Here is a 144,179-nt window from a genome sequence, read left to right as displayed (position 1 = left end):
GTTTATTTCTAGTAGGGATATTCAAGTGGCAAAACAGCTGCTGCTGTGACTGGGGTTGATGGAGTATTAAAAGATTTCTTTTAATCTTTGGCTTGATTTTACTTATATTATAGAGTTACATCATATAATTAAATTAAGAGAATCTGCCCTGTGATTCTATGAGCGTTCTGCTTTTCTCCCAGTTTTCATGTGGTGTTACATGCTGTTCTGCAACATATTTGTCTTGCAGCCTATATAAGGGGCTTGTAGGCTTGCTCTCTAAGCAAGCAGTCAGTTATGAAATATCTTGTGTGATGTTAATTAATTGCTTTGATTGCTACCATGATCAAAGTCGTCAGATAAATGTATTTTTAACATTTTTAGTGGACACTTAAAGATCTTGATAATCCAGTCTTTATTGGAGAATGATTTAAAGGTTCCTACTGACCCTGTGCCACGTGCTCTAGGTGTCCCTGCTTGAAGAGGAGATTGGACTAGATTATCTTTGCAGCTCCCTTCCAACCTCAACCATTCTGTGATTTCAGTAACTGGTGCAACTTTTATGGCTTTATAAGGTCGAGTGATTAGACTCACTGTATCCTCCCTATATCTACTATTAGACTCATTTTTTGGTGATACCCATTGATCATGTAGGAGATGACAGAGGCAGAAGGGCGGTGGTGCTGTAATGGCTAACAGCAAGTTTTTGATGAGGCACCTGGCCCCAAACCCAACTAAGATACTTCGTTTCAGTTCCCTCATGGCCAGATCTGTATCAGGCAACTGCCAAGATGGTGCAAAAGCATCAGAATAGCTCATCTAGAAGAGGATAGTGGGTATGACCCATATTTCACTACTGTCAAAACAAGATATAAGGGTTTGAAATTACAGTGTACACAACAAAATGCGTACTGTCAGGATGAAAGAAAAGGTATGTGCGAGGTGCATTTATGTGAAATTTCAAGTAGAATTTATACTGCAAAGTGTCCTTACAAGTGCCTCTTGCACACTATCAGCGTTTTTCTCCTTTAGATGGAGGAGGAGACTGTTTAGCGGGAAGCACACAGACCTCTCGTGCTTGCAGTCGCCTCAGGAGCCCCGGGAGATGGTTCCGTCTCTCAGAGCTTGCTGACTCAGGCTTGCCCCCTCTCCTGCGACTTGCGCTTCACTCCAGCTGCCTCACAGTGCTCTTCCGCTTGACCAAAGATGATTGGTTTGGGAACTGCCTTCCATCCTTCAGTTCTTATCAGTTTGCAGTAGGAAATACGTAGCTAATACCAACTTTGAAGTGTCTTATCGGGAATTCAACAGTATTTGATGTTTGAGAGCTGTAAGGATTGTAAGGTGCTAGTGTCATCCATTTCTTCCTCTCCCCTTCCACCCTCCCTCTCCCCTTGCACTGAAAAAGCAGCAAACTTGCAACTTGAAGCCTCCTCCCCTTCTTTTTGAATAAGCTGACATAACCATTATCTCTTGCAAAAGGTGTTGTACTGACTTGAGCATGTTTGCCTAAAAATTCTGTAGAAATAAATGATTTTGACAACCAAACATTTGATATCTGCCCTTCAGCAAGGTTAAAAAGAATTGGGAGCATTATTTAGCTGTCATTACATTTTTATGTATGGTCATATGCTCCATTTCTTTAATGTTTCAGAAAGATTTATCAAATAAGGTCCATAAGCTGCTACAGGGCACACCAGTTTTATTTTGGATTGTGTTATTAGTAGTGTATTCTCTTTTTCTAAGATTTCCATGGGTGCATTCTAATAAGAGTATATTTTTTTCTAAAATACTTTATTTTGCTTACAATTAACACACAATAAAAGGAAAACAACCTTAAATTAGCTGACATGAGACAATGTATTTCTTTAACCTAAAGTTAATAAGCTGTAAGTTATCATAGCTACATTAATTGTATCAGTGTGTTTTTGGTGCACATATATATTCTAAGATGTTTTCAATTATTCATCTGTTTTATACAAATAAATAGTCAAAACATTAATAAACATTTTGAAATAAAAGATTATTAAGCATCTTGATGATCTCTTTATGGGGGATATTTCGGACGAGAAAACACATGCAGTGATTATTATGTGGGTCAGATCCAGCTGTCTGCTCTACTACAGACATAATTTTATTATAAACACTGTAATATATACTGATCTAAGCAGCCATAAAATCTTTCCTTTTACTTACATGGGAAATCTAGAAAGATATCTTAATCCCTTGGCACTATTATAAAAATATAATTGCCTATTTGAAACCTTGATATTGTGCAAATGTAGTGAGCAAAGAGGAAGCAAGAGTCCATAAAATGAGTATCAACGCTTAACACTTTTTCAGTGTTTCCACTGGGTTTTAATTGATGTTTTAATTTCATTATAACATGTGTCAGGTGTCTAGGCCCTGGCCATCTCCATTTTGCCACAGTTACATGCATGCAGCTAGATGCCAAACAGCCCCTGCCCTCCCCGCTCAGTGTCTCTATCTCCAAAAAGCTCATGCCACTCCCAGCCCCAGTGTTACTAAAGCAAGACCTAAGCACTTAGCACTGCTTCTCAGTTTCTAAGTGGTAAATGGCAGAATTATTTGTATGACTCCTGTGTGTGTGTTAGCTGTTAAATGGGATATTTACTGACAAAACTTTGTTTTTTAAATTATTTTGCAGTGTTTGTACAAATATGTGGTTGTCCACTCGTGTATCTCATTTTTTTCCGCTGATGAGTAAATATCTCAAAGGCACTAGTAGAACAATGCCATAAAGAGACAAAGAATTGCCCTTTTGTCTGTGTGCTGGATCTTAATGGTACTAGCTAACATACAAAAAAAAACCCTTATGTAGGTACAACACAGTGTCTTATTGTAGCTCTTTAAATGATAATAATGTCACAATCTGAGAGATGAATATTACCTATATAGTGAATAGGTGCAGAAGCCTTGGATCCTGGTGGAGTGGAGGGCCAACAGCTGCTCCCACTCATGTACCTCCTCTCTATTGCTGTGTCAGTGTAGATGCTCTTCATTTATGTGGACAAATCTGGGTTTAGAGTTGATATTTTTCCTTTAACTTTCTCTTTGAGCATGACAACTCTATATGTACCCATTCATACAAGTCTTTTTGAGGCCTCACACCAGCAGGTACTGTGCAGTCCTTCCAGGTAAAGTCCAGGGAATGACAGGATAACATGCTCTGTGTGCACATGGGCCAAAGCACACTGGCCTCAGGGATGCTACATGCATCTAGACAACCAGCTCTACTTCTAGAGAAGAATACTGGCTTAAGGTGGATTTTTATGAAGTGTAGAAAAATTATTATCCTTCCTGCTGGGGTTCTGTTGGTAAAGTTGGCTCTCAGAAGTTTGTGTCAAAGGCGACTGACTTTCAAAGAGCTAATCACTGCTCATGAGTAAAAGCCATAGAACATAGATCATTATTTTGTTCTCTCAAAACAGGTCCCACGCAGGCCCTTTTTAACAGCTTCACTGCAGAGAACATGGCAGAGAAGACAAGGCATAACTTAAGATATACAAGGAAAACAAATGCAGTTACCCAGTAGTAGTTAATTTAGTTCTGCTTTAGGTAATCTACCTATGTTAAAATAAGCACGGCTTGTTATTTTTTAAATACTTTTAAATACTATTTATTATTAAAAATCTTTGTGAGAAACACTGTGGGTAACACCAGCAGAAAGTGGAGGCCAAACTTTATGGCCAGAGCAATATACCCCAGCAATATGCTGGTTGTAAGAAATGAAGATTTTTTTTTTTTTTTCTACAGCATAGCCTGCCACTAACGAAGTGGTGTTTCTTTGAATGGTTGAAACAAACCTGTAACTAGAGAAAGTTCTAAGTGACATATCAGTGGTAAAGAGGTATGGAAAGGCAACTGAACTGTAGCTGAAGTGGATTTCAAATTTGACCAGATTTTTGATTGACAGAAATGCTAAATAGTGACACAATTGTCCAAGCTCTGTGTTATCTTTGCACTTTTCTCTATTTCTCCTCCTCTTTATCACTCTGCCTCTTATCATTCTATTATCTTATTTTGTAGCTCTGTTATAGTGTTCAGTATTACAGCTTTTCATTCCCTGCAATTTCATCTGTTTTCTGTTATTTCAGAATACCTCAATTTTATTGCAGAAATCAGAATGATAAGATGACAATGTTGCTGTTTTATATTTGTATGCAGACACAATAGGTGTAGTAGAAATTAGAGATTATGTTAAGAAAGAGAAACTGCAGAAGCTGAAGGTTGAAAAACAAGTTTGCTTCCTACTGACTGTTCCATTCTTCTTAAATTTTATTTTGTCTGACTCAGAAGGTATTTTAAAATTTATGAACATTCGAAAAATTAGATATTGTGACCCAATTTGCTTCAATTTTAGCAATATTTAAATCAATAGAAGCAGAGCATAGCAGTGGAGATGATAAAACTGCTGTGAAATATTACAACAATTAAGTATTATGTCACAAATTTTGATGCAATCAATGTATTCTCGGAAAGATTTTCACTGTAGCTGAGACAGCAGTTTCTGATATGAGCAGGTTGGAAGAAAATCTATAGCAGAACTTTCAGACTCTTCTAGCAAGAAGCAATTTTGTAGAAATTGCATGAAAGAAAATAGTTTGCTGAGATTTAAGCACAGATCTAAACAGAGTCCCTTGCAGGAGAGTTTCGATGCCTACGATGTAGAGCAAAGTGCATATAGTGGGTCCACTCAACATACATCACTTTCCTCCATTTCTCTCCTTCATCTGTAGATGCAGAGTCTACCTAGTTTTCTATTCTGTACTTTCAGAAATAAGTATTTCCTGTGCTTATTTCTACCTTTCTTAGATTCATTCCTAAGGATACTATTTCTCGTCCATCGGATATGCTATCTGCTCATCCTGTCAGGAAAAAAAAGAAATGCTGGGCAACATATGCATGTTGTTGCTCAGCTTAGGCCAGCTGTGAAATGGCAGCTTAATTGGCTTTTTTTTTTTTTTTTTTTTTTTTTTTTTTGATACATGAGTGTAAACTACAAATAGGTGAATGGTACTGCTGGAAATAATATATAAGCTCAGTGTGCACATCACATTTTGTCTGATTGCTTGTAGGCTGGACTACCATATATACTTCTTTTTACCCAGCTGCTAATCCATTTTAATTCTGCTGGTGTTATTTAAGCTATGAAGTACAAGAATATGCATTATTTGATGGTAATGAGAGCTGCTTAGGCCTCAGCCTGTGGTAATCTGCGGGCAACCAGGAAGTATTTATTTACCAGTTGATGGCAGTTTGCGTTTACCTCTTTTGTTTCCTCACTTTGGTCTTTTGTCCAGAAATTTTGCACCAAAGTACAGCCTGAATTTGAGCTTACTCCCCAGACATTTCAAATGAGTATTCCTTTCCTTCAAGATTTAGGGCCACTTTTTCCTCTTCTTGTTTGTCTTGTGTTTTACCTATCTACTCTCTTTCTTCCTGCTCCTCAATTAAGCTCTAAAATTAAGCTCTATTTCCTGAACAGTGAACTTTTAGTTTGGGATAAATAGGGTTTTTCACCCTGGATTTAAATGTCTTTATATGGGATGGTGGAATGTGGCATTTTCAGTAGTATTGATTTTTCCCACTAACTCTCAACTTATACCACAAGTCTCTAATTGAAAATGAATAATGTCCAAAACTGAACAGAGTTTTGGACTAAATCTGGGAAAGAAACAACATGATTTTTTTTTCTGTTATTCAAAATCAAATTCAGGAAGACTAAGACTTCTTTTTCTTAATATACGGAAGATAGATTAAGACAAGATGACAAAGAATCTACACAAAAATCATAGCGTGAAGGATTGCCTCAATGGGATCTTCAAAAGTAATCAGTTTAGACCTCAAAGTGATTTTTCTCTTTTATCTTGTTAAGAACTGCCTGTCCTTCGTCAGAAAAATACCAGGATCTAGGACACCAGCAGCTCCTTTGGTCTGCAAGGTTGCTTATGTGCTCCTGTTTTAGGACATAAAGTGGAAAACAAATACTGTGTGTATTACTCTGTATCCCATATATTCTGATGTAAGTAGAGAGGATGACAGACCTCTAATACTGAAGACATTAACTTAATTTCTTACAGTTTGTACATCCCGTGTGTGCAGCCGTCTGCACGTGTGTGCATATCTTTGTGCATAACTTCTTTGAAGTAGGATTCTAATGAAAAAAGATAACGTCAGCCTTTTCATAGTCTTCCTGAAATAACTTAAAGTAACAGAAGGGCAAGTAATAGTGATGACACAGAGATTGATATGGTTTATGATAAAATTTACATCTGACTAAGAAAGAGGTGATATTTAAAAATCAGCATAATGGTAGTTTCAGGTTTCAGCAATTGTACCTTTTATGCCCTTGTGTGCTTGCAAAATATAAGCCCAAGATCCCCAAATGGGCTCACAAAGCTGATGCAGACCGCATCCAAAGCAGCAGTTTCACAGTCTGGCTGTACATGGTCCCTGGCATTCAGCCTTCTCGCTGTGTAGTTCCTTAAATACCTTTCAGCACATCCTTTAATTCAAAAATACACAGTATACAATAAATACTGGAATAGCTTTTCTCATGAGTGCGTATTGGCAAGCATGTCTGTTCTGTTTTGAGCCTTCCAATGCATGTTCTTCCAGACCGTATTGTAGACCATGTAGTAATTTCTGCACTTTCTCATATCCTCATTAGACTTCCAATGATTATGTACCTGCCCAGCATCTGGAAGGCTGTGGAATTAATTTGAGGGAAATTGTATTCCTACCTACTTTCTGTCTAATTGCAGTTATTCTGATAAAATTACAATTAACCTGATGGCCTTCTATGATGAAACAACTGGCTTGGTAGATGAGGGTGATGGATGTTGTTCATCATGATTTCAATCAGGTTTTAGGCACTGTCTGCCATAGACAAGGTGATAAAATATGGGCTAGATGATCACTGAGTTGGACTGAAAACTGGCTGAACAGCCGAGCTCAAAGGATTGTGATCAGCTGCACAAAGTTGGGAGCTGGTAACTGTTGCTCTACCGCAGGAGCGAGTCTTGGGTGCAGTAGCGCTTGGCTTAGTGGTCTGGTTGATGTCACAAACTGCGTTCTCACCAGTTTGCTGGTGATACAAAACTGGGAGGAGTGGCTAAGGCACCGGAGGGCTGCGCTGTCATTCAGAGGGACTGAACAGGCCGGGGAAACGTGTAGAGCGGAGCCTCATAAAGTTCAACAAAGGGAAGAGCAGAGTCCAGCACCTGGGCTGATAAATATGATAACCCCATGCACTACTACAGGCTGGGGACCAGCTAACTGGCAGAAAAGGACCTGGGTATCTTGGTGGACAGCAAGTTTAACTAGAGCCAGCAATGTGCCCTTGTGGGCAAGAAGGCCAGTGATATCCTGGGCTGCATTAGGAAGTGTATGGCCAGCAGGTCGAGGGAGCTGGTCCTTCTCTGCCCCTCACAGCTGCTGTGTGCACCTGGAGTGCCGTGTCCAGGCGTGGAGCTACCAGAGTGAGTCCAGCAAAGGGCTGCTCAGGTGGTTAAGGGACTTGAGCATCTCATATCTTCTCTGAGAGAAGGCTGGGAGAGCTGGTACTGTTCATCCTGGAGAAGGCTGAGGGGACATCTTATCAGTGTGTAAAAATCTAGAGGGAGGGTAAACGAAGATGGAGCCAGACTCTTCGCAGTAGTACCCAGTGAAAGAACAAGAAGCAATAGCACAAACTGAGACATAAGAACTTCTGTATAACAAACTTTTTTACTGTGAGCATGACTGGGTACTGGAACATGTTGTCCAGAGAGGTTTTGTTCTCCAGAAGTCCTTTACAACTCTGACTATTCTGTCATTTTCACAGTTATTACTGTTGCTGTTCAACTTTCAGGAAACAAATTGTCATCATCATCCTGTGCAAGTAGGGCAAATTGGTCATTTCTAATACTTCAGTGTCTTTACTTACCATCAATGCTGCAAGAAAAAGTGTTTAAAATGTGTGGATTGTTGGAGTTCAAAGCATCCCAATGAAATCTCAATGTTACTGAACTATTTTAGTATTTAGTACCCATTTGTGTTACAGCTCCAGCTAGACTAGCAGTCACAGAAATTGTCACTTGGTGGAGCCAGATTACTCTGCAAATTGAGTGTGCTTTGCAAATAGCTTGCATAAGAGGTCTCAAAGGCATGATTTATAAATAGTGCATTGGAGAAAGATAATCAACAATTGGGGGAATTCAACAAATCCCTGGAGGAATCAGAATTTTTACAGCTTTACTTTTAATTACTCTAGCATAGGCGAATTAAAGGACTTGCTAGCTGAGGCAAAGGCTATCTCGTTTTGCTGGATTAAAATGGAAGCACTGTGTTAATGCATGCATACCTGTAAGGAGAAAGCGAGAGCTGTCTCTTGCTGGTACAATTTGAATAAATTTAAGCTTAATGCTAAATTGTTAGTTTGCACAGTGTACACTTCTTTTTTCCTACTGCTGTTTTTAAATTCTGCCATTTTTTTTTTATTGTTGTCTCACATACTTTTTATAAAATCTAGAAAGGCACCAAATTTACTCCTAGTGTAGAAGACGGAGCATTCTAAGAGGAGAAAAAAGATAATACCAAACCATAAGCACCTTTTTCTACGCTTTGCTGGGATTAGCAACTCTTTTCCTAACTTCTTGTTGTTGTTCCTGTACTTATGTACATTTCCTGTACATGCGTGTGGGACAATTTAATTAAAGAAGCACTGATCGTATTGAGATCAGGCTCAGTGATCACCAGGCAGTAAAGCAGGCTGTGGATCAGGGCACTGAGGCCCGTGCCTAGGAATGGCCTTGGCCGTGGCTTCCTTGCGTAGCTCATGCAGGGCCTGAAGGCCCAGGGCTAAGCTTAAATAGGGCTCCCGAGCCCGTGGGCAGGGTGGGGTAGACTGGTCAGGGCCACTGAGGCCTATTAGTGTCCCCATGGCCCTGAAAAGAGTTAGAAGCTCCTACTGCACCTGAATCTGTGTTGTATTTACTGTAAACACTGCAACAAAGAGCTCAGAAAATTTACGGTGCTCTCTGCCATCTTGATTAACAGTGACCAGAGGTTATTGCAGTGTATGAGTTTTCTGGATTCTTCTTCTAAGTCACTAGTCTCTGTCACTTGGCTCTGACCTCATATTTTTCTTTGTAATTTATTTAAAACATGATGGAGGCAGAGCCGTTTCTTGATTGTGATGCCATGTACCCAACTGGGCCGGTTGTTGGTGGGTATATTTGGCAAGCAGGTTAACAGGATAGGAGAGAAGGCACAACACTGAAGAAGCTTAGCATTTTCTGGGTAGAAGAGCCCCTTTTTGTAAAAGATAAGGTTAGGTGATAGAATGTCCAGCAATGTAATAGCATTCCAGGCCCACATGTCGTATGGCTGGACTCACAGCTCCCATGTCCACTTGGAAGTGCATTTCCTCCCGTGATCCACTGGTTCAGATGACAGTTGCAGTTTTCATGTCCTTGAAATACTGGCAGAAAATTGCGAGTTTGATTAATTCTAGGTTTTTAAGATACTTAGTGACAAAATGAGGAATTAATTTCCTTGTTGAAATGCTAGTGACAAGTGTTGCTTAATTTTTAAGACATTTGGAGAACTGGTACAGTTTTGAGTAGAAAGGGCTAAGGAATTTGCCTGGCTGCTGAATTCTGTATGATTCTCCACCTTTTTCTGTGCTGACAAATTCAGAAGTGTATATTGGAATTTATATCCTTAAGTATCCAGCTCACAGCTGGCTATTGGTAAAAGGCAGTGTTATGTTTAGGTTTTACTACAGCTTCAGAATGTAATTGAGGCACTCAGAGGGGGTTGACGGAGAAGTTCTTGCTGAAGTGGATACCAGGTTTTTACTTTCAAGTAGCTTGCTCTTTGATACACGGTAGTTAGTAGTAGTGATAAGGTGTTGTAAAAGAGCCTGAAAAACTCCATTTATTACAGTTTTGGTCTCCTCTTACTGGACTAGAAGAATGACTAGTGTTGCTTGAGGTCACAGAATCACAGAATGGTTGAGGTTGGAAGGGACCTCTAGAGATCATCTAGTCCAACCCTCCAGCTCAAGCAGGGACACCTACGGCACATGGCACAGTAAGAACCTTTAAATCATTCTCAATGTCTTCTTTTTCCATTTCAGAGGCAGAATGGTGGATGCTCCACACAGGAGTGTGTAGTAGGCTGATGTTTGGTGTCTTGCAGCTGAGCAGTAAGAGAGCCTATGGTTAATGGCAGGATCCTCACAAGCTTGCAGGGCAGCACATGAACTGCACACAGTCGGGGGCGCTGGGGTTAGGGCCGAGTCTAATCTCAACAAGACCATGTATAGCCCAGTGTATTGCTAGAGGATGCATTTTCTTTTTGACCAGGTTTTGTGGTGGCGGCAACATAAGTCTGTATTAGAATTTGTTCTGTCACGTAGTTAGGTGGAAATAACTGTCGAGGGTAGGGTGAGTTTTATTTTACCCTTAGTTTTAGTGCTGCATCCTTAAAACCTTTAGAAATGGGTTGCAGAGTTATTCCTGTAGGTGGAAATGCTACATACTGAGCTGGGAAGTTGATAAAGGCTTGTCTCTTCAAATACATTCATGGATAAAAATGATTTTTGATGTGTAACTGTAGCTTGAGTTAAGTTTAGAGTAAAAGTTCGAAAAAGAAAATTTGGACTGAGAGGGTTTCCATACAGAAGAAACAATATAGTATATTGCTTACCATATATTGCCCTAAAGACAGTGAGAGCTGTGGATTTTTTTTTTCAGATGGCTTTATTGCTTTTTCTGTGTACCTTTGTTGGCACACTGGCAATTTCCTTGCAGTTTTAACCCCTATTTTAGAGTAAGCGGTACTTTAATTATCTCAGGTCACACAGGGACTGTGACCTGCATAAACAGAGAGAATTTTTTAATTCCTTCCTTTTTATGAAATTCTGCTCTCCCTTTGTGATATCAATTGAGCAGCTGTATTTAACCCTGGCAGCAGTGGGGAGTTCTCCTCATTTGGAGGGTTTTAAAAGTTCATTAATTTAATTTATTCTTCATTTCCAAAGATTTGCACTACTATCATTGGAATACTAACTTTTTTTTTTTTAGCTTGAAGATTTACAAATGCAATCCCTAACATATCTTCTAATTGGTATGCATATTTTTTCATTCTATATAAGATAGTTGATTTTATATGCTTTTATGTCTATTCAGTTTATTGCTCTTTTCTTTTTTACTATTTTGCCTGTGGTTTTTCATCGTCAGAAAGTTTTACCTCTTACTGAACACATCTTCATCCAGGTTAAAAGGGAGAGATAGTCAATCAGTAAGTCCCTACTCTTGAAAACACAGTGGGCACCTGTATATGTAGAAATATTTAAGATGTTGAGTTAATTCGTTGGACAATAAAGTGTGAGTTGGAGTTATGCAGTTGCAGTTGAAGTTAATTAAATGTTCTGAGCCTAAAGTTTAAATTTAGAGTGAGCTTACCGAGATGTACAAGGTACAGTGAAGGAACCTAAAACAAAAGGTTTGTTTACATACTAAAATCTTGGTAGAAAATTCAGCTGTTCAGATTGCTTGATGTGTATATATTTTGAAAATACAAAAAAGAGGCTATTTTAGCTTCTGTCTTTTTTTCTTCCCTAGGATCTGAATGTACTAGTGAGTAGAAAGAAGGCAATTTCTATAGGTATTGTCAAGTTAGCTTTAATAACACTGCAAAGATTTGCAAAGAATGTTTATGCTATAGAGACTAAGTTCCACAGAATGTGGAACTCGCCTTTCTTAGTTCTATACATGTTAGGAATAATTCCCAAGGAACACAAATGTCTTAATGCATCCTTAGGACAGCTTTCCAGTATCTGTGTAACTAGAGGTGTGTGTTTAAGTTCCATGGATTTCATGTTAATGACACAATTAAGTGCTGTCCTGCTCATGGGACCATGTTAAATGAGCATCAGATTCCTACTGGATAGCACTTTTGTTTAAAAAAGGGTCTGTAGAAATGACAAGCCATGCCAGGTTATGACTGTGGAAGGTGAATCTTAGGTCAGGACTGAAAATACTTTGAATAAAACAAGAGTGTGAGCTTGATTCTGAAATGGCTTTGGATTTGAACTCATGTAACTGAAGTTATATAAAAAGTTTATTCTTGCAAACTGAATAGGAGTGGTTGGGAGGTTTACAGAAAGAAATATTTCATCCTTTGATTCCATCACAACATAGTTTATGTTCTAACCGTGTCACTTTGAGGGTTTGTTGTTGTTGTTGTTTTGAGCAATGAGTAATTCCATAAAAAGATAGTCTCTGTTTTTTCAAATGTGAAATTAAGAAATTTCAATCTTGGCAAAAGTCTTAAGATAGTCAACATAGAGGCACAACATTTCATTTTTTTCACTCTCTAGAGAAGACTTTGTAAAATCTGGCTTCAAAAGTTACAGCTCCAGCTATGAAATCTTTAACCGGTAGATTTTACTTATTTTTATTCAATTTAACTCTAGAAAGAGGCACTGAAAACAGTGCCATAAGCTACAGGGTGGCATTGCTTCAGGGTGAAAGTGAAATAACTTGTGGATATTTAGCAGTGCACAACAAAGTGTAGATAACAATAAGGATAAGAAGACAAGAAAAAACTCAGATGCCTATGAATAGCTGAATGTTTCCCTAGGGCATAAACATTAATGACTTTAATTAGATTATAATTGCTCATGGAAGCATAGACTTGCACAAGATAAAAATACCTGACATTGAATTTGCAACTAGGCAACTGCCTCAGAAACACAAGGAGATTTAATGTTAAGCACAAGTCCTTTAATAAATATGTCTGAATACCCAGTATATCCTCAGTACCCAGGATACACCCATGTATTTGTATGATGGCAGTACTGCTTTGTAATTACCAGATTTTGCACAAATTCCATTGTAGGAATTGCAGGGTTGACTTTATTGAAAAGATAATAGTTGGAAATGTTATAGTTCTTATTTTTTTTTCAGTGAATGCTCCATCCTTGTATTGAACAAAATACTCTCCACTCGGATCCTCTACAAGGATGTTCTCCCAGTATTTGTAACTCCACAAATTAAAACCCAGAATTAGATGCACTGATTGCACTAATTTCTGAACCAGTCCACTCACATTTCAGGCAGCTTGATATAACGGGGTGATCTGACACACGTGATGAGGATGTCCTTAGGTATCTCAGAAAGCTCTGTGAGAAGCAGAAGCTGCCGGCTGAGGCACCTTGCAGCAGAGTGCTGGCAGCTTCTGCCTGCTCTGGAAGCTGGCTGGATGCACAGTTGCATACGAGCTGACTTTAAAAGAAGTGAATCTGTTCTTAATATGTGAGAAATGTCAGTCTGGCTAACTGCAAGCAGTGAGAAGCCTTAACCTTAGCAGCAGTGTCTTGTTGAAACATTACTTCTCAAGGAGTCCTTGCTGCACAGTGGCTCAACTGCACCAAGAAGAGTACTGAAAATCCATTCCACCTTGGAACAACTTTCAGCCCAATGATTAAGTTTCTGACAAAATGGGTTTTAATACTCTGAGGTGAAAGAACTATTCTGACCCATCCTGTTTGAGCATACTAGCCACTAAGCAGTTACTGGAGGAGGACTAGGACTAGGGCCACGATAAAATATTTGAATTGAACAGGGGCTGCTGCTGCTGCATGTTAGTGCAAAATCCCATCCAGGAAGACCTCTCGGCACCCCTGCTAAATCAAGTCATGCAGGGAAGAGATCTGTCAGATTTCCTGCTCCTGGTTTCATCAGATCTTCTCTTGGGCACTGTCTCCTAAAAAATCACAGGTGGAAGGTTTCACCAACATTAACCCCTATTCATGCCATTAACCCATATTTTTTTTTTTTGGTGACTTTCACAGAACATTAATTTGCATGATGATCTATAGTTGATTTTAAAATTGTGCAAAAAATATAAAAGTTTTAAGAATATATCCTTTATTTCCTTATTGAATTGAAGAACTTTCAGGAAAAAAAATGCATTATAATACAAAAACTTAATACTAGATCTGACTTTAATTTTTTGGAAGATAGCCTGAGGCAGCAGGTATTTCCACATGGAGAAATAATTTTTGATTGATTGACAGTAGTGTATTAGCTATATAGTGCGTGGACTGAAAACATGACCAGAATCAATTATAATCTGAATTGCTGCAAAAACACTTGAGGGCCAGAGAGCCTATTCTGTGTCCAGATTCAAGCAGACCAGGTCAACTGTTGCATATGGAGACGTTACTGAGTGTTGCCTGTAATGTAAATATGGAGCTGTTAAACACTGGGCTATCTGGTGCAGCTGAACACATGCAGCTGCACTAAGCAAGGGATGCATAAAGGACTAAAGCAGCACTGATCCCATGATGCTCATTGAACTTACGTTATTACCTGTGATAAAATATTGTATGGTTTTTATATCTACATCTTTAAAAGGAAGAAGATTTCCCTGGCAAGACTGTTAACTTTCATACCATTACTTCACAGATTAGGTTAGTGCCATGGACCATCAGGTCTTTTGAGCAGCTCTAAATGTTTTCAGCAGCAGGACAAACGCTGCTACAATTAATTTACTTCTGCAGGTCTTTGACCTTGCAGCTATGGCAAATAAAGTGTTTCGAGCAATTGTAAGACCATCCGTTAGTCTTAATGAGAACCCTATCGACTCCTCTTACTACACAGGTGCTTTAACTTTCTAAAATACAGCAGTAGCTGGATGGTAAAGATGCAACAACCATGCAATCAAATAAAAATGCTAGGGGTCAGATTCTGAGGTCTTTTTTTTCACTCTTATGCATTTTTTGCTCCTCTTGGTTCTAAATGGATCAGGCTTTCAGCACAGAAATCAGAATCTTGCCTTGCAGCAAGAAAAATGATCTTAAACTCATTGCTCACGGCTAATTTGTACCTTATATATGGGCATTTCCTTAAAAGATTCCGGTACTTTTAATCTTCTCCTACATTCTGCACAATAGCTCCTTTCACTTACTTAATCTAAATACTTATTACACCTCTTTTTTTTTCTTACTTATTTTTTGACAATTTTAACCCTATACCTGCCATGCCTCTTGACTTTATCTCTCCAGCCCTTAAATAAAATATATCCAGGATGACTTGAACTGTGACACATTTAACGATCGATTCGTATGATGACATCTCACTTTCTCTTACCTCAATTGTCTTTAAAAATGAAAGCTCTTTAAAGCAAGATTTATCTCCTTGCACTTAATTTTATGGATTCCAAAGAATAATTTGCCCTAGCATTGCATGAGCAGATGCTAATTTCCTGGGAGGGTCCAAAGGCTCAGAATTTCTTCCCCCTTCCTCCATGAAAATGACTCAGAGGCATCATGTAGCCCTACTTGTGGGTAATACAGTCCTATTGTGTGATTGCAAAGCCCGTCTACAAATAACATTGTATTGTTGCTTTGGCCACTCACTTCTTTCTGTATATTATATGCCACAGAACAGTTTAGAAAAATTACTGCATCAAAGTTGACACAGTGCAGGAAAGTGAATAAGAGAACAGTGTGTGTTGAGTAAGGTAGAGTTGATACCAAAGGAAAAAGTCATATGTTTTGGAATATCTTGATCCATTGTGTCATTTGTACTAAAAACATAATGTGATACAACCTCACTTAAATAATTATATGCTAAAAATAGACTTCACTTAAGAAGCGTTACTGGTAATTGATTAGTTCTAAACCTCAAGCAGCATTAACTCGGGCCTTATTTCAGGGAAGATTTAAACAGATGTGTGACTTTAAATGCGCATAGGTTTACAATTACTGAACAATTTTTCATTAGCCATGAATAATTTTTCCTTCCTCTGTGAGGATTTATAAAACAACCTGGATTGACGCGTGGAGAATTAGCCATTTTTAAGATTTCCATGCTTGAAAATTTCAATCAGGACATATGGCAAAAGCACAGTTTATTTTTCATGCTAGCTTAGCTCAAATGACTGAAGTGATTTCACCCAGGCTTTCCAAAATAATTCAGCGCTGGACTGAGAAAAAACACAGGCATCTTTGATTTGATAGAATTTGCCTGAGAAAGTTGGAAGCATTGGACAGAAGTTGGAGTCCCTCTTCAGTGACAAGGGTCTCTCCCAGCTGGATCCCCAAAAAACAGTGATAGAGGATTCCAGTGGATAATTAATAGACTGACAAGTACTTCTTATGCCTTATGAACTGTAATTGCAGAGGAAGGCCAAATGCAAATGCTAAAACATAGCCTAATGACAAGGAAAAAAAAAAAAAAACTGTGGTTATGGGGCTGATTATTTGACAGTCTTCCCAAATGACAGTTATAAGGGGAAAAAAAAACAATCCCCACCAAAAAGTAACTGATAAAAAAACAGGCATTTCTCATGTCCTCTTACGCCTTTTGTCTCAACAGAAGAGTTCAACAAAAAAGAGTATAGAGCAGAATGGATAAACTCAGCACCACTTTAGTAAGCTAGAAATAGAAAATAACAGGCAAGTAAAGCAAGTGACCTTAGGACCTTGGGACCTGCATTTCTGGAGAGAAATCTGTCATACAACTATATGACAATCCAATATATCAGTACCTCTAATTTTATTAAAAAAAAACTTCAATTCTGTGCTTATGAGTTTAATATTTCCTCCTGTTCTGTCCTTTATATAATTCGACAGAGGTTTGGCATTTTCCTCCTGGATCAAAGAGCCAAATTAGGTTTTTGGCATGCTCTCCGGAAAGTCTATCATACAAAAGAAAGCTAGGGATATGTTGGCACATCTCAGAAATAGTCAGAACAAAATGGTACATGACAGCACTGTGCACACAGAGCCATCATGATTGCAAAGGCTCTGTCAATGGCAGCTCAAGGCTTCTCCTCATTTGAGGCTGAATTCAGTTTTTGTTTGTTTTGTTTGTTTTTGTGTGAAGCCTGGAGGACAAGTTAATCTCACCACAGAAAGGCCAAAGAGAAGAGGGAAAGGTGGAATCAAGAGCCAGGCTAATCTAACTTGCTACACATTACCTGGTCCACATATCCTAGCCTTCCCCTCAGAAAAAGTCGTCTGCTTGGTTTTCCAGATCTCTACACAACGTAGGTGGACAATTATGGCTGTTTTGCAGTCCTCTCTAACTACTCATTTTGCCAATAATCAGAGCCTGTCTTGAGCAGCATGGGTGTATTAACCGATTTCCTGGGGTAATGAGAAATATTTCTCAGCAAGGCTAATTACCTCAGCTGTAATACAACCTTGATGCAGTTAAATTGCTTGTGGTCAGGTGTGTCAGCAGAATGACTTCTGGGCTTTGTTTTTGTAATCTTGTAGAGCAAGCACTAAGTGGAGACAAAATTTCTAGATACAGCATAGAGAAATGGGGTGGAAAAAATAATTTAAGGTAAGTGCCGACACAGGCATGGAGGCAAACATAAAATCTCAAGAAAAAGAGGCTGAAAGTTGAAGCAGGTTTCTAAGCTTTGCTACAGGCAAATTTTAGAGCAATTTTTGCTGGGGAGTCAAGCCAAACTGCAAGTGCCTTTGAACTAGGTGGATCTATAATAGAAATAATATGATACAGGATCTGTGATCTTATCATCTAGACTTTAATGACTCCTTCTCTTCCAGAAAACCTTCTTAGCTTTCTGTATTATTATTCTAAATGCAAGTAGGGCAAGCAATTGCAGTGCAAAAGGACATTTTTTGTTAATTGCTGTTACCTACTGCTTCTCCCTTTCCCCATTTAATACTGATTCAGAGCTTTAATGCTTTTCTTTTTTCTCTGTGGGCAGTTAGTTCAGTTTCACAACTTCTGCATGTTTTTTTTTAAGGAAATAAGGCAAAGCTCTATACTAAAAATCTCTCCGAGTTTTAGTTTATACTAAAAATCTCTCTGAGTTGCAGTTGATGCATTAATTCCATGAAAAGTCTTCACCAAGAACTGAAGCAAAACGATCACTGGAATAGCTAGGCACCGTTCTGCAAGATCTTCCTGGATGCTGAAGGGAAAGGAGGCTCCCTCTTCTGAAACCTTCTGGGTTTGGCCTTTAGTTGTGTCATTATGCCACACAGATAGAAATATATACTGCTGATGATATCCATTATTATGTATGGATAGAAATATTAGAAGAGGTGGAAAGCTGACCATCATCTAAGACAGAATGTTCTCTATGTGTTATGGATTGTCTTTCTATAGCCTTTTTTCTCTTCTATTGCACCATAACTAAGCTCTATAATGTGCAAAGCTATATGAAAGATCTCCTTTTTTCTTTTCTGAGAACAGTGAAGTCTGCTTAAATTAATAAATGAATCAAAGGTAAATGAACTTGGAAAATGAATAATGAATAAAATCTCCATATAGCAAACCTTTTTACATGCCTGTCAGGAAGACCTGCAACTTCTAAATGAATTGCCATTAAATGAATACAATGCATCAAAGAAATTTTAACATCCACTTTATTCCATAAAGCACTTTAGTGCCTCATTAATACACTTTAGATTATCCAGAGTGTTAAGTATCCGTCACCAAATACTGATAGAATATAGAAATTTGTCTTCCATACCAATAAAGTGTCACCTGAATGCAATTAGAAACTCATCTCTTTTTAAGGTTATAATGGCAACATAGAAATCTCCATAGAAGTTGTGCTTTTATTAAACACTGTTAATCTTTCTGAGCACTAGAAATAGTAGGGAGAGTGAAAGGAATTCTGTAGGTCCTAGAAGTTGCTGAAGTGTTTAATGTGACTTGTATTGGATGTCTTAAGAAGTGCTTAAATACTCTCTTCTGAAAGAAAACTTAATATTCTTAAAATTTGATTCTTTCATATTTTCCATATCAATTTCAAACATGGAAGTTTTAGTTGTCTTATTCACACTGTAACAAGTGGAATGTTTTGATCGTGTCTGTGCAAAGAGGACCAAAATAAGTTATGTTGCCACATGGACTGCCGTGTTATAACCGTCTCCTCTAAGCTGATGAAATAGCTTTTTGGTTAGGCTTGCAAACTTTGTCTGAGCTGCCCACTGAAACGTTTCTGCCAACTCATAGCAAGATTGCATTTGAACCAGTGCATAGCATGTTTTATTTACAAAGTTCTTGGCCATTTTGCATCATGTTAGAACCCGGAGTTTAAATTTGAAATTCCAGCATGATCATGTGCTTCAAGAAAGACAGGCATATTTTTTTTTTCTTTTGAGGCAATTCATTATGTCAAAGATAGAATGTGTCAGGAGTACTGTTTTATGATGACTCATTACTTAAGATAATTTCTGTGCTGTGTAAATTGCATTCCAATTGGTGTGAAACAAGGTGTTTCAACGCAGAGTTGAATGCTGCTAATTTCTTTAGGGTTGAAGAGTACTTGGGTGATTCTTAAGCAGTTTGGTTCTGGCAAGTCTTTTCTTTCCTAAGTCTGCTCTGTATTTATTCAATGTGGATTGCATCTCTTCAGTCGTGGAGTGGCTATTTCAGCACCACTGACAACAGCTTAGTGATAAAAAATTTGCACGTAGTTTTCCTGTATGATTTTTTTAAATATTTCTGGTTTTTTTTATGTTTCTCTATATTATTTAGAGTCCTTCAACTTGAGGCGCATGATGCTCTTTTAATTATAGTAAATGTATGTTTTAGATAGGTAAATTACTTTAAACATAATTTTTAATCTGATTTTTATTTATACAAATATTGCATTTCTCCTAAAACGGTTCTGGGATCACTGTCCTTGCTGCGGTAAGAACATAAATTTGACACACCAGGACATAAAATGGAGACATTTGTGATAATACCTGTGGTTGATGCTGGAGAGGCTGTGGGCAGAGCTTAGTCTGAGAAGACAGAGGTGGGTGATAAACTTGAGTATAGTTTGGAACATACATAACGAGACTGGGAAAGATGAATGACATGGCTAGTCTGGTGTCTCTGATGTCTGAAATCAAATTCTGAAAATTATTTCAGAGCTGTCTTCTGTTAAATCACTTTTGTTACTGTTTTCCCTGAAGAATTGCACTGATATTAATATACTTGATCAAACATTTAACATGATTGTATTGAGCTAGGACACTTAGGATCTTTCTGCTATGTTCTCACTCTGTTTGCTCTTGTTAGGACCTTAGCTGGGTCCACTAGGAAAAACAAACAAGCTCTATAGTAATGTTTTATAGCAAAAATGTTCACACCTGCATCTTTGTGAAGACAGTCAAAGTGTCTTTATTCTCTTCATCAGATGGTACCTTCCGCTCCCCTGCCACAATGTGGAGAACTAAAGCAGTTTTTCAGAGCTTCTTTGTTTCTCCTAGCTGCCTCCTCGCTGCGCAGATGAACCTTGATCAGCCAGTGTCTTAACCTGAAGGTATTCCTTTGCAGGAAAGAGGAAACTTTTTTTCCCCATATACGTCACGACTGTATTCATAGTTAAAGGATAGTTGCTACACAAATCTGTGTAATTGGAGCAATAGGTATCTGATTTAACTCTGCAGTGTCATTCTGCAGACTTACCAGGCCCAGTTTAGTTCATGTAGTTATTCTTTAGGAAAAGCCTACTCAAACTGAACTTCTCTCCTCAGAGAGATACTGTATAAATATTATCAGCATAGTGGCTACTGATGGTCATGCATGAAGATGAGCATGTGGTCTCTTTTTCTAATAAGATCAGAATAAACCTTCCTTGGATCCTCGTACTGTTTTCAAATTCCAGGGTCTAGGGAGGAAAAAAAAAAAAAAGTATTAATAGGATTATTATATAGAAACCTCTTAGGAAACTCTGGCACTTGATGTGCTCAGAGCTGAATTAATTATATCTTAATTAGGGAGTGGCATACTTGCAGAGCAGTTTCCTCAGTGTTTACCTATTTTTTTTTAAGTTTGTACTTGCAGAAGCCCTGCGAAGGTTATACACCTGTGGGTTAGCTACTTTCACTTAGCACAACAAGGTTCTGATCATTCAGAGGTCTAAATGTTGCATAAGTGGTAATTGAAATTAGTGCTGGAGGGAAAGGACACCTGAAAACCCAGGCCAAGCAGGGAGAGCAGAATGCAGTAGGAGCAGTTTGGTAGCAATGTCTGCTTGCTCAGGTTCTGCCAGTGGCGGAGGGTGAGCTCTTTCTGACCAGATGTTGTTTTGGTGCATGAAGGTAGAAATAGGTCCAAACTAATAAATCTTTCCTCTCAGGAAGAACTTTCCAGCATCCTCCTCCTCCACCAAGAGCTGTTGATACTCTTTTGTGAGGGTACCTGCATGGCTCCCCTTCTAACTAAGAAATTTTTGGAATAATAGACAGAGTCAGTTTGAAAAGAAGTATAAAAGAAGCATGAAAAATGTGACAGAAAGGGAGAGAGAAGTAGGAACACAGCAGCTGTCAAAACTTAGTTTGACACTGCCCAAAGTCACCAGCCTGCACCACAACCTCCATCTAGGCCTACCAGAGCATTCCTGCCCATGAGAGTCCATGAACAGCCTACAGGACTGACACTGCGAAGTGCAACACACAAGGACCCACACATTGAACCTCCTTTTACATGTACATGACCTTTTGGGGCCTTTTCACCATCGTGTGCATTAGCAGATTTCAGAGAACAGCATGGGTAGGCACAGAGCCGAAGCACCCATGATTCCAGCATGGTGTGTGTTCAAGTAGGGCCATCTGCAGTCTCTCAAGCGCTGAGTGGTTGTAACTCGCAAGTGCTGTGGGAAGGCAGGGCGTGCACATAACTCTGCATGTGTATTTGCAACTAGGACTTTTGGGGGATTTGGTACAGAAAGCAGTCTAGAAACAATAATATTCCAGAAGTGTCTGGCTTATATGTGGTATTGCTGATACTAATGCTGAATATATAGTTTACTGATGGATGATTAATTACATATCATTGAGAGATCAATGAATTTCCTTGTTCGTGGGTTAATTTAAACCATGTGTATTGAACAGGTTTTCCTTGCAACATGGCAACTTAAGTTGCCATTTTTTTTCCCTTTTAAATGCTCTCAAAGTTCGTGCCTGGTTTTCAAAATGGCATGTGGCAGACCTCTCAAGTGCATGGTTCATAACTGTAACAGTAGGTGGAGGACATCTAATTAAAAGTAAACCAGGAAGGCCATATGATATTGCCTCTATTTTCAGGCCTAATATTAACCTGAGATGAATAGTCTCATTACATGCTTCCTACTGTTCTCCCAAAATACTGTTTCATCCTACACAACAGTGCAATTGCAGATACCTTCTTTTAAAAAGTGGGAAATGCAAATAATCTTTGGAAAAAATGTTGTCTAGAGAAGCCATACCCGTTCTCTAGAGTTTGTGAATGAAGCTGATTTTTAGTGATAGCAATGCCCCGCATGATGAGTAGGCAAAGCTTAAAAATACAAGCGAAAACCTGCATTGTGGAGCTTGTTTTTGTTCTGCTGAGCTCCAGCAAACCTAGTGATTAATCAACACATACTTAATGTTTACACTCCATTAAGTGTAGCGGTAGTCAGTGCTTTTGTTTCATGTAGACCCTGACATATCATTTGGTAGAAGTCTAATGTAACTCTCTTTACAGCTTTTTTCTTTTCCTTTTAAAATTTCCACTGGAATTTCTAGTGAATAAATTAGTAGATTTATCATTTTCTCTATAATAGTGTCACATGGACAGTTTGATGAAATAGCTCATTACAGTCAATGAAGTGAAATATGAGTTCCATCAGCACATTTTCATCAAACAGAGTTATAGAAATTAGTTTGCTGTTATCAAGGACTGTGGAATACAAAAATAAAATTAAGCAAGCTATTAGGGGATAGATTTAGGGAAGGTCCCAATTGAGTTGGAACACAACTGCCACTGTGAAAAACAGAGGACTCTGCTGTATGCTTAAATGAATTGTGAAGCATCAGTATTAACTGTTAATTACGTACATTAGAGATTAAATTCAGAACCACCTGAGTGTACATGGGTACTGCACACTGCTCAACCACTCAACCAAGAAAGACTAAAAGGCAAGAGCTTGTTATTTTGCGATGACTATCAAAGTTTGAAACTACACTAAACTGTCTTCAGCGACATTCCTTCTGTGACCCCATAATGAAACCCAAATTGAAGTAAAACCTCTACTATTGTAGTTATTATTTTCCTCCAGTGCTTTCCAAAGTCGGAGCCGAGGGAGTCACATGCTTATGGTTAATGTGCAGATGGAGGAAATTCTCTACAGAAAGCAGAGGAAAGCTGTGGACCATCAGACAACTGTCTGATGTCCTAGGAAACTCCAAGTGTATTTACAGATTCCTGCCAATGGGTCACAACCTACTGGGCTAAATGGACTGTTTTTGAGGAGCCTGAGAAGACTATGTAAAAAAGTCTTATGCTTGCCTTTTCATACAGAATATAGCTTAGCCACTAAGCCCAGAGGTATTCAGTGTTTTCTTTAAAAAAACAAACAAAAAAGTTGAATGAAAACAACTGTATATAAAAATATATCATGTGCCTTTACCACAGCCCTAATAGCTGCCATAGTAAAGCTTCTTCTAATGTAGCCCCTGTACAACAGAAGTGTTATTTAGTCTTCTTGTGGCTAATTTGAAATCTTGTTTACAGCTTCTAGTTCTAAGCAGACTTGAAAACCAACCCACTTTCTTCCAGTTTGCAGTAGATTTTTATCTACTTCCCTTTGATTTTAATTTCTTTTGGCTATATAAGCTCAATTACTTAATTCTCTCTTGTCAAATTTTCCAATTTCTGATCACTCTTGTTATTCTCCTCTAGACTTTCTTTGCTTGGTTCACAACCTAATTGGAATCTAATCTTAAGAAAGTGATCCCCACTTCCTGCTATGATCTAAGCAATAGTATTAGTACAACACAAGCTGAGGATCCAGAAAAACACAGACCAAAATCATCTCCCTCTCCCATTATGCAACCTATGTTACTTCTCTGTTTTCTGCCACTTCTGGCTCTTCAAGCAGAATCAATAGATATTACATTTTTCTTTTACTTATAGACTTAGACTGACAAAATAAATTTCATACAGTTCTTCCTTTCTTCTGCATAGTCTAATATCAGAAGTAAGGAACACATGTTTTTGAAAAGTTTTTTGTTGTTTGCTTTATTCGGGCTTCTGTGACAGTGATGTCTCTGCAAGGCTTGACTGAATTTGGGAAAAAATGACTAAAATTAAGTAAGCAAAATGATATTCAAACTTTTTTGTAGTTCAGCACAGACAGGCACTAAGATAAAACGTTAGATACATCATTAAGCACATGATACTGAGTGCTCCCAGAAACTGAAATGGCCTTTGCCTTCACTAAGATTCCTTTACTAATATAACCCATCAACTTCATGTAGGGCCTGTACATCAAGAGAGCTGTTGCAAAGGCCTCAGAATAAAAGAGGAGATGTATGTGCTACCTAGAATGACATTCTTTAACCCGTGGGAAGCTTTAGCCTGTTTCCTTCTCTATCACACTTAATTCTTGAGAGGGGAGTATTCAAATAATGCTGGCATGCAGTGGGGTGCAGGTAACTCCTGCCAAACTAAGACAGCAACCTGATTCTTTAAGTGTTATTGTTTTCTTTCATTAATAATCAACCATCCTATTATGAAGAGTGGTGCAGGAAGTGTTTTTCATTCCTAAAATGGTGCTACCGATATTTAACTTAGGCCTTAGATCTTCTGGCATTTAACATTTTGTTTTAATAAATTAGTCTTTATTTGCTGTGTGCAGAGGGAATTACTTCAGCTGTTTCAGCTGTTTCTACTTATTCATATTATTTTTGTATGTGGTCCTTTTCTAATTTTACTCCTTAACTAGCGTGGGAATGAGTTCTTGATATCTTGATACCCTAGGCAGCCAAGTGCCAATTTCACATGACATTTTTTTGCAGGTATTGTATGCGGTAAAGTTTTTATATATGAAAGTAGAGGACACAGCCTAAGTCCTACCAGACAGGAACTTCAAGGAGTTATCACAGTTACTCACTGGGCAGCTGCCTGACTTTTTATTGGAACGAGAACTGGCTCACTGTCAAACTTATCTTCACTTGAAGGTTATTGTCCTAACTAAATTCAGTCTCACAATCATGACTCAGTCTCTAATGAATTCTAATAGACTAAACTACCCGCTCCATTTAGAAGTTTGCATGTGTAACATTCTCTTCTCCTTTGAGTCACAGGACTTGCCTAATTTTGGAGACGAAAATTAAGTTTAATTTTGGGATGGCATTTCCCGAAAGGGAGATGAAGCTATAAATATTGGAGAGCTGTAACCAGAAGAACTCTTTGCATTTTGATTGCTTTATCATTCCAATTGTATAATAGTTTCAAAGATGCTGAAATCTCATGCAGCTTTCTGATTGGGGAATATATCATGGTCTCAATAAGACCAAATTTACCCATAACTGTAAAGGTAGCTGTTTACAAATGTAGGAAGGTGTTTTGTCGTGCTCAAAGGTCTGTTTTAGCTTTCCAGAGAAAGCATAGGCGCAGTCAAAGCTTTTTCCATCCTAATGATGGATACAAGAGAATTTATATCAAACCATATCATTCTCCTTTTACCTTCCTCCCACATTAAGGGGAATGTTACTGTCCATTTGAAAGAGGTCTGATTCCATCCTAGAAAGAAAGAATGTAAGAAGTCAAGATAGAGAGGAATTAAGATACTCTATTCAATATGAAAGCCAAATATTTCTACCTGTAAACTTTTTCCCCCTCCAATTTAGTGCCAGTTTCTAGAAGCAAATTAAGTACTGCGAGATTTGGGACCTAACAAAATTATAAAAGGCTATTCCAAGCATCCAAGTGTAGAATATGCCTGTTTGGTGTTGTGTTGTTTTTGTGTGTTTATCTTTTTTTCCCCTCTCCTCTCTCTTTTCTTGACACAAATAATGTTAGCAGAGAAGATAGGTGGTAGGAACCAGCAGGAAGCGAATATTGGTTTACGTAGAAGAGAAGCGTGTCCTTCAGTAGCAAAGGGCGACCTTTACTCATTGGCACAAGCAAGCAACCAAGTCATTTCATTGTCACAGTCATTACCTCTGCATGTAGAGACAGGCACGGAAAGGCTTCCACCCACTGTTGCCCACTCTTGTGCAGTTGCACTCCTGTCGCTTTCTCCAGCCTCTACATAACAAAAGCTGAAACCAAAGACTTTCTGTACTTCATGTCTGTAAGTAAAATGCAATTTACTATTGAAAAAATATGACAGTATCTTTCAAATTCACATTTTTGTCCCTGTTAAAGCTGCTGGTGTCATGGATCTGCAGTATAGTTCCCTGAAGGTTACTATAATGAACAAATCTAGATTCAATTATTCATAAGTGCTGGAATTTTGCCTGTACAATTTTCCTTTCATTAATGGGCTGGACAGATTCTGACATTTCTCAAACTGTTCACAAATAATGCTTAACATCATGTAGTTAACTACTTCTTTTTTCTTTCTTTTTTTTTTTTTTAACATTTCCTATACATGAAACAAAACATAATTTTTAAGTGTGGGAAGATAAGAAAACAGAATGAACATAATTCTGAGGATTTTGTTCACCAAAATAAAAAAAAAAAAGTAATCTTGTAGGTGTTCACTGTCATCACTGGATTTTTTTTTCCTCAGTGTCATCTTAGGTCATATTCTCATGTTTACATGTACATGTCTATCAATATGACTGTCATCTTAGGAGAACACAGGCTAAGAGCCTGATTTAATGCCTTCCCTTCAGGTAGCTGCATTGTGGTAAGTGAATCATATACGATCATGCAGGCAAAACAACAAAGTTCTGATTTTCAAGTAATTTGTATTTTGCATTGCTATCTTCATCAAAACATAATATGCATATGACACTAAATCACATCAGGAGTATTTGATGTGTCTTTTCATGGATGTGAATGATGTTGTGGACTTTAATGCAGGATTGGGCCCAGGTGGGGCACTGTATGTGTCTGCTGCGCTCAGTCACTTTTCTCCCATCTCAAGCTCTTCACCAGCTCAGAGGAACTTCAAACATATAAAAAAGAAGGCCTGAATCTAAACATTTCTCTTTAGTTTAGCGTCAGTTTACAATTTCAGTCCAGCATCTTTCAGAGCAGCTGTTTCACTTTACCTCTATGACAACCTGTCAGCATGTTGGAATAATAATGCACCTTCAACCTTTATCCTGAAAACACTTCAGCCTGTAATTTGAATTCAGTAAGACCTCTTCTAGGTAAGTCCACTTCCCTGTTGCAGCAATATATCAGAATCTGGTGCTGGCTATAGAAGCAGATACATACTGTGTAAAACCTAAACGTAGCCTTGTGAAGAGCTGCAGTAAATTGTTTAAATCTCAGTGGTTTAGTTAATCTCTCAAATATTAGGCATACAATTTCAGATATGAATCAGAACTTGAGGCAGATTCTGAGCGAGTTGAGCATTAGGGAAAATGTTCATTTGTGTTTCATGTGTGTAAGGCAAGCGACAGTAATTTCGTGAAGAGGAATTTGTAATGAGGCCATATGAGTCTGTTTTACTACTGTCATATGCTTCCTGTTCTGTCATTTCAAAGGAATGATTTTGGCAATTCCTATAAAATATGGGCTAATGTCTGGACCGGATCTCATCTTACACTGTTTGGGAGCTCTCCATATCAAAATATGGGCTACAGACTGATTTACAGGCTCAGGACTAACTTAGTATTTCCTTGTTAGTATAACTTATCTCTGGGCAGAAGGACTGACTTCTATTTCAGCCCTCTTTTCTATCATTCTTTGAAATATCTGATTTACTTTATTTTAATTTTGACAGCAGACTTGATCCTGAACCTTCTTTCTTATCCTAAATTTGCATGTCTGTAAACATACCCGTTTGCTGCTTTATCCAAGTATCCCAATGCTAAAATGCTAATGAGATCTTCAGTGTGTGGTTATTGAAGACATTTATTGTGACTTTTCCAGAACTCAGCTGTTCTTCTAAAATAGGAATTTTATGTGGCTGTTCATTTTCTCACAGAAAGGGTGACATGGCCCTGGTACTCAAATAGCTTAGTTTTTCCTCCTGTAATTTCAGGAACTGATTGCAATTTCCTTCCCTTTAAATCCCCCTTGAACACTTGAATTGTTCTATTTATACACATTCGTAACAATATGTTTAATAAATTAAACTTGTTAATTAATTCAGTGCTGCTTATTCAACCTGTTCATTCAGTAGTGCAGTTTTGTCCAAAGAATAGGCAATAGCCAGGGAATCAGCCAAAGACAAACCTAGCATAATGGATGAGCTTCTCCATTATTTCCTGGCACTTATGGCTGGAGAAAGATAAAAACCTTAAGTGGTGCAGAAATGCTTGCTGAAATTTGCCATTGTTTTAGGCTTTGTGGGAACTGTCCTTAAAATGTTAACATGACCACAGAAATATTTGACAAACCACACCTCAAAAAAGAGGGAAAATCCATCAAGTGACAAGGATCTATTGAGTAGAAAAGGGTATGACCGAGGACAAGGAACCTAAAAGGATATCAAAAGAAGGAAAGATACGTGCTATCTAAAAAGCTACAGGGTGCATGGGGGATACATTGAAATTTCCTGAGAGTTAGAAAGACAAATGTTCAGGAAAGACAGGTGTGGAAGAATGTCCCAGAGGAACTATGGAAAATCTGCCAAGTTTCATTAGCAAGTTAGGATCCAATGATTGCAATTTCTTCAATATCTTTAAAACAAAACATCTCAAAAGAAATCTCTTGAGGCAACCAGTGTTTCACTGAAGCAAAAGTTGCCTGACCTTTGCCTTATAGAAACTACGGATTGCTCCAAGAAAACTGACTCCTTTATACATATGATTATTCTGGCCTTCTTGTTACTCTGGGGCAGGCACGCCTGCCATCCTGGCAAGGAATCCCTTTGGCTTTGCTGAACTTTGCCTTCTGTTTTAGCAAGCCTGAGCATTTCATTTTCCTAATGAAACCTAAAACCAAGTAAACAATGTTGTCAGATTTGGTGTTTCCTTAAGAAAGGTCCTTAAACTTCTAATACAGCCACATGTGACTTCTGCCCAGAGGAGAGACTTGATAATTAGATATTTATGCATGTTCAGCTGGTGGCCTTTTACAAGCGTTTTTTGCTATTTTAGCAAATACCAGGTTTCTACCAGAAATAGCTAAAACCCCAGCAGTTCATTTGACATAAATCTGATCAATGTGAATACATGCAGATCAGTGTGAATATATGCCCCATTTTTGAATAAAATTGTCTTATGACCACTCTGTTCTGCTTGGCATTTAGAAGAGCTTTTGAAATACATGCAAAATAAAAAAGACAAAATGGAGAAAGACCTGGTTATGACACTGGGGGTTGGTTCCTAATGTTCTTTGGCTCTAGTTTGAAGGTCAGACAGGTTTTCAGAGACCTTGAGATCATTTGGGATCACCCCTTTTTGCTCATTTTCTATTTAAGAATTCAAGCTGATACTGTAACTATTCATTTTTTTTTTGATATCTCATGTGTCCAGAGCTGTTATACTCTGCATAAATTCTTGAGTACTATGCTATTTATTTAGCAAGGGCTACCTTGCTAGAAAATCTTAGGCAGTTTTATATCCACAGCCTCAAGTGATCTCCTTTGTTATGGGAAAATAATTGTGAGCCCTTCATGCTGACACTTTACCAGTAAACATCAAACATTAAGGCTTTTGGATAACTGTCAGTAAGCAGATCAGAATGAATCAGACAAGGTCAGATTAATTAAGCAGAAACTTTGATCTCCTGCTGTTCTGTCTGCTATGTTTTTAGGTATTCTTTTTATATAAGATTCATTAGTGTTTTTTGTTTGTGTTTGAGGATGAGATGTTTGTGTGCAAGATATTTGTGCAAAGCTAGTTGTGTTCTTGCCAAGTGATTTGGATAATTTACAGGATGTTTGGTGATAGTGCCCCATAGCTATCCCCATTTAGATGGCCTGCTAGGTGCTGTCCTGTGAATGACAGTCTTTGCCTTAGAGAGCTCACAACAGAACTGTGACCTTTAAATATTTAAGTTTCTGCTTTAACAGTAGCTGAAATGTTCTGATACATGTTGACATGTTACACTTCAAAAGGGAATAGGTGATAATAGCGGTAAATAGTGATTTTTAATCGCTGTTAATGATACAGAATTCCAGTGATGTAGAATTCTCTAATGAAGGAAAGTTCTAGCTTGGATGGGACCTCTGGAGATCATCACTCTGAAAGTAGGGCCCTACATTAGGTTAGACAGGACTCTGTCAAGACAAGTCTTGAATATTTCCATATATTTTTTTTCCTTTTTCTTTTTTTTTGAAATTCACCAAGTTATGCCTGTTGCCACTTGTCCTGACACGCTTCCTCTGAAGAGAGCACCTCCACCTTCTCTATAACTACCTTTTAGGTAGCAGAAAACTTAATTTATACTGGAACTGCTCAAGTCCCATTTCAGCTATTAGTGATTTAACACTTTTAAAAACTTCTTGTGTTAATATTTAGCATACTTCAATCTTAATAAAGAAGATTATTAAAGATTGCAATACTCATTAAAAAAAAAGGAATCATTAAATGAAGGGTGAATTACTGTCCCCATGCTATGAGAATAGTTCACTTCCCGTGTCAAGGGGAAAGCCTCTGGGCGAACAGAAAGCTGTTCCACGGGGCAGTGTTTTTTTTCCAGAAAGAAAAGGAAAGGCTCTCTGTAAACCACCCTTCCATCGCTGTAAGAAAATTCTATCCTTAGAAATTGTTACTGCAGACACAACAGAATGACTGGTGACTCCGGCTTCGTGCTGGCCCTGTCACTGTTCATCAAGACTGACATAAGCAGTATAAAATGTCAAATAAGACACTTGTCAAAAATGGAATGTTTTCTCTTTAGCTGTAATTCAAGAAATTGTGACTGAAGAACATGCTATGTCACTTGGCATTGATTTGTTTGTACTTTTCATAAAGGTGACCTGGGAATACTTGTGAATACTTAGGAAGCTTTTCATGAGTTTATACTGATGTAAACGTCTATGCTATGACGTAAACACCTAATGTGTTCCTAAAACACTAATGTAAATTGTCTTCACTCTCTATTGTGTCATTCATATCTGGAAAGCCAGAAGAAACCTCTAGCAGGGTTGAGAAAGCTGCCTCCATTCCCACTTTTTTCTCTCATCTCCACTCTTCCCACCTGCACAGTTCCTGCAACACTTGGGCCAATTTCTGTTGATTCTGTAACAGAGATTTTATTCCCTGCACTGGGACAGTCTGGATTGATATCAGCTATGTAGGAGCTGAGGGCATTCAATAGGCGACAGCACTGGGTCTTAGGCAGTCTTCTAGTTTTAGCTTACAAAGTCAGATTCTTATCCTGCACAGCACACTTCGATCCCTGTAGGACAAGAATTGTGTTCTGGACATTAGAGTATACAACAAATGACATAGGACTCCCTTAAAGTCAAATTAAAATGATATTTACAAAATACAAATGACTGAAGGAATTTGAAGTGATTTGCAAGTAAGTCTTTTATCTGGAAAGGATGTACTAGCTAAAGAATTCCTTTCTGAGCTTTGCTGTTGACTTTGGGGAAAGTGGAGTGTGGCACAAATGCACCTCCATAGAGCGCTTTGTGTTTAGATATCCTGGAAAAGGGCTGTCTGAGATTTCTCCTGCTCTGCAGTACAGATGCATACTTCAGTGGATCCTGCAGTTCTGGGGAAAAAAAAATCCCTTAGGGATCAAGCATAGGTACATAGTTTCTTCCATCAGCCTTGTCTTTGATGGATTCGTGGACGTATGTGTAGAATTCCAAGCAAAATCTGAAATGGTTCCTGTGTACTTGAGCACTTGCACTTCTTTCTCATCCTCTCATGCATACATATTTTACCATTTGTGAGTATCTTTTTTGCTACATAAAATGAGTACTAGTTCCTGACTTTTTGAAGAATATCTCTTTTTTTGGTAGCTGAATGAAAAAAAGAAAAAAAGACTTAAAGCCATCTACTTCTTCCCAGTGCTTATAAACACAATTACATTGACTAAATTGCAATTTGCAGTTCCACAGTATCCTTTTTGTTAGAGATAAGCTGCAAGAAAATTTATTCTCAATGCTGGGAGAAAATAAGATTTTTTTAAAAATCAAATTTAATTTCTGGGATACATTCCAGATAGCAAGATCTTTATGTGCTGTGATATGGCTACACAGAATTGGTCCCAAAATTTAGTAGGAAAGAAGGTATCTGTAACCCTACATGGCATGTGAAGAATGTTTTGGTTTATTTGTGCAACAGACACTAACTGGCAACAGAGAAGGTTTAACAGATCTTTTCTCTCCCTCTAATGTTTGCTTTAGTTCTCTTGTCTATTAAGAACTCCTGTCAGAAGATAATGCAAAATCAGATTTCTCAAAAATCGCTGGATAGGAACATTGTATGAACCATGCTGTCATCTGCAAGTTTATTAGTAGTGCAGCACAGGCTGGCTCCTCGGGCTTAAAGCCAAAATGGCCAAATACATGTTAGAGGGATCTGGACAACTGATCTAAGTTAGCAGGCAATGCTGTTTCAGCAATGAAGTCCAAACTATGTGTTATGAAAGTACCTTTAATTCCCAGCTGAGAATAAAAATAAATCTTGGAGAGGGAAGGTTTTGGAAACGCAGACACCGCTATCTGATTCATTTGGCTGGCTGCTTTTGCCTGACATTGACATTCTTATCCTTTTCATGCCACTTTAGTTGGAAACTTGGCGCACTTCTTAGCAGGTCTTTTCTTTCTTGTGCCTTTTATCTTCCTGTTTTCTTCATTCTTCGGTGAGATTTCTCCTCTCCTTTTTGCTCTTCTGTGCTTTTCCCAAGCAGGACTTTTTATAGGTCAAACAACATAATGTACTGTGGTGCTTCAGCAAGCCCAGCTGTAGCCGCATGTGTCATGTAGCCAGCTTAAATAAACCATGTAAGGAAAGTGCTTAGGTCATGCAGCTGAATATCTGCAATCAATCTTTACCGACTTGGGGGGTGTGAGCCATACATGGCATTATAGGCCATATTAATAGGCAGCCTTTTAGAGCTAGGATCACACCGCAAAAGTAATAAAGAAAGAAATACTTGTTTTTTACACTTTTTGCTTGAAACATATAACCCTTTAAGGGACAAGGCAACATTTATACAACCTGATGTTTGGAGTAGCTTGTAAAGGAAGATATTTAGGGAGGAGGAGGTAAACTGTTTTTCTCTTATATGTGAATGGATGCTGGTGGTAAAGTCCCTACAAAATTTACAGAGAGATGTCAAATCCACTCAGTGCTGGAGCAGAGACCTAGTGTAAGATCATCATTCTATGTAATGTTATTTTGTAGATAGATGTTGTAAGATTATGAAGGGGATTGCGGAGAAAAGGAAGGAGGAAAATTTTTATTTCATCTGTAAAACAAACTTGTTGCTAAATCCTATATTGCAAACACATGTTTGTCAGATAGAGCTCAAAAAAATTAAATAGTCCTCATGCAATCAGATTCGTCAACGCACAATAACTGTTTACTAATAAGGATTAAAAAAGAGAAAAAAGAAAGATAGGAGGCTGAAGAAAAGTATGAATAAATTCCTAATTCTTCACAGATGTTGAACAATTATATGCTTTTGCAGCATATGTTCCTGTGACCTTTATAGCATGGATTGAAGAATATTTTCATAGTTTGTCAGAATGCTCTTCATGAAAAAAATGACGATTTCCAACCTGCCCTGCCTTCTGACCTGCAAAGCCACTTATCATTGTATAACAACACAGGTGTGCACTATAAATAACAGAAGTACAATGGTATTTGTTATGAGTGTCTTTCTCATGGAAAATAGGCCACCCGTGAAAATTAGGTATTAGGGTTCTGTAGACCCAGTTTTCCAGGTGACTGTAGACTTGACTTAGTGTTTACCTTTCTGCAACTCATTTTTGTTTCTAAATATTCAAATGTCACAGCCAAGCCGGTTGGTCATTCCTCAGTATCAGTGGCCATGTTTTACTGTTTGCAGAATATCTAGCACAGTATGACCTTGATTTTGTTTGAGTAAACATTATGATATATTGTTATTTTCATAGCCATGTTTGCTAAAACCACAGGCATTGGCTTAAGGTATGTATGTTAAGCTTCTGTATAAAAAAAGAAGAGGCTGCCTTCTGCAGATGTGAAAATAATTATGCAATTACATGTGAAAGATGAGGAGGATGCAGGAGAGTGAATAAAGAAGTCAGGACCTTAAGTGCTCATAGTTGTTCTTTATCTTAACCAGTATCCAGGCATCTACTGAGTCACAGTAGTTGATCAGATATGGACTTGGCACTAGAGATATGAATTCATTGTTTGGTGTTCAGGATTCTTTCTAGTAATATAAAGCAGTTACCTGTGGTCTTCAAACTTCATGTCAATACAAAAAAGTAGGAATATTTAACTTAATAAAAGTAGGACAAAAAAAAAGAATAAAAACATTCTCATTTTCTTAGGTTAAAAATCAAAATGTGAGACTTTTGACTTGAAACTGTTTTAAGTTAAGAATGTGTTCATCAGCAGAGTTTTTTCTAAGCTGTAGTTTAGGTATATGTTAGAGTCAACACATACCAAGAATGGGCTGTATGCTAATACATTGAGCAAGTTTGTTTTCTATACCATGCCACCACAGAAAATAAAGAGTGCATATTCTGTGGAAGGATAAAAAAGAAGCAATTTGACATAGTCTAGAGAAACATATTTTTTTAATACTGGACTAAGAAGACCTTATGGAAAGAGAAGGAGAAATAGGAGATAATCATAGTTTACTTCTGACAGTAAATTCAGCATATCCCACTTGAAGCAATACAAATTGTATTCAGAGTCAGGCCATCAATAAGTTCTGATTAATACACTTTTTATGTCACACAAAGGAAGGCAAGACTGCACCTCTTCATTTTGAAAACTGAGGGATGACAGACGTCCTGTTTTCCTCTGACTTCTGGTTTATGCTTTTTCACAGGGTTTTCATTTATTTTGTAATCATACAAAATAGCATGAAAGAGAATAGGAAAGCAGAAAAGAGATTTATAAAGGAAGCATTTTTAAAGATTTCTAATGAAAAATGTTTTGAGCTCAGCTTTATGCATTTTCTGACTAGATGCACCACATCTTATCTGAAATTGAGAGAACAACGTGTGGTTTGGTGATGAGGATGACTTTCCTTTTCAGAATGTTCTTACTCTAGATTCTACCTCAAAATTTTAATTAAACACCCTTATATGTATATATTGATATAAATAAAGGGACTACGATTTATTTGATTAGTAAATTTAGGTAGATCTGCTTTTCCAGGTATCATCTGGGGCTTAGATTTTTCTTCTTGTTATGAATGGAAGAGTGATCTCATTGGAAGACTGCCCAAGTAGGCAGCTGCTTCTGAGTTTGGAGTAAAGTGTGCTTTTCTTTATTACATTCCAAAAGATGGTGTTTCTGATTAAAATGGCATATGTATTGTCTCAATATTTTTTGATGTCTTAGGCTTTCCAATGAAAATCATTTTAACAGACAATGTTTAAAAGGAGAAATAGGCTTATAGATAGCTCTTACACTTAGTCAAAATCATTTTCACTGTATGTAATGTATCACTTCTGAACTTCCAGAGGAGTTATTTTTCTGCAGAAAAAGTCTGACTAGATTTAAACTGAGTTGGGCACCACAAGATCACAGTATCTGACTTGTAATCTTTGTGTAAGCCTTAGAGTGAGAGGCATTTTGTGCCTATACTGAGGAGAAAAGCTGTGAATGAAAGAGATTTATTTGCAGTACGGAGTGGCTAGCTTCTACAGCCTTTTCAGGATTAATTTCACATCATAATTTCTTGTGGAGGAGTAGTCCAGAAAAGGCTGAATCAGTGTAGTGGACTGTTTTGTTGATTGGAATGTTTTTCTTGGTATGGACAAAAATGAACCAAGATCCACTTTCCCATAGTCCTTCTGACTTCTGAAATGGACTTCCATAAAATTAAATTGGGTTGAGGCTGGCTCTCAGGGGCTTTCTCTTTATATGGCTCGCACCATCCCATATTTTTTAAAAAATGGGCAGGAGGTAAGGAGGTGTTCTTGTGTAAGAAAGTACCTTCAGTAAAAAAGAAAAAGGCTGCATAAAAACAATCTAAATTCTTTTTATAACCACCTTTATAATCTGATCAGTCATTCAGTTTCAGCACTGCCTTGCTGATATCATTTTGCCCTGTTTTTTACAATTTCTAATCACACCTGGCTAAAGCTATGATTTCTGATCACAGTTAGAGACCAGGAAATAGTTGGCAGGCAAGTCTGCCACATTACTCTGGTGTCTCTTGATGACCATATTCAGCTTCCACCACCAGCAGCCAAATCAACAGATTACCCCTGATTTGCCTGGGTAATAGAGTGGGAAGGCAATAAACCAAACAGGTTTCACAAGTGAGTGTGAATAAACAGTGCAGGGGACTGCTGGAGTAAAGACCATAGTGGTGCTGTGAAGCACAAAGATGTTTGGGCTTTCAAAATTTCTGACCCCAGAATTCTATGCAGAAAGATGACTGTGACTGTATTCCTCCCTGAGCTGGTTCCTGGAGATTATCTGCCCACATTCAGTGGGGAGAATTTTACCTTTGTTAGTGCTTAGAAATTCATGCTTAAAAGCACTAAACTTGCAGGACTGTCTGAAAAGAAGATTCTTCCAAGGTGATAAGTGAAGGCAGATATTTGGCTTCTTCCTGCATTATATTCTTTTTTTTTTTTTTTTCTTAGTTCATGTTTTTCTTATTTTTCTTATTTTTCTTGGTTTTCTTTGCTTCAAAGAACAATGCAGTCATGTCGTGATTCCCAGGCTGGTTCTGAACAATCTAGCATGCACCTGAAGCAATAAATCTATATTAATACCATGTTCTGCCCTGGTTAATTATTTCTGAGCTAGTTCACGATTCTCAAAATAGCACTGTAAAGCATCTGTGTATTTACTTGAGTCCTTGAGTGGGCTGTAGTCCCACTTTCCGCTTTTCTCCTCCCATTGGCACCATGCAATTTGCATGCATTCTCCCAGGCATCTGATGCAGATGCAGTGACTTAGCCCATCTTGTTCATTTGGGAATGCTGAGAATGAGATTTCACTAAGTACTGTACAAACAGTGAGTAAGAGACAGTTTTCAGTGTAGATAGACACATACCATATGGATAGATAAAACAGATGGTGGGTGAGGGAGGAGGAGAGTTAGGAACAGAGGCACGGATCGATGAACAGATTTCCTCACAGTTGTCCTGTAGTCTAGTACATGGTCCAAATTGGAGTCCAGATTCCTTGGCTGGGGGGCAAGTATCTTATCAGTGGTGCCTAAAGAGTAATTTTTTTGCCTTAAATCTGCTTTGAGTATAGCTATTACCTTCTAGGGGTTTTGAACTGGAGTTTGTCTTTATGTCCACACAGTTTAGAGATTTTTTAATCCTCAAAAGGAAAGGTCAGGAGGAATAGCATTTTTCATAGTCAGTCTAGTTTAAGACCTGGCTATGGCTCATGCATAACAACAGCAACAATTTGCATTTATATAGCACCTTCCATCCCTTAGGATCTCAGAGTACTTTATAGCCCATATGTGGGAATAACTTCACTGAAATAACACTTTAAAATCCCCCTTGAAACCCTGAGCCTTTGGAGTAACATGAAGCTGTTACTTACTTAGCAGTGCACAGTCCTTCTTTGCAACACAGCCAATAAAGAGATATGGAGAAGATATCGTTCCTAAGCAGATGAAACTGGAAGATAAATGGAAAGCAAACAGAATTAAATTACATGGCAGTAGATTTGGATTGAATAGACTTTGACCAGATTCTGCCCATATGAAAATGGAATTGCAAGAAACTTCATGCTCATTACTAATGAGAATTTTGTTTTTATGCTTCCTCTGCAGGATGACCTGTCACAGTTCAACACATCATTGTACTGGCTCAGAGGGCACAGTTCCATATAGTTAATTTTTTTGCTTTATCAAGGGTCATCATAAATATATTTGGGTTAGACATTTTATATGCTGTATCTGATAGTATTCCTATCCAGATATGATTATGAACCTGTTCCTGCTTTGATCTGATAATATTAGTGTGCACTTATGTAGTTACATGGTGCTTTCTCTTCAAAAGAAAAAAAATATATAACTGTATGTGTGCTGCTTTTTTAGAAAGCAATGATGAGGGTACTTTGATAGTGAAGAATTAAATGAAAATTTTATTTAGCAGAAGACCTGGGATTAATGGAGAAAATGTGGCTAAAAGGCTGGTCTTAATCAGGTAAAAATGTTTGTCTTGTTACTAAATTAGTCACTTCGGTTACTGAAAGACAAGTTTCATGTAACACCAAATTGCCCAGGTATTTAAGGGATCCTTCAAGGATAGTACTCAAGGAAATCTGAGACAGCATCTGACTGGCCTCAGTGGGAGCTGATGGAGCCTATTTCATTGAGAGACGAAGGCTTCCCGAGGAAGGACTATGCCTATATGCTACTGCCGTCTTTGCCATGGCACTCGGAAAAGTGAGGACCAACATTTCTTTAGGAAATATGCTAAAGAAGTGCATAGACACTGGAGCTAACTTTAAAGGCAGATCCTGAATAAAACAAAATTGTTAATACCCATGATGATGATATAAAAATAATATTTCCCTGAAGACATAATTTGTCTTACATGACAAGAAGGCTGATAAATGCCCTTGATAAAGCCTATTACTTTTTACTGCTAAAGTGCAAAATGTTGTAATGACAGACTGGGAGCAAACTGACTGCTTAAATAACAGGTTACTTCCAACCATCCCCCAGCCATGAAGTGCACTTTTTTCTGGTGTTTTATATTTCACTTCTAGGTCCAGGGGAATTCTTTGTAATAAGGTGTTTAGTTCTTGAATTTCCTCAAGGAAGAAAAACATGCTGTAATATGCAGTTATTCAGCATGGTTTTACGTAAATCAAATTTCACTTAAGAAACCCCTGGAAAGCTTTCTTTTGAACACTGCCTTTATCTAAATATTTGTTAGCTGTGGTGTGTGCCTGAGCCGCATGGAAAGGCAGGTGAGCTGATTGCGATGCTGATTCTGAACAGTCCAAGAGTCCCCCCTCACTGCGCTGCCTGTGAGCAGAAGTCTTGGTCAGCATGGGAGGAGCAAGTGTCCCCAGGCTGGATCCTGACCTGGAAAGCACCGCTGCTGCTCTTTCCAAATGTGAGGTGGAGGCAGAGCCCAAGATAAACCAGTGCTAGGAATATGACTAGCAAGAATCTTCCTTACTGCTTTCTTGATGCCTACCCAAGGGCCACCCAAGAGGATGCCTCCCCAAAGGGTTCCCTGGGCAGGACGTTGTTTCCAGTTACTCGACTGGGTGGGAGAGACCTCTAGATGCACCTCTAAATTTCTTTGGTTTAGTTTTCCTTGTTTATAGTTGCTGTATATAATGAAAGTCTCCCTATCGGCCTCCTTCTCTCTCCCTTTTCCCCCCTGCCCCTCTCTGCTTAACAAACTGAGCCTGTGGGTTCTCTCTGGGAGCTCTCTGTGGCTGTTTTATTCATGGCTTTAGTCCCTTTCTTAGCATAGCAGCTTCATCAAATATTTTTCAAGGACAACTTTTCTCCCTAAAGGTTTGCTCAGCAGCTATGACTGTCTCATCTAGGGAATCTATTCTGATTAATTTGACTTTAGCTTTCTTACTGCTCCAGTGGAGTCCAGATTTGTCAAGGACTTAAATATATACACACACACCAGGGAAGTTTGACAAAAAGTCACAGCACAATGAGAGCTGCCTCCTAATTTTATTAAGAGGCTCAGCCTTGGGAAAGGGACTGTTGTTATCAGGCTAGCCAGACTGGAATGCAACAAGAATTAAGACTGAAGCTCTCGAACGAACTAATTTCTGACATAATTGCTAAATATTCACGGTCACCAGATACTTGGGCTTTTTTTTTGTGTTGCTGCGTTCCTTCCTGCGAGGAAAAGTTGGGACAGCAGTGTGGGAAAGCAGCCGGCAGATGGCTGTAACCTCACAAAAACAGGTCAGCAAGCAACAGAACAGCTATGGGAGAAACTCAGACATGTCTACGGGGCTGCAGCTGTCAAAACTGTGGGTTACTAGGCTGGTGCTTTCTCAGCTGGACTGTCATTCTCAGCCTTCTGCTTGCAGCATCTTGATGCCACATCTTTGTCCTCCTACGGAACACTCATTAATGCAGAAGGGCACTAGATATTTTTTCTTTTTTAGTCTATGTCAGGAAGTGTAACCCCTTTTGGCTTGACATCTTGATATCAGCCCAGTCCCTTCCTTTTCTCACTACTTCCTTCAGTTTCTGCTACAAAAATACCTGTTTCTACTAATCCATTCTGTTAGAAGAACCTATATTACATAGATCCATGTCTTATTCTTGCATAGGTCTCTCTTAGTGATGCAAAAAAAAAAGGCTTTTAAGTAACACTTGACCACTTTCCTGTCTTAGTGTAGCTTATTCGAATAAGAAATCTGGATGGAATTTATAAGGAAAAAGAGCTAAAAGATTTCCTTCTATTATAAGTCAATAGAGGTGTTGCTTTCTGCAGAGCTAGAAGAAAAGCTGAAGGAAGATAAAAGGAGGGAGCAACCTGAGATCTAGCTAAGAGCATCCCTTAAGACGCTGACAGTCTTGGATGATGTCAGAAACCAAAAGCTCATATGACTAGAAAACACCTTTCACAATAGGCCGTGATGAATTTCTAACCCTGAAAGAAAATAAATCAATCTGACATCCAGCTGTGGTTTCCCTGCTTCTCTTCCCATAGTTAATGCATGTTTCAGTAAGAGCTTATTTTAAAAGGGCTTATGAAACATAAAAAGGGAGGAGAAGGTAAACCTAGTCTTCTTGATCCCCCATGTGGAATTAATATCAGACTGGTTGTGAGTTAACTGTAGCACTTAGAGGAATCTTTCTGATATTCTTGAGCTGCCTGGGAAAAAAAATTCTCTACCCCTCCCTTCCTGGCAAGATGATATAGTACTCTTTGTAAGACATTCAAAGAAGGTAGCTATAGATTAGCTTTTTCCCCTTACCCCATCATATTCTCTGTCTCTGTAAACACATGTATGCCTGACCACACAGTGTGGTTCAGCTGGCAGTGTGATTCAAATCCAGTCTCTTGGATGCTTTCATCTGACCAGTAGCCTTTGCTGCAAAGGCTGTTAAAGTGTTTTACATTAGCTCAGCAGGCTACTACCTTCCCCTGAACCTGCCATATTAAGTGCTTCCTGCCTTGAGCTACGATTTGATCTGCTCGGGACTGAAAGCAGCCTTTACGCAGTGCCTAAAGGTGTCCAGGCTTAGCAACGTGCACTGCAATGGGTGAATCTCAAGAAGAATCACAATATTGGGATTAGAGCAATTTGCTGAAATTGGGCCAATTCCCCAGAGCTCAGGAGGTCTGAGTCTCCGTGATATTATTCCTCTTGGTTAGCATAGGATAGCAAATGAGCTTCACAGCACTCTGATCTACAGAGCTGTTCTAATTAACCATTTACTTGATTTCCTCCCTTTTTCTTCTAGAGTCTCCTGTAGAATTGGAGCGTCTCCTTTCCAGGGCTCTTTCCCAGTTCCAAAGGTGACTAGAGAGGGGGTTTCTATGCCTTTTAAGTTGCTTGGGTGCTTTTGGTTTTTAACACTTACAGCTTCACATTCAGTAGCAACTCAGGAGAATCAATTCCAACAAGTAGGGGGGAAGTATAAAGGGGCTGCATGGGGAAGCTGGCTCCAGATGCTTGCCTGCATGGTGCCTTCCTTATTTGTTCAAGGGTAGCTGGAAAGGTGGATGCATTTGAAAGCATTAGCATTCCTCCACACTGTATAATTTTATTATTTTATGAGAGTTAACTTTGTTTGAACTTCTTCCTGTTGCTTGCATTTGCAAGCCCTACCAGTTAGGAGATTAGGAGAACGTTCCAGCTTGCCTCCTATTTATGAAGTGACTGTCTCTTCAGACTTCTCACCTTCACCCCTTGCAGAGAGCATGGTGTAGCTCTTTTTATTAGACATCTTGTTGTTCCAGAGGAAGCATCATTTTAAAAACAACAAGTTCTGTCTTTTGCATATCTAAAAATAAATGGCATAGCAGAGCATTGGCATATTAAACCCAGGTTAGTCCCAAAGGAATAAAATAATCAAATCAATACTTATTAATTTTAAGCAGCTTTTTTATTGTTTAAAAATGCATATCTCTCAGGAATTACTAGCCAGAGATGGATTAAGCAAAAAGCAAATATTCACCAGTAAGTTGCCTAACTTTTACTTCTGATTTTGTGCAAGGCGAAAGTGTTTGGATTCACCTGCTTGTTGAACACGGACTTTTAATGAGACTTTCCCGTTGCATAGCATTTACTTTTATGTTCCTTACATAAGGCACAGGCTGTTGTTCAGTCCTATACAGCAACAGTAGATAGTCCTAGCTCTGAGTATGTGTCTGTATTTAGGTTATCGTAGAATCATAGCTTAAGGTTGGAAGGGACCTCTAGAGGTCATCTAGTCCAACCCCCCTGCACACGCAGGGTCACCTAGAGCACATTTTTTATGAATAAAAAGCATCCATGGCAAGCTCTGTTCCTGAGGTGCTAAGTGGAGGGAAAAGTGGTGAGAGAGATTTACCCGAGGAGCCATCTCAGGGGTTCCTTGGGAGCTCATAGACTGGTTTAGCACAGCTGGTTCTTCACCAGGAGGAAAGAAAAGCTAATTCTGTGTGAGATGGCATGAGCCAAAAGGATCTCTGCAACGAGACTTCTCTGTAACTCCTCCTAAGCGCCTTTGTCTAAACAGACCTGATAAACAGGACACACAGTGCACTTTTTTTTACACTTTTGCTGCGTTCACAGGATGAGGAACAGATATAAAAGAGGGGGCATTGCAAATGCAGATGATATTTTTCAGCCATAACTTTTTTTTTTCCTCCAAAGAACAAATTTTCATTTATAAAAATGTCATTGAATTGGTTAAAAATTTATCTTCCAGAAAGGAGGAGAATGTAAATATTTCATTTTAATGCATTTATTATGAATTTTGATTTTTGAAGCAATGCCTCTGTTATAAATTTGCTTCATTTTTGCTATACTAACTTGGTCAGGGAAGTCGCATCTTCCTTTCAGAATTTCCATCCTTATTTGTGATGAGACACAGACTTTGCTTTAGAAATTGCTGCCACCAAATGAGCAAGAAGAGAAGATAATGCCATCATCACTGTGGCTGCCATTGCCTGGAGAAAGTGCTGTGCCTTTGGTTTTACACAGATGAGTCCCAGGCAAGCAATTCTGGCTTCTGGCAAGAGGTAGGGTGGATTCAGCCAGGATCTGCACAGATATACACGGAAAGACTCTCTACACACGTCCTGCCGGATCTTCCAGTGGGAACGTGCGAGGCAGTAGGCAAAACTAATGGGTGGACTATACTCCTCATTGGCCTCTTAGTAAATCTTTACTTAAAAGCAGTGCTCTGTGAGTGTCTTTTTGTTGAGTTTCTGTTCTCACAGAAACTGGTCACATTAAAAGCAACTATTAGCATATTTGGCCTTCTACAGATATGGCCTTAAACCAGGATATGTGTATTTTAAAACAGAGGTTGTCATGACCTGGTACACTATGCTGTGCAATAAAACCAGTAACTGCTATATCCTGAATAATGCTGCTAAAAAAGAAAAAAAGATCTGAAATATCTTGTTCTTCTTTCATTGATTCATATGCCATTCATCATGAATATTTTATATTTACATCAGCAAATATGTGTCTGAGTTTTATCCTGTACATGCTGTAAGTATTGATTATTTCACTTCTGAAAAAATTAATTTCAAGTTTGCTGCTCTACTTCAGGTCTCAAAGAGAAACGTTATTTTATGACTTCCTGTTGCAAGTAAGCTCCTCTCAGTAATTTTTATAAAGACTAAATCTTGAAATATACAAAACAAACAGCAGTCAAACAGCTAATTCAGCTAATTCAGATTCTCGTAGTAAACTAGCTGTGGGCATGAAATACAATGTGAGCTGAACTATTCTGCTTTTCAAGTTTTCAATTTCTTGCAACTGTTCTGCTTTTCAAGTAACTTTTTCTAAAAGCAAAAAGTAACTTTTATTAAAAAAAAGGATTTATTCATTTAAATTTGAATAAAAAAATACCCAAACATCCTGTGTACCATCTAGATAAGAAGGATTTTTTTTTATACGACAAACTTCTAAATTTCACTTAAAACTCTGTTTATCCAAGTCTGCCCTTGAATATTTTTGTGTGATTATCACTGATAGAAAGTTTGAAAGTTTGAAACTTGATTTGAAGAAAGCCCTGAGGGGGAAAAAAAAAAAAAGAAGAAGGGTCTCTCTGTGAAGGAAAGCAGAGAGCGATTCTGAGGAGTGATTTTGTTCACTCTGTGCTTTCATGTAGACTAGAACAACCAGCTGAAGCACTTCATCCTCAAAATTGCTTCAGACAGTACCACTTAAACTTAAAAGTTCTGGTTACCCAAAGAGGAGACTGATCTAACAAGTTATGTTGATGCCTGAAGTATCGTTGGCTGGATCCATGTTTGAACCAAGCATTTTCATCAATGATGAAATTTCTCTGGTTTTAGTGGTGAATAGTCCAGACAGCAGATTTCCATGCTCGTGTATCAGTATCAGATGATTTCAGTATAAAAATCCCATAGATAAAGAGCCTGTGTTCCGTTATGAAAATTTTATGCTATCACAAGTGTTAGATTTAGTATTCCTGAAGTACACCAGTGTACAAGAAGCAGAATGTACATTGGCAGAATTTGTGCATGGTTCATGAAAGTTCTCTGAGTGAACAGGCTTCTATGGTAGTTTAAGTTGTTCCTTACGGTAGCTCCGTGCATGTGTTGTAGAAGTGGCTGAGATTTTGTATACCCATTTTTTTTTAAGTATATCTTATATCTTAAACCCTAACTAGATTAATCCTGTTGGTCCTTGAAAAGAGAGATTTCTGAGATAGAGAGATTCTGATTTCTGGGAACCTGACCATTGACATGACATGAAGACAATGAAGACAAGGAAACACTCTTCTGAAGATAGTGTGTGGCTGGGCATTTTCTCCAAGAAAGAAGAATTATTATTTTACCTTTTAGAGTAAGAGTTACAGCAAAGTTTCACATTATGAAGTTGCAGACTGTTGCAACATGCAGCCTGAGAGCAGTATAACCTCTGGGAAATGGGTAGATATAAGAAGAAAATATAGGCTTTTACCCTAAAGAAATTTTTTGGCCCATTATCACTTGGCTATATAAAGTACTTATGTGACAGGTAGTTGGAACGTGAAGATAGCTAAAAGCCTTCCTGACATTGCTATTGTGCTTGACAGCCGGCAAAGCACCTCTCCCACTCCATCTCTCAAGCTCGCCTTGCAGCATGTAAAGAGGTTAAAACTCCCCATTTTTCATCAAACTCCTCCCCGACTCATGGAAGGGGAAGGAAAACTTCATTCCTCCTGTCTGGGGAAATAGAATAAGACTTGCCCCATAGAAAGGAATACTTGTGCAGTCTTTTTTTTTTTTCACTGCCTGCTCTTTCATTGAATGCTAGAAATGGTTTCTTTGGGAAAGTAGAGAGAGTAGGTGCTTTCTTAATTAACCAAGCAAATGTCAGCTTGATTGAATCTCTTTAAAGTTTTTCAGTGACTCTTGGCATACAGTATGCAAAGAGATTAGCAATGTAGGAACACCAGTGTTGTCAGTAAGGTCAGCTTCTTGATCAATAATAGCTCAGCCCAAACAGACATTTAATCTGAAAGAAAGAGGTCATCTCCAATCAGGTCCTTTAAGAGTTCAACCAACAAAATCTAATCACTGATTACTGAATATTTAGTCAAGCAGTGACCTTGCTTACTATTATTTAATCATACATTATTAGCTAATTCCTCCTTTCAGTTCCAGCTTGTAAATTAAATTCTGTCCTAATTAAAATATCAACTGTTAAACAAGAAAGGCCATTATGGTTTATGTGACACTAGCTTCATAGGAACCCAGTATTTCACAGGGCCAACAAAGTCAAATCCATAACCTTTCTGCAAGGCTGAATCTTTCTGTCTTCAGATCATTCCTCACAAATATTTAAGGGCCTCTTATGGTGGTCCACAGATTCACAACATAAAGATATGTTACAACTTTCTGCTACCTCCTACACTAGAAGGAAAGTAATGAAAATATATGTGCTTTCATAAATATGTCTAGGCAAAGTATCTCGCTACCAAATCTGCCATCGGTGTTAATAATAAATAAGGTGCAGTCCTCCTAGAAGTCAGGTAAAAATATTAGAAAACATATTCTCACATACTGCTTGTATTGTTATGTCTTGTCCAGTTTTTTAGAGGTATCCTGTGTAAGCGGAAATGTTAACACAGGGTAGCAATCAAGCAGCCAGCAGGCTGAATAAGGATGAAGGAAAAATAGTCTTCAGCTCCAACGTCATCTCGCTGTTACTGAGTTACTTCTCACATCCCCTGACTGAGCAGGAGTGATTAGGGATACGAAATCACTTTGAGGTTCCCAAGCACTTGTCTCCAGAAGAAGTCACCAATAGCATCTCTATCTATGCCCAAGGTTAATGAAGTGGCAGGTGATCCAGGCTGCATCTGCTGTATTAAGGGAAAAACAAAACAAAACAATCTTAGGATAAGTTATATTCTGGTAGCTTGGAAAGGGCCCAGAGATGGAGAGTGCATTTTAAGGCAGCATTACATTCAGAACTTTGTCAAACTGATTTTGCTGTGAATGTTGAATTCCTAGTGCTAATATCCAAGATGCGTTTGGTGGTCTGGGTAAGAGATGCTATTCTGCAAGAAAACTAACTGTTTTTTGATTTTGGCGAGAATTGTGCTTTCCATTTTGCTTGCCTGTACCCCATGGTTTTTAAAGTTCATAAAAGCCTGAGTTCAAGTTTTATTATGGAAAATGTAGCTTTGGCTCATCCTTAAGCCTAAGAGTAGGTGGAAAGCTGGGCTGCTCTATCTCCCCCTGAAAGCAGTAAATGTGCCCAACCCAGTGCATTCAGGAACAGTGTGGAAATGCTGGACTGGGAAGTGTTTTGGCAAACCAGGCTGCCTCATCTGGACAAGGATGAGGAGCCTGTTTCCTGTCAAGCACCAAAACAACATTGGCATGTTTTACTCATGACCAAACTTAACTTTGGAAGGCACAAAACAGTCCCCTGGTGTATGGCTATGGACAGGCAACTGAGGAGACTCAGAAATGTCCCAGCACCGCAGCAGGATGACTCCCAGTGGCCCCTGTCTGTGCTTGTCCTTTTAGAAACCACCAGTGAACCATACGTGTGCTGTGTACCAATTAGATCATGTTCAGAAGCTGATATGTCAGGAATAGATTCAGTCTTTGCCTACAACATAGGTCTCTGTATATTTTTTCTCCTAGAATACAGTGATCTTTCTTACTCGCTGACAGAGGAATCTCTTTTTTCCTGCCAGCTTCACCCACATTACTTGCACTGCTTATTTCTCACATGCTACACTAAGTCTTGCTTATGGGACTCAGAGCCTGAAAATGTGCTTTTTTCCCAAGCATACCAACTATTCTCATAAAATATATTACCTATCTCTGCCAGCTTTGGCTCTGTGTCTTTTAACCACCTGAATGGCCTTCTTTATGCCTGCTTCCTCTTACACGTAGTACTATCTCATTTCATGTCTTAAAATTCAGCACTGTTTCATAAAATACTGCATCAGGCACTAAAGCGGAATTATTTTCTCCCCTTTGAAGGAAAACAAAAAAGAGAGAGGGAGAAAGAAAGATTAAGTAAATCTTGTTCATTTGAATTGGTAAGATTTGGGTGTTTTGTTTGTTTGTTTGTTGCTTTTAAGTCTCAAGTTCAGAGTACTTTTTTACTATGGAAATTTCATAGGAGGGAGAAATGTTAGTGCTTTGTATTTACTGGTCTCAGAGTTTTGATTTTGGATTGATATTCTCACACAAGCTTAGAATTGGACCCTGATGAAAAGTCTTTTCATAGAGAACAAGAGCAATTCAATGCTGAAGCTAAGGAAAGACAGAAATTTCAGATTCTATTTAGTGATCTTGAGACATACCACCTTACTGCTTTGTGTCTCAACCAGCCAACTGGGAGAGCTAAACACAAACCAAGATCATAATGAAAGCTAGACTGCTGGAGAGCTAGACTGCTAAACTGATCTTCAGTGGATGAACTCATTGCAAAAACTTATGTTCTGTATTCTTTCCTACAAATGCCTGTCATAGTAGGCAGTCATATTAGCTCTCCATTTCAGACATGAAGAAGAAGTGACTTTCTCTAAAGAACTATTTTTAACTTAGTCTCCCAAATTTACAAATATGAGACTTAAAATCCATTGAAATCTAGGACAGATACTGCAGAAACCCATGATAACACAAGCCCAGCCTAACACAAGCTGATACTGTTTACTATGTCTTCCAGCTACAAGCTAAAATTAATCAAATATGTGTTTCAATTCATCCTTTAAATATTTTTCTATGGTTATTGTACTCATGTTTATTGTATTTTGATAAATTTCTGAATACTTGCAACATTAATTACATATCTGAACAAATCTTAGGAAAGATTTTAGTTTTCAGAGGTAGCTGCTATAAATAGAGATGATAAGGCAGAGTTACTTAAATTTATGCCCTAAGTTTTTCAACTAAAGCTTCCACTCGGCTCACATAAAAAGTAGGAGTAAGGGAGGAGCTGAATCACAGTAACTCTGTGAAGTTACTTCTGGTTTATTATCACATAAATAGCATAAAACTCTTATAGTGTCTGATGCCACAAAAAGATTTCTAAGGGAGAATTTTTCTTTTCTGTCATTCCGTACTGTATATTTTCTTTTTGTTGGGTTAATGCTTTCATTGCTTTATCTTGAGAAGAGCTGAGCCCTCTTTCCTCAATGTATTTAGAGGATGTTGTGGGTGCTCTGAGGGATGGGCACTTTTGAAGTGCAGGATCTATTGGTTTCTGAGTACCATTACTCTCCTGATTTAGCACTGCTTGGTGACAACAATAGCCTCCTGGGAAAGGGAAAAATAGCCCTTCTGCTTATCTGGTGCTGTTTCAGAGCTTGATTTCCTTTTATATTTATTGTGTATTACAACAAAGCAACATTTCAGGCGTGCGTAAGCAGAGAGCAATGAGTAGCATTTTTGAGCCTGTTCTCATGTTTATTTTGAATAGGATTTATTCCCAGAAATCGATTAATTTAAGTTAAAATATTGGTGGGGGAAAGAGCAGCAAAGACTTTAACCCTCTAAGGTGCCATGCTGCCATGATAGGGGAGTCCATTTACATACACAGTCATCTTCTGAGACACCCTAGACTAAGCAGAGCAAGTCATAGCAGGGGAAGCCGTAGAAGAACTTGTCCCAGTGCACGGCCTGGAGATCTTACATCACTGAAGGTATTTTTACAGGACATTATTATGCTTCAGACTGATTCAACAGATAAAAAGAGGAATGAAAAGAATCCCATTGCCAAATAAAAAGAATTCAGAGCTCAAGCTCGGGCTCTCACGAGGGCTCAGTAAGTCACAGAGCAGCTGCTGTGATTTATATGATGGTACTGTGTGATTAACTTTCCCCTGGACCATTAGAGAGACTCTGTGGGTGGTGATGTGCCAGTTATAGTTCTCTATTGAAAGGAGACTCAGAAATAAACAGCCAAATTGGGGGAAGAAGGGAGGAGAAAAATCTTTATCAGAGCTGATTTTTTTACATTAAAACTGCACAGATTTCATGTGAACCAAATATGTGTTTGCTTTGTTTAACTTCAGAAGCTTCAGATGTCTTTCAGTATAACAGCAGGATGAGGAGGATCGTTCACCTGGCTTTTAGGCCATGCCTACAGTGTGCAGAGCTAGGTCCAGCAGTGCCCTAGGGTTTATGTGGCTTTCAGCAGTGCCATATAGAGAACCTGCTCTAGATCCCAGGACAACTGTAGCCAAATTGAAGTGGTAATACATATTCAGCCCTGCCTAGATGATTATAATGGGTACATAACCCATTTCTAGACACTCACGCACACACGCTCACAGCAGAAGAGCAAGGATCTGACCACATGGTGTGTTGTGCATTGGACCAACGTTCCCAGGATGTGAGGGCAGTACAGCATTAGCCTATTTTAGTAAATATGTTAAAAAAATAAAGAAGAAAAAGAGGTCAGATGACAATGAGTTTCATTGCGACAGGATGCTAAATTGCAGCTGGGACTCACTCGCATCCTCTGCTACTGTAGTTATTACCGCTAGGCTGGACAGAAAAGCTTCCAGAGTCATTATATATGAGCTGGGATGTTCCTGCTCATGCTGGAGCTCCTGCTGAGTTACACACGACGTCAAAAGCAGTCTTTGAAAAATGGCATGCCTTGGGGCAGGATGCCATCTGTTATAAACGGGCGTTAGCTCTGTGGCTTAGATGACTTCAGATATACTCTGCCGGTTGTACCTTGCAGGATGAGCAAGGGGAATTTTTTTGATTGAACTCTTTTTGTTGTTGTTCAGGCAGAGTGTTTCACAAACGTTTAGTTGTTTTAAGAGAAGGTGAGATGAGAGAGAAAATGCAGATCTTTGGTCTTCTCAATTTTCAGGCATTCGTAAAAGGCTGGAAAAAGTAGGCTGGAAAACTGTGATTCTAGAATTTGAAAAACATTAGTCTTTCGGAATGTTATTAATTCTAATTCAGAACAAAAATGACTTTTTTTTTTCTTCAAAACATCTGAAAGAGACGCCTTTGAGAAACACTCCTCCAAATCCAGACAAATCATGATTTTTAGATATTTTCTGTTTTTTTTTTCAATCAGATTCGTGGTGCCTGGGTGCTAGTCCATGTTCCAGAGGTTTGAGCTGTGCTGAGCTTGTAGTTTTCAAAATCTTCTAGTTTTGAACACTTATAATTGCTTCATTTTTTCCCCTCTTTTGCCCTGTGCTGTTGTGTTTTCTGCAAAGTTGTCTTTATATTGTGTATCACCAAAAAAAGGTATGGAGGGGTGTAGCAGATTTTTACATTTAAGAATTCAGTGTACGTTTAGGGAGGATCAATACAGGGGCAGCAAACTGTGAAATCACTATTACAAAGAACTCATTCTGTAAAAGAATACAGCAAATCATGTTAAAACATCTCTTCTTGGGAAGACTTATCCACCTCAGTTCTGCAAATATGATAACATTTTAAATCACATGGTAATATTTTAAACCAAACTCTGAGGCTGTATACTGTAAAACTATATGTGTAGTAAATAGTGTTAAACACTGTTTCCTAGACTTTCTTAGTTTGTTTTGAAAACATATTTTAATGTTGCTTATATTAGCCCCAAAATAACATGAGTTTAAAATCACTGTCATCGCACACCAGCCATATAATAGGCAGTTATATGGACATCTAATAAGCTCTGTTAGTTTATGAACATCTTTACTAACACATCTGTATCAAAGATGCACCTCTCTCAAATGGACACCGTTGTAATAAATCACAATTTAAAAACCTGACTGCAAACATGTTTCTGAAAAGTGTGGAATTTCACTTTTATCTGGCTTCTCCTATAGCACCATTCACAATGATATTAACATGTCCAGTTTCTCCCTCCCCAAGGCCTAGGACTGAAAATATTCAGTCCTGAATCAGTGACAGGTCTAAGATTTACTGTCTTGTGAACCTTCAGGGCCAGATGCTGGAACTTTTGGTCATTTGAAAGCCATGACTGACTTGCTGCTTCCCAAAAAGATAAAACTTGGTATCAAAGTCCCTTAGTTCAGGACATGTGAACCTTATACCCAAATTATTTTAAGCAGAACAGCTGTTTTAGAGAGTCCTAAAGCCTATTATTGTTGTTTCCCTCCATCTGTGAGCTTTATGATTATCTCTTGATTTAAAAGAAGTGCTTCACTTCATACACAGAGAATGTAGACAGGCAAAAAAGGAACCTTAGCCTTTATGTCAGCCACAGGTACTTGGGTTATATTTCTTCCTCTGCTATAGATTATATATTACCCATAAATTTTCTATTTCTGGATAGTTATCTTTCCCCATATCATAGCACATCTTTAACCATCTTCTTGTGTACTTGGGATTCATCACATGGTCTTGTTGAAGGAATAGAGCTTTAACATTTGAGGTTTGAGGTAACTCAAAGTGACTAGAAAGTGACTAGACATGGAGAGATGGAGAAATTGCTCATTTTCTGTATGTTTTAGGAAAAAAAATAACATGAAAAAGTTGTTTTAACTAGGAATGAGGAGTGCATGGGATTGGGGAACCTCACTAGTCATCACTGATCCAATGGTTATTAAATTGCTTGAATGAAGTAGAACAGTGTAAGAAAGGAGGATCAATGCTCATTTCTCTTCCTTTCTTCCCCTTTTTCTCCTCCAGGCTGTAGCCTGATAGCTAACATGCAGTCTGAGCAATAGGATTTTTCACTCATGTGTCTTCTTGGGCAAGAGAAGAATTTGAGCCAAAATCTTTACTGTGGACAGGAAAGAGAAGCATTTTCGTTTATTTTGCAAACTGTGCCTCCTTTGCCTTTTACATCATTCATCCAAATCAGCATGTTTAGTCCTCTAGGAATGTTCCATTTAATACACATTATTATGATTATTATTATTTTCTGATCTTTTAATTTCAGCAAGGAAAAGAAATCAGATTTGATAAAGACTAAACTGTGCTGCTTGGTTGTCTCTCTTTTCCAACTGGAAAGCCGTTCTGGAAAAAATAGTTATTTCCACAGCCCTGACTGTGGCACAGACAGATTGTTTCTCCTCAGTAACCCTTGCCGAAGAGCCTTGCATCCCTCTGAAGGGAGCGCTCGCTCCGCTGAGTGACAACATCACTCAGTTCTCACTGCAGGCAGTCTTGCTTGAACGGCAGATCTTCTTAGCGCCAAGATCTAATGCCTTATGAGCTGAAAAGGACTGTATAGCATGAGAGAGCATTAAGATGCTGGTTATCTGTCACCGTAAGTCTTTTAGATAGCCTGTGTTTAGGACCTGATTGTGAACTATTGGTGATTCTACACAGAGGGAGTCTCTTCTAGGCAAGAAGTGAACATGGTGAGTCTGAGTCAGAGCTGCTTGATCCATGGTCACACTTAGAGCTGAGCTATCCAGAGAGTCATTGCTGATTCTCATAACCTTTAAAAAATATGCTGGGTATTACTTAGTTCTGCTTTTTAACAAACCTTGTAATGCTATGCAGACATTTTCCAAACCCAAATCTCATCTCTATCTTTTAAAAATCATTGTTCTGTCTTTATAGCGACAAAGGTCTAGCAGGGAATTGGGACACTGTATCATTTTGCACAGTAATGGGGGAAAGAAAAGGGAATTATCTATAATTTGTTTCTCTATCCAGACAAGTCAAGCTAAGTTATGATGAGAGTGGTGCAGCAGTCATGATCACCTACCGTTTTATAGCCAATGTGATTGTTTTTATGAAGCCTATAACAATTTTAATGGTGCTGTTGTGCTGATCATCGTTCTTGTCTCAGCAGGGCAATATTACTAAAGTCAAGTCAATGCAGATTGCAAGTAGGGTTTGCTGCTGAGAAGGTGTGAGAGGGTCCTCTTTCCTTCCTCAGACATGGCGAAGGGAAAAGAGAGAGCTGGAACACTGGTCAGTTGGTCAAGGAATTATTCAAAGATTTTTTTTCCCTTTTGGCAAGGTGAAGAGTAACTAACTGCCACAGCTTGCCATTTAATGTGACTCTTCAGCTGTTGTGATTCATATAGCTGTTAGGTGAAGGGCACAGCGTGGCTCAAAGTAGTGAAGAAAGGGTCATTTTTCTTATGGATCAGTTTGAATTTTTGAAGGTGCTGCTTTGTGGATGGTCATGCAGGAGTTGGCTCTGGCTACAGCCCCCCAAAGCCCATGTGGTGAGGAAGTGAAGGAAAGGGGCAGTATAGCCACCCGTTCTTCCAGCCCCTTAGCACTTGGTTCTCCTGCCTACCAGACTGCTTGCATATCTTGTCTGAAATGCAGCAGAACATGGCTTGCTAACAAATGAGTAGCATCCATCTAGCATGTGATGGGGCCAAATGTGTGATGCCTCCTCTACTGGTAGTGGTTGCCTTGCTGAAAACTCTTTCCTGCTTTCCACAACTCCCTCAGCCCTGTGCCACGTGCGCTAGGTGACCCTGTGTGTGCAGGGGCAGGTTGGACTAGATGACCTCTAGAGGTCCCTTCCAGCCTTAAGCAATCTATGATTCTATGATCCCAGCAATTTTTACTACTGCGATAAGAGGATGCTGGAGAGAGAGACACAGCCTACTTCTCCAGTTCTCAGATATTTCTCATATCATCTGTCTGTCTCCCTGCTTATTCCCCAGCTCTGTGCAGCAGAGACTGATGTTTCCATCATGAAAACTGGCTACTTCACCTGCCTTGTAGCTTGTCTAGGACATTGTCCCTGTGTGTAAAGCACTGAAATGGTGCCAGTCCTCCTTTTTCTTTCACTCGCAGTCACCAGGAGCTGTGTTTTACAGCTGCTTAGGAGCAGCTAATACCCAAGAGGCAAGAGGATTAGACCTCGAAGACAGTTTCCCACTTACCTTAATGCTACCTTGGAGCATTTTCTTCAAAGTCAGTGAATTTACACTGTTTGAAAAAGGAGAGAAAAGGCTCATCCCCATCATTCACAGCATAGTTCTGTTTTCCTGCAGCATGTCCTCCGTGTTGTCCCAGTGTTTTGGCACCTGTAGGCATTATAAAATCCATCTTTCTTTTTAAGCAGTGTTAGTTAGTCTAGCAAAGGATGCTATTTCTGCAAAAATCAACTGCAAAAAAACTCAAAAATAACAACAACAACAAAAACATACAAACCTAGTCATACAAACCCTGCTGTTTAAGAAAATGCATGTCTAGACACAGGTGATGAGGAACTGTGCTACGCTCTTGTCTTGCTCCTGAGCTTCTGGAAATTATTCCTGGGAAAACGTGCCACTTTCTGAAATATATTACTAAATCTATTTAGTTTGCTGTTCCTGCTGTCTTTTGACAGTCATTTGGAAGTGAATGTATAGACTGACTAAGAACTCTAACCCAAAAAGTAATAGCACTAGATTTTACATGTTTAGAGGAAACCACTAGCAAAACAACCAACATCCAGAACTGGTTTTATGGGCAAAGACGTAACTTCTGTGGAAGTTAATGGAAGTAACAGACAGTCCCTGCAGGCAAAAGCGGGCCCTGAGAAATGAGTATTTCTTAGTGTAGGCTAGCAAAGCATTCAGGCAAAACTTAAAGACTGGCATGAAGTGTGATACTTGCTGGTGTAAAATGGAATTACCACTAGCTGGACATGTAGCATGTTGAACATTTCTCAGGGAAAGATTCTTGTATTCGTGTTCCTTTGGTAAACATTACATTGTTTACAGAGAGCATGAATGGCCTGGTCTTGTAATGAAAATATGAAGGTGTGGGAATTATTGTACAGATTTTCTTCTTAAACATGTCTTTATACTGAAGTGTCTGTGAGTAACTAGCAACATAAGATACTGGTCTGAACCCTTCTGCCTATGCTGGATGAGATTTAAAGACCTAATGGACATTACTGAAAGAACAAGGAGGGAACTCTTGGTTTTGGCTATTATTTTGTTTGTTTTGCTGAAATAAGTTCTGACCTGTGGGCCTAACTTGAACAACTGCACATGGCTGCACTAGCAGTTTCCAGGTCGTTACTGGCAGCACAAAAGGCATCAAACAAAGTTTTGCTTCACTCTGCTTGACACTGTTCTTCAAGCTTGCCACATAATAATGGTAAATAGGGATTTTAAATATACTGAAGGTCTACTGTATACACGTTTATGCAAAAAAAAGATATATCAAAAGAAGAATGAAAATAACTGAAATCTGAATCTCGAGAGAAGACAGAGATCCTTGCTACTCCTCTGTAAGACTGAAAACCTGCTAGTTATGATTCCTTCAGCTCTCATTAAAATATAACAATCAGTTTAAATGTGAAGATTGTGTATACATTTGTATAATTCATTCCACTATGTCACCACTGCCTGTGATTTAATAAACAGAGACCATCCAGAGGAATAAAATTGCTGTAATTCTTGATAGAAAACTTTTCTTTCTTTTTCTATTCATAAATGTTATTTTCAAATATGCTCTAGATTTACTTACGCAAAATGTTTGTATGTTATACATGTATATGCAACTGTTAAAAACACAAAGATAAGATTTTAACAAATAAAGTAATAACAGAGCTCTTAGCCTTACGCTGATGTTTTGCCAGGTCATAGAGAGCCTGAAGCTATAGATTCTTAGCTGGCTTGGTCCCAGGAGAGTGTTGAGCGCTCTCACTTCTAGCTGGTTTTGCTGATGATTTGGATTGGCAACGTCTGGCACCTAACTGCCTCTGATGTGGGTTTTCCCAGGTTTTCACTATATAGCCTTGTACTGATCTTGTTCTCTTTATCACGATCAACCTCTCTGAAACAAGGATTCAGAAACAGCGGAGAGGACAAAGAATTGCATGAGGCCTGTGAAACACATGCATAAGTGTTTTATCGTGGAGCTTAAGGAAATATTTCTTAACAGTGAGGGTGACAGAGCACTGGAACAGGCTTCCCACAGAGATTGTGGAGTCTCCTTCTCTGGAGATCTTCAAAACCCACTTGGACACAGTCCTGTGCCACGTGCTCTAGGTGACCCTGCGTGTGCAGGAGGGTTGGACAGGATGACCTCTAGATGTCCCTTCCAACCTTAAGTATTCTATGATTCTGTGATTCTAGGGTCTGGGACCTGTAGGTTAGCAGAATCCTGCAGCAGGCAGAGAAACCTGTGGCGTTCTGGTTTCTCATGGGATAGAGATACGGGCTCCCGTGTAACCACACACTGATAGGTAAAGCCCACTGCTCTTTGCTTAGTCCAGCAGGAAAACTGGATGAAAAGCAAGACCTAGTTAGGTAGCAGGTGAATCTCTGGATGGAACTTTCCCACCTAAGTTAAAGCCAAACAACAGTGGCTTTATTGCAGGCCCAGGGCGATCATATCAGACCACTTGCAAGTGAAATGTTAAGTCAGACAGATATGTCTTTTAATTGTTTAGTGCACTGTCATTGGAAATAGTTTTCTTGGAAATATGGTGCTAGATAGCTTTTTCTTTTCTATAATTTTGTATTTCTCCCTTTATGGGAGGTTTGCCTAGGGCCTGCTCGGTATGGGGGAGGGGACTGAGTTGATTCATGAGACATTTAAAGCACATTGTGCATTTTCTTTGTTACTGAAGTGTATAACATGGTTTAAAGTCTGTAGAGGAAGAGACATGCACCATGTAAGTATTACAGTGTATAGGCTTCTGTTTCTGATGAATGCATTTCACAAAGGGAAATCAGAGATCTGAAGATTACATGACATATTTACAGTGGCAGAGCATGACAACCCTGCCAGAACAGAGGAGGAAACTTCTATGGGAGAGCAAATACTTCTTATGTGGTAGCATTTCACTCTTCTAGCAAGTGCAGTACTGAGGAGTCACATCTGAGCACCACATGAGCACCTCAGGACGTGCCCACGGAAGGACAGGAACACAAACAGGCCCTGTTCATTGCACAATGCACTCACGCAGCTGGTAGTGGTGGTTTTGCATTGTTTCTAGTGTATTTAGATTGCTTTATTGTTTTTAGGAGTTTTTTAAATACATGAAATCGCACATTAAAGAGCATTAACAGGTGGATGGGAATTGCCCTTTTCCTGATCTGAGAGAAGCTGGAAATTGAAAATAAGAAACTGAAGGGTGTGGGTTTTTTTTTTTTTTTTTTTTTTTTTTTGAAACTCTGAGGTATACGAAAGAAGGGTCTGCTCCTTTGTATCAGGAGCAGAGGGGAATTCAACATGCATGTGGGAGGTCTTGATTTCTCTGGTGCTGTGAATTGTATCTGCACCTCTTGTGGGCTTACTGAGCATGCACTGTTCCCTACCTCCCACACCTGGGAGCCCTGTGGCGATGAAGCTAAGGCTGGAACACAGGCTTCCAGCATGAAAAGTGAATTGTGGCAAAGCCAACACTGTGCAGTGCAGAATGATCATTCCTAAAAGGGAAGAATCATAAAATAACCAGTTTCCAAGCAGAAGCAGAGATCTCTTGTGCATTTGTGTTGATGAAAAGGTGAGTTTACTACTCTCTGAAACAAGGGATTAAAGTTTGGTTTTCCTTTATTTCTGAAAGTGGTTTAGAATTCTTGATGAGACTGTTTCACAGCACAGTTAAAATTAAAAAAAAAAAAAGTTTTTTCCCCGTTTTCTTTTCTCTCCCAAATTACTGTGGTGCTGATTTACAGGGTGAGGATTTTGGGGTAACATTCTCTTTGGAGAAATGCAAATGCTCCTTTCTTTATTCAGCTCCCAGGCTGTTGGTCTTGCAGCTGGCTGTCTCTTTGTGTCAGTGGGTTTATGGGAAGAACCAAGCATCAACACTTGACAGATAAGATGTAGCAATCTATAGTATATATGATATGTAATGAATTATGAACTCTTTTATTTAAGCAACAGTGGCAAAAGATTCCGAGGGAGGCTCTTGCTTTAATCTAAAGTTTTACTAAAATGGGGCTTTTCTAGTTTGCTACAGCAGAACAATTTTTGTTAGGCTGCATCCTGATAGTTGTGATATCACAGTCAAAACTCCTATGTTACTGCAAACTAGAATGACATTTTCTTTAATGGTAACTATTAAATTCAGGGCAGCAGATATGCCATCTGCAGCCCATCTGCTGGCCCTAACATCTAAGATTCCAATGAAACCTGCAACCATGAACAGCTAAAAACACAAATTGGCAGTAATGAAGAGCCCATCATAATCATCTATTTGAAGAAAATAATGAAGGGAATATATTTTGCAGGAGAGTGTATATAAGATTATATGCAGCATTAGTGTGAGCCAGGATGGAAATATTTAGATGTTGAACATTTAGAATGGAAGGTGCATTCATCATTGTAGCGCTTTGTGATGAAAAGATGATTCATCAGTATGACTAGGTAGATAATGTTTATGGTAACAAGTGGTTCTGCAGATTTATTAAGGCAAATAAGCAACTCAAGTAGACATGCCAAACATATCATTTGGCTTTAGTTTTCTAATAGGACTGATGGTGATATGTAAAACCCTGCAGTTTTTGACTGACTTGCCCATAGCCAAGTCACATATATATGCTCATTCACAGTGGCTCATGTTTTTAAAATATCTCCAGTTGTTTACAGCCAAAACTGAAGTGCCAGCAGAGTACCAGCTGATGTTGCACAATCTATTCCTGATAACCGGATAAGGAGTGTGGGAGTCTTGGAGATACCCGCTGTGTTTGTTGTGGCCATTTCCCTTTTGCTTTGCTTGAATAGTTCATGAGAAATGCTGCTACCCACTTCATTTCTCTGCTGGAAAAGACTCCATTATCTACAGAATGTTGCCAAAGGAGAGAATGAACTGAGACCAGAGCCCAAAATTCAGGAAAGAAATGAACAAAACCAAAAGCAAACCAAAACAAAACAATAAGAATAGGAAGCTAGAGACTGCATTCTTGACATGTATAGGATGGGGTTGCTCCTTGACATAAAAGCCTGAGGCCTGAGAAGGACCTTTGCGAGCAGGAATCTGGCAGCATCTCCCTGGAGAGATTTTCCGTGGTCACCAGCAAGGAAGCAGTATGGGGCCAAGGAGGCCCCACAGTGTGCAGGCCCCTCGATGCAGACAGGCCTGCTTTGGCGGGACTCCTCCAAGAGCGAGGTGCTGATAGGCTCCTTTTTTATGGATCTTGTGGAGCAGTGTTCAGAGTCACGGTATCTCCTATTCCTGCTACAGGAGTGGGATCCTGTGCTAAAATACAAACATGTTAAGAACATATTGCATTGCAGAGTGTGTGTATCTCCTTACAGTACCTCTTGTTAGCAGCGATGAGGTGTTCCCAGCACTTGTGGTAGTTTCACAAGGACCTTGCAATGAAGGCCAGGTAAATTTCCATCACAGGTACATTTCTAGGAGGCTCCGTAAAAGTCTTGAGAATGCTACAGAATGAAGAAGAAAGGAATGGGTATAAAAATGAAAATTACCAGGGGAATAAGTAAAGCAGAAACAGAAGAACTGATTTTTGTTTGTTTGGTTTGTTTGGTTTCATTCTTTTATGGGGGAAATGTGATGTACACTGAAAACGAGGGAATGAGAACTTGGATCTTAGCAAATTGTTACTTGTGCCTTGGGGCTGAGGATTTTGAACTTGATGCAGAAGGTGACAGAAAGACAAAGAAGGGTGATGACTAGAAGAATAACCTACCCTGAACTTCTGGCCTGGAATGAGAGACAGAAATGGAGCTGCTTAAAGAAATGGAAGGTGTTATGTCAATAGGAAATGATCAAAATGTTTAGCAGTTGAGTCAGTAGGATTAGAGAATGGATATCAAGGAAAGAAATAGACAGTTTCCCTCCTCTTACACTGTTATGATTTTTCCTTTTTCTTTTTTTTTTACTTGTTGAAAAGATGAACATATATATATTCATATATGTGTGTGCACACATACAGTATATATGTATATATGTATATACACTTACATATATAATTTCTCACATGCATATATACACATATATGTAATTATACATAGTATATTTAATTTCCCATGGATCAGAAGCTTGGAAAGAGTCAGCAGCTGGGCAGCATTTCAGCAGCAGCAGTCTGTGCAGGCTAGTGGACTCTGTAGACACCAGTGTCAAGATTTATAAGAGACTCCAAAGCACATTTTCAGTTTGTTTTGATCCATAGACCTCAAAGCATTTTCTGAGGTAGGTATCAGGCCTTACATAGACCTTTTAGTCCTAGTAACAACAGATTTGCTTTTCTTAGTTTTCTTCCACAGTCTCTGTAGAAGGGGACAGAGGTCTTCAGGGTCCATGGAGTCTACCTTAAAAGAGACTGAACTAGTGTAGAATGAGCCAGATGCATGTAATGTGCCTTCTTGTATACATCTTTCCTAATGTCCATAGATCTGTCTCCAGTCTTGTGATATGTAATGGTGAACAAATCTAAAATTCTATATGAAACTGGTCAGCTGAATGACCCTGGTGGGATTGGCACTACACATGCTCCAGGTAGTCAAATGGTAATTAAATGAGAGAGAGAGAAAATATCACTGCAGTTAGGAGCCTGTCGCTGCTTTTTTATCAGCTTCCCTTTTAAAGGTTTTAAATGTGAATGAAAAATTCACTTTGGACTGGAATTTGGCAGGCAACTGTAAAATAATTTAATTTCTATGTATAGCGTAAAACAAAACAATGACAGCAAGTACTGCATTCTGTGTATCCACTAAATTTGGGGGTATGGATAAATTCCTATATATAGAAATGTTAGTGGGATGAACATCTGAAGTTGGATATATGCTTTTGTAAGGATCTGAGAGGATTTTTGGACCTCTCTGCTCATAATTACCTTATGTACTTTTTCTTCAGACTATGAGTTTTCGTTTGCTCTGAGTGTATATTGTGGTCTTGTCATCTGTGGTAATAGAAAGTTGGCTACGAATTCAAGTTATCTGATCTAGAGATCCCTTCCAACCTTAAGCATTCTATGATCTATGATGATCTATGATTTCTGGAAAATACAAATCTATAGTCTTTTGTGTTGAGCAGATAGGAATGACATCAGCTTTAGATATAAAAAGATTTATTTTTTCTGTTTGGGTTTGACTATTTATACCTTGGAGGACCCCCAAAATCAAAGAAAACTGTCAAATTTCTTTTGGGATTGAGTGAAAGCAATATATCCCTCACTGGCACTTTCATTGCTGATTTGTCTGAGAAGTTGCTGAACCCTGACTGAATTTCGGGTTCATTAAATAGGGTTCAGAGATTTCTTCTAAGAGGTATTCCACTGGTAATGACTTTTAGTATTTATTGACCTGAACAGAATTAAAACCAGTAAAGCAGCAATTTAGAGATGAAAGGTTCATATGTTCCTTAAAAGCCAGGAACCAGACATTTTCCTTGAATTTGTTTTTAAAGTAGACTTTAAAAATAAATAGAGCAAGGAGCCATACATTCTCCTGGAATTTGTTTTTAAAGTCAACTTTAAAAATAAATAGTGCATTTAGACACAACAAAAAATGGGTTCATAGCTTGAATAAATTTATCCAGTCTCTCACAATTTATTGTGCTTTTTTATTTTTTTAAATTTGTGAGATTTGATTTTATCAATGACTACTGGTTCAGAATTGACACCTTTGTCCTTTTGGCTTTTTCACACTTTTTGAGGCAAAACAAACCTACCTTCCCTTTTTTGCTTTCAAATATTCTCCAACTAAAATATTGTCCTATAGCAGATTTAAAGTATGACCTTAAGGTACAGAGTCATTAGGCCACTGGAAAAAAGGTGTTTCAGAGTGATAGGCTTAATGTACTTAGTCTCTGCAGCCAGAATGGGTGGATTTACTTTGTTTTGACTTAGGAAATGGAAAAAGAGAAAAGTAAGTACAGGGAATTAGAAAGAACAAAATCCTTGGAAGAGATTGTGGTGCAAATGAGGGAGAAAGTATTCTAGTGCCCTTGAGTCCTAGGGGATGGCTTAGGCTCTGGCAAATTTGGAATCTCTCCCTCAATGTACTAGTAATCACGAACAATATTATTTACAGTTTTCACTCCTTTGTCTATCAGATTTCGACCAACTCCTCCTCTCCTCTCCTCTCCTCTCCTCTCCTCTCCTCTCCTCTCCTCTCCTCTCCTCTCCTCTCCTCTCCTCTCCTCTCCTCTCCTCTCCTCTCCTCTCCTCTCCTCTCCTCTCCTCTCCTCTCCTCTCCTCTCCTCTCCTCTCCTCTCCTCTCCTCTCCTCTCCTCTCCTCTCCTCTCCTCTCCTCTCCTCTCGTCAGAAAAAGAAGGAATTCATGGAAGATTTCCCAGGGAGAAAACTAAAACAAAGCACTTATATGCAGGAAGTAGTGCAAATTAATCTAGTTTACCTCTGTTCTTCTGTGTTTTCCTGTAAAATGCTTGAGTTACTGTTCCACCTTACTCCTCCCCACTCTACTTCTGTCCAAAGGTTGTGAGAAGTTCCCTGTGATAGATAGTTTCTGAGGCCTGGAACAAGAGAATATGACTTCCTAAACTATCATCGAGGTGAGCAGAAAACCCAGAAGTTCCTGTGGTACTCTTAACAGAGAAAAGAGGGCAACAGCAAAGCCCACCAGTTCCGCAATCTGGCCTGAAGAGTGGGAAAATGTAACACTGTTCTTCACAGAATGAGGTCCTTCCACAGGGAATACCACTGTGGGTTTGTCAGTCTTCCTTCTCTATCAGTGAAGTAGTTAACATTGTTAATATTTAATCTATCATCTGTGTTTATGCAAGTTAATGCCCTAGAGATAGACAAGGACTCAGAGATACTGTTTTAGGCTTTCTGCCGCAAGCATTTCATTAGTCACAATGGATTTAGAAAATTTCACTGGCAGTCTGAGAAATGTAAGGATTTCTTTAGAGGACAGAGAAAGCCTTGTCTACATTAAGAATATTGCACTGACTTCACTAAATAAACCCTCTTGGCTATGTAAGATTTTGTTTTCTTGATCACAGCGTAGCAGAAAATAGTATATTAGCCTTCCTTCCTCTCACATGCTATATGGAACCCACCTCTAAGCAGGCACTTACATAAAGACCTGAGAATGAAAGATGATGATAAGTATTTCATCTAGGACAGAGACATACTAAAAATTCTACTTTTCTGCAAGCTTTGTCAATTTGTCTATGTTGAGATCTTGGAGTCATTTTGTTTACCTTCTAGCTCTGCTCCAAAAACATGTGCTATTTTGAATATGGAGATTCTTTCATGACAGTGGAACATATAGTAGGATATAAACATTTACTAGCCTTGTAACATGTTTTTTCCTTTCGTGTTTATGCTCAGTAATATAATGAAATTAGAAAATGCAGCCTTAAATGACACATTCCTACTAACTTGGAACCATTATACTTTGTGTTCGTAACTCTTTTGTGATAGCACCTGCACCGATGCAGCATTGACTCAAGGAAGTAAAGTTATACAATTGTTTTTCTCCCTACATATCAAATGGAGTTAAAAGTAATCTTATGATAACAAGATAAAGAATCCACCTTCTGGGAACTAGCGAGGTATTTATAAGGCGGCAGAGTGAAAAACTGTTTTCTAAAAATATAGTATTTGTCTCTTGTTTTTTGAAATCCACTCAGTGTTTCATTTACGCTAAGAATTTGGCAGATGTTAAACTCTAGAGCTAAAGTAGACTAAAATAAAACATGTCAGTTTTAGGTCAGCAACAGCAGAAACACATGCCAATAGAAAGAGAACCTGCTTTGTTCTGAAGGCAGGAACAAAACTGTCAGCCACCTCAAGCGTGTCGCAGTCTCCCTTTTAGGTAAATTGTAAAAGGAAATTCAAGGCCCCCCCCCTTTTTTTTTTTCTACTTTTTACTAACTGTGCAAGACTGTGCAAGGACCTTTGCTCAGGTCTGCCACAGTTATCAGCTGTAAGACAGATGGTCCAGACCACAGTATTTGGATTCAATTGCAATGAAGACTTAAGAACTCAGGAGATGCTCTGCTTTCGGTTTTGTTTCAGGCACAGTAATGACTTTGTCTGCACTCTGTGAATTCCAAAGCTTGGGAATTTTAGGTACCTTTTGCGTTAGCCAATTATATCTGCTATGTAGGCTTGATTAGCAGAAACAGTTGTAACATGATTAGCAGGCTGCCAGGTGGCCCTTCCCTTTTTATCTTCTGCCTTTAGGGCTCATTTCCCACCATACAATAGGTTGGCAGCAAGCAAATCATACCTGTTTTCTCTGAGGGTCCTTCTGAAAATGGCCCTTCAGTTAGACTGTCATATGTTTTTACCATAATGGCAATATTCTTAAAGACTTATTTTATTCCACATATGATTAAACTAGGCAGTCCTTTACACAGTATTATTAGTAAACTTCCTCACTAGCTTTCAGTCTACCTTTGCTCTGTAGATGCTGGTACTCTAACTGGTGTTGTACAATTTAAATTTCTTATTGGCAGTCCTACCAGTGGAGGTTGTTTGAATGTATCCTGTGTAATGAACAAGTGTCTTTCTCCAATTTTTAGCATATATATGGTAGTTAATTAGAGGACAGGTAAGTGTACAGCTTACTGTTCTTTCATATTTCAGTTAAGGTTATTTTATATTTTCTTCAATGAGGCCATGCAGTCATGAGGAAGATCTTTGGGGAGAGCATTTATTTCATGGATTGGAAAATTTTGAAATATCTTCCTTATTCATTTGATCTAGACTACTGAATTCAAGCTTCCAAGATGCTGATGTTCTCAAATGCTTAAAGGAAACTTTCTTCTTACCTTTGAACTTCTGGCATGAAAAAGGTAGAGAGATCATTGATAGGAGAAACTTAGCTCCTCTTCTCTTCTCTTCTCTTCTCTTCTCTTCTCTTCTCTTCTCTTCTCTTCTCTTCTCTTCTCTTCTCTTCTCTTCTCTTCTCTTCTCTTCTCTTCTCTTCTCTTCTCTTCTCTTCTCTTCTCTCTTCTCTTCTTTCAGAAACCATGAAGTATTTATTACATTTACTAATGGAGAATCAATTTCTTGATGGCTGTTTTTTAAACATTGATTCTTATTTTAGGCTAATAATCTCTAAAAGGAAATGACTTATTTATAATGGTAAACTTTCTAGAGAAGATCTGTATATCAGTTAGATTCTTGATAAATGTTTGTAGAAATTCTCTTTGTACTTGCAAACATGTCTTGAGTACAGAATAGAAATTTCCTCTTCATCTGAAATAGAAAACAGCTATTTTTTTCTGGTGCTGTAAGTTCTAATCAGTCTCATTATGTATTTTTTTAAATCTAGGACTCTGAACGATATTCATTACATTATTATTTTAGCAGAATAAAACCCATCAGAGTCACTTTAAATATGCAAAATTTAAATACAGTTACAGTGTTTATAAGCATCAAAACACTTTTTATTTTAGCAAAAACAAATTGGAATTTTTTTTTGGGAAAATAATAGTATTCTATATTTTTCTAGAAATTTTAACACAGAAGTATTCTAAAGGAACTTTTAAAGCAGTAACATATATGAAACAGATTAGAATTCTAACCTGCATCAATCATATTGAGGAAGCAATTAGAGAATGTCAGTGATCTCGGTAGCATTGTATAGGGTGGGATTTTGTGTTTTAATGCAAAAAAAATCCCTTCTATGATTGTCATGAGAATTTTAACAAATCCAGAGTAGTTGGGACCTTTTAGTATTACTAAATCCTTATACTTATGCCCTAATTAAACAGTTCAGTTTTGAGCTGGTAAAGAATCCACACCAAAGCCCTCAGTTACAACTCTCCCAGGCTCTGGGAAGTTCAGACCTCAGCTGAATCACTTTGTTGAAAATCCACATTTAATAGTGTCTCAGAGAAAGAACCCTAACTTTTAACAGCTTGGATCTCACATCTAACCAATGACCCAAACTAACCTCACTTAGCTTCTGAAATCTTCCAAGATCAAAGTCCAAGATGAAGGAATAAGAAAATGAACAGGAGATGTAAGCTAAGAAAGGTAGCTTGTTCTTTTGGGGTCAGCCTCAATGTAAAAGGTTAACTCTGTTGATCTGCTTGTAATATTGATAACCTTGAAAAGAAATGTTGATAGAGTGAAACCACAGTGTGAAGAGATCTTTTGTGTTTCTCAGCACTTAGGCAAGAGTTAATATTAATTCCAGTCTGACAGAAGTTATTCTGAAGATTTCAAATGGACTCTCCTGGCTGGCTGCCACCCACTGTGGTTATTAAGCTGAGCTTGGTAATTTGTTTCTTCTTGATCTCAGGCTGTGTGTTCAAGCTTTCCTTGAGCTGTGGTTGTCAGTTTGCCTACGTTAATATATCATGTATGTATAAGTTTTTGTCTTCTATACTTCATAACTCACAGCACTTGTATGTAACTAGTGAATTTCAAAGACAGTATATCACATTATGCTTTAAGAGACTATATCCTTCCTCCGGGGCTATAAGCGAATACTGTTCTAATGCCACACAGACTCTGAAATATCTCTTGGGTTCAGGCCTCATTCATCTCCCTTTACATTATCTCAGTGCAGTCCTGTGTGAAAAAAGGAGTGGTGTAATTGCACTTGATGCTTTACTGCGCATGAAAGGGCATTCAGGCTTTAGTTAGAATGGTCTTTGTGATGTGCAGAAAATCAGCAAGCTCAGGGAGAGGGCACGTCTCTTGCCTCTGGTCAGGTAGTCTGCAGAATGTCAACTGCCCGGCGCTATTAGGATCCGAGTCTCCTGTCATCCAGTGTCTTTTGCTAACACATGAGATAATAAGTCAGTGAGCAGTTTCTGCCGTTCTGAACAAACATCCTTTTTTTTTTGTTGATTACTTTGATTTTGGGAAGTTTATTTTCCTTTGGATTGTTTCGTCAGATGATTCTTGGGAAGGATTCTTGGGTAGGAAGGGTAGGACATTGGAGTAATCTTCACGCTTACTGACTGATACGGCTAAAGCTTCTTTCTCATAAGCATCATGTGATACTATCCCGTTCTTTTCAAAGCCAAATAATTGCTCTTCAGGAAAATCTGTATAAATCTCAAAAGAAATACTTGCTAAGGGATAACTTAGTAATGCCGTGATCAGGACAAGCTATTCCATCAGCTGAAATGCAGGCAAGACAAATGAAGCTTTCTGCTTGCTGTCAGAACAACATAAACAGCACTGAAAATCCTGAAATGTTATTTAAAAAATACTTGGGAGGGAGCTGGGACTGAGCAACTGCAGTATCTGCTTTGGCCCAGGTGGTCCAATGAAGAAATACATGGGTGGATGGATATTGGTGAGTATTAGCAAGCATATCTGAAGAGTCTGGAAATGGCCTGTCCTCATGACTGGAGACAAAATTGGTTTTTAGCATTTTAATCAGGAAAATTTATCTTCTTCAAGGCAGCACAGAACCCAGACTAATTAAACAATATCATGGCTTCTTATCTATAGGCACTTGGCTAGAACAATTCTGCTGAGCTTGCTCTTTGGAGGGAGATAAGACTTTATCCATTAACTACTGCCTGGCAACGACATCGAAACTTTAGAAAAATTTTTAAAAGCATTTTTTTTGCCTTGTTTCTTCCCTGCCACTAAATAAAATTCATTATCTGACAGTGAAGAAAAAGAATAGCACAGATATATCTATGGCAGGCATCCCAGAAATCAACATTGGAATATAGGATTAAAGGAGTTCATTTGATTTAGAAGCATCCAAGATCATGGGGGAAAAAGCTTGGGATTTATTTTTTTTCCATTTGTTAAGTGCATTTCAGTTTTCAGTGAAGTCAACATGAGTCGGATAAACTCAACACCAATGGCTTTGGTCTCTGGGGACTTTTGCCATTGCCCTGTTCTTAAAAGATGTTTAGATCTTTAGCCACCTCTTTTCCTTACCTTTTCCCATTCACTCTTTCCATTCCTGAGGGTTAATTTTGTAGCCTGGTTCAATCAGAAAACTGGTCCTACCAGCAAGTGCAAGCAGGGAGACATTTTGTCTTCAAACATAGCCTGCTGATAACAGAGCTGCCCCACAGGAAGGTTCAACTACAAAAATAATTAAATGGCTCACACGGCCTGCAGGTCTGAGAGTGGTGGCTTCCCAGCTGGGACAGAGAGCACCGTCTCCTTTGTTTTGGCTGAATGAACCTTCTGTGTTAGTGGCAGAGTTCAGCATTGCCATCAAAGTTAACAGCTAACTAACCCCAGGCAGTGTCACAAGGAAGTTTAGCTGAGGGGAATGTATCAACCCTGATGAATTTTGTTTTGGAATGAATGAAGGCCCTTCCCATCTAACTGCTTAGCAGTCCTGCTGAGGTCACCCATCTCGAAACACTCAGAATACTGGTTCCATCTGTAAAACTCTGGGAAGATGACAATAAATTGAATGTAAATAGCAAAGATGACTAATGCGTTGAGAATAAGACTCCACCCTCTCCTCTGTCCCCCCAGTACCTTACATGTTCTATGTACTATTTAAACAGGGTGTTAAGGCAGACATTCTCAACAGATATTTTAATGTTTTAATACAACATTTTAATATTTTTCTGTGGAATTCTAATTTCATATTTCTTCATTTTCTGTCTTTAAAAGTGCCATTCCCGACACTGAGAGAGGATGGTTGCATTTATGGAGGGTGCCAAAGGCAGAGAAATATGGCATTCAGTACAGCAGAAGAAAAGAAGAAAAAACAAGAAAAATAGAGTCTGTTGCTCCAGCCATAAGACACTGTGTATTTCAATTCAAATCTTTGTCATTTTGTGCGCTGAATCCTCCCTGATGAGTTGCTCTGTAATCTTCTCCTCTCTAACAGCCATTTTTCTTATCAGTGCATCACTTGAGAATGAACCAGCAGAGATTTTGCCTAAAGCTGTGGTTGCATAATAATGAAAAACTGCCCTGTAATCCAGACTCTAGCAACAGATGAAAACACTACGACCACATGCCACAAAGACCTGATCTGTCTTCTTCTGATTCGAGTGCATTTCTAAAGCATTGGCAGGTAAACCTGGAGTCTTTATGGCAGAGCAGGTTTGCCTGTGCCAGGCAGTTCCAGTCGGTTGCTATCATCTGCTCTCCTTCGGTCTAACATCAGCTGTATCTTGTGTGTGTTGCCTACGTGGACAAAAAGGCAGTTGTGCCTAAGACCAAACTCGTGTACAACTTTGTTAAGATCTAATGTTAATATTGTTGTGCATACAGAATAGAGAAAAAAATGTAGATTTGGGTGCTTTCAGAATGATTTCTGTTCCTGATCTTGCATTATCAAATCTTTCTTGCTAAATGGTAACCATGTAGTATTATTTGTCTACTGGTGAAACATTCTCCTCTTGTATTGCATACTCTCGATGTCACATAGTAGAGGTGTGAGTTCCACTGCCAACTTCTTATGTGATGTAGCTGATTTAAAGGAAAAGAAAAATCTGAATGTTCATCAGGAAGGCATTGCTGGCTGATAAATAGATGTGTTTAAGTGATCTATAGTGAGCATAACTAGCAGTTAGAGGATTTCATCTGAGATGAAGGATGTGCAGGACTCTGTCAAATGGAGCAACTTATAAAAGGCTTTTATGTCTTCTTTCCATTTCTGTATTTGGTATAAGCTACCAACAAATGCCAATGTTTGGTGAAGGTTTCTCGTAATGGTTCTACAGATTTTTAGCTTTGCATATTAATGTTTGCTCATGTATTTCCTAATATATTTTTAGTCCAATACTAATTTAATCACTGGTACTATATTTGTCAATAGATCATTTCTGAAATATTAATAAAACCAAATCATTCTGTAATTACAGAAGAGAAAATCATAAAGTGGTCACTCATGCTTTCCACAGAAAGTTATGATAGCAAGCCACTCTCTGGGATAATGCAAGCTTCTCTGAAGACCTCTGCTCGCATCTGGAAGTGAACAGTCCCTCCGTTGCACTATTGAGGAGTGCAACTTAAAATGCCTTAAAGTGCCTTAAAATTATTCAAGTTATTCAGTGTGGGCGCATCATATCTCTGGGTTAATTACGTAGTTGTGTATTTGCACAGCTGTCACTCAAATATGTTGTGATTTATTTTTAGCTGCATTGGATCAGACAAAAGCCTGCTACAATTCCCGCCTATCCACTGTGCAAATGGTACCCTTAAATATGTCTAATGCTCAGAGTCCTTCTAGGCCTGGATTTAGTTCGACAAAGCTTTGTTGGCCTTTTTTCTTTTTTTTTGGTATTATCCTACCTATAACAAAGATTGATTTCCTGCTCCTTTCTCAGTCCCATGACACTCCTGAAAATACTGGTTTCTGAGGCTTGCCTTAGGTTGCGTTTCAGCAAGATGCTTTCAGCTCCATATTTTAATCTGTTTGAGTTCAAATGTGGAAAGTGTTGGGTCAGTGCCTTAAGTCACTAGCAGTTACCAAGGTGGATAGAGTTCTTTTCAGAATATGTGAGAAGTGCCCCTGGAGGTCATTTGCTCTGTAAGTCAGTCTTTATTTTTCTGTTCATTTACTTATTTATGCAGGCTGTTTCAGTGTGTAGAGCTGTTTTTAGCATGAGTTTTTTGGTGTTGGAAACATGAGAAATCCCTTACATTTTGAGCTTGCAAGACAAAAGAGGGCAGCCTGGGCTTCATTTTACAGAGCCAAGATAGTTTTTCTTTTCCTGAAATATTTCTCTTTTGAAATCAGAGTTTGAAGGTCTGTACTTTTCAGTAAGGCGGAGACAAGAACATCATAGGAACCTATTTTGTAATTTAATGCTACATTTTCAAATTTAATATTTAAAAACAAAAAAAAAAGTGTTCTTATTTCATATATTTGTGCTCTTCACTCAAAAGGTCATTATCTGAAAGTGATCTTATTTCTATTCATAAGTGTTCCTCTAGTGTGTATTAAAAATGCAAAATCAAAATGCAAAAATCTCAACCAAAGCATAACTAGGAGGAAAAAAAAGACAACCACAGGAACAACCAATCAACTGAAGCTTTCAGCTAAAACATGAAAATTGCCATGATTTCAGCATTTTCCAAAAAGCTCATATTGTGGATGGGCTTCAAGCAAAATGGGAAAAAAAAAATCTTGGCTTAGGTGTATACATATTTCACAGAGCTTCTAGAGTTAAATAATTGATTCGTGCAAACTACTATGCTGGGTAATCCTGACTGACTCATTTGTTTTGCATTTTTATTACATTTTAATATCCTGTGCAACTTCTTTGTTGATGCTCTCTGTGTTCTCCTCACGCTGCCTAGTCAAGAAATTTAAATAGGCTAGATGAAAGAGTATGGTTTTGTTAATTTGTCCCATTAATATTTTAAAATCTTCATTGTATGTTTTGGTACCTTTTGCTGGTTTACCTGAAAATTAGGCATCTCTTTAAGCAATACATTTCCACTGTTTCTAAGCACTATATAGTAGGAGATCAATATATTAATTATCCTTTTTACTAAACTATTATAACGTAATGAGGAAGAACAATATCTTAATACAACAGTGTATGATGCTAACAAGTGAGCTGGTATTTTTAGATTATTCTGGTTTCAGGCAAAAATGAGTGCAGTCCATATCTGGTGTTCTTACCTGTATATTCCAACTTTTTCCTATTGGAATATACATATTTTGCTCAAGAAAACTATAGTACTGTGATAACTTCAGAGATCAAAAATCATAGCACAGTGTGAGGAAACATCTAGCAGGGACTCTCAGATGTGCCAGTTTCAGGGAAAAGGGAAATACCCGTCTTAAAATCAGTGATGCTGGACAGGATATGCTAAACCTCAGTAGTCAGTATCACATACATTTGTTATGCCTTCTTCTGACAGTGTAGTATGGACTTCTATGTACTGTGGACTGTCATTACATATTTTCTGATGTATTTTACTTTGTTTTGCTGATTTTTATTCAAATGTGGAGAAACTCAGGATTTCCTCTGTTAAGAGATATGCCTTGATCTTTGATTTAAACTTTTACATTGCAGTAATTCAACACTTTGTCCAAAAAACAGAAAGAAAATGATGATAAAATCAATTTCTAGTATGACAAAGAAATGCAATTTTCCTTGTCTCAAAATTTTGAATGGTTTAAAATATTTTATATATATATATATGTAATATATATATTATTAAAATATTGCCTTTAATTTTCCATTTAGTTAGTCCCAATTATTTTCAAAACTATGAATTGCAAGCTATGTAATATATTTCTGGACAGAAACATGGCTGTTGGGCGCCAAGACTGCAAAACTTTTGAAAAGAGTATTTTTGTATACTTTCCTCCTGTATGTGCTGAAAGTCAGAAGGAAGTTTCTGAGTCCTTCTGCAAGGAAGCGATGCAGGGAAGGGATGGGCAGATGTTCACAAGGTGCTGTGCTTTGGCTGCCTCATATTCAGACAAAGTCAGCCTGAGTTTTGAAACTCCTTGAGCATGAATGGAGGTTTATGAACCCACAGAACTTCAAACCTTAGACTCAGCTTTGGAATATCTGATGCACTTCGCACATTTCTGCCTAAGAGTTTTGGAAGAACACATCAACTTTTCTTTTCCTTACCAGCCAAACTTCCTGAGCCCTTTGAACCTTTGGAACAAAGTGTTCCACCATGCACTGAACACCTGCCAACACGGCCTTTTCTCTCCTGCAGAAAATAGGAGACAAAGGAGACTTTGGTATGAACAGATTGGAAGGTATAAACTGTTCTTTGTCTGAAAAATCACAGGGATGTTTTTAGGAAGGCAGGGAATTGGCATTCATTTTGGTACCAGTTCTCAGGGACAAAGCTGAATCTTTATTTTCACCACCCGCAAACAGAGAGGCAGAGAAGGGAAAACGCTTGGGGCTATGTTGCTGTTTTCAGGCCCCAACTCTTTTGTGAATAAATCCCCAGTGTCAAGAAAATGCTCATCACCTTGGAATGTGTTCAGGGGTGCTTTAGAGTCTGGTGATGTGACAGCAAAATCAAGCATGATGCATGTGTGGGTGCTGGGAGGCTTAAAAAGTGGTTAGGGCCCTGGAGGAAGGGCCTGTGTGGACTTCTTCGTGTGGTTGCAGCTAGAACATGACATATGATGCCCCTGCAGTTTCCACTGCAATTCTATACCACTCTTTTTGTAGGTTTTAAGGGTGTGCATGCAAAGTACAAGGCAGCTTCCTTTACTTAGAAAGTAAAGCTAATCCCTGGTGAATACACGGGTTTACTGTGAGGTAACTTTCCTTTGCAGATAAGCCTGCAATTCCCTACTGCTGGAATGTGTGTCAAGTTCATTTTCACTGTTGCCCATTAAAGTGACAAGAAAGCTGCTATCTGAAGTCACTCCAGACACAGATTGCACGTCACAGCTGTGATGCCTATCTTGTACTAGAAGTGGATGATTCTCTATAATTAATTATGAATCAGGGGGAAGAAAGTGGTGTAGCTAAAGCTACTTGTTGGCTGGTGCACAGGTACAAAATTAATAGATTACTATTTAAGATTCTATAAATGTCCCTTCTGAATCAGCCTTAGCTTACTTATTTCTTCAAAGGGAAGGCCAGATGTATTGTGTTTTAGCAGCATACAATAGAAAATGAAGATGGATTTGCAAAACTTGAAAAAAAAAACACTATCAGTTGTAAAATCACTCTGCATATCATAATTTATCTGTAATTTACATATCACTGCAATGTTACTTTTTCTTTCTTTTTTTTGAGTCTAGATAACAGACAGAAGGGTGACAAACATTAACAATGTCTTAGTTACCTCCTAACATAGGTCATTAATGTGTGTTAGTAGTCATTAGTCATTCACTTTCCAAGGAAATATTGATTCCTACAGAAACACAACCTGCAAATTAGAAAAAAATAAGTGAAGAAAAGTATCCAGGAATTATCTGAACATTGCATATACAATTAATTCTTATCATCATTGTAATTTTAAGCTGCTCTTGAGACTGCTTGCTTATATTACAAATTCCAGTGGTGTAATCAAAATGCGTTGTATTCAGTTCTCATTTAATACTTGTTACTCGTATATTGAGATTGCCATTTCAGGAGTAACCATTCCCACAGTGATGAGAAACTTCTTATACTAAGACGAGGAAGTGACTTTTGTTCATTCTTAGCATACCTATATACCCTGGACATAATTCTTCCAGTTTGTGAGGCCTATTTCATCATTATATATATTTCTAGGTATTCTAAAGGGTTAAAAAACATAGATGCTTGTACCTGTCTTGGAGCATAAATAAAATGAGAGCAATTTTTTTTTCTGTAGCTACACTGAGTTATTATACAAATCAAGTACGTAGAGGCCATGCTTTCATCTCCGTTTTTAGGGTATATGCCCAGTTGACTATCAACAAAATAGACATTCTCAGCTGCCTCTCAATATTTTCATTGCATTTGGATGCAAAGTAGTAACTGCAGGCTGGTTTTGAAGGGATCTGGAATTTGATCTTTGTATTCCAAACTTTTTGTTCTCCCTCAGCAGCAGGATATATCTGACTCATTTGTTTTGGTACACAAAACACATGATGTACCCCTCATGTTCACCACTGACATTCAAGCCCTAAGGTGGATGTAGAATTCTTCTGCTTCTTTTTTTTTTTTTTTTTTTAATGTGCTCTCAGATTTTCCAGATTCAATTCTGGGTGTCTGATGGCTTCAGATATAATATTTATCCTTTTTGGCTAAGGACATATTTTTACGCATGATACAACTTTATCAGTTCCTCCTAACATATATATATACATATATATATATATATATACACTTTTTTCTGAGGTAAAACTTACCTCATGCCCAAAATGCATCAAAATAGCCTAAAATTCAGCATTTCACTTGAAATAATATGGCCTACCTTTTATGTTCCGGTATATCCAACCTTCCTTGTACCATCCTGAAATGCAAAGTTTGCTATAATTTATGAAGTGATCAACATTACTGTCTCTTAATGACCTGTTATATTCAGTATTTACCACTGCCTTAATCTCTGTACATGTTTGATTCCTGCCCCACAATCAGTTTTTGAAAAAATTCAAATAGCTAGGGAGCAGTAACTATGGTTTGTTGCAAAGCCCTTGGAGATAAAACCACGGTGCAGTGGTTTCCAGTGAGGCCAACAAAAACTACCCTTGACTGTTTTTAATCCATTTAATGTATGCAATGTGATTTTGTGTTCTAGCTTATTAATCAAGATATTGTGCAGCATGCAGTTAGTTGTGCCTTACAAAGGTCTAAGCATATTGTGTAACACTATTAACCTTTATCAATCAAACATGTAATCTCATAAAAAATATTGAATTAGATTGGCAAGACCTATTATATATAAGACCATTTAGATTAGTACTTAGTTGTACTACTCTCTTTTAATTGAGTCCTGTACCAGCTGTTCCTTTATTTTCTCTGGGATTAACTCAGGATGGCAAAATTTGTAATTACTTCAGGTATTGGCCCACTTACCCTTTTCTCAGTCTTTGCAGAAGATTATTTTCTTAGCTTGGTCCTCTGGAAATTACTGTGAAGTAATGGAAGTGAGCCTTTGGTCCTGTCGAAAATCTCCATCATCATGGAGACATGGTTCAGACACCATACACTAGTTATTTAGCTATTAATTGTATTATCTGGATTTGCTGAGTTAAAAAGGCTTATGAATAAAATGAATTTAAAAAATCTCCTGTTTTAACATCCTGCTTTACTACTTATAAAATGGGAGATAGTTCCTCGTGACCACTCTCTCTCTCTCTCTCTATATATATATATATACACACGCAACATTGACTTTTTATGTATGAAAAATAGAACAGAAGAGTTTATCAAAGATTTCTGCTTCTGTATTATTGGTACTGGCAGCAATTTATATAAAAATGGTGTAATAAATTGGTTATGATTCCAATTGTTTTTAGTGTACCTAAAGACTCTTCCTTTTGCATCAATTCTGTTCACCACCAATTTATTCTTATGATGTGACTGTACTTGCCACTAATATTAATACATATTCATTGCTATTAACTTCCTGTTTTTGAAATGATTATTTTGAAAAGTTTGTTTTATAGCAGATTTTCCTCTAAATCAAGATAATTTTTTAAATTAATGTCTCCTCCTTTTTTGACCATAGGATTACAAATTTTGTGCCCTCTAGGGAAATGTTTTTCAACAATTCCATATTACTGTCCACACTGTTTTGAATTGCAAATTATTTTTCCAACATGATCAATTCATGTTTGTTTCCATGTTTGTGAAAATTAATCTTTGAAAGTACCGAATCTGTGTTCCTGATACAGACTTCATTCTTTTTGTACATAATGAGTATAATGAAGCCATGAACTCTTGTACTTAAAATAACTGCTGAATTTTTACCTCTGGAGTCAGTTCCTGTTTCTGTCAGGAGAACGTATACTATGGATTTTTTGGGGGCTGGAGGCAATGCTTTTTTTGAGCGAGGAAGCTGTCAGCCGTAGTCTGTGTACTCTTCAGTTATAGCACTGGCATCCTGTGACTTCCTTCTGACTGGGTTTTCTGCAGAAATTTAACACTCCTAGTCAAGATAGACATTTAAGTAGCTGCAAGTTATGTTCTTAGAGGAGTGATTTGAATATCATCCAGTCATGTGTGATTCTATCTGAATCTTTGAAGATACTGAAGCCCCCAAAGTGTCTATTTAAAATTTTTGTTGGAGGGTCAGTTGGAGTTCATAGAGATATGAGGAGGTTGCGCTCACTCTCTTTCTCTCTCTCTCTTTTTCTTTCCATTCCCTCTTTCCTTTCCCCTTAACGGGGTTGGGGCTGGCAGGGATATTTTGTTTCTGATCTCCCTCTCTCCTAAGGCTATGGCATGACTGTGGCTCACTATAGATTTTTGGCATTGTGACATTTGTGTTATAGCATTGAATATTCTTGGAATAACTAGGATTTGTTCTGCTGTAATGCCGGCCATGATTTGGAGATACTTTCTTTTCTTTCTTCCTTCAGTCCTGTGTTTGTAGTGAATCTTCAGAGATCCTACTGATGCAGATGCAGGGAAAAAAAAATCTATTATTTGGGTATGAAAATAAAATCAAGGTTTTAAAGTCCCATCAAGGTCTTCTCCTTCTTATTGCACTAATTGTAGGAATAACCAATAAATAGCTAGTCAGCGCAAGAGATTTTCAACAGCAGTGCACCAAAACAGTACACTGAGAAGGAAAATGGTGTGGTTTGATTAGTAATGATATATGTTAGTAAAGATATATTGACCTACTTCCAACTAACAACACATCAGTCACTGGAGCAAGATGAATCTAGCAATATGAATACTTCCAGCTGAAAATGGTAGGAAGACACACAGAGTATATGTTATTGTTTTAGGAATTGCTCTAATATAGCTTTGCATTTCTCTTTGCCAACAACAGGCTGCTGTAGTGCCAGAGAATGATTATTCTTTTCAGCAGAAATGATTTCTGATAACCCCCAGCAGTTCCCAATCTCATAGCTCTTCCTTAATATGTTCTGTGTTAAACAGCTTTTCACTCCAAGTTATATAGGAAAAAACTTTCTTGGGGTCTACGTGGTTCTTGTCCTTTCTTGTTTTATAGGGAGTTTTGGTACTTTGTGCTACAGTCTGCCTTGTTTCCTCCAGATATAGATGAAACAAGATCAGTTCAGGGCTTGCACATTTTACTAGTTGTTCCTTGGATACATTGCACGTTTTCAGAAAAGAAACAGATTCCACGTGCTGACAGTTACTGTCCCCTCTCGGAGCAAATGCTGGCCGCAAGCCTCAAATATCCTCACAAATAGCTGCCAGTTTTCAGAATCACTCACAAATTAAAGACATTATGGACACTCTCATTTAATGAGTATATTAAAGGCAGTGCTTTCCAGAACACTGCCTTGGCTCTTTTTAACACCGGTTTTACAGCAAAAAGTACAGATAGAGTTCAGATATTTAAAACTAAACTAGCAAAACAAATGAAACAGAACAAAGAAGACTATAAACAAGTCCTCTAGCTAACCCCAGTTGTTTCTCATTTATGATGTATCTCCTGTAGTTAGAGGCTCTATTAGTCTTTCCTCACTTATCCAATAATTGAAGGAGTTTATAAAATCACCTTATTTTAGCCTTTTTTTTTGTGTAGGAGAAATATTGAAGCAGCGTGCTATGATTTTGCAGGAAATTTAATTATTCCACTGAAATTAGAACTGGAGTCTTAGGAAAGGAGGTTTTTTAATGAAGTAGGAGGCTATCAAAGTTCCTAACTCCTTAACATGAAAACAGTACATAATAGCAATGATTCTGAAATGAAGGTACAATTCAAAAAAGGAAAGCTAATTCAAACAATATCATGCTACATATGCAGGCCATTAAAACCTACCTGATTTCTCCTGACTCAAACTACTGGCCTTTACTTTTGATTTTTACACTTTGCTGTGGGAAGCTACTTTGTTTGTGAGTGGGAAGCTTGCCAATCTTATTTGTGATTTTTGGCAGTTGAGTTGCATGATGTGTCACCCTGGATGTTTGGGTGAACCCCAGTCTTGGTTAGATCAAAACTTAGATTTATGTGGCAAATTTATGACAGACTTTCTAAATTTTCTTTCTCCTTCTGGCCACTTACTGAATTGCTGTCACATTCTCTTTATTTAAGGTTAGATGTCTGATACCATTTATTTTTTGAACTATTGTACAGGAGAGGAAGATTTCAGTTCTAGAAGAATGATAAGAAGAAATCTCTTAGATGCATTGATGAAGGCCTGTGAATTTAGCAATGGTGCAATCTTCACACAGACCTGTCTGGATTTATTTTCCTCTGAGTAAGGATGAATAATATCTGATTTAAGTCTCATGCTGACCTACAAATCCACACTTTTAAAAGATTCAGTTAATCCTCCTCAGAAATGTATTTATCAAGGTGAATTGAAATCAGAATGTATTTAATTTCGTTGTGTTTGAAGAAATACGTCAACTGCTTAGTAATTTAAACCTGCTAATATGCCTACCCTTTTAATTTTGCTTGTAGTAACCAAGTGCATGACCAAGAAATTACTCCTTGGAAGAGTCTCTGAGTATTGCAAGGGAAGGGGGGGAAAAAAAAAAGGAAATTTAGATAAAACTATCAGGAGGAACTGAGAGGAAAATAAAAAGAAAAGGAAAAGCAGCCAGTTTGGCACCTCAGAGGACCTACATGTGGAACTGGTTGAGAATAAATTGTTTTAGAAAGCTTGTGGTATCACATAAAAGCCGGGAACTTGTTCTGAGGCAATGATAGAAAGCTTTTAACTGTATGAAAAAAAGAAAAAAAGAAAAGAGCCTCCCTGCAGACCTGTAGTATTCTAGCAGACTTGTGAGATTACTGCAGATGCTTCAAAAACAGATGATATTTTAAACCTTGCAAATATATGTCATTTGTCTTTTTTTTTTTTTTTTTTTGATTGATCAAGGATCTTTTACCCTTAGTGAAAACTGCACAGAGGGCATATTACCAAACCAATTATGTCGTTAGTAAGAACTGCACATCCAGCATGCCAGATGAATCTCCCCTGGAGACAACACTTTCTACTTTTTAATGCAGAAAGCTGTGATTTAAGACTAGAATACCAAAGGTAAATCCCAGTGTCCAAGGCCTCTGTAAAAATCCACGTTATTTCAGGAAGAACAATTTTTCTTTAATGTATAGTACGGTACTGTCTTGGAATGGGAAAAAGGCTGAACTAAGATCAAACACTTTTCTGAACTGATTCAGTTAAGGAGAGGCATTAATAAATAATAAACATAAACAAAGATCAATTATTGTATTTGAATAGGACTTTTTATTACAGTCTCGTGCAAATGCATTTGTTTGTCCCTGTGGCATATTCCTGTGCTAGGAAGATTCATGTAAATACTTCACAAATTTGGAATCATTGAGAGGCAAGCAAACTCCTGAGGAGCTACAAATATGAATATTCAAAATTGCAATTGTAAGGTTTCTCCCTCAACTCAGTTGCTAATAGATTATGAAGGAACAGAAGAGGCTGATCCTCACTATTGGAATTCTTTCTGGATTTTGTGACTTTTTACGTCAAAGTACATTTTTTACTTTAGTTTAATGCCAATAATCTCTCAACCTAATTTTTTGTCCACTCTGTTTTGATAACATTTTTCTCTGTTTGGTCAGATTTGCTTTAAGAGACTCGTATGACTTAAGTTAAAGTGAGATTAATATTAAAGATGAATTCTAATAGCAATATGTTTTCTTTTTTTTTTTTCTTCTATTCTTCCAAAATGAATCAGGAGTACTCATGCTCCAATGAGAACGAGATGAAGACGTGAAAGTCTGAGATAAGGCATGCTGAAGTGGCACCATTGCCTGATCTGAGAAAGGAGATTGAGCTACTGCCATTTAGTCTTTTGAATCTTGAGTGCATCCTTTTATTTGAGGCAGAAAAATAATAGTTTAATATGATTAATTAATACTAATAACTTTTCTCCCTTCAGTTAAAAATAAAATAGTATACAAATTAATTGATGTTTCACGGGAGAAAATATCAATAAATAAGAGCCTACTGAAAGTAGGATGCAAGCTCTGAATGTGTGACCCAAAGGATTTTATTCTAATAGGTCCTCACATAGAGTTTATGGACTATAATTTGGCTCCTATGGAATATACACCAAGTCTTCAGCCTAAAAATGTTGCAAGAGCTCTAGAGTTTTATTTTTTAGAAGTGTTTGATAAGAATTATTAAGTAGTAATCTTCCTGTACAGCTGTTTTACAAGAGTTAGGGGGTCCTCAGTAGGAAAATATTTCTGTGGTGAGGTGGTCAGCTGACTATTTGGGGAGACAAGGTCTGGCTGCACATATGATTATCTTATGATAATTCAGTGCAATGGAACCTCTTGGCCATTCTGCTAATTTTCTTGTTTGTATCCACTGTAATGTTACCACATCACACTTATTTCTTTATTTAAATGTATAATCCCATATACACACATAATTCACATTAACAAATAGAAAAGTTGAAATGGTAGGAGTGCTTTTGCAGTTCAAAGCATGAGACACTCACTGATACATTATAATTTGTATGACTACATATTTAGAAAGATCATACACAATATCCCGGAAGTCAAAACATACTTCCCACCCCTGATTTAACTGATTCTGTGCATAATAAGATTCTGGCATTATCAAAAGACCTATATAAGAATAAGGTTTAGATTTAACAATATTATAATGGTATTTTCTGAAGCCCTCCCAAAATTGCTTCATTCCTAGAATGAGCTCCCACGGCATTTAAAATACACATTGTCCATGCCATAGACTCAGGATAATCCCACATGGGATCTGCAAGATGGCATGTAGGAGGTCTTCGCTCTCCCCCTCTCTCTCTCTCTCTATATATATATATATATAAAGGAAGCTGGAATGATATGATTCTGACATACAACAAACATTTATTTCAGATAAAACCTATTGTCATTTGAACTACCCCTATTATTTTTGTAGAGTTGCAGCTATTTATTTACTTAAAATAAATGGTATGCAGCTGGTTTCTGCAAGCATTATGACTTGACTCAGCCGCCATTTATTACTTATACATAAACAAATCAAAACGAACATAGCCAGTTATATCTTTTTAAAAAAAAAATTGTGAAAAGCCTTATCAATAAATGATATTGTTGCGATGAAAAGCATATTATGTAAATGCATTTTCTGCTAGCTATATGTTAAAATCTTGCAAGGGCATGGGAAATTGAAACTGTCTTTATAATGGATCATAAATCTTAGAAATGATTTGAATTCATGGATTAAATGTCAGCTTTGAAAGCTTTTGGTGATTTATTTCAGATCTTAGAAGAAAGAACATTTCCACTGCAAAGCAAATTATTGCATTTTCATATTCTGCATTAGTTATTTCCAGAATAATATTCTTCAAAGGAATAACCTGGGGATCCTTTTCCTTCTTTGAAAGTTTCTGGCTCTCCATGTTGCATTTGTAATTAATAGAGTTGCCAAGACCAGAGAAAGCCTAGAGATAGTCCTTTATGTAAATAATGTGCACCATATGTTGAGAAGAAAATGGCGTTAATTGTATGGTACTCATGTGCTGGGACATATGTACTCAAGTGATGGGACACAGAATTCAGACAGTGAGTCATGCTGTAACTAATGGAAAGGATGTAAAAAGGAACTCAGGTTAGAAAAAGGTACTCAAGTATTGTTGCAAACTTTTACAGTTCTTGCAATAGGGGTGAAGTGAAACATAAAGGTCGTTGTTAAGCTGGTTACTTTAAAATGCAGGAAGGGGAAGGCTGCCCCCAATGTAGAGTGAGAAGTATTGATAGAAAGATGATCTACTGACAGTAAAAGCAATGGAAGGGTCCCTTGGTCTGTTCCAGACCTTAGCTCTGGAAGCACGTGTTAAATACAGCTAACATCAGACATTTAACTACTATGCCTGAGTTAAGAGCTTAGTTACTGTAAGCACCTCTGTAATTGAAGGAGGCAGATAGGCTCATCTGGAGGCAATTCAGCCTACTTAGGATCTCGATTGCCCCTCTGGTATTAGTCAATCATTTCCTCTGTGACGAAGAGATTCCAGATTGAGGTGCTTCAAATAAGTGGCTAAAATGAGGTAGGATGAGGATCCAACTCTAACAAGCCAAAATCATTTTGTGCTGATGAAAAAAAGCAGAGACAAAATTATTTATGAAGATAGCCCTGCAGTCACAGGACATAGTGTAGCTCTATTTCTTTGTCTCAGTTTACCTGTAATTTAATAGCATTTGTTGTAGTATCTAAGGAATTTTCTGTCAGCTGATTTCTTCCATGGTTCTGCTGAGAAATGAAGAAGTGAGATGGAAAATCTATATTCTTCATGAAGAAAAGGAGACTAATTTATTCTTTAGGTTTCATCAAAGTCACTCGACAAGATGAACGTACACAGATGCAGTCTCGCAATTCCAATAGTGAGTTAAAGCATAAATGATCTCCTTTACTTGCTGAATGTAAAAGTACTGGTTCTCCTCAGTATTTTAAATGTATCTCTGCGATATTGTGGAGGAGTGGGCAATCATGCTTGAGATGATTGCATACACAGAGTTAAGAAAGGGATCCTACAAGTCAAATTTAGGTCATCAGAATGAAAAGATCAGTGCATGAATTGAAACATTTCTTAATGTTACAAAGCAAATTTAGAAATAATTTCAAGATCTTCATGCAAGGTCAAGATGATGAAGGTCTGAGTTTTAATGAAGTAAGGACTATGAAGAATTTCATAAAAGTATGGACTCAGGCAAGGACTCATTTTTTAAAAAAGAAATGAGAGAAGGCTTTACACAAGCAGAATGTGGATCTTGTGTTATAAACTAAAGGAAAACTGTCATGTTCTACTAGACTTTACCTAGAGGCTCAATAAAAGCTCTGTTCAGTGTAAAGCAGTAGAGAGAAAAACAGGCTGGACATACAGCGAACAGAGTAGGGAAAAAAAGGTAATAAAATTACACACATTTCAGAAAATACGCTCATTTTGAGTATTGTGGTCAAGTCTGCTCATTCCTACTTGCAATATTATTGAAAGAGGCAATATAAATATGGAAGAGAAAGGCAAGTTATTCAGAAATATAGAAAGAGCTTTGTATAAAAATAGAATGGAAAAATTCAAGAAAAAAAGATGAAAATGAGAGGATGTGACAGAAACTGTGGTGAATTATGAAGATAATTTGAGTGTTCTTTTTCATCATACAAGATCAAAAGACATTTAGCAGAACTGAAAACAGTGCATAGGAATCTAATTACTCTCTGATGTGTATCTATCCATATGCATATGAATATTATGTTTCAGGTTGTGTAATTACCTAATGGTAGTCATTGTCCCAAGGTATCACTGAGACCAAGAACTTAGATGTGTTTCGTTCAGGAAAGAATTAGACAGGTTAGCTAAGATTTGTAGAAACATAAGCCTTTCTGCTTTAGGGCATATTCCTAGTGTGAGTTTATGGGGCTTCAGAGGAACATTTTGATGGAATTTAGTACAGTTGTTATCCTCTAGATTGGGTTTTCCTTTGATATTGCTGATAATCCCTGCCCGTACAAGCCCAGTTCTGATCTAGTAAAGCGTTTTTTTTTTTTTTTTCAATAGTAGTTACAATGGCAGCATGTCAGAGATACCTAACAGTTATACCTTAGACTGTGCAGTGTGAGCTAGTGCTTTCCAGACATTTTCCAAAGGGCTAAAAACTGCAGCACAACTCTTACTTTTATTAGTAGTCTCTGGGGTAGACTAACAAATGCTGGAAATGCTGATGGTGACAGCGCTAGTATTTTTCTTTGACATGAGGATGCCATTGCTTTGCCATAGGATAGAAATGCAGTAGTCTCCCAACTAGATTCACACTGACTACCTCCAATGGGTTGAAAAAGCAAGCTTAAAAGTCAAGTGAAAAAATGTGTTTTTACTAGCCAGAATGGCTAGCTCCATTCATTTTTTTTTTTTTTTGCTTCAGTCCATTCTCAATGGAACTTAACCTCCATTTGGTGATATTAAGCAGAATGAGCCTTGCTAAGCAAAGTGGGAACATTCACAGGATAAAAGTATGTGGAAGGCATATTGCCCAAAATACCAGTGCTAGTTTGTTGACTGAAACAAACTTAAAAACAGATTCTGTGAAAGCACTGAGTGTGATTAGCAATTAAAATAGTTTCCATGTATGGTCAAAATTAATAATCCTCTGTAAATATATGAATGAGTCTTTATGCATACTAGTTTGTAGTGTTAGTGGATTGTTATTGTATTGTACATAGATAACGTTCACAGAGAAGATAAATACCTAAAACTGAAACATCCACTGTGCCACTTCAGTTTCAGATATACTTAGAAACAGCAATGGAATATGCTTAAAACAAGATTTTATATAACTTCATTGAAAGGCATTGTCCATTTTCCCTTGGGAAAAAATGAAATTTGAAAATTTGACTGAAGTTATGCTGAATATATAGTTAACCCAGAGATTAATATTCTGTTTCTGAAATGAAGGAAAATACATTAGAGATTACTGAGCTTTCCTGTAGCTAGAAAACAGGATGGCAAAAGGGGAAGGGCATAATTTGTTTCTGGGTGAAAAATGAAGACAATGCTTTTGGTAAATAGCTTTTAAAAAGCTATGGTGGTTATTTTTTGAATCCAAAATGTATACCATTTATGTGAGAAGAGTTGTTTTACAATGAATGCGATCCTGGTGATCTTTGAGTTTTTGAAACAAGACAGGATTTCTGTTTGCATATTTCTTCTTAAAAGAAGAGCAATATGAAAGAAAGCTTCAGCATCTGCCTCACCTGGAAAGGTCTAGGACCGTGCTGTGTGTGAGCACTCTCTTTGCCTTCTCCATGTTTGTGTGAAAGCCAAGTGTTTTCTGTGTGTTTCAGCCTGAACAGTAGGACTGTAGGAGGTACAGAAATCCATTGCTCCTCATGAGTGATGTTCTTCCCTGAGGTAAGGTGAAAGGTTAGTTGTACATGTATTTCCCTGCCAGTCCTCACCTAGCCTCCCTCACACATCTACTAGACTAGTTGATTTCCTTTCAATTGGACCTCTCAGTACTTTATTTGGGGTTGCCCAAGGTCCTGTAAAATCCAGCTTTGAGGGGAAAATGAATGTTTATAGTTTGATTATTTGTTTCATTACTTTTCTATTAGCTTTTTTGCTAACTTTCTAATCTTCCTGTTCTTTGTTCTTACACTCTGAGAAACAAAAGGAGACTTACTGAACTCTGAAATAAAAAAAACCCTCAAAATTTGGCATGAGAATTAGTAGAAGCACCTTGTGAGAGTATAAGACCCAATTAAATACCATGTTTTCCAGTTTAATATGTCTCTTTGACTCTCTCCCACTTTGGATGCCTAGCATTTAAAGTAAAACACACTACAAAAATGCTTAATTTACCAAGTAGATGAGGTATAATGTATCACTTCTTAAATATTAACACTAGTGCTTCAGCTATTGCCTTCTTCCAATCATTGTATAGAATATTCACGTACAGCACATATAAAGCTAAAGATCTCTGGAGCAACAAACACCTTATTGTGGAATTGTACCTAATTATTTGAATAGACTGTTTGGCTAGGAAAGCAGTTCAAGCTTAGTTGTAATGGATGGGATGAACAGCTGGATACTCTTTACTCACAACTACATTAATTATCTTAACTGGTTTGGTTCATCTCTGTCTCTCATTTGTGCTTATATTGACTTTTGAGATAATCAAGTACATTATTTTACAGGCTCCAAAAGCCTCTGAGACAGAATAACAAATGGATCATTGACTAAACTGCAGTCAATAGGCTATTAGAATTTCCCTTAATACAGCAATATTGAAGAGTTCTACTTCATTTGAAAGATTACAGCTACTGAACAATAACTATAAAAATAATAAAAAGATAGACAAAACCATTCAGTACATCACACAATAAAGAGATGATGTGAAAAATTATAGTTGTGCAAAGAGGAAGACAGCACTTTGAAAAGTCAGCCTAGGTTAAGCAATGGTGTGACATAGTCATCCAAATGCAACATTGCTTCTGCTGCCACATATTAGAGATGGGCAAACTCATCTTGTGTAATTCCAGATGCTGCCAAACATTGTACATTCAACAGTTTGCTTGTGATGCTAGAATCACTGTATTAATATTTCAGTTAAGATTCTCTAAGACCATCAGTGGAAGGCAGGGATAGCGTGTCTGACATGGACATAAACAATGTCACTATGCAATGCAACCCTGAGGAACTGTGCTATAAAATTTCTGTTTAAAAAACCCACACAGATCCATAATTTGACAAATTATGGGATTTTTAGTACGTTTGAAACATCACAGAGACTCTTGGAAGAAAAAAGGGAAATAGGTCCATGAGAATGATATTAAAAAAAAAAACCTTATTAGTGTAATATCACAAAATAGATTAAATCAACTTTCCCTTGGAAAAACTGAATAATCACAGAAAAAATGATCCATGAATCAGAAGAAGTTATTAAAGAGCTTCCACATATAGAAGAACTTGTTACAAGAAGGTGGTTATTGATTTTGTGATTACTAGGGAGCATTCAGACTAAATGACTCCTGTGAGTACAGTCAAATAGATGAATGTCTATATGCCATCAGCTGCACCTGCCATTAACTGAATCTGTAATTAATGGCAGGCCACTTTTAAGAACGAGATCTTTGGAGGATGGCACAGGAACATAAACAAACAGGAAAGTTAATGCAGTTCTCAGCTGATAAAGGAAAAATGAGCTATTTGCAAATTATGTTGATGTGAGTATGTGGGAATTTTGATGCTTTTTGCAGTAAAAAAACAGCATTTTTGTGTTAGGTTTTTCTGAATGCAGCTGTAGTGAAGGAGGGTCTGACTTCAAATAACAGATAAATCAATAAATAATGTGGGCCAGTGAGAAGAGGTGAAAATGATTTAGAAACAAGAATGTAGCTCATGATAGCAGCAAACAGGGAAGCAAATACTGTCGTCCAAAGAGGCTGCTCCCCGAGGAAGTCACAGAGCTACCTTGGACAGCTGCTGCAGTCAGAGAGGATCCATGTCCTGTGGAGACAGCCAAGGGTGGAAGCTGAGCTCTGCTGTGGCACATTCCAGAAGATGAATGAAGTGACGAAGACTCATTGAGCTGGAAGCAGCTACATTGCTTCTGCCTCATGATGGATGGCTTCATGCAGTGCATCAAAATGGTACAGGAAAAAGCTTAGGAAGAATAATTTGCACGATGGTGTTAAGGAAAAGAACCAGAGGATTTGTTAAATTAAGCCAGTGTCGGTGAGCAAATGTATCAAAGCTCAGTAAGCTATTTGGCATCACTTTTCTCCCACCATGAAGTAAATGACTAGAAAGTGGTAAAAGATGAGATTTAGAAGTGTTCTCTGAGACAACCTTTGCTCTAAAGAAAACTGAGTGTAAGGAGAAGGGGCAAGTTCTTCAGTGTTTAACTAGCACTCCCTTTAGGCTGATGTTAAACAGATGTCTAGGAGATAGAATTTAAACATGCATCTAATTATTAGTTGGAAAATGAGGGCAGGTAAATTTTGTCTGATAATTATGCATTTTTAATACAAATAGTTATAAAATGCAAAGTCCCCAGAATTCAACTGCATACCTAGCATTTCAAAAGCTGTCAGGTTTCCTCCAGAGGCCATTTCCAAAGTCAGAATATGAATACAATCGTTAGTGGCCTTGAAGAGATGACAATAACTGCCCTTCAAGCAGAATGCGTTCCTTAAGCATAAAGACTTAAGACTGGCTATTTCTGAGGGGCTGAAAGGAGTTAGTCTTCCAGTTTCTATTGAATGGGACTTAATCACTTTCTTTTGAGTCCTTTGCAACTTCCAGCACAGAAGTTTAAGGAGCTGAACCTTCAAAGTTCTGAAGCCCCAAAAGTCATTTATAACTAAAATTTTGCTGTTCATACAAATCCCATATTTGATTTGTGCAAATATAAATGGATGCGGACATGACTGGACTTTTTATGTACAGACCTGCTGTATGTTGCTCAGAAAATGAATGCCTCCAGATGTCCTGCCTGATTTCATATATGTTTGTAAACTCCATATTCCTCCAAGACTAGATATTTTTAATGCAAGCATTTTGCTGAATCCCTGGTGTCCCTCAGGGTTTTTACTTCTCTTGCATTTCAGGAATGTTTATCTTTTAAAATGACTTATCTGCTCCAGAAATAGCTGTGTTCCTTTGCCTGGCAGTGCTGAATTCTTTCCTCTTTTCCTTGCTTTATTTTTATGCTTACATGAAATAAGTTTTTAAACTGAGATATATTTCTTACTAGCGCTGATTTTTCAGAGTTAAGGTGAATCAGTTGGTATTTAATCAGTTGGGAGAAAAGGAGTCTTTATTTGTACTTTCTGAATGTTTTACTTGGGCTCAATTCTATCTATTTCCCCTTCATTACCTTACTATCAGTCCACACATTTGCGTGCAGATAGTCCCATGTTTCTCAGATAAGAATTACTGTAGTTAAAAGTCTTCTTTGCTGTAAGCAATAGCAAATTCTGTTCAGGCATAGTTTAGATTCAGCACCTTACTAATGACTCCGAATGGCTTCTGGATGAGAACTGGTCTATCTAGGAGTAGGAAGTTAGGGGTCAAATGGTCCATACCCACCTAAGCAGCTGTACTTTAATGAGTGAATCTACCTCTGTAAATAATTCTTGTAGAATCTTCCTATAAAATAAGCTTCTAAATAACACACTTTTGTATTCACAAACACTATTTGCCTTGTCCCACAGTGTGCTTTTCTGCACTTTCTTCTATACACCTGTAATCTAGATTTGCATGCAATATCAGAGTAGATTTTGAAAGTGGAGTACTTTAGAAGCAGTCTAGTGCTTTCAAAAATAACTGCACTTTTTGTATAAAAAACATTGACCCTGTTGTTGATGCTGCTCAAGTATAGGATGTGGAGCCTGTCTTGCTCAGAAGACTGTTGTATTTTTCAAAGCTTGATTTTCTGTTTCTCTCTGAAAGCAGAGGAAGGCTGAGAGAGAAATATCTGTACTGTTAACTAATACCATAATCAATAGGGAGCCTGGTCAGAGCTTCAGGGTGATTATTATTGATAAGTTGTTTATAATCCATTGCTTTTAGCATGCATTTGAATCAATGAGAGCAGTTTCCAATCCAGAGCCTATGCTGCTTGAAGTGAATTCTGATGTAACAAGGACAAAAAAATTCTTTTTTTTCAAAGTACTGTTCTCAATGTGGACTTATGTTTTGAATAATTTTTTTTTTTGAGCAACACAGCACGTTCCTCATCTTCCTTCCTTCTTCTCTGCTATTATTCAGACATTTAGTTATCATCCCTTTTCCTTCTTCTCTTCAGATCATGGCTATCCTTCTACCCATTTATCTTTGTTGACTTCAGCTTTTAATGTTAATGATCTACCTATGTGGAATAAATCTGTGTTGCTGCATCACCCCCATAAGACCTGCAACCATGATTCAGCTCTCATAAAGCAAAAGGATTTCTGAGTCACTTTGAGCAGTCTTTACCTTTCATTGCAGTGAACAAGGTTGAAATAATTTGATTGTAATGCATAAGCATAGGAGAAAGTATTGGTAAATCCTAAAGCGTATATTAAACTAGCAGAGAAAGAATTTACAAGATGAACCTGCCTAGTAGTTTGTCAGACACATTAACAGCACATTCATATTGCAATTAAGTTGCAAGATTTTGACAGTGAGGATGATTAAGCAGTGGAACAAGTCATCCAAGGAAATAGTGATTTTTTCACTTAATACCTTTGGACACTTTTTTTATACTCAAGTCAAACAAAAATTTTCTTAGTATCTGGGTTCGAGGTGAAATATAAGATCTTGTGACATAGAGGTGGTCATGTAGGATGAATTAATGATCTTCTTTTGCCCTAAACTCTGCATCTGATCTTAAAGTCTGTGAATTCTGAATGGATCCCTATGGATCACTTTGGTTTTTTTCTTCATTAGCTTTTTATGTACCTTAATATGAATTCTGCAATGGGATTTGCAACCTTTTTTTCTTTTTTGGGAATCCATATCATATAAATGGTTGTGCTCACAGGATAAAAATTACCTTCTCTAATCATCTTGTATAAAAGCTCAAAATCATATCAACAGCCTACTGATGCAGCTTACAACAACAGGAAGCTCAAACACTCTAGAGGAGATTTTTGTGACAGCATCTTCAGCATCTTCTAAAACTGCTGTTGTGTTCTAAGGATTCTCTTCATGTAAACGCAGATATAACATTGCTTTTCAGTGACTTAATGTGGTGATGCGTGATGGCAAGAGATTTCCCAGCTATTCTTATTTTCCTTCTTGAGTGATTTTACAAATATAGGCAAATTTGTGGTGATCATCTTTACCGCTAACAAAGGGAGGTAGTACCAACTAACACTACTATATTTACTAGACTAGTGTTCTTATCTATTTTTATTGTAGAGTTTTAAAAAGTGATGTTCCATCTGGTTGAGCCTTGGGAAGGGGAAAAGTGCAGTTGATCGCATTAGACAATAAAATTATTATTTGCCTTAAAGGCCAATGAAGGCCACACTTCTGCATACCATCATTTTCACATGCTGATTGTAGGACTTGCTAGATCTGATACAATGGCTCTTCCTCAAGAACTACTTCTTGAACAAAGTCTGCAAAAAATGAACCAGCTCATCTGCCAGGAAAAAAAAAAAAAAAAGCAGACAATGTTCACATATAAAGACCTGACCAAAAAAAAAAAAAAAAAGCATACCTTTTCTCAACTGTTCATCCATTCTTTTGAAAGCTTTAAAATATAGTAGATGAAAACCATGTGAGCAACTATAAAACAATATAAATAGCAGACATAACTAATAACATAAGCCTTCTAGAAATCCCAGCACAGACAATTAAACATTGAAGAAAAAAACTTAGAAAGAAGAGAGTAATATTAATACCCTAATGCTTGTTTGTTTTTTGCTCAAAGAAGGAATAATAAAAAATTATGTGGCAAAATGGCCAGGGGAGGGATTCCACATGCTGTGAAATAGGATATTCATGTTGTAGAGCAAAGAGTAGTGGGGCAATGTTTGCACACTGACAATCTTTTGATTGGTCATTATGAGGTCTCTGCTGACAGGAGGTACCCAAAGTTTGGATGCCTCTGAAAGTTTGTCATCACCCTTGTTATAAATTTCCTAAGGGATCCTGGAAGGTTTTGTAGAATCTCGTCCTTGCCTATTGTGTTTAATATGGTGATGTTGCAAGGAGACTGTGAACTGTTCCTATTAGCAAGTCTTATAGTATACTTATTATAGTAATGGAAATTACTCTTGAAATGCACTCAGCACTGGAGTATGAACTACTGTGTGAAAATGAGTTAATCAGCTGTCTTTGTCAAATGTTTTTCCATGTGTGGGAGGCCTTGGCAGTTAATGCACTTTCCCTTGATTTGCAGCTACTGTCATCATTGCTCTATGTGATTGATAAGTTTGCCTTCACAGATTTGGAACCTGACACTGACACTAATAAACAGCTTAAAGTCACTGATAATAATTTCAGAAAGGTCTCTAGGAATTGTAGGAAAATATTTTTTTTTTCAGCCTTGTATTCCAGGAAAGCTTTGACAGTCTGTATTTTCTTTTGGAATACAAGTACTGTGATCAGGTTTGCCCTTAGAGTTACTATAGGAAGAAAGGGAAAGGGGAAGGGAAACAGGAAAGGGAAAGGGAAGGAAAGGGAAGGAAAGGGAAAGGGAAGGGAAAGGGAAAGGGAAGGGAAGGAAAGGGAAGGAAAGGGAAAGGGAAGGGAAAGGGAAAGGGAAGGGAAGGGAAGGGAAAGGAAAGGGAAAGGGAAAGGGAAGGAGGAATCTATCCTCTCCCTCCAGTCCTAGAAGTTTAAGGTACTATGTATAAAATGAAATGTCCTACACTACAACATCTTTACTGAAACAGGCTTATCAGATATGACTAGTTTGCTGGACCCTTTACATTTAAAGGCACGATGCAAAATTTAGCCCTCACAATTCTGTTCTTTCGAGGTGCCACAGGACAGGTATGGAGTAGGCACACTACTATTCCTCTTTCCTTTTTTGCTGTTTTGTGTAGGATCTTCAGGAGCAGAGGACAGGGTTAGTCATGACTGAAAAGAACCACTACAAACCGACAGGCAAGGCCCACCAGCTCTGTGTGCTCCCTTCTGTTGTGTTGTATGGTGCTTTGGAAGGAAAAGGGCATAAGTCAGATTTTCTTTATAAAAAAAGGACTAGTAAAAGTTAACACATCAAGTAATATTCCTCTGTGCTTTTCCTGCCAGTGCCCTTCCTGACAGGACTGACATGTTAAAAGAGACCCCTTCTCTGAGCCTTCTGCCTCACCAGAGTTTCCTGCTTCAAGGAAAAAATGGAAGATGTGAAATCACTTGTGAACAAGAATATCTGGCATTACTCAACTATTTTAATATGGGGTTTTGTACCATATATGTGTCATTAGGCCTTTTCTTCTATGAGGCTTCACTTTTACATAAATGTCAAGAGCTTTGTAAATCACTCAGGCACCTATAGATATTTGAATATATAGGACTTTATATCAGCACTTTATAAATGGGGAGTTATCCAACTGCTGTTTTTACCAGTATTTACAGATATGTTTGGGGTCTCAATTGCCAGGGTGGAGAATGACTGCACTAGTGCTGAATTGACTGTACTGTGAAATAGAAAGTTTAAAAATGATTGCTATGATGCTTTTTATTTAACCAATACTAGAACTAGTACTAGAATAGCTCTTACCCCTACAGATAAAGTGCTCTGAGAGCAAGCTGTAGCCTAAATTTGAAGTAACCCATCATATCATCTTATATTCCTATCCTGAATGAATACCTTCACAGTTGTAGGGTATCAGTCTTTTTTATTTTATTTTATTTTATTTTATTTTTTATTTTATTTTGTTTTATTTTATTTTATTTTATTTTATTTTATTTTATTTTATTTTATTTTATTTTCTCTCTATTTGCAGGAAATAGCTGTAATGGCTGGACTATAATATGAAAGTAATTTTTTGAGGACATTTATCTATATTTTTCATTTTCAATAGATTTGCATGATGATCTTAGTCTGAGTTTTCCACACCATGACCAAGGCAGTCATTTGGCAGAGGGAGAAATGAGATTCTATTCTGATATTGTTGGCATGTGTATATGTATTGCTGAAGACTGCTTTAAAAATAACCTTTACTTGGCAATAGGTGAAGTTTGTCACATTCTATTATTTCCAAACCTTTCAATTTTATATATGTATCATTATATGTATCATATTCCTTAAGAAAATGCTGTCCACTGTTGTCTGTCTTTTAAACAGTTAATACTTCTTTTGTATACATAGGCAGAGTGTTAGGAATGTAAAGCTTAACAAAAAGGGCTCTGGGATAATTATTTACAACAATAATATAGAACAAACTGCTCCAAAAAACACAGATGAGAATTAATGTAATCAAATTGGAAATCTGTATCTAGGAAACCATTAAAAAAAATCCTGAGTTTTATGGAAATTTACTTTTTTAAATATTAAATCAGTGCTTTCATTGGGAAGGTAGAGATCTTCATTATTTTGTTTTTTAAGGTTCTTTTATCGCAATTGACACCACCTGAAAAAAGAACATGCTTAGCCTTCATAGCTGATATGTTATACAGTTTTTGGTATAATAGAAAGAATTCTGTGATTGACTCTGTGTACCTTTCCTTCAGACTAATCTGGATAAAAACATGTTTTGTCAAGAACAGGCCACAACTATTCAGGATACCTCTTTTCAAATGTGATTATGAGGTCTTTTACTACCAAGTGGAGTTTATAACTAATTCACTATTATGAAAGATTTTTTCTCTGCAGCACCATTCTCAAGAAAGCAAATTGATTTTAAAAGCCACAGAAAGAAGTTAAAATAATTTGGGGGGTCCACTATCCTGAAGTCAAATGATTTCCAAATCAAAACTTGCCACTTGCAACTGCTGTGTTCTAAAATGTAAATTTTAATAAATGCATTTGGGATTAGAGAGAGAGGAAGAAAGGAGGATGGCACAAATAATCCATTGGTTCATTTTTTTATATCTTTAAAATAAAAATGTGTCTCTACACACAGCTGTGTAGCACAGTCTATGAATAGCTCTTCTGGTGCCTTTCTAATGCTGCACTGATAAAGTAATTGCAATTGCTTATCTTGAGACTGGTATAAGCTGTTATGTAGTGAAGTTTGAGAATGTGCTCAGCACTGTACAGACAAAAAGGTGGATTAAAAAGTACATGGATTATTTACTCAATTACTGAGAAAAGGTTGTTTGACAGAAAGGTTTATTTATGAGGCATTTCCATTTGAAGAGGGAGATGAAGTAATGACCTCCTGCAATTTTAACAAGAGATTTTCTTCATTTATTTTTCTTCTATTGACAATGCATTCACTATGCCCATTATAATCATTTTTACTTCGTTTTCCTCCCAAACTAACAATTCTTCTTTCAATATAATCTGTCTACTTTTCAACAATCATCTCTTTCCTCTGTGATCTTGCCTTTCTTAATATTTTATGAAGCTCTCTGATGTAGTTGTAGTTATTAAAGAGTTTCTGGGGTCCTTGCTGTTGCCAGGACTTCATTGAGTCAGAACCCTTCATGAAGTCTGGAAAGACTCTCCAGCAACTGTCCGCTAAACTTAGTGACTTGAGTGGTTATATGGTATTAATTGGTAGTGGACAAAATGTCAAGTGAACAATAACTTCCCTGGACTAGGCAGGATTTTCCTATTTTCTTCTAGCTACTATATTGCTCTTCCAGCTATATTGCTCTGTCAGGGAAACATCTCTACCTTTGGTGTGTGGCCTGAGTGGATTTCCTTTAGACTGTAAAGAAGCAGAATGAGTGAGGACAAAGGTAATGAAATTATGCTTTCCTTTTCTATAAAAACACTGACTGGGTATTAAGTATTAGCAAAAAGGCAAATGGACAGCAGAACCACATGTCTATTGTAATTATATGCACGAACACAGATTACATCTATCCACCTGCTTGTAAAGATCATTCTGTATGCATGAACATCTATTTCTTAATGAGGAAAAAAATAAACTGTTAAATTGATGCCCATATTACCTTCCTGGCTGTATAGCTACTTCAAGATATCCCAAATGTTCTCTTGTTCTACAGAAATGCTAAAGGCTCAACAAACAGCAGAAACATCTCCAGTAGATAGATTTTAGTTATCCACTAAAACCAGCTTTGATTATGCAATCACCTTTGAAATGTATCCAATAAGTTTCTTAATATTAATATCTTTTTCCCAGGATATACATGAAGGACTTGAAAAATGAACCAAATTCATTTGGTTGAATGAAAAATATAAGCATCTAGTTTTTTGAACCTTCCATTATACAAACAATTCCTGAGGTCCTAGCAAAACTGAGAACACATCTGGAAATGTGGAAATCTACTGTGATGGTCTAAAGATCAAGGAAATATGTTATTGCTGTTATTTTAAGGTACTACTGTTCTACATAGTAGTTATCCTTTTTTATTTCATGTAATCTCTGAAGCAGCTCACTCCGAAGAAGTTTGAATACATTTTTTAATGTGACACAAGGCACAGAGTAGAAGAAAACAATTAAAATGATTAAGAACAATTTGCCCTTATGAACCCAATTTTGAGCTCAATTAGGCCAGTGCAGTTTTGGAGTCTAGAATCAGATAAAAGAGGATAGGGCCATTTAAATCAGAAGAGAGGTCCTTCTGATTTCACCAGACTTTGCTCAGACACAAAGTGCACTACAAAGATCATTTTCTCAATACAGAGTGAACTGTACTAGGATCTTTCAAGTATTTTACTCTACATTCATTTCAGTTAATTAAGAAACCTTTTCCTCTTTGTAATGAATTCCTAGCAATGAGTAGAAGATGACATTTCCTGCCTCATTGACTGACTGGCCTTTTAGTCTATCATCTCTTACGGGTTGAGAAGTACCATATTAACCAGTCAATTAGTCTTCCCAAGAAATGCTAGAGGTATGAACAATTAGATATGAAACTTCCTATTCAAAGTAATTGAAAATATTAGAAATGTCAATCTTTCTCTAATAGAAAATGAAATAAATCAGTCATCCTCTGCATTTCCCATACTATGTTCTTTTCTTGCTATCAAGGTACCCTCAAGGAAAATGTTACCCAAGGTAACATTTTCCCTGTTACTTTGGAGCACAAGAAAGGCGGATTGATTGCAGTTCCATATTTTCAGGAAATGCGGATGCTATTCTTTTGTGTGTGTGTGTGTGTCCAATTCTCAGCCCAGCACTTCATAAATGAATCTCTAAGAATTTATGGAAGATGATACTCCTCACTCATAAACCTGAATTATATGACTGTATGCCTCTGACAGGTCCTTACATAAGCTGCTTCCACACCTCTCTGCCAGTGTATTTCACTCATGGCTTTTAACATCTCTAGTTTTTCTGTCTCGGGCTACTTATAAATTCAGGCTGCCAATTAAATTATAACTTAATAAAAAGATCATAATTGAAACACAGACTTTCAATGACAGCTGTAGAAAGCTTCAATAGCTAATAATGATGGCATAGGCCAAAATTCTTTTTTCAGTTATTTTCATATAAACTGACCTAGACTTCAATTGTATGAAGTTTAATGGAGTTAAAGCAGAACAGAGTTCTTTTTCTGTGAAGTAAAATCTTGGGGACATAATCTGTATGCAATACTAGGGCAGCCCTAAATTCTCATTTGCTATGATAAATGAGCAACAGACACATAATGCTTGCCCTATGTTTTCCAGCTTTTTCTCCAGTTTTGTATTTAAAATATTTTATCTTTTGCTCTTCATAACTTGCAAATGTTTTCATTGTGGACTACTAATATTGTCAATAGGCAAAAAGGCATGCTGCAAGTACAGCATGCAAAAGATAGTTTCTTTGTAAGATAAGAGTTAAAATCCTGTATTTTCTGTTTCATACTTCAGCATATCAGCAGTCAGACATTACTGCCTTCCCTCCTTGCTTAGACTCATTACAGTATAATACAATCGTTTTATGTCAAAGAAAGAGGAAAAAAAAAGAAAAAGAAAATTATGACTTTCCAGCTTTTTATGGAAGAAAATGTATTTTCAGTTCCTTTTACAGTTTAAGCTGGTGCTGTATATATGATTTGGAATGCAACTAGATTTTACATTTGAAAGGGTGCAATAATTCAGTTATTAAGAAAAATGATGTCTGTCAAATCTTAGCTGAGACACAGATCCTGGTTGTTTGGTATTTGTCGCCAATAAGAATCTGGTTCCTGATAAGACTCCATAATACAGGATAATTACATGCATCACACACACACACATATGTATATGTATATGTGTATATAATGAACTCCTTGCCAGGGAAACAGTAGCTACACTCCAGAATATATAACACATTTTGAAGTTAATTCTTCCTATCGGTAGATGCTGAAGAAGGTTGTAGATGACTTCTGCATAGCTTCTCACCCTTCCTACTGTAGCTCATTAGAGAGATTGCCATGTCTTATCATATTTTCTTACAGTATTGGAGGAGGAACTGAGAAACCTTCATTAGGTCACCTTTTAGATGTCACATCCTTTTGGCTTCAGTCCCAAAAACACAAAACCAAGAAGATACCACTTATACAGCGAAGACTGAAGCAGAGAGGAAAAGCTAGTATTCTAGATGCAATTCCTGCTATTGCCTGGCTCTTGCACTGCAGCAGTCCAGGTACTCACTCCAGTGAAGCACTGAAATCCTAGGAGCACCATCAGTGCAAATCCTACTGAGTTGCTTCTGCAGCATAAGCTTTCTTGTACTGCCACTAAATAGATTAGGAATGTGTTAGGACCAGTAAGAGGAGGGGCTTTTCTCACACCCAGAGATTTAGCAAGTGGAGGAAAAACAGGAGTATTGCTGCTGTGGTCCTAGGAATAGCGTCCTTTATCAAACCCGGACTGATAATGAATGAATTCTGCTCACCTGTAAAGATTTTGCCTATTTTCATAGCATGGGAAATAGGAATACAGAAGGTCATTTGGTAATCAATATACCATAAGTATATCTCAGTACTTTAATTAGCATGTTCCCATATAAATCAAATGAAGGCAATTTGTTCAGGTATGCAACCAGCGTCAGACAACCACCACACAGACAATAGTTGAGATTTACACAATGTTTGAATGAGAAGATAGTGAGTCCAAACACTAGGGTCTTTTCAACACGTTATTCATCAATTCACTAGTCAGACTGTATTCAATCTAGATGAAAGGAATCAATAATACATTTAATTAGGAGGTTATTGCTTTTTTGGGGGAGAACTTGTGGGTGGAATTACAATCTTCAAAAGGTGCTTTCAAAGTGTTTTTCCTAAGGCACACCACACCGGGTTTTACATATCTAAGCCATGCAGAGGAAAGTCTGTCTCTTTCTAATGTGCATAACTGCATATCTATGCAGCTAAGTGACCTGATTTTCAGAGGTGCTGGGTGCTGACTTCTTTTGAAGTTTACAGGTCTTCAGCGCCTGTGAAAAGCAGGCCACTTACATAAAGGCCTAAATATAGATTTTGGTGCTTGACTTCAAGCTTCCAAGCTTAACAAATTTGGCTTTAATAAATAAAACAGACCTTAGATGAAAGTATGTCAGTAAACTTGGCTCTTCCTAGATAAACATTGACTGGATTAGAACAACAAAATGTGCATCTTTTGGGTCCATTCCACAAATGCTAAGTACCTTGAAAAAAAAACAGCAGAAACAAGAGACCAAATTCTGAAATGAAACTGTAGACATAAGCAAACAACACAAGCTTTTCGATGATTTGCCTCACCTCATTGGCCATTGTACAGAAAAATGTTTGACAAACCATCAGTGCAAACTTTTTTGTATTGTATTTATGTGTATGTACCTCATAGCCTAATAATGAAAGGCTAACATGAAATCAAATATGCAGATTTATAAACTATACCTTTGCCAGTTGTACCACTCTTTATACCTGGGAGATTATGCAAAGTTAAAAACTCAAACAAACAAATCAGAACTACAGCTGCTGTAAATCCATGCATGTGCTTCCAAGAAGAAAGTAGACTGATACACTCCAGCTGCAGATTTGGCCTGTAGAAATGAGCTTGCTTTACATTCATTACCAAGAGTGAGATTACAGGTTATATAAGTCAAAGCAGGTCAACTGCAAGCTGGTGGAGCATGCAGATTTGTGGCATCTTAGGAGCACAAGTAGATTATGATGACAAAGATGTTCCTCATTATTCTTCCTAAACCCCTTTGTTTTTATGAACAAAGTGTTAAATCCACATATGGAGGTTTAACAGTATAGATATGCAGTTTGTTACACTTCCTCTTTCAATGATGAGTTCCTTTAAGACTACCATATGGTAGACTGCAAGCCTACAGCTGTAGATGAGGGAGCTGGCTCTGTTGGAGTAATGGTGCAGAGCAGAGTGTGGGAGTGTTGCCAGACAGCCTAGTCCTGAGTGAATAGGAGGGGTGGAATTTCCTTTTAAAAGGGAATCCAGAGGGATATTTCTGCTTGATCTGTCTTTCTGTCAGAGGCCTGGACCTCTGACTGAGATAAATTAGGCTAGATATGTTGAACTTGAACTTCTTGATTTAAGCCTACTCGAAGTCTGTTCTGAACTTTGCTTGCTTTATGCTTTGCATAAGATTGGTGCAAAAGTATCATCTTAATAGACTGTAGTCTTAACAGATTAATAGTCTTAAATAGTTGGTAGTCTTAAAGGAAAATAAGTTGGTAGTCTTAAAGGAAAATAAGCTAAGTAGAGGTAGGAAAAAGGGTGTTGTTTGTTTGTTTGTTTGTTTATGTTTTATCTGATCTGAACCTTCTACTATACTGTTCCCAACCCCTCGGTGAGCAAAATCAGTAATATTTTTGGTTGGATTTTAGACATCTATTTTTCAGAGTGGCTCCATTCTTATTATTGAACTTGAGAAATCAAACAAACAACAAGGGGACTAATTTATGTTGATCTGGCTTGTTGCTTACTTGAGAGAGAAACAAGTGGTAATTTCAAATTGACCATTGGTGAAAAAAATCATCCAGCCTGAATTTCATCCAGCAGTTAAAAATTTACATGTAGATCTGACACAGGTGCTTTGGAAAATCATCTGCTTCAAAAGCTTCTTGATGTCTGTATGAAAATATTTGGTTCAGTGTGTGCATGTAAAATTGATTTGTAAAAACTGCAGATGTAGAATTTCTGGAGAGGTTTGGGAGTCCTTGAAGATTTGACTTTGGAGTACATTGTACACAGGTTTTTGTTGTGTTTTTTACTAAATGTAACATTATCTCACTTATCTCTATGAACAGAAAATATGCATGCTGATACATATGTGCAATTTAGATGATATGACTTTTCACAATCCATTTGTTTTTCTGAAAGTTACTTTATGGGAAGGAAAAAAGAAAGTTAATGACCCTTCCACTTACATTCCCAATAATTGTTTGTGGAAATGATGCTAATGTTGCCATCAAGCTGGGAAGAGGCCACGAGTTTCCTGTAAGAGCAGTAGCTGCATGTTCTGTGCTAAGAACTCTTTGTAATGTGCCCTTACAGTGCAGTGTCCTGCTAAGAGTAACCAAGCTTACTGATCTCAGATCAGAAGGGTACAACAGCTTCAGAGGTGATATAACACCTAACAAACAAAAAACACTCACACAAGGCAGCCAAAATCCATCTGTTAATTGAACACAGGGTAGTTGATATAAATATATATATATATTTCATTCTCCACCCCTAGAGTCTCTTTCTTTTCCCTCCCAGCTCACATCCCCTTCTATCCCACTGATTTTTCTCTGTGCTGATGACTGCTCAGAACAGCCAAAACACACAATACAGGCATTGCAACATTGTACTTCTTTTAGATCTGGAGCAGCTTACTTAGTACCGACTTGATGCTGTGCAGGCAGTCCTGCTACATCTGCCATTCGTGCTTTGGCAGCATGTAAGGCAGGCGCCCACAGGAGCCATAGCACTTACATGCATTTGCTTGAAAAAGTGCCGCAGAACTGATTTCATTTGCCTTGTATATCTGTTCTTTTTGGAGAAAGAGGTAAAGAACAATGAATTGCTTGTATTACTCTCTTAATAAAAACACGATTTTAGAAAACACACCTTTTCCTCATTCAGTTCTAAGGAATAGACTAAGAATGTATTTAAATACTTTTTTGCATTGTGCCTACAGAGGCCAATTCAATTATTACTTTCAAAATCAGGTATGGTATTATAGAGGAAAATAGATTGGCTGGATTCAGAAAAAAAAAATGGGGGGAACTAGCCTCCCACTGGGAGAGGGAAAAATGTGGGGAGGAACAAACATAAGTAGCCACTGTAACTTGACCAGACAGGGTGGGGAAAAAAGAAAAGAAAGGTATTAATCTGTCAGTTGGCATGTGTTATTACAGAAATAAGCTTGGAATTGAGGTTAGGGAGAAATCTACCCTATTTTTCAGTATTGCATAGTAACATGAATTACGGAGAGTGAAAGCTGACTGTGCCTCCTGCTAGCCAGGACTCAAGTGCCTATGAGCCACTCCAGCATGAAGTTCCTTCATCACCCTTTTATTTTCAGTCTCAGCAAAGAGAGAAACTCTCCATGTGACTGGGAAAGGCAAAACAGCGAAGCAGCTGCTCTGCTTTTTTACAGCAGCCAGTAGTCTTGAGAAACAGTTTAGTATCTGAACCTTTACTGCCTCTCAGGTGGGGAGCCTCGACTATAACCTCCTCAATTCGTTCTGGGCTGGCAGCAGTTTTTAAATCTGGCGACTGAGAGTTAAGGCCTACTTAAGACCTCACCTAGGTTTTTATACAAGTTTTGTCTTTCGTTCCTCTTCAGTAAATTGCATCTGCTCTGTATCTAATATAGCTAATTTTGCTGCATATAAAGTATTTCAGCGGGTTAAATGGTCTTTGAACTCTTTGGAATTAACCATAAGTTGCAAGTTCTACCTATGATTGCTAGGCAGTATTTTCCCCAAAATGCATCTTTTCCATCTCTTTTGGTCCTAAACCACCCTCTGAGCAGTGTTAAAGGAGAATTGCAGATGAGATTGAGCAAACTGTTTTGCCTTTTTTTTAAGGAAAGCAGCTGCAAGCTTCTTCTTTGTGACTGTGAATCTGAAGTAGCATCTTAACATAAATCTTCTACCTTTTTTGATTTCTAAATGGCCCAAAATAATTTGGTGGAAGCACTTGGTGTGTCATGGACAAGAGAAGCTAGATGTCTTTTCCTGAGGAAAGCTAAGAGAAGAGGTCATGATGGAACCTGCCATCATTTTAATTGACAAAACACTGAAACACAGTCCATCATTTACCAATTGAGGCACATACTTAATGAATTTCAATGCCTCTTTTATATATATATACATATAAGATTGTCTTTAAAAAACAAGCAGCCTTGTTTAATCACCGGTCCAATATTTCCTAGACTGTTTAGTGTCTAACAAGTGAAGGAGCTAGTGGTGACTTACAATGGGAAGAACAGATATCTTTGGTTAAACCGGAACCAAATTATGAGGAATTAAGAATCCGCATATTACTTCCAGTTTAATTCTGGCTTACGGTTGTAGCCATGCTTGTATTTTAGCTTGTGGCAAGTGCATAAGGATTTCAGTTGAGTTAACTTGAAAAAAGAGGTAAACTAAACTATGTTGCCCTGCATATGCTGGAGAATAGAGATATAAATATGCAGTTATCATATCTCATTTGATACAAATCGTGTGCCCAAATATGCAGTGTGTGTCACACTTTAATACAGAACTAGTGGGGGTTGGGAGGAAGTGATTTTTCTTCCATCTTTATATAAGCACACACAGAGGAAATAATTAAAAAAAAAGAATTTCTGGGCTATATTAAAGTACAGTGGAACTGATCTTCCTCTCTTGACATCAGGGAGATTCAAAGGAGAGCAAGGCAGGGTGAGTACTAAAACTCACATATCCCTTGCCCTACCCTGGTCTGTAAAAATTGAGTCCAGACAACTTCCTATTTATTTTACTCCCTCCCTTACCCCACTTCTTACTTTTTTTAAGTTCTTAGAGCTTTTGGACATTTGAGATTTTCACTTATTTTTCAGGCCTAGCTCACAAAAGCTTTTCCCCAGAAGTATAGCTAACCCAATTATCTCTCTTAATTTTTACATTAGTCATGGAACACTAATTAGGAGAAGTCTTCCAGGGTCAGCCTTTTGTTCCATGAGAGTCAACAGTCTGGGACAGAGGGGACAGGATGGTAGGAACTTGCACAGGAGCTATAACTAAACGGAATGTGTGTGTGAATGCTTCCATTATATGTGCGTGAATTGTATTATCCTGGGGAAATAGCTGGGAAATTGGCGACCTTTCATTAAAAAGAGTGTTTCTCATACGTTGCCAGCTTGCTTGGTGTTCTCCTGTTCAACAAGCTTCAAAGAGAGCAGCAGCAGTTCTTGCATTCACGGCCAATGTAGGAGAAATTGAAGCCTGTTTCCACTGTAAAACTGACTCCATTCTAGCAGAGTGGTGGCTGGAGGAAGTGTGTTTCTTGGGAAGAGGTGGGGATAGGATCCCAGGAGGGTGGGAAGGCAAAGCATCTCCAGCTGTGAAGGAGGAGCCTCTCTGGAAAGGTGAGATGGCTGAAGGGTTGTGTCTGGGGGCAGCTGACAGTGCTTTGTGTTCATCTGGCTCTAGTATTAGTGTCAGATACTGGATCCGTAGCTGTTTTTAATAGGACATTTCCCTGAGGGGCACCAGTGAAAATTAGATAGCAAAACAAATTTCCTGTCTGAGGTGAAGAAAAGAGGTGCCTCACTGAAGGGTGGCTTCAGAAAAGTAGGTTTTTGAAGCACTGCTTAATTTTGGTAATGTGCCTTGATTCATCTTTGTGTAAGCTCAGATAGATGCCACACACAGTATTAGCTACACTCATGCTTTCAAGCTAATGCCTGCGAGAAGTGTATTTAATCCTTCTTTCAAGCTAATGCCTGCGAGAAATATATTTAATCCTGCTTCCTTGGCCTTTCTTCCCTCCCACTAAATAAAAATTAAACCAAAATGAACTCTCCAAATAATGAAACACTTGAGTAAATCTGCTGTACTCATCTGATTTCAGGAACAGAACCCCATAGTTTATAACCATCTAATTTCAGGAACAAGATCTTATTTCAGCTTTTTTTTTTTTTTCTGCATTACACTGGGACAGCTGTACACAGACATATGAGAACAGCTGACATTAGGATAGTCCTACAGAAGCCTAAGAAAGCTTGCAGGGTGTCTGTGGAATAAAGTGCCTTGGTACAGATCACCAGCATGGGCAGACCTTGCAGAGCAGAACCAGGTAACAAATAATTCAATGGTGTTTCCCATTCAGTTAGTCCTTAAAAAATGCAAATTAGATTATAATAACCATTGACCAGCAAGTTTACAACTGGACAAATTAATCTGGGAGCCAGTAATGTATTATTACACCTGCTGCTTTTCTTGTCCCAAGTCTAGTCTTAATTCCCTGGTCCCACACTGTTTAAATCAGATCTATTCGTCATATCATTCTCTCAGAGCGATTCTTGCCTGCTTAGGTCTTTCTGGAGTGCTCATTTATTCCTTCCTGACTCCACAATTTGATTTCCTAAGACTTAATTTTTGCTGGATCTCCTAAAATAGAGCATCAGCAAAGAGAGAGCACAGTTTATACTGTAAAAGACTAAAATGGAAACCTGGAAGATGTTAGCTCAGCTTTAGACAAATAATTTTTTATAGGAAATAATTTAGCTCATTTGGATTCTGGATTCTGGATCTAGAAATGTTTTTTTTAAAATATGCACATATTTTGGCCACGGAGGGTACCATGTGGGAAGAAAGCTTTATCTTTGGCATTGTAATTCTACAATACTGATTACTGAAGGATGCCAGAATACGATGAAGGATAGTTTAACTCCCCAAACCACATCACATTCATAGAAATAAAGTCTAATTTATTTGGAAGTTATCTGCTGGTGGGTTACCTCTGTTGCAGCTGAGTCATGCCAGATTTGCACTCTTAGAATATTTGGGACTCCAGTTTTTAAAGACCCTCTTTCTCCTACTGTACATGCTGCTGTAAATTTTGAAAAGGAAAGGAAAATCAATCAGACGACATGAGTAAAATGTGTTAATTGAGTTAGAATTAGGGCCCAAATGTACAACTTTCCAGTTAACATCTGTGATGTTTGAGGTGGATGATTTTATTTCATCTGAAAGACTTGGACCCTATTTTTTTTCACATAGTGGCAGATATGTTTGTCAAAAAGCTTTAGTAGTATATTGGATACAGTGCCCTACAGGGGGCCTATATTTTAGAAGCTTTAATTTGTATTCATTTTCTACAATTATCCTGCTGTAAACTCCCCATGCAAGACACCATTTTTGATTACATTCACCTTACTGGTTCACTGAGCAGGATGATAGGAAATTACACTTTAGACTAGTCATTCAAGGTGCAACTGCCTGCCTGCCCGTCTCTTAATCAAGATTCAGCCTCCTTGTGTCTTTGTATTTAAAAGCAGACACTGAAAGTATTTCATCCCTGCTTTTAGTCATAAGATTGCTGAACCAGTAAATCCAAAAGCGTAAGGAAGTCTGATCCTGTCCCTTAAAATAATGTGTTTTGCTATCTGGGTGTTGGATGGACGTACATCATGTTGAACCAACCCCCATACCTTCCAGAGAGCCTGGTGACCTCCAGGAGAGACATTTTCTTTGTAGTTGCTTTTACTAAGTGACAAGCTCCTGCTCCCTGCTCTAAATAGTGGATGTTGAAGTAGCACTGCCAGTATCACCCGTCTGTTACACTCCCACAGCACAAGAGATGATTTCATTTTTATTTTTCTTTTTACATCAAACAATTATTTTGTAATTGGTGGCCGTTGTGGGAGGATCACAGCATCTTTTTCCCAAATGCTGACGTTGCTGTTGATACAACTCCTAAGCACTGCAGCTTCAAGTCGCTGAGCCTCAGTGGACTGTCAATTGGGTGATGTGGTCATGAATGTGAGTACTGCTGGCTAATGGCCTAGGAAGCAAACAGCTTCCACAGGCATCCCTTGGTACATCTGCTTTCTTAGTTCTGGTATAAATGTGAAATAAAATGACATTCCCTGCTCTGAGCAGCTTATGGCTTCAGAAATGAATTACATCATCGTATGGTTTTGTGAGATGATGTTAGAAAATTTAGAGATAGGGGACAAGAGAGCCCAGATAAATTTGTAGCGTTTCCTCAGTTAATCATGAAACAAATGACATACATAGCCAGAAACAAAAAAGTATTTTTTTAGAGGAGATATAGTAGCCCATAAAAAGTACTGAGATATTAAAAATGACTTTTTAAAGAAATTCCTCATGTAAACACGGTATCATTTTTTATTAACATTGTCTACTTTGCCCTAAATTTTAAAAAAAATCACCTTCCTTGCAAGCACATTATGTCTTCAGGCAGTTCTTGTACAATGTATGATTGCTATTTGGTCTGTATATGTTCATATGTGCAACATCTACTTCTGTAAAAATACAGTTACTTGAAAAATTATCCTTGGATAAAGTGAACATAGTGAGAAGAAAGGGCAGAGAGCCAGTGGAGGAAAGAGTTGCCTATGGGAGATAAGGGGTAAAGGCATTGCCTATATAATAGTTCATATTGTTGTTAATCATGGTTTTCATTTAATTAGTTTCAACTCATGAGTTATAGGCTTGTGAATTACAAAGAAAACAATGCTAGAAAAAGTATTCTTTGAGGGACAGTCACAAGTCTCTCTTGGATCAGAGGCCTGCTGTGCTGGGCAAATACATAAATACAATAGGTGGGCTGCAAATCTTCAACATAAATACAATAGGTGTATGATAGAGGTCAAATTTGCTGGCAGTAGACAGCAGGAGAGAGAAAGAAAGAGAAATAAAATAGGAAATTGAGTTCCATTGTGTGTTTGGTGGTGAGAATCATTAATTGGGAACAGATTGTGTTTGTTTGCACAGCATGAGTGCTTGCTTGTGAACCTTATGGAGAATGACTGAGAATGACTCTGAGGCAGTTGAAGAGAGCTCAGGAGGTGCATGTGCTGTCTGTGAAAATATAGTCAGCTCTACGCAGTCATTTTTGGATTTTTATCGTAGGTTTCATAAGAGTCCTGCCTACAGCTCAGGAAGCTCAGCAGGAAAACTTCTGTGGAGGTCAATGAGGTTTCCATCAAGTCCTGACACAGAGGTAAATGAGGAGCAATTCATCTGTTGGTATCTCTGTGTGGGATGGTTGGTATCATAGTGTGGGAGTAAAAACTGCTGGAGAGAAGGATCAGGCCACTTGTCATCTGTTTTCAAAGAAGAAATGTGTACCATGCAAGTTATATTTAACATAGGACTTTGACATCTACCTCACATTTCAGTGCCTCTGTTATGACATTTTATTTTAGATAAGGGTTCTCCATGTCCTTGTGTCATCCACGATACCTCAGCTGCCTGCTAAGAGATTGTAGCTTGTTTTCAGTTGGCTTCAAAACACAAGAGCTTGGATTAGATGTAAATATAAGCTGCCATTACTCTTTGTGACTGTTCAGTCTGTAAAATATTCCAAATTGATGTGAAAAGATGGTTGGAATTGCAAGTAATAAAAGCTGTAGCTGCCATCACAATGAATGTTTGACCAGAAGGTAAAAAAGATGGATATATTAGTGCAAAGTAGATGGAATAGCTTGTACTTTTCAGCATCCACATGCATGCAATCACTCGAGACTTGTCTAACTTCATGAATTTTCTTGCATCTGTCAGATGAATCAGGAATCTAAATGCAAAAATGCGACTTTGATAGAAGCCATGTGTATCTCTGATTCGTATTTCTCTTGTGAGGATATGTTTATGAAATGGTTATGTAGTTTCTGAAGTACTGAGATGCAGTATTTTCCAAGATTACTTTAGTAAGAAAAGCAATCTAATATGGCATAACTATTATTAAATTAATAATATTAACTATTATTAAATTAATAATAGTAATAATGCTATAACAGCTAACAACTCCTGGTTATGGAGCATGAGGCATCTGCTTACAGTCTAGGTATAAAACAAGCATGCAGATACATGGAAACAGTAAAATGGTATTGGTTAACACAAAGGGATAATTACCTCAGCACCTTGGAAACCTAATCTTCTCCACATTTTAGTAGCTGTTGTGGCAAAAGGGAATTTAAAGAGGAATTAAAAGGAGTACAGTGAGACAGTTCAGATGTATTTGCAGTGGTCCTTGTAAGTGTTTCCTACAGCACACCTAAAAGCACAAGGAATCTTGTTTAAATACTTAACAAATGTGTTTTCACTGTCATAATTGTACTACTCATACCAGTTGCATACTTTATCGATTCTTTACATATTCTTGTTAGATATAGGTCCTCACTGTAAAATGTCACCCAATGCATTTTAAACATTATGTAGCAGGATTACAACTCCGGAGCACTCAGGAGAAGATCTATGATATTATTATTTCTTATTGCACAGCTTGAGGGGTTCTCTAAGAAACAGACTTTTACTTTGGTGTTCATTGGTGTTCTCTTGTTGCATGGGATAGGAATTTGTGCTTACTTTCTGTACATTGCATTATTTTGTGTGTGTGTATGTGTCACAATGCTATTAGTAGAATTATCTACAGTAGAGAAGGAATAATAATTCCCATAGTCCAGTTGGACCAGGATGAGCAATAATATATACTAATTCAGATAGATCTCTGTTTGCCAGCATCACTTTTCAGTGTTCCCTTACTAAACGTTTCTGGGTGCAAACTAATCCATATGGACTGTTCTGTCTTAAACATCTGATATCCCCAATGGTGACTCAGCTGAATTTAGTGCAAGTAACTGAACTATGAATGAATTTATATTTATATGGGTAGTTTTTACTTCTTAAAAACTCCCCGGGAGAGATGAAGTTCAGCAGATCATTCAGGTACACAAGGAAATTTGGTGAATGCTTTCCAAAGAGGCTAAGGTAAATGAGGTTTTGTCAGTTGTCTTTTACCTTGAAAGTTTACCTTTTCTACAGTTTAGTGTGAGTTTCAGTATCTTGGTTTGAGGGTCTCCTGGGATGGTGAACAGTCACATCATTGATGGAGAAATGGGGTGGTGGAAGCTGTTCAGATGCCAAATGGAGAGTCTTGATCTTTGAAAAACTGGGTATCTCCTCCAGCACTGCACAGCCTGTTTTATTTTGAAGATACAGGCTTCAAAACTGGCTTAAGTTTGGCAAGCTAAAGTTTCTTTGGGTCCCTAATACTCAGCAACCTGATTTAATATGTAGGCATCCCCCATGATAATTCAGGCAGCTGGACTGCCTCTATTGCTTCTCCTTCATGAGTATTCATGCCTATGGATTTCAATATTTTCAGTTCTTCTCTTGTGGAGGAAGATGTTAATATAGGATGAATGAAAAATGACTGAAAGAATGGAAGGATATGCAAGACCAAAAAGAATGAAAGAGCATCCTGTGCTACTGCAGTAACTGTTACTAAGCTTTCCTTTAGATACTTCTGGGAAGGAGCACAGGATCAAAAAAAAAAGGAGTGACTTCATTCAGTGGCCTGGAAGTCTGCACATGAGTCAGCTGGGAATGTCTTCATATAGAAAATATCTGAGACTCACCATTTTAGTTATAATTACAAGGAACTAGCAGACAAGTGGGTCTGATCTGTGTTGTGTATACCAAACACTTTTTTTTTTTTTAAAAAAAAGGTCTGCTTTGGGGATCAGTTAACTGTTTAGAATCTCACTGACTGCTGTTTTAAATATAGAGGGATAAACAGAAGAAACAAAATGAACAAAAGGCCTTCTGAGAGAGCCTTCTCAATGTGAAATTTTCATCAAGTTTAGAAAGAGGGGCACAAGAAAGTTCAAAAGGGTTTTTCTCTCTTTCTCTCTTTCACTCTCTCTTCTTTTAGTCTTGTGGTTCTGTGCTGTGAGATGTGAATAAGAGCCCCGTCCCCCTCAGTAGGGTATGGGGAGGCAGCAGGGATCCTTTGGTGTTGTCGGGCAGATGCTGACATCCCCGAGGGTGTGCGGTGTGCGATGCGGAAGCCCTGACGAGCCAAACAGTGGCACAGCTTTCGTGTCTGAAATGAGGTCCCATCTGGAAGTGACTTCCTATATTAAGTTAATCAGACACAACTGAGTGGAGCTAAGCTCTGGCTTTACTTAAAGGCTGGGGTCTTGTCCGACAGGAAGCAGATGGGGGCTGGCTGGTGAGAAGACAGGCAGCCTGCCATGTTCATATGTTTTCTGTGTATTTTGCACCAAATTCGCTTTGAGAACTTAGGAATTTACCATGCATTCGTGACTATGTTTTGAAAAAAGAGCCTAGGACTCTAAGCAAATGGCATATAGTAAAGTAAATAGTATTTAAGTATGTAGTAATAGTATTAAGAATTAAAGTCCATGCTTTCTGATTGGCTGCACAGGCTTTGTTTCTGCTCTGAAATGCCAAAAACAGAGAAAAATGTATTCCCTCCTGCTTATAATCTCTTTCACTAGTCAAGACTTTATTAAAAAATGAGTGCATAAAATGAAGTTTTTATATTTCAAAGAAGGTAGTTAAAGTTGTGCTCTGGAGTGTCAGACTGCCAAGCCAATCTTTTGACTTGATTGTGGATATTCAGGTTTTCATCCTGAAACCAGAAGTGTTCTGGTGTCCTCTTGGAACCGTGCTGAGGCTTCACACCGAAGTTTGGAAATTCTTCGTGACATAGCTTAGCATTTTCAGATACAACTTGCAACCACATGCATTTTCTATTCTTTTGGGTTTCATTGCCTGCAGCTTTATTTCAGCAGGAAGCTCTGGCTTCTTTTCAGCCTCTTTTTGTGGGGCTATGTTGCTTTCCTGGAGATAAAGTTGCATTCTGAGGCTAAGTCATTAGGCAGTTTTACTGGATATATTGGAGTTAGTCTTTACTTCTTACCTGAGCTACATCAGGTTTTCATCAGTGTATGTCCTCTTGTTACTGAGGCAGTTGCTAAGCTTTTCAAAGTGACTTGAATTGAGGTAATTTTTACTAACACCGAACATAATGGATGTTAGATTCTTAAGGAAATAGGGATGCTTCAGCTCAGAAGAAATTCCACCCAACCACTCAGATAACATCTGACAATCAGTTTGTACATTGGAGAAGGAAAAGTAAGCTGTCCTCCTGTGTCTTCTCATTAAGAAAAAGAAATAATATATATCCTTTCTCCACCCCTTTAGACCTCCTGGAGATTTCATCCAACTCAAGAAAGTGAAACCCATATCACACGTACTAAGCAAAGTGAGACTCATCCGTCAGTCGCAGTCACTAATTGATTCCTCAGACGTGGCCAGTGGAAAGGTTGTTTCCTTAAGAGAAACTAAAACAAACAGAAAGATTTTGAATCCATTTTGTGTCTGTTAGAGCTAACCTGGAAGCAGTTTCAGTAACACTGCATAATGGCATGGAAGTAACCTAGAAGTCCACCTGTAGCATTTTGCAAAAGTGAGTTAGACACTCAAGCTAATGTGTCAGCCTGTGGCAATGAATCAGTAACAAGTGAAGGGTATGTTACAGGCAGTAATCTCTTTACATGTCTCCGAGCAAACCTGAGCATATCAAAATTTTTTTTTTTTGATTTACAGAGTTGGGGGGAAAGTTGCACACCTGGTCTGTACTAAGTTGGTCACAAAGGAGAGGGCTTTCAGGGCCAAGTTTTGGGTATAGGCTAAACATACAATATAAAAAAGTATCTAATTGTTGCCAATTTGAATGGATTTCCTTGCAAAATATATCTTCAGTTAGCATGAATTTTGAATAATTTTTCATCCTCGGTTTCTTTAATTTATATCACTTTTTAGGACGTAGATTCGTTTTTCTAGTATTTTATTTGAAGCATAACTTTACAATAAAACTAATATTATAAGCATATTAAAAGTCATTAATCATACTGCCATATCACTGAACAAAATACATAATACATGCTACAAAGCATGTTAAAATGTTAAAATTATTTTAATTATTAAGTTTGTAAGATAAATACTTAAGACATAGGGAATTAAAGAATTAAAGATGGCTCATCCATCTTAATTCTTTCCCATTTTTTGCTTATGTTAGAATAAAACCTTTAATCACACAGTCTTGTAGTCTTGTACTTTTGTTCCCAAGGATCCATAATTCATTCAGTGCACAGTATGGACAGGATTTGCCCAATCAGGTAGGTGAATTAAGTGACAGAACTCTGTTGTTCAAAACCTATCTTTCTACACATTCTGTACAATCTTAGATGTTTGAATGTATTCAGATACATAGAGGATGAGTAAATTTTACCCTGTATTGGAAAGTTTAAGGGGAAGAATCCAGGGTTTCAGCATTCAGCTTCCACAGTAGTGAGGTCACTTGCTGCCTTCATACAACCCCGTGCTTCACTGGCTCCATACCGTTGTGCATGAAGAAATCTGAATTCGTCCCTTGAACTGGAACACTCTGTCAGAGGGAGGTGAAAATACTGTACAAGGATGACAAGAGCAAAATTAAAGATTTTCTCATTATTCATATGTACTGGAAGAGCAGGATGGAATAAATAAAATTCTTGTTGACTGACTTGGGTTTGTGGATTAGGTAAAGTCTGTTGTGTACAGGAGCTCTGAAGGAGGCAGGCATTAATCCTCTTTGCACAATTTCTGAATAGCTTCTGTCTTGCCGTATTCTAGTTTAGTGTTTAAAGAAACTATAATTAGATTGTGAGCATAACTGGGAAGTGTTCTTACCATCTTGTGCATAAATTTCACAGATTCGTGCACAGTCTTCTTTTATAGGATAAAAAATTATCTCCAGACACACAAAATAAGAAAAAATATTTAAACCATTTTTGTTAAAAATATAATCCTTCAGAGTGCAAAGAGCTAATTCCTGAAACAAGGCAAGGAGACTGAGTAGAACATTCATTTTGATCAGCCAGAGAGGAGGAGGACAATCCATCTATTTAAAACCATTTTCATTTCCACAAGTATCTTGTTCTAATTATTCTTGGACAAAATCTTAGTGCTGAGATGCAAATGAGCACAAAGAATTTAAAGCTGTTCCCATTGCATAACTGAGTTTTGGTTGAAGATGAATCCCCTGAGTATCAGAGACTTTTATTCTCATTATAGCTTCTATTTTGGTTTTATTTAGGGCCCATGCTACTTGTCAAATCTCTTCTTGTGTCAGGGAAGTGTTGGATGCACAGAGTGTAATTGTCCTACCCTTTGTAACGTGGAAATTATGGGTGAAAACTGTCCATGATTTGTTTAAGGATTTATAAGAGTCTTCACAAAAAAATCTCATTTTTTCCAGATGCTGCTATCTGCTTCGTTACATGATATTTATGGGAAGGTAATTACTCAGACCACTGTGGGATCCACTGGACTGAAAGGTGAGAAATGAGTGCTGGACACTTCTTTCTTCTTTCCCTTGAGGAAGAAAGCTCATCACTGCTTTTACAGCTGTTGTCAGATTTTTAGTCCAGCTGTTTAGAAATACTTTTTTCCTTTTTTTTCCTATTTATTATTTTAGAGGGAATCCACATTTGTGCAATCATTTTGACCAAGCTGATGCTGTTTCCAACCTAGTAAGAAAATAAACATTACTGTCAAATCACTCAAGAATGTAAATAAAAGTGATCTTTGTCATAATAAAGGGGCTCCCATTATGTTTACTCTGGCATTGCTTTCATCTGGGCTCTGATTAATAAAGGACTATGCATAAAGGTTCCTGCTTTGTAGCTAGTAGTTTGAGGAAGAGTCAGGATTTCACAATTTTCTCTCGACAGATGATATGCTGTACTGTTTTTCTTTTTTTGTGGAGATATAAATACCAGGGGAAGAAGGGGGAGAGGATTTTCTACCGCTCCCATTTCTTTTCTTATTCCTGCAAAGCAGTCTGGGTTTTATTTATTTTAACCCACCTGCAAAGGACTTTCTCTATTCCCCTGAATACCCAGGCAAATGATAGATGGAAAAGAATTGCACTAGGCTTTGGATATTGTCTAAAAGTTTCTGATGGAAGTGAAGGGGAAGAAGTCTTCCAAAGATCTGCTTTTCTTTCTCTGTGTTATTCATGGTTTTTAATAGCTCCCTTCCAGCTGCCAGGAAAAAAAAAAGAAAAAGAAAAAAAAAGAAAAAAAAAAAGAAAAAAGAGGCTAGTCAGTGTTTTTTGCAGGTGTTCCACCAGGGATTTTAAAATAGACAAAAGACTCATCATTCACTTAGGGTTAAGAACAATTCACCCACTAACATTCCCAGTCTGCACCACTGAACTGGCAGTGAAATATTATATGAATAATTTGAACTTTATTGGAATTTTCTTTATCAAAAGCATTCCCATTCAAGGGAAAGGGATGATTTGACTATATAAGGAATGCAAAAGATGGAAGAATTATTAGCAACTGCATACTGCAGCATTTAAAATGTGTTGATCATTCTTAAGGGGTAAATTTGTTCCTTGGCCATTTTCTTTCCTTCAGAAAATTGTTGTTAAATCATGTGATAGCTTGCAATTATTTACCTTACATTGTTTTACTTAATTTAATTAATGCTACAAAATATAATTTCTTCCTTCCCAAAACAAATTTTCTCTATCTCTTGCTTGACAGACAGTTATGTAAAGCCTATGATCCCATAGTGCTCCAGTGGGCAGAGACTGGAGGAATATTTCAATTATGTAAAAAATTAATCAGTAGAAATAGCAGTCAGAATCTTCTCTCTGTAAGGTAGGATATATTGTTCTGAGGTAGTACTTGATGGAAATCTAAGTTGCATATATATCTAAGATGTTCCCCTCAAACCACAAGAGGTAAGCTAGAAACATATGGAGAAAGAGCAGCCAAGAGAAAAGCAAGCTTATGTTCATTCACTCATAGTCTTATCATGTCTTTGCTGTCCTACTAAAACTTCCTACTAAAACTTCTAAAATAGGGTGCTTCAGCATCCATCCATAAGTCACGTATTCTTGAAGGAAGCTCACAGGATTACACAGAGCCGTCACAAATCTTATGGTACCATGCAGTAGTAGAGATGGACAGATGTCTCTTGGGCAGTGTGTACCAGTAAAAATCATTTTCATAGATTTGCTTATCTGGACTCTGGAGCTCAGCCTGCACACTGGGCAACCCTGGCTGATGTAGTAGTCTGCTTGGGATCAGTAGTGGCCCTCAATGCAGTGTCTCTTCCTGAATTATCTAATAATCAGATTATTAGTCAGATTCCATGTTCCAGACCATGTTTTCCAAGGCAGTTAGAGCTGGAACTGTCATGAAGCATCTGTATTTTCTGGCTGTTGAATAATAGTTTCATGCTTTACAAGCAGAACAGTAATTAATGAGAATTTTATTATAAATGCTAATGGAGCGAGATTTTATTTGTAGAACTCTTTGAAGACTACTATTGCCCTATGCAAAATACAAATACAGAGAAAGTCTTTTAAGTTGCCTTGAAAATGGTTCCTTTAAAACTTACTGTGTCAGACTGTGGGTATTGTCATTCAAATATACTCCAGAAATCTGCATGCTTACACATTTAAAATGTCATTCACACTCTTCACTAGAAAATTTTTCCATTGGGAAAACTTAGAGGATGGCACTAAATTATTCTAAAGGAAACTGACAGGTGATTTGTGCATGCAAAGCAAAATGAAGTAGGAAGGGAAGAATATTACTGTTTTATTAGTGAAGCTAGCCAGTGATGTGTGCAAAACCTTTATTTGATAAAAGTAACTAATGGAAGGAAATTCTAACTTGCAGTTCCTAATGTTTCTTTATCATCTTCTGAATTTTGCTGACACCCTCTTCTCTTTCTTTCAGTCTTGACCCTAGGTAAAGTTCTGTGGAGAAGGCAGAAAGGGATCAGGGTGCAGGTTATAGGAGCTGAGTCTGCTTAAAGAAAGAAAGACTGAATTGCATTACAGAAGAGAACATAATTCTATCTTATATACATTCATCCTTTTAATCATAGTAATCTGCAAAGAGAAAATAAGTCCCTATATACGATAACTTAAACAAAGACATTTCCATGAGTTTGGGCCTGTGTTACGAAACAGAGGTGGCTTAAATCAAACGTTTCACTAAACTTACCTCATTAATTTTTTTCCTAAATCTTAGGCCTGTCCTGCTCATGTCTACTCAGAACTTCATAATTAATCTTAAAAGGTTAAAATTATTAGACAGTGTCGGAACAACTTCTTGATTTGGGACAGCTTGTGTTAATTCTGATTTTAAATTCTCAGCCTCTCTATGGAGAGCCCTCTTTCTTATCTCTGGACTCCGGTCATGGACAGAACTGAGCTCAAAACAGCAAGGTTTTAAAAGCTACTTGTAAGAGAGTAAGTATTTCAACATGTATATTGCCATACTGCCATCCTTTATGCATAGCACAAGTGGACTGATATATGAGCACTTAGCTGTACTAATTTTGTTATTGGTATTTACTTTATTTGTATTTTAAAAATCTGAGCTGTGGACTTTAGTGGCACAAAATTTTCAAAAAAAAATCTTCATAGTTGTCCATAAAATATAAATTTTTGACTGAAGCATAGTGTTAGGTTATAGGAGATGTGAATTTAATCCTTATCTCTCCCTCACACATGTTTGTTATTTGGTCTGGGTCAAGAGCTCTCAGCTTTCTTGTCACTGTGTAAAAGCAAACAACAGCAAGTAAAATAAAAAACATTTTTTTTTTCTTTCCATGGGATGTTGGGACTAAGTACTTGTTGTGGGCTTTATATATGATAGAAATGCCAGCTAATATGCATGTGTTCACCAACTAAATTTTAAGATGGTCTGGTTGGAATTACAAGCAGCAGTTTGCTACGTATTCTGCAAAATAAAGAGGGAAGATAGGGCAGAGAAGGGCAAAAGGGAAGATAAAAGCTGTGAATAATAAATCCCTGTGCATTATTTTTCCAGGTCTATGAAATGACATCATACAGTGGACGATGGGTCTGCTCCTTACTGATGCAGATGTGAAGATAACTAGTTCAAGACTGTTGCAGCAGTAGTCATCCCCAGTGTGTAGATTACCTGGGATGCACCTCTGTCCTGTCCTCCAAATTCCTCCTTTCTGTTCCAGATCTGAATGTCTCCTTATCACTGCCTAATTAAGTGATAGCAATTTTTGAGAAACAGAAAAATGTCCATTAGGGACCAAACTGATATTATTAGAGTTGCTTTATTTGCAACCTACTTTGAATCCAGGTCTCTAGAACTAAGAAGCAGGCAGTTGTGTTAACCCATATTTTACTAAACCCTTGATAATTTGCCTGTAAATTGGAAGTCATCCCTCCCCCTCTCCGCTTTTTAAAGCTTCTATTTGTCTGCAGAGACTTTGAAGAGAAATAACTACGCTTACTTTGCTGGGACCACTCTTGCATCCCAGCAAAGCCTAATGAAAATTAATTGGTAGTGCTGCAAGCTTTTTCCTTCAAGCTATTGCGTTTGAATATTTTTGCAGACTGCAGCAGCCCTTAGTTCATCCATTATTTAACACTGTCTAGAACTAGAAGCTGCTATCAGTCTTTGCCCTCCAGATGTCCCATCAGGTATTTTTATAACAGGATAGTCAAGAAAACCTATTTTGATTTACCAAACTGAATGGCGGTTTGCAGAGTGTCACAGACTTCCTCCTATGCTCTCTTTGGCCGAAATCAACTTCAGCAGTTAAAAAGAGTAGCTCGGCATCAACCATTAAGGACTAAGAGAAATCCTTTCATAATTTTAATTAGCTTTGCATTTCTAAAATGCTTTGGGATCACTTAAAATCCACAGATGCTTTTGAAAGAGGCATGGTTCGCTGCACAGGCAGCAGTAACGTTGCCTGGTCTGAGCACAGCTGAAGAGATATGCAGCTGACGTAACTTTGGAAGGTCACAGTTGCTGTATTTACTGGAGCTTATTATTAGCTGGAAACTCTATTTTTGCTATCAAGTGCACTTGTCAAATCCAGGCTTGTTGTGTGAGGGCAGTGAAGAAGTGATATTCCCTGAGAAGCTGTCCTTCTTATGACCGGTCAATAGGATCCCTAAATGAAGTTTTAATGTATTTTGAATGGAAAACAGAATCTGTGTTCCATCCATTTTCAGTTAGGGAAAAACAAAAGCATAAGCAGCACTGAGCCTTCTCTCCATGGATACATTTCTGCAGAGCAGCAGGATTTTGGCAGCAGAGATCACTTCATAAAGCAAACCATTTTCGTAAACTACAGGTTTTAGTTTTATTTATTTATTTATTTATGGAAGCAAAATTAACCAAAAAAGCATATTCTGGGAGGTATTTGCTTTAGTGGTTCCTAAAATTCTCTCCTTCACTTTTCAGATTTAATTTTATTGCTTAACCATGATTTTCTTTCCTTTCCATGTGTTGTGCATCTGCTCTACAGGCTCCAGCCAGGAGCATAACCATATGGGTACATGGAAATCTCCACTGCATTGATGCCAGAAGACAAGTTTATGTTCATTCCAAATGGCATAAAGGAATGTTTGTCAGTTTTCCCTTTACCTCCCTTCCCGAAACATATCTGCAGTGTTGCCTAAAGCACATGGGAAAGGAAAAGCCTGCCTGGTGACAAAATAGAAACACTCCCAATACTACTAGAATTCAGATAATTGGTAAATTTTATTTTAAAATCCTGATTTCACTGGGTGTTTTCTTCTTCCTTTGTGAACTAGCAATGAATGCTCAAGCAATATGTCTCCTCCCGACCAATCTCAGTACTTTTCTCTCTTTCTTGTAGCAGGTTTCTTTCCCTCACCGGCACAGAGGCGTTATTACCTCTTACCTCTGTAGGAGGTAAAGTTGTTCAGCTAAAATTTCTCAGTTTGGTGCCTGTTTCTCCCATTAGGAAGCATTGGCTGCATTGTCTTCAAAACTCTAGTGGTGATTGCAGGTGTTATGAAAATGCTATCGAGACATTGCAGAAAAGACAATCTGCTTCTGCACAGCTTGGCCCATGCTGGTGCAGAGATGCTGACTTGACCTGGAGTGGAGTAGTTGGTTGTGGTAGGATTGCTTGTCATAAAATGAAAGATTAAAGAAAATGATTGTGTCGCCTTGGCCAGAATGGTAATTAGAAAAACTAATCAAACTTTTGCTTTAGTAAAAGTTAATAACAAAGTGCTGATTGCTTTCTGAAGGACTCAGTATATACTTCTTTTTTGGATATTTGAAAGTACATGTGATCTTGTATCAGGCACAGGCTTGACCTCTAAGCCTGGAATTTGGTATGCAGCATTTGTTTTCATGCAGTGAAATCTATTTTGCCCACAATAAGTTCAAATAGCTCGGTTTCTTCTAAGGAAGAAAGCAACACCCACCATACTTGCCTTGTGACATAAGGCCAGGAACGCAACATGGTCAGAACATGGCTGAAAACCTCCTGGTTGTAAAAGCTCCACAGTGCAAAATCCCTTGCCAGCTTGTGTAAAGTTACTGCTGAAACTCTTTGTGCTCTGAAACTCTGAATGGTAATGGGTTTGAGAGATACATGCAAGTAAGAAATTTGCCAAATTTCCAACATGTTTTTGGAGTCAGGCTGGAACTGTCAGTCAGATAGTGACTTCTGTCACTTATAAGCTTCCTAAAGATGAAGTTTCTTGTATAATTCCCCAAGCTTATTTTGTCCTGCTCATTAGTTATGTGGAACTTCTGTGGGTCTCTATTAAAAAAGAGGTGATGTTCTTAAATCAATTTAAGGAGTCAGTTGTTTTCCCATCACAGGTTCTTGCATCTCATTCTTGCTATTTTGGTCCTTCTGGAATCACTTCTCCACTCTCACTTACCTGCATATTTTCCAGCGTGTCATTGCTTATTTATTTGCCAGATGGGAGACACAGCTAGTCCTTATGGGCCAGTGACACTGAATATCATTGAAGTCTACATAAATAAACACTTGTTCCACAAGTAAATGCTGTTGTCTCCTCAGGCCTTCCCAGACCCTCTACAGCCCAAGCGTATCTCAGAGAAAATGTGGAAGGCAACAAAATGAACAAACCCGCAGTTTTAGCTCCTTGCTGTGTAATGGTGTTACCATCTGCGAGAGGTGGCATAGCGGCCAGCATGACTCCTCAGGCAATTAGAGGCAGTTCTCTGCGATGGTTGCACACTATGCATGCAGACTAACAGTACAGATACAAATTATTTTTTGTTCATTTAATGCTATGCAAATAGTGATATATAAACCCAGCCATAGAAATATTCATTTTATAGGGAAAGGGCTTGTCATTTCAGCCTTTGTTCATCTCTGATGCAATTTGGTCTGGAATAGGAGTGTGTAAGTTCTTGCAAATTACAGAGGCTAAAACCAGGACTGGATGTAGACTTCATGTTAATGTGACCTCTACAACAAGGCCCTTACTGCATTGGTCAATGCAATTGAGAAAATGGATCTCCTGGTACATTGGTGTCTTCTCTTGCTGTAAATCCATTGCTGCATTGCAGATGAGGGAATTATTGGAGTATGATTATTAATTAAGGATGAGGTAGCCTTTCTAGATCTGATGTGCTTAGCACTCTCTAATTCTTAACATTTGCTGTGTTTGCTATTAGTTTTTACAATGACACTTGGCATTTCCTTAATTGCCAAAGATATTCTTTCCATTGATCTTTCGAAAGTGATTTTCTCTCTTGTCACATCCACCACTTCATGTCAGATTTCTAACATTCTTGTTCAGGCTCAACCTTGGTATCCCTATAGTATTTCCTATCTTTTCTCTGGGAAACATATGCCTGATTCTAGAATCATTTCCTGTTATTTCTAAATGCCAAGATTAATACTGCATGTGGCTGTTCTTAGTACTGCCCTCATTATTGTAGTCATTCCTCAGAGGCTCCATTTTCTTTTTCCCTAACCTTTGGTTATTTACACTTGTGAAAATACATCTCATTCTTATGGTGTTGAATTAACAGTGTAAATATCATCTCTGATTCTTTTAGGTATTGTCTGTCTATTTTTCTGCTCACTAAGGACCAATTCCCCTGCTTCCCCTTCCCTTTCATCTTGAATACTTCTCTACTCATCGCCATTATTAGAGCTTTAATTATAAAGTACCATTTGCTATGACTATGAGTAGCAGATCCTGGCCTTAAAATGATATATTTTTTTTCTTTTTCCTCCCATTACTTTTAATAGAAAAAGATAGATGCATATATATAGAATATATGTGTATATACTTAGTTATGTATTATATCTGTACTTATATTTAGAGGAAATTCACATTGAATTGCAGGCTGATCAATATTCAAATTTCAGAGTGTAAGCAGGACTACATTTGTGATATAAACTATGCATACTGGTGCTGCAGGGGACAAGAACAGAAGAAATAAAAGCAAAAATGCGACTCAAGGTTGACCAAAAAAAAAAAAAACCCAAAACATTATTCTTCCCTTATGTAATAATCCCCCTTGTTTATTTTGATCAGGAGAAAACAATTTGTTTATCCAAATGTTTTTACTGGGCAGTTTTAGTAGCAAGTGGTGACCTTGCAGGCATTTGTAGGCATTAATTTCTTTCAAGAAGTACTGGTAATATCTTAGGCTGTGTAAGCATACAAAATTTTCTGGATATGTGAAACACTCAAACATGTGCAAAATGTTATTTCTAGTATTTATATATATTTTGCAAATGTCTCCTCACTTTTCAATTAATTTAAGAAAAAAAATGCATTTCTCATCAATCCTTTTTTAGCCAAAGTGTTTGCTGGGCTAGATTCTCTTCTCTGGTGTATGGCTCCCAATCTGCAAGAAGCAACACTTTAATAATCAAAGGAAGAACAACAGGTCATATCTGATGTCAAATGAAATTGCTTTAAAATTGGATAGCCTTTGGAAAGACTGATTCAGTTATTTAAGACTGGTTAAAATAGAAGCGTATATGAGCCTGTCTACAAAGCTGCTCCTTAAGAGGTATATGAAATCACAGACTTATTACCTACATTTAAACCAAATGACCAATTGTGTGGGAAATACAATTATATCTAAGAAAGAGCTGCTGTTCTACATTCACCCCTTTTTCCAACAAATATATTTTAAAGCTACTATGTGGCAGAAGTGTAAACATAATGGGAATATTATAAAATCAATAGTGAGTTAAAAAAGTAAATCCACTGTCATTTTGATGATTTTTTTTTCTTGGAAAAATGAAGTAACATGAGAAAAATAAATCTCTTGCTAATGTGAATTCTAGATGTTTGCTTTTCTTGGGACTATTCTACCACCTGCTCTAAATAGTTTTAGTATACCGTTTTTAATGGAGTGTACGTAACTTTTATGCTCATTAATTTTAACTGGAAGCTTCAGTATAAGGTGCTTGACAAATGCTAATACTGGCCGTAGAATGGGGTTATGTTGAACAATGGATATTTCCTTTTTCTTCCCCATCTTTCTCGAAGGTTCCTCTCACACTCGTGCTTTTCTTTTCTTTTCTTTTCTTTTCTTTTCTTTTCTTTTCTTTTCTTTTCTTTTCTTTTCTTTTCTTTTCTTTTCTTTTCTTTTCTTTTCTTTCCTTTCCTTTCCTTTCCTTTCCTTTCCTTTCCTTTCCTTTCCTTTCCTTTCCTTTCCTTTCCTTTCCTTTCCTTTCCTTTCCTTTCCTTTCCTTTCCTTTCCTTTCCTCTTTTCTTTTCTTTTCTTTTCTTTTCTTTTCTTTTCTTTTCTTTTCTTTTCTTTTCTTTTCTTTTCTTTTCTTTTCTTTTCTTTTCTTTTCTTTTCTTTTCTTTTCTTTTCTCTTTTCTTTTCTCTTTTCTTTTCTCTTTTCTTTTCTTTTCTTTTCTTTTCTTTTCTTTTCTTTTCTTTTCTTTTCTTTTCTTTTCTTTTCTTTTCTTTTCTTTTCTTTTCTTTCTTTTCTTTTCTTTTCTTTTCTTTTCTTTTCTTTTCTTCATTTTTCTCAGAGAAACAAAATGAAAAGACTTGTCCGAGCAATTCAACCTGACCCTCAGCCATTGGGTGAGTCATTACAGAAGATTGGAAGATATTCTTACCATCAGTGAAGCCTTTATACAAGTTCCTTTTTCAGGAGTAATGGACAGCTTTTCTATTCCCATCTTTTCCTCATACCTGACTTCAGTGTTAGTGCTGATATGATCGTCTTTCCCACCATAAAAAGAAAAGCAATGCCAAATATTTTGAATAATTCTAAACATCTTTAATATTTTCTATAATCTTCTCAATGATTTTTTTCTAGTGTAAAAAATATGTGCCATTTCAGGGAGTGGAGTGAGGAGTGAAGTCAAGTACTTAGGGTAACAGATAGTGTGGCAAATTATATATATATTTTCTTGCTGAGTTCTTCACTGACAGGCCAACAGAGAATCAATGAAGAGAAACAACTGCCCCGATATTTTCTGATAAAGATCCAATTTTTCCTCAACTCTACCTTCCATCAGAGCTATCTGTTATAAAAATCTGTCTGAGTTTAGTCCTGGTTTGTAGCTTGAAAGATGTAATAACAAATTTGGTTTTATGATTTCTCCATCTGCTTAAAATAGAATTAAAACAGTTGTGAGCTAGCCCCAGATTTAAGCCTTCCAAAAATTCAAGCCAGGTCTCTCTAATCTTCAGAAAATCCTCTTTTCTTTTTAAACAGAACTCCCAAGTGTCTTTCTTCCACTGCTATGCCTTTAGCCATTGTAGTGAAGCTAAAATATACAGGGGATTTAAAAAGTCACACGAAAAATGAGCAGCAGAAAAACCCAAACAGATGTATCATAGCATTGTGGAAAATCTACATGGTGATTAAAAACACGGTCTTTGGGGTACCACAGGGTAAGGAGTAGCATGGAGTTTTCTGCTGTATGCATTTTCCATTTCCCAAGGTGATGTTTAGAAAGGAAATAAATGCTGAAATTATTAGATAAATGATGCACTTTTTTTTTCTTTTAATTTTAGACAATACAGTCACTAAAGCCGATGTGCCTCTTCTGTCATCAAAAAATAAAGACACATCTAGGATATGGGTATCAAATACTTGCCTGAGGATGTTCCCTCACTGAGGCAGGCAGCTTGTGGGCGCTTTTGCCATCTCTTGCCTGGTATTTATTGAATCACCTTTAATTCAGCCATGTTTTGTGTTCTCTGCCAAAGCCAATGGCAGCCAAAGTCTCAGGAAAACTGCTCAGTTTCTAGACCAGCTTTTGTGTGATGTCACCTCTGTGACATGGTCAGCCTTGGGCAGCTGGCACACTGTGTGTGGGGTCCCTAGGTCTAGGCACACAGTGGGCGCGTGGCTCCACAGAGGACACCTGAGCTCATTGGCTGGGTGATCTGATCATAAAAATATGCGTTGGTATTCAGCCATCTGTGTCAACATACCTTATATAATTTGCTTGGAGTCATAACCCTGAGGTTGTTACTGTGGATCAATTTCTCAGAATATTAGAGGTTGACATGAATCCAAATAGCTGGATATAAACGTCTGTGGTATGGACATTATTGCTGCCAAACATTATAAACAGTCTGGTTTACTACTTTTTTGGGGAGGGAATAAAACCCTCATTCACCTAAGAATAGAGGGGTGTTGGCCAGTTCCAATAAATGTTAATAGATTTTCAGAATTTGCAGTTTTACTAGAGAAAATTGACACAACTTTCCTGCCAATTTGTTACCACTCCCTTAGTTGGGAAAAACAGATGAGCAAATATAGCGTGTGTGTGAGGGAGTGAGAAAGAGGTTCTCCTCCAACATTTTTTTGCTAGAATGTATTGCTTTAAAATGCTCACGATAGGCTGTATGCTTGACTGAAAGGGAAATGGTGTATTCAGTAGATGTCAAGCCAGTGTCAACATGATGTTCATGTTAGATCAGATTTAGATGCAGAAATCAAACATTGGTTTGGAGAAGCAGACAGTATTGCTTAGAGATCCTGCCAACCATGGGAGCTTATGCAGCTTGTCATTAATTGAATGGCAGTAGATATGCGCACCACTGAACTGTTAGGCAGTCAAGAACTGCTAAATGCACTAATATGCTGTCTCTGTTTCTATAGTTTAAGTGAGGACCAGGAAAGAGAGAGAAAGTGTAACGCAGAGTACAATACTTCCTTTTCTTCTTGAGACAAAAAGGCTATGCTGAGAAGGTTCAGATATACTCTTTCCTGATGAGATAAGGCACCTTATTTTTGTACTGAAACTGGTGTAAAAAAAAGATAAATGTTCTAATGACCTACTTTTCAATTGTTTCTTTTTCTCTATAACTAAGCTGCAGGAAAAAAAGCTAAAGTATCATCTTGTTAATAAAATTAAAATATCAAGAACATACGAATAGACTAGGTCTGACTTAAGCTCTCTCTGACCAGTATTCTTTCATCAGTACTGGCGAATTTTCAATGGCCAGGGAAAAGTAGAACAATTTAAATACATGGAAATGTTTCTCTTGTATATCTCCCAGCCTCTGGTGATCTGAGGTCAAGGCAAGGGGTTGTAGAAATTCAGTGATAATTTCTAACCTTCTGAAATTTGCTTTTACTTCTGATTTTTCATCTTATTTTTTCCCGGAAGTTATTTCTCTTTTTTAGTTTTATTTATTTGTTTATTTATTTATAAATATATATATAATTTTCTTCCAATATTCAAGTAAGCTGCTACTTCTTGGAAGGTGTTTTCATAGTTTTCTAATATATATTTTCTATCTATTTGGTTCAAGGCCTAATTTTACTCAATCTACCATTGCTGCATTGAGGGGAATTGCTGAAATGAAGTAGTATTACATGTGGTCTATTTGCAATTTTATTTTTTCTCACTGCTGAATCTCCTTTACCATATTTCCCAATTTATTAAGCATTTATTTCTTCCCTCCTTGAAGAAATTTCTTACCCCTAGAGAGAAAGATAATTATTATTCATGTTGAATACGATATACGCCTCAAACAGTATTCTTCAAATCAGTCCTACACACTGGTAGATTTTTAAGGCCAGCAGATATCATTATTGAAGTTTAGTCTTGCCTCTTGTGCAGTCTGGGCCAGAATGAAGCCAATGACAAAATTCAAGAACTGTCCTAGAGGAAGAGAGAAAAGACTTACCTGTCCATTAAGCATAGTATGTGAAGTCTGGAATGATTGTTATTGTCACTTTAAACTCTCACAATAATTTTCTTTCATTTTAGTTTGAGATCTTACAGCATTATACTGTTCAAATGTGACATTTATGCATATGGGACTTTCTCTGAGGCCTTAGCCTTGTGAAAAATTGGCCTGTCAACATTACAATAAAAAAATCTGATGTGGAAATAAACCCTCAATATAAGTAATTCAAAAAAAAATAATTCTAAGTTTTAGTAGAGTATTTGTCTGAATAGCTCAAAAGACTTCTACAACACTATCTATTATCAAAGCGTTAGCAAGTAGTGCAAAAAGAGAAGTTTTTCAGACTGAAACATTTGGGGCTAAGGAATTGAGGTTCACGGTGTACTTATTTCTTGGGAATTTATTTCAAACTAGCACTGTTCTTATGGCCCAAAAATGTGGTAGCAGCCAGATCGCATTAATTGGTTCCTGGAGCACATCTTCCAGTTGTGTTTCCACTGAAAGAATTCCAGTTTGCCCATTCCAACACCAGTCTGCAATGCAAACAGAATACAGGAACTGCAGGAAATCAGGGAATTCTTGAAATCACGTTCCATATCTCAATGAAAAGTGTAATGTGTTCAATTTCTGCATGCCTTTTATAAGTCTTTCCCATGGTAGATTACCTTGCTGTTGGGTTTAAGTTGTTGCTCTTCTGTCAACCTCATTATTGCAGTAGTTGGTTGGTTGTAGCTGAGAATGATTTGGGTCCTTTAGAGCTCGACTACAATTCTTTACATCAGTCTAAACAATAGCAGCACCATTTGAATTTCCTGGATTGTCTCAACTGGCAATTTGAAAATAAGATCAAAACCTGCATATATTTTCAGTAATGCTTATCAATAAAGCCTTTAGAATGAGTATTCGATGGGCAGTTTTCTTGATGATTCGTGAGAATGATGGTTCTATCCCACTTCTGTCTTCACAGCAATAAAACAATGTGACTGAGCAGAAGGCAAAGTCAGTCTTTTCAGACGGCTTCCTTAGCAAAGGCTGCATACTGAACCACTACATTAGCATTTCAGATTCATAACTGCTGCCCACTTTCTTCTAAGGTTAAAGTCAACTTCACTTGTAGAAATGTTGTTGAAAAATTAATAACAAAAAAGTGTTTTTCAGTGCTCTAAAGCTGATCATATAAGTGCAGTCTTAAATATTACATTTAAGTTTGTTGTAATTTTTACTCAAAGATAGTAAAAGCAAGAATATATATAAATACCATATACATATATGTATATTTTCCCTATCTGGAAACATATCTTAACATTGTTCTTATTTTAATCAATTTATCCTTTATTTCTTCCCAAGGAAGAAAATCACCATATCTCAGTTTTTCACAGTAGAACTATTCCACGGTCATAAAAATCACTTTGTTTGTCTAATAAAAACCTTACAAAAGGCTTATATTTTATGTTTTCCATCCCCAACTCTTCTGTGACACAAAGCTCTACTGGTAGTGTGCAGATTGACTGAACTATGCCCATGAGAAATATTGCAGGTATCCTGAGCAAATACATCTCAATTCTCAGTGCATTCAAATAACTGTCCAACATAACCTGGTGGTTATAAGTTTCATGTGCTTCTAACCTTGCAGATGTCAGGAAGGTAGTGTTACACAGGCATATTAAACCGTGGGATTGACATTTTATAACTAATAATTATAAGCTGTGAGGAGTTTTAGAGACCACACACTCTCCAAATAGCATTTGTCACTGACAGTCTCAGCTGTCAAACAGGATAGAAATAACATGAGTGGGACAAATCCTCTCTCCTCAGAGAAATGGGGTAGGTAGAAAATATCTTTATTCTCCACTCTCACCGTGCTGTTTGGGGAAGGACGCCTCAATCTTTTGGCTTCTCCGGTTATGTGGAGAGCTCTGTATTCCTCTAGATGGAGCTCAACGTGATGCTGAGCAAATAAACTTTAGCTTTACTTCCAACATAGGAGAGTGCTAGGCCTGAATGAATAGAAATAATACGCAGAAATGTTTGCCTGCTCTTACTAGAGTAATCTAAGATGACACTAAGGTGTCATCTGGAAGAAGGTGGGAGATTTTAGATGCGATGGATCTGAGCTCTTGTAGTTGCTTTTGTTGAAGACAAGGTACAACACACACAAGAGAGTGAAAGGAACAGCAAAGATTGAAAATGTAGTTTCTGCTTCTGACGTGTGCTATAGATAAACATAGGCAGAGCACCTAGTCTTATCTGCTGCTGTGAAGATTGTTAAATATCAGGACATTTAGGACTGTTCTTTTAGCTGCATTTCTAATATGAAGTGATCTTACAGAAATAAATAAAAAATGAGTCTGCAATAGGCCAAATGGAAAAATGAAAGCTCCAAGAGAGGGGAAGAGAAGCAGGTGAGAGGAAAGAAGACTGATGAACTTCCTGTTCTAGCTTGTTCATAGGACTTAAGGTGATGATATGTGGATTCTTCCTTTGATTTAGTCCTGTAAGGTCACCTCTTATCAAGAGAATGATAAGGATGTGTCCTGGCCCTGGAAGATGGTGGAGGTGGCAGTCTCAATAATAAGGTTCATTCCCTCTAGTCTACCTACCAGCCAAACACTGTGGACTGAAAAAAAAGTCCAGGATTAGGAAAATAGCTCTTCTTTTAATCAGTTTATTTAACAGTGTGAGTTAAGCTCTACTATATCAATTTTATTTAATTTACTTCTATTTCTATACTTGTCATGGTCACCAGTTAGGTCCTGAATGGAGTTCCAGATGATAGTGGTAGATCTTTTGGGTTGTGCTATTTTTTTCTACTTGAATCTTTTGATGACAGTTCTGAATAATTTAATATTATTTGGAAAATCCATTGTGTAGCCTTCATCTCACAGAGCTGCAGTCTATCATTTAATTATATCAATAATTTGCAGTAATAATAATGATTTTTATTTTGAAGCTCTCAAAACAATTCAAAATATTAATTAAGCCATTGCCATCTCAATACCTTTCTGAGGATATGCTAATGTTGAATGAACTAGCACTCAGAGTGATGATGTAACTTTCTCAGCATCATTAAAAATGCCTGTGGCAGAGCTGGAAACTCTTGGCAATAAATTAATCTCCTTTGGTATACTGTAACTAGAATACAAACATTTTTAGGCAGTGCTAGGAAGACTAAGTGAATTTTAATTACAAAAAAATAGTTCCATTTTATTTTCTCCTTAGCTGAGAAGCATAACTATGTAATTTTTTGTGAGTGGGCCCTTGGTACTTCCACTTGAAATCTTGCCTCCTTTTAAGCTTCCATAATCTTGTTTCATAATTGCAATTTTAAGTAAACAAATCTAAAACAGTCATAGAACAATATAGCTGGCTGCTTAACTATTTCCATCAAATCTTCACTGCTGTTACAGAATAGGCCATCTGAAACTGTTAATATTTTGCAAGAAAATGTGACTGACACATAAGAAATAAGAAAAAAATCTGTGAAGTGAGTACTTGTTTTAGTTACAAAGATTTGCCAAATCAATGTTTTCTCTTTTTATTTTTATTTATTTTTTATATTTTTCCTTGAACAGTCAACTAGGAGATGATTAGGAAAATATAACAGTGACTGTGGAAATATGCTTTGATTTATTTATATGTCCTCCAAGAAGTTAAAACCTGTAGGATTTATATCTTTGGTTGTAAGTACAGAGCTTGAGCTTGTCAAGGAAGATGATGTTCCCCTCTCTTCCTCTCCTTCCCCTTCCTTTTCCCTTTTTCCTTTTCCCTTTCCCTTTTCCCTTTTCCTTTTTCCCTTCTCCCTTTCATCTTTGAACCAATTTCCTTCACCCATGGTTCATTTCGTAGATTTTACCAGAGTTTGATTAAAAACAAGTCTCAGCGTGCAACTTACTGTATATAGGAGATAAAGTAATTTCAGTCTGTGACAACCTGCATTATTTTGCTCTAACCATTAGCCCAAATGGTCTATTAAATGATTACATATTTTACTAACACGTGCAAAATGATGCTGTCGCTTTTTGTCAATACTGCTGTTGCAAAGCAGGTTCCACAGACATATCTTTTCCAACCACTGGCTTATCTGTTCATTATGTGTGAGATATTTATGAAAGAAGAATAGTTTAAGACATAAGGGCAAAGAAGGTTAAGCTTTTAGCCATCACTGCCTATTTTGTCTCATACTCTTTCCATCACCTTATTGGTTCTTCAACACTCCATATTCTGCTTTCCACTAATGGCTTGAGTGGTGATCAGAAAGTAGCAGAAGGGTTTTTATCTTTGCCTTCATAATATACATGTAATTCCATAGACTGAAAGTGTTATTTTATGCAATCTGTTAGCTTTATGATATAAAACCAGTACCAGAGATTCTTCTCACCTACTTAAAAAGTCGATTCATAAATTAAGAAAGTTTTTTTCAATTACTATAGAATTATTTGATCATAAATCAATGAGCTCCTCTTTAAATTCATTTTATCTCTGTGAAGTGTCCATTACTTTTAATTTATGTTCATGATTTGTATAAATACCTTATCCTCCCATATACAAACTAACATTTCTTTTTCTAACTCAGTAGCAATATGTTTACTTTTATGTTAAATGAAGTGTCAATCTGGTTATCTAAGATCAGACAACTCATTCTTATTTTAATCTCAAAGCTGAAAAAAAAAAGATTAATGGAAAATGTCACTATGATACATAACATCCTTAGAATTCAATAATTTCATTTTAATCAGTGGCACATTATTGGTAACATTGAATCATAATTTTACTTATTTTTCAAAGACATAATTTTGAGCAGCAAAAGAAAAGGACTTAAAACTCTCAGTCTCTCTTCACTGCACCACTCTCAGAACTATTGTATTTCTTTCTTTCCTTTCTTACTGTTTTTCTCCATCCATTCTCATGAAGTTTTGATTTTAGAAACTTTTGCAATATTACGAATCAGTACAATGGAAAAAGCCATTGGTAATTCTATGCCAATCTGTTAAATAAACCTCCATGAGAATGCAGGAAATTATATAATATTGAAGGTCATAAAAAGAACTGGCTTTGGGAATTCTGTTTTCTCTGTACCAACAATTCAGAGTACATTACAGGAAGAGGAATATCGTTTTGACAATTTATTATGATGACCTAATTCACTTTGGATAATGTAAAAGCTATTTTGAAGAATAATGTTTGTTAACAGATGATTTACACAGTAAGATCTATTTTTCATTTGAATCTGTTTTTATTAGAATTTCCAAATTGAGAACGAAGATATATTGCACTTCCTATTTTGCATAATGACATCCCTGAACACACTTATTTTTAGTATGCAGTAGCTTCTGAGACTTTTCAGGGTTATTGCAATAGTATAGTTTATCAAAAGAAATATTAAAAATAAAGGAAAGGAGAGAAGTCAGTGTACATTGGGAACACATGATCATATGTTTCTCTTTAAAGAAACCTGTTAAATGCTGCCATTCTAGCAGTAATGGAGTTTAATAGCCATCGTAGTGAGTCAGTGCTCTATAAATTGAAAAAGGGAGAAGTACAGCTAAAAATCTGTGACCTACATTTCTAGTTAATGGTGATTTGGAGACCTCAGTTTTTGCATATTCAAGATGAGGCACAGTAAAGGGGACAAGGTCTTTAAAAATAAGGGCATCTGGAACACAGCCAAACTGAGATACACAAAATTATGTCTTGCTTTTGAACATGTATAGCATACTCTCACATCTGATTAGAAAATAGTGAGGATATCAGAATTCATACACTGTTACTTATATTGAACTCCTTGACCTGATATAGTTAATTCGTGTGGCAAAATCTCATAATACTGATGCAAGAAACATTAACAGAGCTTGTGATCAGCATCCACTGTCCTGTATGAACATCATTTGAGGATTTAACTGTCAATCTCTGTGAAATCTAGAACATTCAATGTAATATATTACCTGCCTTTCACTTGTACATGCATGTATGTATATACTTTATAATAGTTTTCCTGTTTGTTTTCTTGTTAACTGGAATACAAAAGAGTCAGGCTGAAGTCATTTAATTGAGACGCTGAGTTCCACTATGTGCACTGAGTTAGGCTTGAGCCTAAATACCTTTTGAGCCAGTTCATCCCTACCCAAGAAGACAGTTTGGATATATTTATTTTTTTCCAATCCTCCCTCCCTCCCTCCCTCCCTCCCTCCCTCCCTCCCTCCCTCCCTTCCTTCCTTCCTTCCTTCCTTCCTTCCTTCCTTCCTTCCTTCCTTCCTTCCTTCCTTCCTTCCTTCCTTCCTTCCTCCCTCCCTCCCTCCCTCCAGTTTTGATTTTAGTTTTGATGGCTCTGCTTTGCTTTCGCCTATCTCTTGGGAGAAAATTTTCTTGAATTAAGTCTTGATTAAGGTCTCATAGCCATGTGGTTATTTTGATTTCTGGTCTTTTTCCCAGGGCAAATGTGATGTTCTTTGATGAAATGAACTTTATGATGGCAGAATCTAAATATTTGGAGAAGATATGAAATATAAGAATATTTATTGCCATTAGTAAAATGAACAACTTAATTTCTAAATCATCCATATGTGGGAATGAACAACTTAAATTGCTTCACAGTAAGACTGTGCAATAGTCATATGATTATGATCAGTGTATACTGATTGCATTTTACTGTTTATGATTTTAAATTAGATTAAACTGCACTTTTTCCTGTGTGGCTTCCTCAGATGAAACCATAAAAGGTAGAAAAAAACATATTTTCTCTACATTTTTCTACCTTAACATATTTACATTACTTTTAAAGTTAACTTCAGTTCCAAGTTTCCGGTCTTTGCAGTATTGGATAATTCTGTGTTTCCTGTAGTTTCATATATGCATATATATATTTACACAATTAAGTTACTGGTTTGGGCTCTGCCTAAACTTCTTTTTTAACTTGTTGTTGTTATTGTTGTTATTTTTTTGTTGTTTAAAAATATCTAGATACCAATTTTATCTGTAGCATTCAATAAAAAAGTCAAGCATGTGATAAACTGACATGTCAAAGCCAAGCAATCTGAGAAAATGTAGTACTTTAGGTACTGACTTTAAATAGCTAAATGTACCTGAACCTGTCTGCCTCCGTAGGTTGGTAGTTACTGATTATTACACTGATGATATTCTTAGAAAGTTATCTATCTAGTGAAAGCTGATTTAATTCCGTAAATAAATAAATTTTGTTACAATTTACAATTCCAACAATTGTTACAATTGTTTTTCAGTTACATTTACATAAGTGAGCTGGAAGTGAAAGGCCTGAGTACTCATATCTTTAGACTATCCAGTACTTAAATAGTTTAAATTTAGTTAAAGTATAGTTTAATTAAAAACTTTAAAGTTGTTTAAGGTTTAGTTTGAAGGGAAGATCAACTGGAAAAAGAATAAAGACAGAAAGAATGGAGAGAAAAAAAAAAGTCAAGATGAAGTTTTATCTGCTCACTGAAGTAAATTTATAAAAGATAGGTGATAGCAGTTGTTTCAAAAATGTATACAGTGGAGCAGTGAATTCCCGAAAGCTGTTTCTCCAACCCTGAAGTAAATAAGACTTTCCCTTTGCCATTTCTCAGTACATTAGTCATCTGAAATGCAGCATGCAGTGTCTGTGTTATATTTTCAGAGTCATCTTCAAGTAACGCTTCTTCGGTTGTTCAGGCTCTTGTCAAAAATAATCACCTGCTTTTTCTCAAGATATCCATTCTCTGTGGGAGTAAGGCATCCTTGAGCACATTGCCATGTCTCAAGGATGATTATGATGATGAATGATACTGGTGAATGATATTCTTACCTTATTCTTGTTGGATGAAGCTGAAAGAACCCAATATAGTTTTTAAACAACCCTAAAATTGGTACTGCTATATTCTTCAGTGTAGGTGTGACTCTGCCTCTGGCTAAATCCATATGTGTGTACCTGGGAGGGAAGTGCCAAACTAGTTAGAGAGGGAGAGAAGAGTCAGAGTACTCATGTTTTCTGTTAGGTGCTCTTTTTCACTCACAGTTTAACCTTGAGCAAGTCACATAAGCTTCCCTCTGCTCCACTGACTTAGTTGGACAGTCCTCAGTAGGGATAAATCTTATTTACCTCCCTGTGCTGTCGGTGTGGTCACATACAGAAACAATGTGACCCTTCGTTTTGTACCCATTGCCTCTTATCACCAGTCACCATTGAAAAGAGTCCGGCCCCATCCTTCCATGATTTCTAGGGTCTGGAATTCCTGAGGACTAGTCTTAGCAGTAAAGACTGAAACAAATACCCATTCAGCATCTCTGCCTTCTCCCTGGGCCATAGTAGCAGGCGCACATTCTCTCTAGTCTTTCTTTTGTTGCTGATGTCTTTATAGAAGCCGTTCTTGCTGTCCTTGACATTCCTTGACAGATTAAGCTCCAAATGGGCCTTGGAGAGAGAGCATATCTTGAAATGAACAGCCATCCTTCGTGGTAGTTCCCAATTTTAGCCTTTGTTACTCCTTTACTCCTTCTATTTGTTTTATGCTATTGAACAAAACTATTAATAGATTATTAGACAATCAAACTGGGGTATCTTTCACTATTGAGTTATCAGTTTATATGTGTCTGACTCAAAAATCTAAATAATTGCCCAGAATTGACACTAATGGTGAGGAGGAGAAACTTTACCAAGAATTTTCCACTAATTCTGACATCATTCACATTATCCATTCAATTATCCTTTAGCAAGAAGCTGTGATATGGACAAAATCTTTTCTTGGGTGAAATGCCTCCTCCAGGCACAGGTTATTGTATATTTGAAGATAACAATGCTATTGCTAATGAATAGAAAATGTCATCTCAATTTTTGGAATTTTCCTACCATCTTAATGACATAAAAGTAAAATAGTGCTTACCTGCCAAAAGGATATTCAATAGAGAATTAATTTAACATCTCTCAAATGTGGGTCAACTCTATGTATTAACAAATTGCAATAAACTTTAAAAAAAACATTCTGAGGACCAAAGTAAACATCATAATGTTTTCTGTTATGAGCAGAATTAATCAGGGATTTTAACAAAATGGTCCATGATAGTACTCTACATTATAAGATATACTTTTCTGACAATTTCTGTTATATCATGATTTTCAAAGTTCTCCAAAGTTGCTTCTTGCATAAAGTAGCTGTAGTGTGTCTCCTTTCACCTCCTTTCCTGACAGTATGTCTGCAGGAGTCACTCAGACATGTTTGAGTTTTCTACTCTGATTCTAGCAAATGAAATTAGCATGGGATCCATTCCCGTATTTATTGCTGGTCTTGTTAACTACTGGAAGTGCCTTCTGTTTGAAAAAGAAAGTGTTGTAGATCCAGATGAAAATGATTTATTGACATCTGAGAACTAGAATAAATTTGGCAATGTGGGCAATCAACAATGAGTGTAAGGTACTGAGCTTATAGAAACAGTAATGACTTCCTTTTGAGTCTAAAGAGGTCTTTTGGACTTTTACATTACATTGTCTCCTGTTTTAGGAAGAGTTTCGGCAAGTTCAGAAGGTACCCCAGTAAATTTTTGTGACCAATTTGAAATTATTAAGGGTTTGATGATTTCTTTGCTGTTCTTTATTTAGATTTTTTTCCCTCCAACCAGAGTAACTTAGAAATCCAGTACTAAAAAATGCTGATTCTTAGCATCTCATGGAAGTTTTTTGTAATTATCTAAGGACACTTATTCAAAAATGGAGACAACTGAAATCAGTCCTGTCTGAAATTTTTGGCGCTGTTCATCTAGATTGTCCTGCACTCTGCATTGAAGCCTACAATCTTTAAGGGCGCATCTCAGTAAAACACCTAATCCCTATTCTTTAAATATATCTCTCTGTCGCCTCTGCTGCATAATGATTGCCAGATCAATTTAAAAAGAAATCTTTTTTTCAATGGAATTGCAGATTCTTCAGTTACCTGTAGGGTTTTTATCTGATTGGCCTTCTTGAAGAATACAATATCCTAGGCAGATTTCATAGGCCTTTCACTTTAAAGGCCTATTTATCCCCTAGCACCTTCATAGTATTACAAAAAATAATAAAAAAGTCTCACTCACATTTCATAGCCTTAAAGTATGCTTCACAAGCTATCCTGAATTTGTTCATGATGTTATTACTTTGATTTCTGCATTGCCCTCTTACCTTTTCCAGACTCCAAGTGCAGCAGCTAGGAGCCTGTTGATTACCCCAGTGGTTTCCATTTCTCCTTTCTTGTTTTGAGCCAAAGGTTTCAAACTTGTTGATTGCTGTATGATGGCTTCCATTGCATCTACCTGTAGTTGATGCTTTAGCTTTAATTGCCATCTACTGAAACCTCATTCCTTTTGATGTGATTAGAGCTATACTTATTTATAACATTTCCTAAAATCTGGTAAGAATGATAGTAAATCAAATACTTGATTGGCAAATAGTTTCAGGCTGAGAGTTAGGATATGAGATGCACGAACAATCAGAAAAAGAATGATATAGCTGTTATCTTCATGACCTAAATCTTTAACTGAAGTCTGGGAAAATGTGCTTGTTATCTTCCAATCTGGTGAAAATAATGCATAGGGACTTTGTTAAATTTTGTGTATAAATTTACAGTTTAAGGAATGCTTTTGTTTCTCTGTTTAGAAAATTAAAGAAACCAGCAGATATAGTCTCAGTCAGGAAAGAATTTGGTACCTGAGATATATCTTTGGTATATTTATCTGCTATGTCAAGGTGAAATTCGTTAAGTTATTACAGAGTTGAATTAGACTTCAAACAAGCCCTGAAAATGTCTTTAAACATTATGATAAACAAAAAGCATTATGAACTGAAATGATGAAATTCTTTTGACATGCAACAACAGAGCAAGAGGAGGTCATCAAAAGTGAAATGATTAATTTTTGTACCTAAAATGGAAACTGAAGCCCAGACAACCAACCAGTTCCTTCTTATGTTTGTTAGCCATGCTGATAGTCTTAGACTTAGATAGAGGCAGACTTACAGAAATGCTTCAGTTACATCCTTTTCCTAAGAAATGCTCAATTAACCCCGTTCATAGAATGTGAAAGAAAAGTAAAACCACAGTAGATTTTCACAGTAAATAAAATGTGAATTAATAATTAACTGGTTGCAAGTTCTCTGCAAACTTCCTATCCATACTTACTTACAGGGAAATTCATTTTACAAACACGCACTGCTGAAGTAAAACAATGATCGGATGTACCAACTTTTTGCCATTATCTCTTGTGCAGATTCAGTCCCTCTGCCTTATGTCCAATAGGAGTGGACCTGGAAGTTCTCCTCCCTTCATTCCTTGTATTTCCTATCTCTACTTGCAGTCCTTTCCCAATGTTCACATTAGGTTCAAATACAGAAAGTCTTGAATATGCCATCTTACTCCCAAATTCACTGTCCCCACTCCAGAGTCCCTATTCTAAGTCCACCATAAAGATTCCTCTACTTTAGACTCTGGCTTGTAATAAATTGCTATCCAAGTCTGGATTGCGTTCTGACCACCCGTTCTGCAACACCTCTCTTTTTCCCTGTAAGCCTTTGGCAAGGTACCATCAGGTTCCCTCTGTTTGTGAAGTCTGTGGCCTGATAGGATCCCATCTGGCCAAGCCCTCTAGCTCCTCCTGCAATATAAACCTCTCAGAAAGATTGCATTTTCAGTTTCAGTCCAGAAGATTAGTGGGTAATATTTATATTACACTTACCCTAGTAGTTTTGCAAGCTGTTTGAACATCTGTTTTGGAGAGACTGCAGTTTTGCAAATATTGCCACTGTCCCATGGAAGATATTAGTGGACTGGAGTCTGTACTGGCATAATGAAATTGTGCTCATTTACCTTGGCTGAACATCTAGCCTGTGAAATAAATTCTGGCAAATGTTGACTATAATTTCTATTTGCAGTGCAATGGATTTTCTTTGCAAAAGCCTTCTCTATGCACTTAAAAGGATATTCCAATAAGGCCAAACCCTGAATTCAGGAGGCTCTGTGTAAATCTGGAGTGATTTCCAAAGATGTCGGTAGGGTTGCCCTAGATTCATTTCAGTGTTGCAGAGATGAGGATACAACCTGCAGTCTCTTCTGGTGTGATGTGTTGGTCTCTCACCAGACACGTGTATTTTCTGTTGATAGGATTGCCCTTTTGCCAACCCTTTCCCTGACAGGTGGATTCTGTAGTTACTTTGAAGTACTCCAAATCCCAGTGGATAGAATAATCAGTCTGATCACTGCAACAAGCTTTCCCATGACTGCTGGACCAGACTGTGTTTAAGCTGCCATCCATCTCCTAGGCCTTTCTTGCTGCCAGCATGTCACCTGACATTATCCCTCCTACTCAGTTGAACTAATCTGGACAATTCTGGCCCCCTGCCAGCTCAGCACTTCATCATTAACTCTCCTCCTAGAATCTCAGGGTTTTTTTTTTTTTTTTTTTTTTGGATATCCATTTTATTCTGCCTCAGCCACTTTCATTTAAAACTCTTCAATCTTCTAAGCAATAAGCTTTTTAATCTGCATGCTATAATATTTTCTTAAGAATTCATGATTTTTCCATTCCTCTCTCATTTTCTAGTTGTGAATTGCCATATTATGCTGCTTATAGGAATAGTTTGCAAATGCTCTCTGGAAGGTCCTTGTCTTGACCCCCTTCCTCTCTGGGAGGAAAAAAAAATAACCTTTAATGAACTTGCTGCTAAAGTAGATTAGCTGTTTTCTCGTGGTGAGATTGATGATGCTATCAACATTATTAAGTCACTAGGTATGATTTCCTCATTGTGTAGACCCAAAGTAATACGCGTTATTAAAGTTCCTGCCCATTCATCTCTGTTGCCTTTTCAATGTTCTATCCTAAAGAAATATATATATGTATATATTAAAAGAGAGGAGGAAGTAGGAGAGAGGCTACCAGTTTCAAACAGTGAGGCTGCAGACTATTACCAGGTTTGGTTGGTTGTTTAGGTTTGGAGAATCTAGGGTTGCAAACAGCTGTGGATTGTAGATGTGTTCCAGAACTTTGGGTTCTGAATTCCTCCTTGGTTGTGATTGCTGCTTGTCTGGCTGCTGGTGAAAGAGGTGTCTAGAAGCAGACTGGGGGGAAAAACTGGTCAAAATGAATGACTTCTGAGGAAAGTTTAAGTACGTAGCCGGATGGACATTATTTTTTCTTCTCTGATGAGAATTGTTTCATCTTCTGTTGATACTTAGAGCAATATTATGGGTACGAACAGCTCAGTCCTTAGTTTTTGAATCCTCAAACTGTGTCCATCACACCAGTGAAAGTGACTCCCTTTCAAAACACTACATTCATTTATGCAAAGATCCATACTAACGGTGAATCCCTGCATAATCCCCAGAACTTTAGAGGGTGACATTTTGGGTTGCCCTATCTGTTGTATCTGAATGAGAAAAGAATTAAAGTTCTCATGGCTCTGAACTTTGACAAAAGTCAAGGTTGGTGGGAATAAATTTCAAGGGAGGATATTAGTGAGGAATGAATATGGGTATTTTTTCTTTACTGATTTATTCCTTGTCTCTGTTTTTGTTGGATATGTTCAAATGTTATTTTGATAATTTGGTAAGGGAGAGGTGCAGCTGGGATTTTCCAAGGCAAACAATATAATGTTGTGTTCAAATCCTTTTGGAATTGAATTGGTTTGGGGCACCTGTCTTTTCCTTCTGGGAGATGTCATGAAGTTGAATTTCAAAGTTGTTTTATTTCTTCAAGGGTTTATGCCATTCTGAAGTATTGAAAATCAGGAAAAGCTTCTTTCCCTGTGTCACTCTAGGTTATCTTTTGTGATAGAAAATCAAAGTAGATTTATTTGGGACCAAATTATGTCAGCCATAAGGCAGTCATACTGAAAGGCCAAGAGTAAAAAAAATCCATTTCTAAATCTCCCGTGTTTCTACAATGTAGGAAAGATCTAACTGTCTATACCCCATGCTTCAAGGTTGTTGGCTGTGTGCCTCAGCAAAGGGAGCCAGTGTTGACAAAAGGTCTTTGTGTTTCAGAAATTTTGGAGAGTATCCACGGCCATTTGACTGAGCACTAAACAGCTCTGTATGAGGAAGCAAAATAATAGATTTTTCATCGTTTTGGAAGTCAATACAGAACTGCTTATGCCTATCAGCATTTTTAGGGTGACCATGACTTTGGTACCAAATAGAGCTTAGATATTGTCACAATTTTCTTCATTTCTGCCTCATCCAGATTTTTAATTTTGAATACTGATATGCATTGTTAGTTCAGGAAGATGAGGCATACTTTTGGAGTCTTTCCTGAATTTTGAAGGTGCAGTTTTGAACTCCAAATTAGCTATCCGGTCATTTGGCTGTGGGCATAAAAGAGAGGTTTAGCCAATTAATGACCTAATTAATAAGAATGTGAGAAGCTAAATCTTCTTTTCCACATCTCTGTGGCTGCATCTACAAAACAAAATTGCCAACTTAGGTGGCCTGTTTACCAAATAAGCCATTATTTTTAGCATACTTTTCTTCTATTTAGATAGTTAAAGGAAGGATATAGCAAAAATTTACATGTCAACATTCAGGTCTTCTGCAGGATACTGTTATTCGCTGTTAAATGCCAGAGTTTTCCATATCAATGTTGTGGCTAGTCAGACCTGCTGAAGTGATAGTTTCTTTGTGCTTTGCTTCTGTTTGATGTTCAGAGCGTGCTATAACCAGAGTCGTAGAATGTCTGAAGCAGAATTTAAAAGATGTGCAATAGTCTGGCACAATCCTTGACGTGTTTTAAAGGCTAACACCTGTGAGAATGAACTAAATGGTGTTATGCATTTGTTAGCAGTTGGGACAACAGTTTCTCTATATGACAAAATAGAAAAGGCTTCTTTTAAAGTTCATGCTCAAATTAGTTCAATGGTCTATACCAGTCACATAAAAGTAGTTTGTCACACTATAAACCTGCAGACTTGTTTTATCTTCACAGAGGGCTGACTCCTCAATATGCTGTGTTTTGAAGCCCTATATTGGAGCCACAAAAGCCATGTTATGACAGGCACTCTTTTGTTAATAACACTGGTTAATCCCTCTCTATTTCATGCCATGCAGAACATAACAGAAAAAAAAAATCCTTGAGAGCATCAGATGTTTTCCTGAGGTGGATTTTACCATGTAGACATTATCCAGAAAACTGGAGAACCCACCATGTGGAAATGAAGGGAACAAAAGTAAGCCAATTTGATTTGTTTGGCAGAGTATCCTGCAGTAACGCTTCTTTTAGCCTATCGTTTTCCAAGTTACTCCTGAGTAACTTGGCACAGAGACAGATATCCTTGTGAGAAAACCTGCTTTCCTAATCTTCTTTTCCTCTTTCTGCTCAAATCTCAAAATATTCTGTAAACTGCAAGTAGGCTGCAGCTTAACTTCATAACAGCATTTCTTCCTTGGTTCACAAAATACCTGTTATCAACAAGAAGTAGGTTAACAAAAAGCTCCTGTGAGCTTGTAAGCATGATTCAGAGAGACAGACACAGACCTCTGTATGGACTTAATAACAAGCCATATAGCCCAAAGCAAAATTTAACTGCTAAAATCTATGTGAAGTATAGAAGATACTCTACTTTCTCTTCCTCAGAAAACAACATTAAAATTTTTAACAAGTTCAGCCAATTTCTATCTAATAGAATAGAAGTTCAGGCAGGGTAAAAATATAGTGGTCTTAGGAAATATTGGCATAAGCTGGAAATCAGACCCTGGCACGACCGAGCAGTCCTGAAAATCTGTGTGGGAGGAATGCTGCTAGTACAAAGGAGGCAGGAGGGAATGTGTAGTAAGCAATGAACCAAGAGATGGTCGAACCATCAATCAACCAAGAAAACTATCACAATGAATAGTCTGCACATGAAGAAGATTTTGTAAAGGTATTAAACACATAGCATTTCCTTAGATCTCAGCTATCAGAATGAAATATTCATGTGGCTTACTTTGCTACCTTTACTACAATTTTAGCATAAAACAGTGTTTTGCATCTGTTTTGTAGGCAAAAAGTTCTGCACCAGATTCCTGTGGAGTGAGCATTAGGTCCTCAAAGGCCTATTCCACTCTTTGTCTCACTGGTAAGGCAGATTTTTGTGGCATGGTATGGAGAAGAACAGAAATCCTGAGAATAATTTAAACTAGCATTTGCTAAGCTTTACTCTTCTGATAGTTGCAGTGACCTCAACTAGCATATTCAAAGCTAAGCTGGTAACTGTGGACTACCACTGGAAAAATAAATAAATAAATAAATTAGAACAAAAGAAAGAAAGGAAAAGAAAGAAATAAGAAAGAATGAGGTGAAGCATCTTAATACCTCTTCCATTGCCAGTGGCAACGGTTCAGGTTTCTAGTAAGATTGTTGTTGTTTAAATATGTTGTAAAAGAAGAGCATACGTAGGAGACACCAAAATTAAAGAACTAAGAGACAGGCTTTGTATTATATGACAAAGTACTTGAAAATTGAAGTGTAAAGATCCATAAATCTTTCAAAATCCTCTGCTCTTTTAAGACTCACTACCAACCTTCTACATTAGGTTGATGTTTTGCAAAGAGGGCAATCTCCTTCTTTGCTTTTTATTTTTTAGAATTTCTTTTTTTTTATCTCCTTCACTGTTCTTTTCAGACTTCAATATAGTAATAAAAATCATTTTAAAAATGTAGCTTCTTTTCTTTTGTCTTTTTTTCATAACACTTGTTGCTGATCTTTCATCACAGCATTTTAACTATGGGAAGCATTTGAGGAAGAGAAAGTACATCAGTTACTGTTTTTTACAGCATTATTGTTCGTGACTTTTCACGGGCAGGGCAGCTCTCTAAAAATACAGTTTTTCAGCTACAAGCTTGCTTCTTCAAGATCTCAGTTCAAATTTAATGGAAACATATCCACAAGGAACAGAGGTTGTTTAAGTTTTGTTTCTTCAGCTAGCTTGCTTTATCTCCAGGGGTAAGCAGAGGTTGACTGTGAATGTGTTGGAAGCCCACAGTATTTCAAACTCTGTCTTTTCCTCTCACAGTAACTCTTTCATTTCTACATCTATAAAAGCTCTTTTTGTTTGTTTGTTTTTCTTTTCCCTCTGCCAATTTTTCACCACTCTTAGTATCTCCAGTGCACTGCTACGTGTTTTAAATTCCTGGTGGAGGAGGAATCTGTTTCTTGGAAGAATTACAGGTCCTTGCAGCATTTCCTCTATGGCACTTTTGTTTAACAACTCCAGCAACTTCTGCTTACATTTTTTCTGCTTGTCAGCAAATGAGCATTTTGGGATTTGATGCAGA

Source organism: Tinamus guttatus, unplaced genomic scaffold, assembly GCF_059628265.1.
Source record: "Tinamus guttatus ecotype Peru unplaced genomic scaffold, ASM5962826v1 Tinamus_guttatus_pri_ptg000115l, whole genome shotgun sequence".
In the NCBI taxonomy this organism is placed as follows: Eukaryota; Metazoa; Chordata; class Aves; order Tinamiformes; family Tinamidae; genus Tinamus; species Tinamus guttatus.
Note: the sequence above shows the minus strand (reverse complement) of the source record.